At 39.6% G+C, this 133,771-nt stretch overlaps 2 protein-coding genes across 2 annotated transcripts; one reads left to right on the top strand and one right to left on the bottom strand.

The window, feature by feature from the left end:
* Positions 1-12,827: 12,827 nt before the first annotated feature.
* On the top strand, positions 12,828-13,169 carry sertm1 (serine rich and transmembrane domain containing 1; the record flags this gene model as incomplete). Its single annotated transcript, XM_079247216.1, has 1 exon — positions 12,828-13,169. The coding sequence occupies one exon, from the start codon at positions 12,828-12,830 to the stop codon at positions 13,167-13,169; it is 342 nt and encodes a 113-aa protein (XP_079103342.1).
* Positions 13,170-17,056: 3,887 nt separating this feature from the next.
* nbeaa (neurobeachin a) lies at positions 17,057-113,500 on the bottom strand (the record flags this gene model as incomplete). Its single annotated transcript, XM_079247379.1, has 61 exons — positions 17,057-17,147; positions 17,664-17,815; positions 17,925-18,121; positions 18,247-18,348; positions 18,476-18,646; positions 19,310-19,465; positions 19,746-19,817; positions 20,276-20,468; positions 21,291-21,380; positions 21,749-21,913; positions 22,116-22,268; positions 22,687-22,806; positions 22,911-23,051; positions 23,304-23,416; positions 24,981-25,096; positions 25,184-25,286; positions 25,429-25,546; positions 25,674-25,810; positions 26,232-26,381; positions 26,473-26,597; positions 27,588-27,754; positions 29,426-29,534; positions 29,932-29,996; positions 31,609-31,670; positions 32,285-32,418; positions 34,417-34,536; positions 36,045-36,171; positions 37,000-37,154; positions 38,663-38,799; positions 39,107-39,510; positions 39,841-40,009; positions 40,134-40,202; positions 40,313-40,437; positions 42,388-42,568; positions 43,287-43,370; positions 43,756-43,779; positions 44,278-44,431; positions 44,568-44,785; positions 45,300-45,749; positions 45,984-46,676; positions 47,085-47,277; positions 47,402-47,525; positions 47,702-47,783; positions 47,867-47,975; positions 53,323-53,415; positions 53,973-54,070; positions 54,461-54,523; positions 54,802-54,881; positions 59,707-59,875; positions 61,614-61,766; positions 62,797-62,905; positions 63,703-63,836; positions 66,542-66,739; positions 72,669-72,815; positions 73,720-73,839; positions 74,894-75,020; positions 76,768-76,889; positions 77,111-77,206; positions 79,840-79,940; positions 83,557-83,788; positions 113,189-113,500. 61 exons carry the CDS (start codon positions 113,498-113,500, stop codon positions 17,057-17,059), a joined length of 9,174 nt encoding a protein of 3,057 aa, XP_079103505.1.
* Positions 113,501-133,771: the final 20,271 nt, after the last annotated feature.

Below are 133,771 nucleotides of genomic sequence, written 5' to 3'. Positions count from 1 at the left end.
CTGAAGTGCATGTGAATACTTAATATGTGAGGCAAGTACAGCTGGATTTGGATATGAAATACAGTCATAACATTTTTTTTCTGTGATCTCCTTTGCCGCTATTCCCCTCTGTGGCTTGTGTCAGTGGGCAGATGGCTGGAGACACAGGCATCTGTGGAAGAGGAGGTGCCTTTTCCCCTTCACAGAGCAGGGACAGGTGTCAACCGCCACACAGTTAACACCGTCATGAATACCATTAAGGTGCTAACAAGCTCATTTCAGATTCAGTCATGCATGACATTTATTTAACATTAGATGAGACGCAAGTATATATATATATATATATATATATATATATATATATATATATATATATATATATATATATATATATATATATATATATATATACATATATATATATATATATATATATATATATATATATATATATATATATATATATATATATATATAAACTGGACTGGTAAGTAGTGGCAGAGGTAGCTGGAATAAGGCATGCTGGCTCATTTAATTAGGTGACGATGATAAGTGGGGCACCTAATCTGCAAAGTTTTAGTGAGGAGATTTAAGGAAGTCATAAAGGAAAAAAATGGCTCCAGAGGACTTGAAATGTAAACTATGACATCCAGTTGTCTTGTTTAAATATATTCTGTCCAACCACAGACTAATATTTCAACACTTGTCCTAATAAATCAGAACATCTTGGCTCCTAGATGAGAGGGAGAAAATGTCACTTCCTGTTTTGTGCTCACATAAAGAGACAGTTTAAGAATAGAATCATCTCTGTTTTGGCAATTCAGACAACTATAAAAAGCATTCAGAATAATGGCCACATTTCATGTGTAATTAGTTTCAGCACACTCATTTTAAACTTGCAAAAAAGACCGAGATCATGTGCTCAACTGTTGTTAACAGAAACGCTGTGTTGAGGGGGGATTAGAAGGAGAGACACAGAGAATAGAAGGGAGTGAAAATACAAGATAAGAGCTTTAAGATGACATGAGGCGAGAAGAGTTTAGAAATTGAGAGGTGTTAGAGGGTGTTTCGTTCCTCTTGAGCTGCTCTTTTCTCATTCTTCTGCTGGTTTGGGCTCTCATTTGAGGAGTTCAGTCTGGCAGCACAACAGCAGACAGTTATTGCCCACCGCTGGATACTTTTTACTGACGCAGTTAGATGAGAGCAAACAAAACTCGGGAGCATAACAAGGGCCCAGTTGCTCAGCCAGTTTATAAGTGTGTATATTTGCACAATGGCAAATATTGATTATCAGTCAAATAATCAGATCATTGATTTGACTGTGTGTGCACTGATTTGATGGTTTGTAAGCTGGTGTTAACCAGCTTGTTAACTGCGAGGAATTTCTGCTCTGGGAAAAATGAGCACAGACACGACACAGAGGAATAGATTTGACTGTTGATGTGATCATCATTAAAGGTGATGAGCAAGCAGAGAGGGGAGAGAGGGAAGGCGGAGACAGGGGAGTCACAGAGAGAGGGGATGGGATTAGCATGAGCACTACACCCCCTCTTCTTTCCTCTTCATCACTTCTCAAGGAAAAAAAAAGCAGCACCACTCATTAACTACTGCCTCTGTTACAAGCTGCCTGAGTGTGCGTGTGCTTAAGTGTGTATCCATTCACAGGAAGGACTCACATCTGACCATCTACTCCAGCTGGAGTTGCTGTGTCGCCCGTGTCACGCTGAATGACAGAGAGGAAGACAGAGAGAAAGCAGACAGGCTCACAGGGAAGACCTCTGTGGCAGCCGATCTGGTTTGCTCCGCTGCGAGATTGAACCCAGGATGGATTTCGGCACAGAGTGAGCGAGGAGCCGCTGCCTCACACGTATAAAAGGTCAGTAACTATCCAGTCTCTAAATTGTGCTCTGCTGTTTTTTTTTTCTGCCATTAAGAAAGGTTTCCAAATGGTTTTATTGAGTGGGAGAGAGAGAAAAGGAGAGTGTTAATCTGATATGCAAGAGGGAATTTCTGTTGACTACAGAAAGCCAGTATTTATCTCAAATTCATGTTTTCAGTGACGCGCAACTTTACTGAGTGGTTTACAGACCATTTATACTGCTACGGGCTATTGTAGGGATGGTGATGGAAAGGGAGTCCAGGAAGATATACACTAATGTTCCTTTGAGCTGGTTCATCCTGTAAACCAGGTTAATCTAAGGGGGGGGGGGGGGATATTCATGTATGCATCCATTCACCAACTTGGGAAATGAATGAATGTTTTTTATTGGGCGGTTGAAGAAGAGAAAGGGAGAGATGAGTGGAGTGTTTGTACCCCTTGGTATAAGGGAAAACAGGGAAGAAGGTATAAAACTGTCCTTTCAGTGCAATCAGAGTAAAACAAGGGTTTGTTGGGGTTTAAATAGATATATGACTCACCGAGCTCACACGATGTATAAAGGTAGATGAGCTACATGCCAACGCTGTGTCACTATCAAATTCAGTGGCAGCCGCACTCAGAAGTGTTGGGAGTAATTAACAGATAAGGGAAAAAGGTGTAAAAATACACTTTACCAGAGGGATGAACTAACAAGAGTACACTCACAAAAAAAAACCACACTCAGACATCAAAGCAATGGAGCTCATTATCCACACTGGCCACTGACCAAAAAACCGTCCAATGCTTGCTATTCAGAGCAATCACAGTGTCTGACTGTCTGTGTGGGTTTTAGTTCACGTTATCAATAGTAATAAGCTTTTTTTGTGCACCTTTGAAATCTCATCCCAATTTGTACCTTTTTAAATCCGTACTTTCATGCCCTGAATATCTGAGAGATTCAGATAACAGCTGGAAACAGTGGTGCTCGACCCCTGCGGTAGCTCTGAGTGCATTCAGGTGTACGGTGAGATTTTGTCATTCAAATGTAAAAGCATGAATAATAAAAAAAAAAAAAAAAAACCAAAAAAAAAACCTATTGTTCTGCAGATCATTTCCACTTTCAAGCATCTTTATGAATCCGGGGTATTGTTGCTGATTTATTGGCATATAAGTGGTTTGAAATGGCATCCTCAAGCACAAAACTAAAGACTAAGATAATTCATAGTGGGGGAATAAACTAAAATAATCATTTTGTGAAAGAAGAGTGAAAATTTGCAGGAAGCCTGTGTCGCAGCTCAAAGCACTACTTTCTTCATACTTTCATCATTTCAGCAAATCTCCGACCCCTGTGTGGGTTATCTTTGGTATTTGGGGCTGCAGGAGCCATTGGGAATTCATATGATTGAGCCTGAAGTCTGTTTTCAGCTGATTGTTTTCAGCTTAGAGCATGAGATATTTAACATGTTTGAAATTCATGCTACTTTTATCTCTGCATTTGAGCTGAAATTATATATGGATGAGTCTTTGTGTCTGTGCACAGGTATGAAAAAGTATTTCCTCATTTGTGCATGCAGTCATACGCAGATCCACATTGTCCCTGGTATTCTCTGCTTCTGGCTCAGCTTGATTCTTCTCTGTTTAGGAGTGTGGTGTGAAGCAAATATGTGAATGTATGTGGATGCACACACATACACACAAAGGACATGGACCAAATGCCATGGCATTTTGGTATATCTAGAGCTTGTCCATTATTCATGAAGTTCATGCAGAACATAACAGGCAACAGAATGTGTGTAACTGAGAAGTTAAAGTTTTTTAGTAAATACTTGCATGTGCTGCAAGATGGATTGTTAAAACTGGAGCACTCACCAGTGCTGTTTTCTGTCACAGAGATCATAAGGTTTAATTGGAAACAGCAGAGAGTCCAATGTTGTTTCTTGCATGAACTAAATACTATGAATACATTAATTAACTGTATGCATGTAGTACCCATTAATCGATGAACACAGAAGATCACAGAAAATCTCATCTTTAGAAAAAAAAATAGAAGTTAACGCAGTTCTTCCTGAACAAGCCTAATTATTTTAAGGCTAAGCTAAATAAAATAGTAAAAATATGTACTCAAATGAGTTGAATAAAACTTGTCAAAACACACACTTCACACAAATTCACACTGGAAAATCAAACTGTGATAAAAATAGGATGATAGCGCAGGCTATTTCGGTGGCCAGGACACGTTAGATGAGGTAAATTGAGCAGAGTATACATAGAGGAGTGACAGTGAAGAAGATTATTCAAAGAAGGAGGGAAAAAAAACAGGAAGGGTGGAGGGAACAGATTGCAAAATTGGAGCAGAGGAAGCTTCGTGGCGAAATGTCTCAGGAGGAGTTTGGCAGAATGTGCTCCACAAGCAGAGGATGAGGTGATTTGAGGAGTGACTTGCAGAGATTGTGCAGGTCAAAGGGAGAGTTTGTTTTGGACAAAAGACAGCTTTAGGTGTCAAAAAATCACTGTGTGTGAATACAGACCAGTGGCAGACACAACATATGCTCAAGTCACAATTGAAGAGACAAGGGTAAAAGAAAAAAAGCATATGAGGGGAAAGATTTTTGCAAGAGGCAGGCAGGCTGAAAGGGTATAAAGTGAGGGCTATACTGCATAAATTTAAAGCGCTTGACAGAGCAAAGGAACTGGTGCTGACAGCAAAATAGCTGTAGAAAGGAGGCATATCTAAAAGTAAAAGGGAGGAGCACCTCTGCAAGAAGGCATTGATGAGCTTCAGGCAAGGAGACTTAAAGTAAGAGGAAACAAGAATAAGAAGGCTGACATACAGAGAAGTCCCCAAATAACTAAGCTTTACTTAGTGAATGAAGCAAAGAGGCATGTTTTATGAGATGCCAAGGAAAGGTGGTGATGTTAGTCACATTATGTGAAGTACAGTGAAGCACATTCAGTGTCATGGAAAGGCACTGAGTCCGGGAGACCAACCAGGCCATTTGGTCTCAGAGGAGCAGCTGCTACATGTCAGGCTGTCCAACAGAAAGACAACTCTGGCTTTTTAAAAGCTCAGAGAGATATGTAAAAACATATCAAGAAAGTCTATGATGACACAATTATCTTTCCTCCGATGGAAATTGCCAGAAATCAGTGCAAGCAGCAGCTGTACGTAGTTTCTTCTCAGATAGACAGACCAGATCTGAACTATTAAGTAATGCCACAATAAGACAAACCTCAGTGACAGTAAAAAATATTAAAGCTTCTTACCAGAAACTGGGCTTGCTGATTAGATGAGTTGTCTTGTTGACAAGAAATCCCTTATAAAATCCTACTAGAAAAAGTCCTGCATCATTAAGTTGATAGTGGAATTTCTTTTGAGTGGTTAACAAGAGCCCATTGCTGCTGCAAACCAGAAACAGATCACAAGGGCAAAGCAACAGCGGCTCTCAATTAGACTTCCACAAATGGCCCTGCAGCTCCGTGGGAGAGATATTAAAGCAAAGGAGCCGCACTTTGCACAACAAAATGATCCCATCTTAAAAGCCATAGTTTGACACAAAGATTGCTTAAACTTTATATTAAGAACCAACCAGTTAGTTCAGGCAGCCGAGTAAAGAAAACCCTAGATCCATCACAAAGTGAAGAAAAGAGGCATGATATAAAAGTAGCTTAAAAACATCCCATGCATGTCTTTATTTTATTTTTTCTGATGAAATGTAGTTTATCTTCAGTTTACCTGGACTTACATTCAACTGCTTGGTGCAGCTGAAGGAGCAACAGGCAGGCATCAATAACACAGTCTTGAGAGGGTTTTTCTGAAGTGCAAGAGCCGTACATTGTGAAGACGGCTTAGAACTACATTCACTTTAAAAACACAATGTGGCTCACATTACAGAGACAATAAAACAACAAAAAATATGCCCATTTTTACTTCTTTCCAACCAGCTCAAACCAGCTCAAAGCATCAATGTGGCACGCAAGATTAATCTGAATAATTATTTTGATAATTTGTTCATTTGAAGGTTTAAAAAGGGATCATACTGATAGATGTGGAGTGCTTTTTCTTAGTCAAATTGCATTAGTAGTTAAAATATTGTCTCCTGGGTAATCATGAAATGAAAATTAGTTCATGCTTGTGGGTTGAATTTTGTTGTTTTGCTCATCAATTTAGAAATTAATATTACATAAAAATTCAGGCTGAAATCAGGATGTCTAACATCTGACACTCACAGCTTGTTTGGTCTGTTAAAATAAATAAACTTTTCTGTTTTACATTTATCAGCATGAATTATCTTCTTTTTTCTTTAGCCTATTAAGATAAATGAGAAACGACAACTAGGGTGTCACTGAAGCATCACACACCTTTAAACAAACAAGGAAGCTTAACCTGAAGTGGGAATGACATGTTTTCCAGCATGCTGCAATTTTTTGTGTTATTCTTATTTTATGAAAAAGTTTCAACCTAAATGAGAAGCTAAGCTCATGAAGACTTGAGCCTTCTTTTCAAGCTCAGTTTCTTTTCCTCTCAGAGTTTAACAAGGTAATTTAATGACGGAAATAAAAATTAAAATATGCACAAGAGAGAGTTTCAGCATTTTTTATCATTCAAAAAAATAAAGACATAATTTCCCTCATTTGTCCCTTAGTGTCCTCTGGATTACATTCGCAGTTATTCTGTAGGAAAATAACTACCGGCATTTAATACGTGTAGGCGGGTGTGTGAATGCATGCGCATGCCTAACCTCTTCCGACTGTGCAGGACTGCACGGCTTGCCCTTTTAAAGTAGATTAGCTTGAAAAAGAACTGAGCGTACGTTGTTGCCTAGATACAAAAAGCATCATTAAGCACAATTATCAGGCACTTCAGCTCACAATAATCAAGCTTCATCACAGATTTGAAAACAACACATCACGAAGGACAGCAACCGATACGGAGAAGCAAAGAGGACAGAGAGAAGACGATAACGGTGGTTAAAGTCATGAAACAGTCCTATAAGAAAAGCAGCATCCCAAAATGTAGTGTGGTTCCCGAAATGCAAGTAGTCATAAAGGTCAATCAATTTTAAAAAAGTGAAGTTGGCACAGAAAAGAGACAAGTTATTGTTGGAAGACGGCAGAAGGAGAGACGAGCTGTTTCTGTGCACTGATTCCAAATGCTTTAATTCTGAAGAGTGTGGAGGGAAAAAAGCAATAAAATAAAAACAAAAGCCCCCCCCCCAGCTGCAACTATTCAGGGAACGTTTGATAAAGAAAACAATGTTAGGGCAAGAGAGCATGCAGTCACAGACAGACTACCCTAACTCCTTCCTCCATCCTCATTATTATGTGCATCTCCCTGAAGGTTCTTCAGGGCTGTAAATGAAAGGGACCAGAGCTCTTGTCAAATGTACATTCAGAGACAGACATGAAAGTGGGTAAATAAATGGGGAGAAACAAGAAAGAGTTTGGGAACAGAGTGGTTTGTTTAAGATTCATTAGTAAGACTAAATAAAGTTTTGCTCCAAATGAAACTAATTACACTTTCTAACAAGGTCATCTCTGTAATTTATCACTCCCTGAAATGGAGTGCGATATTCTACCTTTAGGGGCACAAAAGCTTGTCTCTCGTCAGTGCTGTCAGACACTGCTGATCCTGAACAGTGAGTTCTTATTTGTACCCTTTTAGTTTGTATTTTATAGACTCAAGGCCGTTGTCTTCATTGGCAGGGACAAAACTGAACCACCAAAAGGGTACAAAGTTCTCCTTATAGGGTTCAGTGTATTTTGAAATGAAATGAAAAATACTTTATTAATCCCCAAAGGGAAATTCAATGTTATAGTAGATAATAATTAACTAGAGGAGGTCTTGTTCCAGAGGCTGATGGCTGCTGGCAGGAATGATCTGTATCTTTCAGTCTTGCATCGGACCTGAAGAAGCCTCTCACTGAACACACTTTGTTGTTTCATCACTGTGTTGTGGAGAGGGTGTGAAGAATCCTCCATCCATCATCTTCATCAGCTTGTGCAGCATTCTTCTTTGGACAATCAGCTCCAGCGGCTCCAGAGTTACTCCAAGCACAGAACCAGCTTTTCTTAATCAGTTTGTTGATTCTCTTCAAGCCTCTGGTTCTGATGCTACTACCCCAGCAGATGGCTGCAAAGCTGACTGCACTCTCCACAACAGACTTATAGAAGATATGAAACATCTTGGTGCAGATGTTAAACCATCTCAGCTTCCTTAAGAAGTACAGTCTGCTCTGACCTTTCTTGTAGATGTATTCAGTGTTGCATTTCCAGTCCAGTTTGTTGTCCAGCTGAACTCCAAGATACTTGTATTCCTCCACCACCTCCTCTTCCAGGATGGAAACAGTGCTTTGTTTATTCTTGTTCCTCCTGAAGTCAACAATCATTCTATAGTTTTGCTGGTATTTAATATGAGATGATTGTCACCGCACCATTTCACAAACTGACTGACCAGTTCTCTGTACTCTGCTTCTTGTCCATCCCTGATACACCCCACAACTGCAGAGTCATCAGAGTATTTCTGCAGATGACAGGACTCAGAGTTGTACTGGAAGTCTGAGGTGTACAGTGTGAATAGGAATGGCAAGAGTACAGTTCCTTGTGGCGCACCAGTGCTGCTGACCTCCATCTCAGACACACAACCTTTCAGTCTCACAAACTGGGGTCTGTTTCTGAGGTAGTCATAGATCCAGGTGGTTGTGGAGGTATCCACCTGGAATTTATGGGGATTTTCACATAACAAAGCAGGCTGAATGGTATTAAAAGCACTTGAGAAATCAAAGAACATGACCCTCAGAGTGCTGCCTGAATGGTCCAGATGAGAGTGTGCTCTCTGGAGCAGGTATATGATGGCATCTTCAACCCCAAGTCCATTACGATATGCAAACTGTAATGGGTCCTGAAAGCTGTTTACTTGCTTGTTGAGGTGAGCCAGTTAGAGTCTCTACAGGACTTTCATGATGTGAGATGTCAGGGCAACTGGTCTGTAGTCACTTTGTTCAGCTGGTTGTGTTTTTTTAGGCACTGGAACAAGGCAGGAGGTTTTCCACAGCACTGGGACTTTATTTAGTCTCAGACTGGTGTTGAAAAGGTGCTGGAGAATCAGACATAGTTGTTTTGAGCAGGTCTTGAGGACTCTGGGACTGATTATTGTCTGGGACTAGATTATTATTATTGTCTGGATACAATAATTATTATTAATGGTTAGATTATTATTATTATTATTATTATTATTATTATTATTATTATTATTATTATTATTATTATTATTATTATTATTGTCTGGGACTAGATTATTATTATTGTCTGGATACAATAATTATTATTAATGGTTAGATTATTATTATTATTATTATTATTATTATTATTATTATTATTATTATTATTATTATTATTGTCTGGGACTAGATTCGGAAACAATCTACACTTAAAGTTAAAGATCAATGTTGAATTCATGTTTAAATCACATTTTCAAATCAAAGTCTCATTCAGTTTAATTTAATTTAGTCCAGTTCTATTTATTCATATACAGTAGCACCTATTTGCAATGAAAGTTGTGTTCAGGCATTTTAAAAATACAGTACAGTTCAATACAGGTGATTATACTCTATAGTAAGTAAGTAAAATCAATATTTGAGCGAATAAAAATCAATGTTGAAAACAGAAAGGTTTCGGTGTAAATTCAACCTTATTGCTGCAATAAAGTTTACAACACAGTTTGCAGTAAGGAATAGCAGCAGCAGGAAAACAATGTTTCATATCAAAGCAAAACTATTGAACAGTGTTGCAGTCATAATAAACTGCAAGACTGAAACACCTTCACAAAATGAAAATAGTGCTTTATATCATATAACCTTTATTATTATATAATAAAATTGATTGAAATTTATGCAGCAACAGTGTTGGTATAATCAACAGCAAATATCGGTTGTAAACAATACATTTGACATCCTTCAATCACACAAGTAACAACCTTAAAATACTTTTCAACATAAACTATAAATTCAAGTTTCACAACAAACCTTTCAGTAACACTCTACAGGAGATTAAGAGCAAATATTCAGTCAAATTCAGACACAACAATAGTTGAATGATTCTTCACAGCAACATAATAATTAAACAAAATCAAGATTTTATTATTTTAATAAAACAACATAACAAAATGAAAAAAAAAAGTATTAAACGCATTTATTTATTAAATATTAAAGAAACAATTAACTAATTTTTTAACTTACTAATATCACTCCACATACTAATGCTCACTGTTCCTTGAAATGACTTGGACAGCATATTGGAAATGATTTCCATCACTGATCTTGTCAGAACCTATGTGTTGACATATCAGATGTCATCTGTCATCGTCTAAGATATTTTCAGCTATCAAACTGTAATGACACACAACGGTAGGTTTTCTTGAAATATTGTTTAACAGTAACATAAAGAAATGAACATCAACAGTTTTGAAGCTACTTTTAGCAGCAATGCTCAGGTAACTTGTGTGTTTTGTCTTAGAAGACCAGCCTGCATTGATTGATTGATGAATTGATTGGTCTAAAATGGGCAGATTATGACACAACTATTCACTCTGTTTAAAGTGGGCCAACCTTGTGACTAAACAGTGTTCTATAGAAAAGTGGAAACAAGGCGTATTAGAGGCTGTGTCTTCTGTAGCAGAGAACTCCGTTTGGTGAAGAGTTAATGCTTTGCAACCTTGCAGAGATTTTACGTGTACATTAAACCTATATAGCACCCTGAGTCTAAATAGTCTTAGTAATGTCCAGGTTTAACACAAACCCCTGTAAATTGCCCAACACCACCTCAGCCTTGTGCCATGACCTCTGTGTGAAGAAGTGACCTAAGAGAACAGAGTTAAAGTGGCTTTGATATGTTTTTTTTTTTATATTTCATCCGCAACTGGCAACTCCTGCCAATGAGCCTTTATAATTGTGTGAACACACAGATGTCAATAACCTGATAAAGTTGCCACTTAATTCAACGCCGTATTGTTGTTTAAAAGACAATATTTTGTATTAGTTTTGTTTCATTACATGACCTATAATCTGTTGTGTTACATCAGAGCAGCGGTAGCTGTAAGGTGTTGTGTAACACACGGCTTAGATTCTGCTCTGTTGTCACTTGTGCATGATAGTAAACAAAACATGATGAATACTGTATTGAATCCCAGCCTGCCCACTTACACATATAACTTTATCACACCTGTTATACATCACTATAGACTATTACACAACATTATAAAGCATTAAACTGATTTAAGACTTTTATTTATGTCCTTATATTGCATTTCAGACCTGACCCTTACAAGGAAACATTAACATAACACTCATAACGAGACACTCGAGGCAAACAGTAGACCACTTTTAGCTGTGCAAAACATATTCATGGCTGTAATTGGCAACGCTCTTTCAGTGGTGAAATAGGGACCATCTAATATGCATTTAGTGTTTTGTAGTGCGCTTGTTGCTGCTGTCCTACTCTGTGCAAAAAAAAAAAAAATCAATACTGAAAATGATCTGGGGCCACACATACAGTTAATGTAGTTCAAACAGCTTGTGGAGAGCTAATATATTTTACTCCAGTCCCCTGAACATCATGCAAGTGGCCAAGCATGAATATATGGGGCATGATGAAATGAATAATGAAATGGAGAAAGAAGGAGGGCAGAGCTGGCAGATAAGAGCAAAGTGAGTACACGCTGCTGTGAGATGAAGTGTGTGCTGACCTTTTGCTTTCATTCTGGTCATGGTCATTTATTCCTCCCTTTGAAGTGTCTCCCTCTACTGTCATAGATCGATTCAAGACACATGGCCGGTCCAAACCAAACACAAATCAGCCTTTCTTTTCCCTTTTGCTTCAATCTGTCACCCAGCACAAAGGCCAGGGGTGTCTTCACAACTCACACTTCTCGTCCTCCCGTCAGTTTTGAGCCATGTGGTAATTTGTGTTGGAACATCATTAACAGTATTTATTTTCAGTGGAGATGCTCTCAGTTGACTTTGTGAAAGCTGATTGTGAGGAGTTTAATTTCATCAGATTAGGACACCTTCAGTTACAAGCAGACACTGCTCTGGGCCAGAAGCCTGGTAGGCATTCAGCGTGACAAGCACGCCCCCTGCTGGTTATCATACATTCAGCTCATCTAGTGAAAATGGCTTTCATCATCAGAGCACCCTTGTGAAATTTCTATGTAAATTAATGTTAAATCTGCTACATAGTCATTGACAGTATTCCTAATTATGTTTTTTAATAATATGTTTATATGTTAAACTGAATATTTACTGATTTATTTGACTTTTAGAGAAAAGATTAGATTAGATTTAGGCCATCGGAGTCCCTGTCCTCTGATGTTACACTCACATTTTAGTTCTTTGCATATAACTGATTAGGTATTTCATAGATTTCATCTTCCTTCTTATTATTTACCAATATTATATTTAACTGACTTGGTGCTATTCGGCTTCAATTCATAATCTTGAATAGTTTTTAAATTAATTTTAATGTCAAATTTATAAACATGAAGAATATTATTAATGTGTTTATCTTTTTTAGAGGAGTTTTAATGGTACTTTATGCCATTTTGTGTTTCTCAGGTCTAAAAAGACATTACTGTTGCTTGCAAGTGTTATTTGACAGAAGTCTGTTCTGTATCTTGGAGTAAATGGTTGGCCCAGAATCAGAAGTGCAGAATTGCTTTCTGTTTTTCATTTAATCTCCAACCAAAGGCTGTTTGGAGCTTATGTGAGGATGTGGGTGAAAGCTCTTCTGTCAGCAAGCTTCGCTCTGCCGAAGCTTCCTGGAGGTAAACTCTTCATTTCTGGCACCTCCAGCAGACAAAAGAGAATTTTTCCTACAGGTTGTTTAAATAATTTATTTTGAAGTTTTGTGGGTTTCTGCTTATTCTCAATAAATCTCATATTTTTCTGTCTTTCTCATTCTTTCTCTCCTGGAAAATTGGATCAAAAAATCAGCCAGGATGTCAGGGATGGATGTTCTGCTGGTGGACCACAATGAGACTGGAATCACTCCATTAGACAATGGGACTTTCCCCCGTTTCTCCCCGACTTCTGCATCCACATCGGCGGCGGCGTCATCTCCGGGACGACAGGGCAATGTTTACGTCTACGTGTGGCTCTTCCTTGGCCTGCTGGTGTTCCTGCTGACGCTGCTCATCATCTCCCTCCACAGGCTGAAGAACATCATCTCCTCCTCCTCCTCCGTCCCTGACTGCAGCAGCGAAGGAGGAAGCTCCTTCACCAACATGGAAATCTGTAGCATCTCGTCTCAGAGGTCCACCATCTCCGCCCTCTCCACCTGAGGGAGATGGGAAGGAGCTCTTGTCGTACAGACTTGTGCATACGAGTGCTGTCATTTGTGCATGCTTACATGTAAATTACAGGCAAGCATGCACGTACAGGCAAAGCACACAAAGAGACCTGAGCTCCTTAGAAACACTTTGTCAGCCTCGTTTTTCCTGACTGAATGGTATTTATCTCCATGCATGCATATTGTAATCCTGATGGTCCAGTGAATGGGATATCAATGCAATTTGCAGAGGCACCAAGGAATTATAGCTTCAAATAAGATGGGAGATATATTAATACTGATGAATGCGATGAAGACAGAAAGAACAATCAAATCTGTGGAACTGTGCTCCCACCGCAAGGAAAAACATAATGAAAGACTTATCTTTCTTCCTTCCTTACTTCCTTTCTTGTTTCCATGTTTACTTTTGAAGGAGTAACATTTTGAAGTACATTTTGTACAGAACGCCTGATTTCTGTAGAATACGGTACAGAATAATAATTATTACAGACTTTGTAGATATGCATGCATACTTTCCAGCTGCTTAGCGTGATTAGTTTGAGATGGAAAACTGTGAACATGCCAGACTGGTTTATAATCCCACAAAGTCTGGGTAAAGAAGGCTGAACAAACAGATGACAGACATGGTGCAGTGAATGTGTAGAGACAGCAATAATGCTTCCACACCACTGACAGACAGACACACAGCCTCTTACTGCTGCTCCAAACAGGCCGGGTCAAGAGTTGCAAAAACTACAATATGAAATTCTAGTGCTGAAAGACAGATCTGCCAACATCGTGGTCTCTCGCCTGTCAAGTCATGTAGCATCTAATTTCAGTCTCCATAGAGACAGAAGCAGGAGAGCTCTGTGCAGCCATCAGCTGTCTGGATTCCAGGATGACGCCACAGCAATGGCTGGTTTCCCACATCTGCGTTTCCACATTGTGAGATGAGGTTTATTTGACATTGTAACAAACAATACACAGTGAACTCCGAGTAAACTGTTTGGAAAAGGATTCATTGATAATTACCAGCATTGTGTGCTAAATTCAATAAACTCTGAGAGACAAAAAACAGACAACACAGCGGTGATGGTCACAAACAGTAAAAGTAGACAGACTTGTGATCAGATGAGAGAAATCCTTTTCGTTTTCACATTAATAAGAACAGATGATTATGAGATACTGGTTGCCCATATAAAGGTTTTATAACTTTAATAGTAAAACCTTCACTTTATATGAATGCCAGGGATGATTTAAAAAAAACCCCACTAAAACAAATCAACAGTCTGTTTTTTCATTGTTTTGAAAAATATAAAGCCATTTTTTTATTTCTTGCACAAAAAACAAGTTCTTTAGAGGCTGTAAATCATAAATATGACGGGGTTAAAGCAATCTCATGCTTTGATTTAAAAAAAAAAAAAAAGTAAATCACTACGGCGCAAACGCATGGGAAAAACTGGGGACAGAATTAATAACTTTGCTCTACATCCACATGCAAATTAAGTAAAATATTTACATTCAGTTATCCCATTTGACCAAAGAAAATGAAGCACAGAGCAACCATGAATATTTGAAATGACATGCTGTGATCAAGGCTACTTTTTCCTAAAGTTAAGTTAATGTATTTAATAGAAAATCAAGACTGAGTTTGTAATACTGTAAAATAAAACGAATTAAACATTTGCTCACATGGAAAGGTATTGTTCATTTTTCTTTCTTTGTTTTAATCTTTACCTTTGAAAACTTATTATAATTGGGAATTTCTATGCTAAACCTAGTTTTCACATTTTCATAGCATACATCCTTAAGCTCCACAGGAGCTGGAAGTACTGGGAGCACCAATAAGACACTCAGTAATACTATCATGTCGGTATGTTTGAAGTGGAAAGTACTGCAGAACATACCTCAGCAGGATTCAGTGGTTTACAGGTTGGATTGAATCGTTTGGGGAGAAGTTAAACAACAGTCAACTTTTCCAAAGCTACACAAGCAAATTAAAGCAACAGATCCACAATTCAGTCTAACAAAACAAAGTCACCACCTGAGTCCAGTGAATGAAAAACAGGATCTTTGATGGGAATCCAGATGTGAATTATATAAAATAAAAACCACAGCAGGTCTCTCCAAAAAAAAGGATGTCTGCAGTTTAACTACAACACCAAATAAAACCAGCGTCCCATTTAAAGAAGACTGGTTCCTCCCAGACGGTGGTGCTACATGCTGGTAAAAGACATCCTCTATGTGTCGTTGTCATGATGCAAAAAAACTAAACTATTTGGAAAAATGAAAAGTCCAGACCTCAAGTTCTTGGCATATTTTATTTTTCTTATCATGATTTTTTTTTTTCCAACTCACACATGTCATATTTTACATCTTTGCAATAAAACATGAATACAATAGTTTTTAGGGTTTCATAGATCCAAAAATATTTAACCTTTTTTTTTTTTTTTTTTTGGATACGTAAGTTGAACCTGTCGATAAGAGTATGTGCATGTGCGCGTTTGATCAAGATGGCTTCACACATACGGTACATCTCACGTCATCCTCTCTCCACCCCCCCACCGTCACGCCTCTATCCGCTACAGAATCATGATATTGCTTACAACTGTGAGGTTGTAAAACTAAGAATCACACATGAGTTCAACGTTTTTTTAAATACAAACATCAATGCACAAATAATCCAAAAGGAAAAAAATGGACCTAAACAAAATGGCAGCCAACCAGAGAGAACCAAGCTAATAAATAATGATATGTGATTGGTGCAAAGTGCAAATACAAAACAAACTTTTACATTGATTTGATTCTCTTTTTTCTTTTAAATAATCAACAAATGTGGGTAAGTGAAGGTTTCCTTTGCGCGTTCAGTCTCATCCAGCTGAACAAGTCTCCCGCCAAGTCTGAACCAAGACTATATGTACATATTTGACAAAACAATCACCAAATATACAAAGGAAATCAGGTCAGTCTTGTGTTTGTCATCCTCGGTGGCACAGGCAAGATCTCCTCACCACTGCCTTCTCCGGCAAAACAGTCGCCATCCTCGACACCACCGTTATTACCATCAGTCTTGTCAACATTATAATAATTATTACACAGTATCTTACATACAGAAAGTCATTAATAAATTAAAGGTGATAAGCGCAGTTTGTGTCGTGAAAGAACAAGTGAGACTCTGAAGGATGCAGAGTCTTATTTACATGGAAATCATATTCAACTCTGCTGTGGGTAAGAGAACAAAGAAAACCAAGGCAGGCAGATAAAAATCAAAGAAAAAGAAGAAATAAAATCAAAACCCACCCCAGGGTGATTTTTCAAGGGTGAATTTAAGATCAAGCCAATAGCACCGGTTTTTAGACTGAAGGTTGGAGCTGGTGCATTTCTGATCATTTCTAATCCGTTTAGAAACATCAAAGGAATCCCAATTTATTGTCCACCCGAATAATTATGAACTAAAATTGAAAAATTTTACCTGAAAAAAAAAAAAAGACAGAAAAAATAAGATTTAAATTCAGTGTCTGTGAAGATTTAAACATACCAGGAGCAGCAACTGGACCTGTCCTGTGAGTGGTACCAGTATAATCAACCTCGGCACGCTCTGCTCGGCTTGCTCTTCAGCCCCACGCTGCAGTCATTCTATTGTATTAGCAGATTTTGGTGTGGATCTTCTAGGTATTATGTGTCTGTGGTTACACAATGTGCATGTACATACACGTATGCACAGAGGAAGCCGTTTCCACCAGCACTGTCGTATCCTCAAATCAAGGGAGCCTAAGGTCTGGTACTTTACTCTGTCTCTGTCTCCGTACCTGTGGTTTCCCCGTATTGCAGATACACAGAAGAATGTATCACCTCCTCTCTCTCCTCTCTCCGTCCACCTTCTACCTCACGCTGTCCACCTCAGTACCTGTTCTGGTGTTCGTAGTGCCAGCGGTTGAAGTCTATGTTGAATGCAACAATGCTGCCGGATGCCATGCCAGTGATCAGAGTCCTGCAGGTAGAAACAGAAAAATCACATCTATCAACTCAACTCCAAAAATATGAACCACTCACCTGGCCTACATTTGACTTAGTGAGTTTACTGCAGCAGACCTGAGGGGGGTTTGAGTCAGAAATGGCTTCGTTTTGGAGATATTATCCTTCTTTAGGCTAAAACGGCTAGCTGCTAAGCAACAGCATCAGTAAAGCTGTGATAGCACAAAAAAACTATTTACTGCCATGCCTTGATGGTATCAGTTTGGGAGTACATCTGTTCTCCTGGATATGGTTAAAACACATCATAGCATAATCAATGAAATGTTACATAATCTGTAATCATGTACACTGCAGAGGCTAACATTGAGAGACAAAAGGTGCGTTCCTAAGGGCGACTATAGAGATTTCTTTAAGGGGCTGCCGCTTTACTAGAAACACGAATACATTAATTAATAATACAGTATTGTTTCCTCTTCCCCTTGACATGATCTGGTTTCTGCCCAGTAGCAGCTCTTGGCCTGTTTCGATGTACCTCTGATCATGTGAGAGATCCATGGCACGGATGCCGGCATCACAGCCTGGATAGATGTAAAGCTGTTTGAAGTCGCACGCTTGCCACACCTCCACAACTCCATTATCACCTCCTGTCACCAAGTTCTGTCCATCGCTACTCAACAAGATGGCCTGAAGAGAGAGATGAAGCAGGGGTTACCGGAGGCTCGTGTGCTCCAGTGTGCCAGAAACCAAAAAATGAATGAAATAAAAATGATCATAGAGGCGCTAACAGCCTTACCCGTGTAGAATCATTAACTTCCATTTGTGCCAGCAGTTTTCCATTTATGCTAAAATTGCAGAAGCGGCCTCTTTCATAGTAGATGATGCAATGTCCCTCGCTGGATACTGAGATGAGACGCGGCCGCTGGCACAACTCTGGACCCTCCAGAGCCCTAAGCAAGTCCCCTGTAATAGTGTGGACCAGGCACGGGCCCTCTGAGGAGCGGGACCAATATGGGGTATTAGTGGTGTTCATTTTATTTTCTGTACCGGAATTCTTCCAGCTTCACATAAATTCATCTTGAAATTGAGTTATTTTGTAGGGTAAAAGATATACAAACCTTTGGCTCCACTGATAACCAATCCCAGCTCCGCACAGACAGACACACACACCACCTCATGGTCATGACCCGTCAGCACTGCCCTGGGAGCAGGGTAGTCACCTGCAGGAAACACATCACCATGCAGAGCTCAGCTCCCTAAAGCTGTTTGTTGAGCTATTTTTTAAACCACCGACTTTTTCATGAACACGCTGACAGGCAGTCATTCACACACGTTGCTTCCACTTACTGTTGTTGGGATTATCACCAATAATGTGGTGTCGTCCACTCCAGTACCACAGAAGAAGAGTGGCGTCTCTGGAGCCGGACACGATATAGCAGTCTCCTCCAATGTAAGACTCTGACCGAGCCAGACATGTCACAACATCCCAGTGGCCAAAAACAATCTGGGTCAGCTTTCCTGTGGAGGAGAGGGAAGACAACTCTTTCAGGGTTTGCCCTCTGCTTGTGTATGAAGGCCATTGCTGCTCAACTCCCAGGATAAAAATACTTTAGGATGGAAAACGGAACAAGTAGTTTAGAAACTCAAAGGTCATCTATTAAAATCTGATAGCTAATAAACACTACTTCTTCAACATATTTATGAATATTAACTTTCTACTTTACTTCCCTAGATAATAAGATCAACTAAATTGAGGTATTTATACAACGTAGGATCTGTGAATGAAATTTGAGAGCCAGGAGCAAACGTGCAGCTTTATGTGAAGCTCAAAATATTGGAAAAACTAGAAGCAGTCATTGAGCGTAGACCTCCGCCAAGCCATTGTAACTATTTTTTTGTTTATTGCTGGCATTATTTTTGAGTAATGCAAAATGGTCTAATACAAAGTTATCCCCATCTCTTCACAGTGAAGAATCTTTAAAAAAAATTCCTGGATCCGAGCGGTGATCTGCAACAGCCCCAAAAATTTAATCTCGTCCTTTTCATGTCTGAGATTTCCTAAAATATTCATTAAAATCCGTCCATAACTCTTTGAATTATGCTGCTGACAGACAGACACATAACTCAATGCTGCTGAATAGATGACATTCGCCACAGCAGAAGTAATAACACATGACCAACCAGTTTCAGTGGAGTAAACTCGGAAACTCTTGTCCCAGAAGCCGCAGACCAGGATGTAGCGGTTGTCAGCAGTGACCACAAAGCAGTGCGTGTTGATTTGGATGCTCTGGTCCACCAGGTCAGTGATCTGACGCTTGTTCACGCCTGAGTTGTTTGCTACAAAGAAACGCATGCTAAGATATCGATAAATGCATACAATTACAATGTAATTATAACATTTCCCTATAACTTTAAGTGTGAACATTGCCACAGTCAGCATATCCAGTGACCTGCTACACGCCACTTTATCGGCTTATGAACTCTCTTCTCCTTAATATTAATAATATTGGCTGAAAGCATTCGGGCAGAAGATTCCAGATAAAACATATCAATAGATTTGAAGAGATAAAGACATAAAAACCAATAAAATCTGTTGTCTAGGTGTTTGTGTACTCACCTATGAGAGGGTCCATCTCAATGGGTAGATGATGAGCCTGCTCTAGGGAATATCCTGGAGCTCCACGGAGGCCTGAAGGGTGTAAGAGTCAAATATTAGTCATGAGTAAGCATATACTGAACAAGTGAAGGACTATATCTAAATTACACTCTCACATATGACCAGTAAGTCATGTGCTCTCTGGGGGAGTTTTCTAATGACGGCTTATGTTGGAGATAAAAGGCCTCATGCAAACAATCAATAGCAAATAGCCTGATAAGCAGCGTCATGACCCTCCATAACCACATTAACAGGATTAACGTCAATGACACGATGCTGTACTTAATATTCTTATTAATGAGAAGTTTGAGGCTTTATTAACAAATATTTCTGCACATCATCCAGAAAATAATAGAAAACAATAACAAGCAATGAAAAACAAAAATACAAGAACAATAATACAAGAAGAAATAAAATAAAATAAAATAAAATAAAATAAAACAAAGCAAAAAAAATAAAATAAAATAAAATCAAATACTCTCCACACTGACCGACTGTGTTGTGCCAGCGGTTTACAGCAAACAGCCGACTACACGTGACGGTGACGGCTGCTGGTATACTGAGGTGAGGGAGCGTGTTGGCTGCGACATGTGTGACAGGAGAGTTGGAGGGGAACTTCAGCACCATGATGACGTCTTGCTGCATTTGATCCTTAAACATCAGAGGGCTCTGGGGAAGGAAACACTGGTGAGACAGAGAGAGCAGAGCGAGGAGGAAAGGAGGGAGGAAGGGAGGGACGGAGGGGAGGGATTTGAGTTGGGATAATGGAGACAGAACGGATGGGATAGATGGAGGGAAGGGGAAAAAGGTATATTAGAGGGAGCTGCAGGGTCAGAGCAGGTACACACACTGAGGACGACTTGAGAACCAGGAGAGGAAGAGGCACTGGTTGGTCGGGAATCGGGACTGACAGGTTTGGGTTGACATGGATGGCTCTTATGTAGAGACACTGAGGCCTCGTGCTGCTGAAGGTAACAGGTAGGGCAAAGAGGCTAAAACTTAAAAAAAAATAACATCATTACATACAACTGTATGTAATAGATGTCACATAATATGTTGGCAACGTAAATCAGTCGGTAAGCTCATCACCGGGCTTATATCAATTATCCTATAATATAATAATATATAATATTAAAACTAATAAAAGAACAAAATATCAACGTCAATGACACAATATTGGCAGAAAATGTTAAAATATTGATTGCAGGTTACTTCCTGTGCAGTTTTAGTTACTCCTGACTCATATTTAAATGCTAAAAAAAACAAAACAAAAAAAAACATCATTTATTAATAACAGCCCAACTTAAAGTAAGTGGAGCATCGATTTTTAGAAATTACATTTCAAGTTATTTTTTTCAGAAGTGATAAGATGCAAACTTTCTTAACAACCTGTTTAGTCCCACTGCAGTTAAGGATGCTTGGGTAATTTCTTCTCCTCAATCTTTTTGAATAATTATATGGAAAAACTTTGTAAAAGTTTCATTAAAATCATCGATGCGTTCTCACCAGGTGCATGGCAGAGGAGCGAGGTGGATGTGGCTCTATCAGTAGCTGGGAGGGAACTTGACCACAGAGCTGGATCTGTGTCTCTATCACCTACAGATGAAGACAGACAGACAGATGAGCTTAGCACAGGAGAAGCAAAAGCTGACAGACATTTGATAACCCTACTAGCTATTTAAACACAAATTTCCATCAATTCTGCCTCGAGGGCCACAACCCTGCAGGTTTTCCATCCATCCCTGCTCCAAAACACCTGACTCAAAAGAATCAGTCTTTGGGCAGAATTTCATTAGCTGTTGGATCCATTAAATGGAAGCCAGGTGAGTTGACACAGGGAGACATCAAAAGATCTTAAAGATAAATCACCTCTGTGGAATGGGACACTCATGAGCAGGAGAACTCTGCACTGTAATAATCGTTTATAAATCTGTTAGTGATGATGTGTTGTAACAGAAACCTACCTCACGCTGTACAACTTCCACATTGTCCAAGTTGACTGCTCCTTCATAGGACAGGAAGTTGAACACATTGAGAGCTCGGACAGCTTCTGGCCCTCGCTGCTTGTAGCCAAAAATCAAGTCGATCCACTGGTGGAGCTGACACGACACAAACTCACTCTCCAGCGCCTGGAGGGAGTAAAATAAAAAGCAGAGACAATGGAAGTCATCCAGTTAACTCATCACGAGGTTTAAAATCAATGATCTCGCTAAATGATGATGTAGAAGATTAATGAAAATAAAACGGCCAAATGTAAGCAAGAGGAATTAAAAGTGTTGGATTCTCTCCAGTCTAAAGTGATCAGGTTTTTATCGTGTTGCCATCTCTCACCATGCGATTAATTCGGACAAAATCTTCAGGTTTCTTGGCCCAGACAGGAAGCTCCACATCACACACAGGAACTGCATCATCACGCACACCAAGCTCGAACTCATTACTGTTGACAAACATCTCTGGCAAGTAGTAGAACTCTGGGATCAGCTCCTGTTTGGCAGGAAGGAAACAAATTTACTAATTCACTCAAGTTTATGCGGACAGCTTGAATAAATCTGCAGGATGTCAGCTACACTTAGTCGTCTATCAAAGTTGACACACAAACATAAGCTGATTTCATTAATCATACCCCGCAGACGGTAGCACACTTTTTGCATATAAATGCACTCTAAGCTGGAAAAAAATATTTAGTCTGGGTGATTTGGTTTCTGACTTCTTATAAAGTGTTTTTACTTTTGAAGCAAAGCACAGCCTATGCATCCTTCTTTTTTGCTGGAGCCAAAGCAGAAAAAGTCGTCATGTTTCAGAAGAAAATTATGCTGAAAATTCCTACTGTTAATACATATTATTGTGTTTTCATATCTTAATGCAAGTCGGTTGTTCCTTAAAGGCTATCAGACGTAGTTACTTTGACATCAGCCGTGTCCCTCTGGCAGTTCCTCCATGCACGGCCGATACCAGAGAACGCTCTCTCTGGATGGTCAAACTTGCCGTCATTAGCGTTGAGGAAAAACGTGGTAAAAGGCTCCTACAGGCACAGAAACAGACATGTTCATTTCAGCGGAAGCCTTGAGAATTTGTCTAAAAAAAAAAAAACAGTAAATAAATGTCACAGTTTGTAGGAAAACTCACTATTCTGAGCATCCACATAAGAGTTGAATGAGCAGTGGAGTATAAGGTCGTGTAGTGGTGAGGAGGTGTGCTGTCATCATCCCACGTCTCGTAGCGTTCTGCATAAAACGCTGCCCGCTTTGGATTTAGCGCACCGATTGGCTAGAAGGTACGATTGGTCAAGTCAGTGATGGCAAGGGGATGTTTTCACTCACATTTTTCTTTACAAAAGTCTGATATAAAGAGGGGTTATTTGGTGAGAATGTGAGGACACATTCCTGCCAAGTTTTTGTATATTCTGGACAATAAATAGTACTGCTCTGTATAATGCCACTGATATCATGTAGCACTGAATAAAACATGTGATTTCCAGAAGTAGAGTGCATGAAGTGTTTTGTGTCTGAGAGCTCAAACCTTGGAAAGGTCTCTGAAGTTGCCAGGCAAAGTGAGATCGAGCTCCTCTGAATCATAGTTAGTCAGGACCCAGGGGAAGACAGGGTACTGGTTCAGATCATTATAGGTCCTCCCTGCAGGGGCAAAGGTTAAAACACAAATATAACATTCAAGCTTAAAGATGGTTTCACATTGTGACAGCGTGTTTCAGCGATTGTTAATGTGTTGCATTGGATGAGGGGAAATTGACTGCTTTGTGCACAAATGACTCTAAAAGAACGCATTCACTGAACTCGCTTGCTTACATGAACACTGAACTTAACAAAACGCCGTTACAAGTAAAGACACTGAATGTGAACACACTCAAATTATGTGGATTGCTGACAACATTTCTACACCTACTTCACACTACATTACCCACGATGCACTGTGCACTCAAGCGTAACAACAAGGAACGCTCCGTGGCAACGCTGGTGCAGCTCTGGCAAGTGTAGTGTGAAGAGCTGCAGATGCAGTGTAAACATCAGATGCCTTGTCTACTTATGATTATTTATATTCTATGCTATACTTTTACTGTGTTCTTTCTGATACTGAAATATGAAATATTGCTGAACACAGGCAAACATTATTGTTGAACAATGTTCATCTTTGCTTAATAAATAAGTCAGAATATCAGCTTCATCAACTTGTAATTTGAAGATATGTAGAGTTAAAGCATTTGTCCTGTGTGATGAGATATCTTCTAATATTTCTTCAGTTTGCAGCATTTTATTTGCTTTAAATTTAGTTACAAATCATATTGTTTGCCGTGCTATCTATAAACATTTAAAAACCAATATTCCCTTGTTTAACTCAACATTTATGCAGTACATGTATCTGATAAGGCACAATAAAACATTCCTGTTTATTACAGTCATTTATTTATGGTTTGAAACAACATACTGTTTCATCTGTGTTTTTCTTCCATATTTATGGAAATTTGATCTTTTTTTTTTTTTTTTTAAAAAGAACAATATTATGTTAATTACGTTTTTAATCATGTGTTGAGTACATAAAAACATCCAGGCCTGACTTGGACCATATTTTGCAAACTGAAAAGACTTTTTTTTCTTTTCAATGTTTCTTTTGAAAGCATGTTTTGATATTCAAAAATAAATGAAAGAATAAAATATATTATTTGTGTAAGTATTAAGCCATTTATCTTAGCAAACATTCTTTTCTTCCATTCTCTTTCTCCCTATTCTTATTCTCTGAAACGTTCACACTCAGAGAGGTTTGATGCTTGCTCTGCTTTTCCGTTCTCATGAAAGATGCTCATCTTTCCCTTTTTGAATTCTCTGAAATGAATTCACTGTATTTCACATATTTCTTTTTCTGTATCTAGTCTTTTCAGAAACATCTTTGTAGATTGGCAGCACAAAGACTAATCAGAAAAGATGCACCTTTTCACAGTTATATTTTTAACAACACTTCACAAGATAAATTGTCACTGCAACAAAATAAGGTCACAATATTTAAATCCTTGAAGCAAATAAATAAAAATGTTAACATCACACTGCAGAAAGAGTTCAGTTGTTTGAATGTTTGGACTAAGAACAAGAGAAAAAAAAACTTGCAGATGGATGTTTATCTGACATGGCAACATTAATACTCCCTTTTCACTGATTCAGCAGAACGAGAGCTTGTAATTCATTTTACCTGCAATGGTGTTAAGAAACATGAGGTACTCAAAGTTGGAGATCTCTCTCCTCTGCCAACGCTGCGTCATGTTCGATGACTTGAAGAGCTGACGCGGGGTGGCCAAGGAAATACGCCTGGGATGCAAAAACATAAATCCTATCAGCTTGTTGGTTTTTTTTTTCTGTTTTAAAACAGAAGGAAAATACTTGACTTGTACAGACCTGGCTTGTGGTAGTCCATAACTCGTTCCCACCCCCACCCGTGGGAGGCTGTAGACCACCCTTTTAACTGTGGCCTGGTCAGGGAAGTTAAACATCACAGATGCTGGAGAGGAGATGAGACAGACACACTCATTATGAACATAAAGCCAGGGCCAAACACTCACCGGATGCTGAGTTATTACTAAACAGGAAGTTTTTCACTGTCAACAACACGACTTTGTTGTTGACATTCTCTGTAGACTCACTCCTGTTGGCCATGAAGACTTCCAGTCCAGTATTCTGCAGAAGGTAACGTCTGGAGAACACAGCTCGGATTTCACTGAACATCCATTTGCCGTGCAACCCCTCCGTGTAAGCCAGAACCTGATGAGGATGGACATGGTTAAGAACCAGACAGAAAACCTTTTTTTCTTTAGGCAACAAGCACAAATCATAACCTTAATTGTCTCTTTTGCTTTTCTGATCAATAATAAAGATGATTTGCTCTCACTTTAGCATCTGTTTTCTTGAAAGTGGGATCCTCTTCATCAACCTCAAAGTAGATCTCAGTAGTTGTAATTGACAGAGTGCCTCGAGCCACCACCACTGGAGCTACCAACTGAGCTGGAGTACTCAGAACCACAGGACCTGTGGAAATGAACAAATAACTCAGTACATGAGCTACTTCCAACATTGTGGCTGGAGTTAAAATGCTACACAGTGAAGTAAAAAAGCATTAAGGCGAAGAAAACACCAAACAAAATGCTGGTTTTGATCATATCTTTGCATCTACCACTTTGTCTGCTGCTGCGATTGAACGATCAGGCTCAAAGTTGTGGACGATCCATTGGATCAGAATCAGTTTTTAGTAAATGATCAATTCATCCTCGTGAGTCTGATATATCAGTTGGTTAGTGCAGCAGTAAATGCAACTTTCAAATGCCCAACTTGCCTTTGGAGGTAAAAAGCCTTGGACGGAAACGTACTAAAAAGAAGAGTCATAATGAGTTTACTGTTCAGCAGGGCTGAAACTGCTGTCTGTTTGTGTAGTCATCTGTTTGCAGCCTACCAGCAAGGTTATCAATCTCCTTTTCCTGCAGCAGACTAACAGCATCGTCGTCTCCTTCCAGCATCAACTCCGCCTCTGGGTTCTGCGTGACCACTGACTGGCTGCGGAAGTTCTTCTTTGACTTCACTCCCTCCTCCTCCTCTTCTGTACCTGTTATAAGTGTGTTTTTAAGAGAATTTGAGAGTGAGTGCTGAATGTAGGTATAAAGCACAAAATTCTTTTACGACTAAGCTGTACTGACCGTAGTCATCCAGAGCTTTGAGAGACACATCAGCATGCGTGGAGCCAAAAGCATTTCGTACAAATCTCCGTCTCCTCCTCAGATCGTCCTCCCAATAGTCCAGACGCCAGAAGTCATGTAATTGGCTGATGACAGAAAAAAACAGAAAGGCCCGACATGAAGAGTTTCTGTGGTAGAAAGCAGCTTAGGTGGGCCTTTAGGGATGATTTGGATGTTAAAGTGGAAGATTAAGGGGTTTTGTAATGAGTAACTTTCCAAGCTATTGTCCTTCATTCATTATTGGGAAAAAGAATGTTTGACTGTGAGAGTTTTTCAAAAATACCACTCATTAACTTTAGTCCAGAGAAACTCACAAAAAATGTGCTTATGAATTCAAATTATAATGGAGAGGGTGATTAAAAAAAAAAAATAAATAAAGATTAGCCTTAATTCATGTAAGAGTGAGTGGAAGTCTTCCATAAGCAAGTCAAAGTTAAACATATACAGGGGCAAAGAACTTCAGATGTACAATTACATTGTTTTTGTCTTAATTTTCAGACAAAGTTTCGAGAGAAAACAAAACTCTCCAGGCTCAATCCAGTAAACTGCAGATATGTCCTCAGCTCGAGGACATGAAGCAAACAAAAGAGGACCCTGCAGCTGCACAAACAGAATGCAGCCTCTTTGCTAAAGTACAAGATAAATAATCTGTCCTAATTGGACACATGTTGAGGTAAACAATATACTTCATCAGCAGTGACAAGTGAGGAAGACAAGCTTCAGATGCTGCACGTCTTCCAGTTCCATCACATCCTTATAGTAGCCTGGAGGCAGATCAGGATAACGAGCTATCACAGATTAATGAGAAGATGTAAGTGTGTTAAATTAGGATGCCGGCCTTATATAACTCAGGCAGCATCAGTTGTTGGTGCCTGTTTGGTCAGTGGTTTATGTACAGTTGGTCAGGTTTCGACTGAAATGTTTGCTTTTTGCTGGTTTATTGAATATTTCATATCACCTAAATAAAAAAAACAATTCAAGGCACTCAGACAGATGTGCTGCATCTTACAGTGTCCTTGCTGTGTAGAGTAACAGCAGTCTAAAATGTCCCAAAGTATAATTTTAGACATCCTCACCTCTGTGACATTGTCCCCCATGCTCCGTGCTTATTGGTCAGGATGTTGAGGATCTTCTGTTTCAGCTGGTTGGCAGTCACATGATCTCTGTGCTTCGCAGCGCTGATGAGGTGATCACACATTTTCTCCTCCTCTCTCCGGTCCGCAGCGTACTGGGCACAGTTAGACTGAGGAACAAGAGGTAAAGAAGTCAGTACAGAACAGAAACTTTGAGAAACAAATGACCATGAGGTCAGACATGAATCTCCATGCAGAAATAAAGAAATGCAAAAGAAAAAGGAATTGAGGTAATTAAAAAAAACTACATCAGCGTTAGCTAGCTTGCCCTTTACAAGTTATTTTGTGTCGATGGGGTTTACTAACAAAGTGTGCATTTTTGTTGCAGCTTATCTGTACAAAATGCATGAAATGAGCCAGAGGAGAAGAATGAAAACTATGTGATGCAGTTGCTTAACGATCAGCCGACTTGCTTCAACATAACAGGAAAAAAAACAACACGGAGAGAGTCGTGCTTTTTGTGACTGTAGCGAAGAATTTCCTGCAGGTTAAGAATTTGCTAGAAGTGCTTTTTGGTCCGGATACAATTACCAGAGTTAAGATGCCTCAAATTTAGACAACTGTTTGCTAAAGCGTCATTCATCCAAATGGTTTCTAACTTCCTCAGGTCCTCAATACAAGACCGCAAGTCTGAAGAGAAGAGAAAAAAAAAAGGAAAAGAAACATTCCGAGATCCCTGCATTTATTATTCAAATTTAAAGGAGTTCCTGTCCTTGTAGAAGAAAAGTCATCAACAATGAAGTTGATTTTATCAAATCAACCTTGAAACAGCTGTATTTGTATTGTTTTGTTTTTAGTTAAAATACATTTCTGCCTTTTTTTCTTTCTTTTTCTTTTAATATGTGAAAATCCAAATTTAGTCTACGCCTGAACTAGTCTTCAGGAATAGTGAATTGTGAACTTCAGCCTTGTAATGAGGATCATCATGTCCAAGTCCAGATGATCATCTGCTGACCTGAGTTTTTTTTGTCCTCAACTTACCCCGTTTCCTCAATAGTTTCTAGGGACACACGGAATGGCTTTGTAAAATACACTACAGTTTCAATTAATAGCTCACAGAATCTCATTGTTATTACTGCTATGCTATGACTGGTGAAATGTTTTATCTTTGGTATTTTTAGATGCAACAAAAGAAATTGGAACAAATGTTACGTCTCTGAGACGTAACAAAGATACAAGTAGCTGAGCTACATCATTTTTATGCTTTAAAACTGTTTCTGACCCGTTTTGATGTCACAGTGACATTAATTATCTACATACCTGATGCTGCCGTTGCCAAACAGCACACAGACTGAGAAATTACTTCTTTCCAACCAAACTGCATCACTTTATAACAGCATTTCATTTTACAGTACTGCATTACACGCTAGCAACAGGATATCAACACACCAATCGCTTTAAACATGCACTTTGGGCAGAGCAAGAGAAAAAAAATATAAGTCAACGTAGGACTGTAAGAAAATCTGCCAAAAATTGACCAGTGGGGCTTTAGGTTGTTTGACATGTGTGAAAACAACATGGGTCATACTTTAAGTTAGGGGCCTTTTTTTATCCTTGACTGATTCATAAGTCAGTGTTTGGTAAACTAACACACAAACAGTCTTGTGAAAAAAGTCAGCAAAAGGAGCGAAAATGTAGCCAAAGTCCAAATAAAACTTTCAGAACGTCTGGAGAACCAATACTCAGGACAACTTTGAAAGATGATAAATAGTCCAGATACTTGGAGGCAAAATATGAAGAAAACAGGACAGGGCAAGAAAAGTGGTAGCCTGTGTGTTTACCTCAAATTCAGCATGTTTGTGCACATCCTCAGCCCTCTGTCTGTTCAGGATGAACTCCGCTTCATTCGCAACACGCACAATATGATCCTTCATGGCGTGGCACAGCAGTCTGGTAAAGGAGTGAGAAATGTTGGTGACAGTAGGAGAAAAGTTCCAGATATTGTTTTTATTTAAAGAAAAATGTAATAAAGTCTGGTCTGAGTTCAGCTAAAGCTTATGTGCGAATATAGATGTGCACATTGCATGGGAATTATTTATTTAAGAATGAACGTTTTGCAGTCATATCCCAACAAAAAAAACACACTTCAGACACATATTAGTTTGAAACGTAACTGCCTTTTAATGATCCAGCTTCCTGCTGAACGTGCACATCACCATGCACTTATCCTGGCAAGGCTCTCATTAGGACTATTACATCTATTCATTATAAAGCACTGATAGCACGTGTTCATATGTGAATCACAAGGACTTGTGTGGAGTGATAATTATTCCCTGTGATAGATTACCTTCCCTCATTGATGAGCTCGATGAAAGCCAGACCAGCGTTCTTCTGAATGGAGTTCTGCCACTCCTGTGTGCAGAAAACACATCAACACAAATCACTCATGGTGCAGAACTGGACTGCATTGCTTGAAAATATAACATTCCAGGATGTTTTACAATAAAGTGAAATTTCTGTAAATCAAATTTATTGTATGTTGATGAAAATAAAATCTTTATTTTTTTCATTGCAAGCCTGATTTAAGACTGTTCGATCGGAAACAAACAAACCCTGGTAAATCCAAGCAGGGTGAAGCATTTTGCATGTGGTTAACACATCCATGCTTCACAGTAATCACTGATACATCATCAAAGACTCCCTGGAAGACTTAAGCAGGATCTTGTGTGTAATCAGCCTATCAACGTGTAAGAAGCGTGAATTTTTTTCCAAAAGCTTCATTCAAAGAAAAAAAAAAACGTTAATCTTTGTCAGTGTAAACAGTGAGCACTAAGACACAACGGCTGTACATGCAGACAAAGAAACATCTTGGAGATTTCAGAGTGTTAATAAAACTGCATTCATCTGAGCCTCAGTCAATGTCTCATGTTTTTCTGCATATGGGAGTAGAGCAGCATCAGAGTGCTGCTGAAAGCCTACAACTATCAGAGCTCCATTAGCTCCTCTGGCGCTTAAGGCTATCTCCTGTTACAACCCCCACCATCCAGAGGATCGATTTCTGGGCTCGAGTACGCTCTCCTGGGCCTCTAATGGCAGACAAGGCCGGAGTCAGTGGTAATACTATACATGCTGACGAGCAGCTACCCAGAGGAGTGGAGGGGAGACAAAAGGAAAGGGAGCGGTAGGAGGAAAGGGCAGAGCGGGGACTGGCAGAAGATGAAAGCAGCTGCTTCAGAAACATTGAGTTAAAATTGGCCAAAGAAGAAGTGCCTGATAATGTGGCCGGTGATGGAGCGGGAAAAGAGGAGAGAAGACGATGTAAATGCAGCGGCAGAGTTGAGGGAAATGAGGAAGAGGAAAAAGAGCAAAAACTGAAGAGCGACTTCAACAACAAGAGCTCTTCTGAGACAAAACTCAAGAAAACATTGAGAAGATGGGAAAGAAGCTTGAGAACTTCAAAGAAAACTGGTCACTGGCACCATCTGAGGAAAGCCAACGTAATGGTGAGTGTCAACCCTGCCTTCTGAGCATTATTCACAAAAAATCAAAACACTGGCTTTCATTTTAAATGAGGCGAATCAAACAGATAAACGTCCATGTTATTCCAACTGTGAGGGTTTTGTGATTCAACTTAGGTTTTTTGTTTTCTGTTTTTTTTTACTGTTAAACTTTGGTAAAAAGAAAATCAAATCATTTACTTTAAACATTGTGTTGTTGGTTTTGATATTGGAAAGGAAAAACTATGATGCAATGAGGCATATAAGCAGATATTATATTACATCTGCAATGCGCTCATTACATAGTCAGTCCTGCTCTACAAAGCAGATCAATAACTCCACAGCTTCTTGAGCGTTGTTAACTTTACTGACTAAAACAGGTCTTTAAAAAAACACAAACAAAAAACTCTTTGAGCTTATTGGAAAAGTAACAAGTTGACCAGGATTTTTCTGCCTTAGTGTAAATGGATGGAAAGTGCAAGGACAGTGCAAAGAGAGTCAGAAAGGCGAAGGGGTGGGTCACCAACCTGAGAACAGAGCAGCATTACGAGCTCCACCACAGACGTGCTGGACTTCATACACACCAGACCTGCAGCACACACACACACAAACACTACAGTCAGGAGCTTCTCTTCCCTCACACATCACACAGCGAGACACAAAAATATCATCAAAGAAGTTACGGAAGTGTCAGCGTTATCTGCTACCATGTACTGTACAGTCGTTATAGTCAAATTCATTAAAAAATCATGCCACAAGGAGGACAAGAACAAACAATAAGGAAAGAGGAGAAAGGGGGGGAGGAAGAGGAAGAGGGAGAGAGAGAGAAGAGAGGAGAAATCAACACTGAGACAGTGGATCACAAAAACAGGACACCAGGAAGCAGGTGGGCCGAGGGAGGACCGTGACACATTCAGGACAAGCTGTAATTCTAAAACTGATCATAATCTGATCTAAAATCACCAACAAGCCTGTCTAGCTGATTTTTTTAAAAAGTGCAAGATACAGACTTCATACCTGCTTGACGAATGAGTGAAGCAGCCAGCTCAAAGACACCCACTCATTCTCACTCAACGCATCCACTTCACTCATTTCTTCCTCTGTCAACCGTTCTCACACACAGACATTGCAGTGACGGACAGTGAATGAGGAGACTCGACAGAGAGAGACGCCAGTTAGAGAAAAAGGAGCCGTGTACAGCACCTGTACCTTCTATGAGCAGTTCCTGCCCATGGCTACCCAGCAGTGTCCTTGACAAGAAAGGAGCAAAATCCACAAAAATCTCTCGCAGCAGGGGGGCCACTTTCTCCAGAGCACGCTCCAGCTTGGTTGTGATGCTGTGGCGAAAACAAGGGGGGGGGGGAAAAGACAGCAAGTGAGGAGAAAGGAGTGACGGTAATGAGAAACATACAGATGAGGGTAAAAACTCAAGAGGATATACAGCATGCAAGAAAGAGAGCGAGAAAAACATGCATGAAAAAATAAGCCGGGACAGGTTTGAACAAGGAAGGGAAAAGCTCAACATTAGTGATAAAAGAAGTAGAAATAGATGTGAAATGGACATAGAAGATATAAACAAAAAGGGAAAAGTACAGAATGGAGCCGAATGATGGCTTGATGTGGTAGCAGTATGTCTGGGTTAGTACCAGCAACAGTGCTGATGTTTCTGCAGTTTAAAAGCTAATCATAACTTAACACTGTGGGATGAGTGAAGCAAGAGCCCTGGCAGCTCGTACTGAGAAAATGCCCTGCACTAAACACAGATATTGCACTGCACCTTGACTTGCCTTTTATATGCTGCACATATCTATGTAAATGGCTTCAAGAGAGTGTTTGTGTGAAGATTGAAATAGTGAAGCCCTGACAATCCTGGTGATCCATTTTTTTTTCAGTCTGATATCTGTTTTACCTCATGTAATGACAAATTGTTTGTCTTCAAAACCCTTTGAAAGAAGCAAAATATATTAATTCATTCATTTTCTTAACCGCCTAAGTTCAATTAAGGGTGATGGGGAAACTGGTCCCGTTCCCAGCAATCATTGGGTGAGAGGCAGGGTACGTCCTGGACAAGTCACTGTCCTATTTTCTATAGCGAAATATATAAAGTTGTAAAAAAACAAAATTATAACTTCTTTAGTGCAAGAATTTGATGAAAAAAAAATCTAGTGATTGGTAGCAGGTCTTACTATCAGGTAAATACAACCTCAGATAAACAAGAATATATGATGTATTACAACTTGTTATGATTTATTTAATAAAAAAGTCAAGCCAGCATGCAGAAGCAGGGTGAAAAACTAATTACACGCCAAGACTAAATAGCTTGTTGAACCACCCTTTGCAACAACTAGAACTGCAAATAATAGTTTTTATATGGTGTTATCTGTCTCACACATTGTTGTACTTCCCTGTCGTGTTGCTTCAGTTCATTGAGGTTTGCAGGTGTTCGTCTTTTTAACGGCTCTTTTGAGGTCCGGACATGGACTTGATCACTGCAAAACCATGTTTGTTTTTTCTCCATGATATTCAATTAAGTTCTGACATCTAAAAGTTTAAAACTGAAGGAGGTTGCACTTTCTTTATAACATGATGGCACACATAGCCGCTGCTACGACCCACCCCATGTAAATACCTCCTGTTAAGTAGACAAAAAACATGATAATATTTACACAATTCTACACAAAAGGAAACATTGACATGCACATTAAATTGCACTGTCAACACATCCCTTTCAATGATACACTAAAACTTTGTTATAAAGACTTTCACTCGAAAAATTTTCAATTAGTCTAAGAATTTGAAAAAAAAAAAAAAAAAGAATTGGGAAGATTTTCTATGATTGTTTCTTTAAACTGAGGACAGAAAAAAAATCCAATCAGACTGTAAATGGATCACCAGAATTTCTTTTTATTATAAACTAAGGCAGGAACTTTCCAACAAAGCAGGTTGATGTATGAAGCCATTATGGCAGTGAAGCTCATATTCTTGGCCTTGTAAGGATATGATCTCTGACTACACCGCTTGTGTTTCCAATATTATCTGTTTTTATCCTGCCGACAGTATCAGGTGAGTGGCTTTTGCAAAAGCTGCACCAGAAGCTAAAAACAAGACAGTTAAAGCAGCTCTGATCCGAACTTTATAGGGTTAGTGTGAGAAAATATCCATGCAACAAGTGACAGAATTAATATAACATATGAACTCCTTCTTGCTGGAGCATAGAGCTCTGTCCTTTCTTGCATGGCATACTGGGAAAATTTAGTAATTGCTGGGCATAGCAGAGTGTGTGGTGGAGGTGGGGCAGAGGGAGGGGCGTGGGGACAGAACGAGTATCTCCTTGCCTAAAACACTGTCCTGCATCTCGGGGAGCTGCCTGGAAGCCTGCCAGAGAGCTAAAAGACTTGAGCTCAGGGGGCGTCTGACCGCTGCGCAGCGCACACTGCGCCACCTCACAATAGGCACTGCAATACAAACCACACACACACATACAAAAACACACAAACAGACATGCACACAGATTAAGAAATACATGTGCACGTCTGCGCCCACACACTGATTTGTGTGCGAACCTTTAGAACATGTTTCATCTGCTAACATTGACAGAAATATTACAGTCCAAGTTGCTCCAAAACTTAAATGAATGACTCTTTCAATACAGCTATTTCCTTATTGGTTAAAATCGTACAGCTTTAGTCTAAGTGACTCCTACACAACGTGCAAGCTAAAACTAAACACAGATTTATGTCAATGACAATTCCATTTACATGTTTACTGAAATACATCAGGACTGCCGGGTTTAAGTTGAGTTTAAGTGCTGCTGGCGGAGCATTTTAGTACTGAAGAGACAGTAAAACAGAATCAGAACCGCCATGTCAGTGATGAAAAGTACCAAAGTGTTGACTGGGTAAAATGTGTCAGTGGTATGTGTGCATGGCAGCATAAAATAAATGTTGCAGAACAACTATTAATAATACGGTAGTCAATATCTAGCGTGGAAGTCAGATGACGTGGCGAGCTCGTGTTTAATTTCCTCTGGCAGATGGCATCTGGTCTTCCACCTACTCAAACAGATTCAGCTTAAGTCTGTTTTGCTGCAATCGCAACCGTTTGTCTTATATGGCGCCACCATATCAGAAAACTAAGCACTACTTACAATGTAGTTGAAAGGGATACTTCAATTTGAATCGGGTAGTTCTATATTTCTAGTAATTTGCTATCTACAGCTCACAGATCCTGGATGTAGCAAATGTGACGTCACCTACTGAAGCTTAGAGCTTAGCGTTTTAGTGGCGGTTATTGTGCTCAAAGTAACAGATCACTACCTCAAGATATAATTTTATCCTGTTTTAGTCTGTATGAAACCATCGTTTGCTAAGTGATGTTAATGTAAAACTAGATAAGCTTTCAAATTAGTGAAACTAGTAAGAAATATCTATGAAAGTAATAGATTGAAAGAGAGATGGGGTCCTTTTATCATCCTTTTATCATGCTGTAGAGGTTGGCATCTTTTTAAATGAACAGTTTACACACCATGCAGGTAAACTTCAAAATTAGCTTTATTCTTCCAACCTGGAAATTATACTATCGAACAATCACTACAGTGAAACTATCAAATCAGATTTTGTGGCTTACTGTTTTACTATAACACAATCCTTTACATTTAAAACTAAGAATCCTTCAGCAATTACTGTGACTAAACTTTGGTATTACAAAAAGCATGTAGGTGCACCCCAGACGTTCTCCGGTTGTCCAGAGAAAAACTCTGCTAACTTGTTTTATCAGTAGCGTTGGTGGGAAGTAACAATCGGAGGTCGTCGAGAAAGATGACGGGACGGGAATGATATGAGAAAAAGAGACAGGCACACATGAAACCAGACAAATCAACATGAAAAGAAATCCAAAAGGAGGAAAACAAAAAGTGGGAGGAAACTGAGTGACTCGAGAGCTTTGTGATGGAGAGAACACACACCTCATATTCTCCATGGTGTCTTCAGGCATGGGGGCCACTGTCTGCACCGCTGGCAGATTCTTACTCGTCGCCCCATTAACAAATGACGAGGAGGAGGAGGAAGATGAGGAAGCAGAGTCCGTGGCACCTAAATAGGACAGAAAGAAAGGAAGGGAAGTGATGAAAAATAATTTGTTGAACATCAGTGAAGCGTGGCCATAATCAGCATGCAGGACAGTACAGAAAGAAGTCATACTGCTGCTGATCGGCTGCAAACAAATTCAATTTGGATAGTATTTCACTGGACATGCTGATGCTCATCTTCTGGTAATGGTTTGTGAAAATAGCTTTGCAATCAATATAGTGGATCCATTTCAGGGAACAAAACCCCTCCTTTTCCATTCTGCAAAAACAATACAGCAGAATACGTCCGACATGTTGACAGACTTAAACACAAGTCTTTTATGCCATAATGGATCTGCTGAGCATGATGTTGTACCCGTCTCCACACCAGTCGACGATACATCTCATCTCATTATCTTTAGTGTTCATTTTATAAATTTATCATTGCTTTTTCTGTAGGTTGTATCAAATATGAGCCTGCTGAAAATGACAATTGTTCCTAAGACAGGAGAGCATCGCTCCTTTAGTAACTGACCTAAAGAAATTCTATAAAGTTGTGTTGGTTTGTTTCTTCTTCTTTTTTTTTTTTTTTAAAACACAACCAGGTTAAATATCAAAGACTTTGGGAACAAGACATGAAATTCAGCTCTGCTTTACTGGGCAGGCTTTGAGTTGTTGGCAGGCTGCAGGAGCGTCTCTCCGCCATGTCTAATGAAACCCATACTGAACAGAGGCAAGGCAACACAATAAAAATATCCAAAGAAAGCATTTATTTAGAAAAGTAATGGCCAATTAAAAATAGGCTTGAAGAGGTTCATATTTCTGGCTGCTCCATCTCTGGGTTACCTCCTACCTGTTGTGTTTATCATGCTCTTGGGTGTTGCTGTTGCGGCAGCAAAAATGTTGGGTGTGCTGCCTGCAGTGGCCGCTCCACTGGTGGTCGGAGTGCCCACAGTGTTGACTGACAGGCTGCCAGGTGGTGGCTTTTTCACTGGCACCACAACACTCCTGTACAAGATGAGACACAAGGCATCACGTAAGCTGACACATTGCTGTGATAGCAGACTCCTTCTGTTGGCCTGAGCCTGAGGTGTGTGCCAACACGAACAGACAGTTGATTTCAGTTGCCACTGAGATCACCACATCAGATGGACAAACATGTCTACTGTTGGTGTCTGGTACCATAGCAACATAAAGAGCATGTGTCAGTCACTGGCTGAACCTTCTGAGGTCGATTATTGTCAACTGTAATACATACAAAGCGGTTTTTTTTTTTTTCACAGATATTTAAACACCAAACAGCTGATGCTGTGCCAGGACTCAGATTTTAGCTTCTACAACATTACAGCAGCTCCTCCCAAAATTATCTTTGCTGCTTTTAAACCAGCTGACAACATCAGAGAGCTACAAGGATATTTTCAGATTTAAAAAAACAGCTGGAAGTTTCAGCATCAAAGGAGGGACCACAGACTGCCACCGGTTTGTGTCGACAGATCACTTTGAACTGATACAAAGATTTATGCAATACATCTCCCGAAATGTCTGTGTTGGTTGATTATATCTACATGACTACAATTATGCAGGACAATACCTTCACTTCTGTCTTTAACATACACTTTGAAATGAACCCCCTTATTGCCTGAAAGTATATACAATTATGTAAAAGAAGATAAATACAATAAAAATAAGGAAAAAGATTACAAAAGAAACTGGAATAAAACAAAAACAGAATTAAATAATATTAAATAATTAAGAGCGAAACGACTGTTAGAACGTTATTTGTAACAGTTTATTTGGAATTTATACAAGCAGATAAAATAGATGCATCAGAACTGTCTGACATGTGCAGACAGATTTGGATATGGATGGGTAAAAAGCATCTCTGATCAATTATGCATATATTCCTGAATCATTAACTAGGCTCTCAGATTCTGTGACAAGAGGGATCAGGGGGGCTAATTGATGCGTAGCAGACTCTGGCACGTTTTCACTTATTGCAAAGTCTGTGCGGTAGGTGTGTGGCTGAGAGGCAAACATCTAAACCTCTTTGTAGGCTTTGCTTATGTCAGCATTATGTATTATGTATCTATATATCAGTATCAGTATTATGTCTTACTGTCAGTATTGCTCTGATCAGAGAGTCTCAAGTTGGATCCATTTGGTTTTTGTATTTTGTTTTTTTCAAATATATGGTACAGAGTTAATTGTAAACATGTAATATTAACCTCTTGAGCTGAATACCGATTTTTAATGCTATTATCACATGTGCATTATTGAGGTTTAAATTAAAGCTGAAAATGTTGTAAACACTGTCATCCATGAGCTTCGTTCAAAGGCCACCGTTTCATTTTGAATATTAGAGAAGTAATCAGTCAATGAGTATGGTTTTTCTATAAATTACATATATTAGTATTGGCTGAAAAATTGATTCACTGATGGATGTGTTCGGCTGCGCTGACTGCTGTATCTCTGGTTGTTTTAATGCACTTTGCAGGTCAAGCAGCAGAAGGACTCACCTGTCAAAGGAGTGGAACTGCATAGGCAGCATTGGGTGTGTCTTCAAGGCAGGGTCTGGATGGTAGGGTGTCGGTCCAGACTCCTGTCCCAACTCTGCACCATCAATGGGAGCAGCCACCAAGCTTTTCAGGATTTCCTACATTTCAGAGCGCAACAAAAGTGGTGATCTGAGTGTCATGACAACAGCGGTTTTGGTCACACTGGGAAAAAAAAAGCCTTGTCTCTGACATAAAAACAACAACTTGACACCTCAGAGTAAACAAAAATGCATTTGCTGACTGTATTGATCAACAATTACCATTTTTATGATTGTAAGCAGAGTAAAAGATATTATTTATCTAATGTTTACTGAAAATAAGATTTTAATGTACATATAGACTAAAGTTTGTAATATTCACACATAAAGAATGAGCCAGAACTGAATGGGAACATCACACACCCACCTTAACATTAATGCCTTTATTCGTTTGACTGATGCTAGAGATGGATGAAGGTGGGGCTTGGTTAGAGTTGGGGGTGGAACTGGGATTGTGGGGAGAATCCAGTAAGCTCTCCTGTGACCTCCGAACATCAGACAGACTGCATAACAGATCTGTGCCTCCTCCCCCACTTCCACCTCCTATGCCTCCCCCTCCTCCTCCAACGTCTCTGTCTCTGTCTCTGTCTGTCTCTCTCCCCACCAGACCCAAACCAAGCCCCAGACCGATCTCCGAGCCATTAAGGGATCCCGCCACGTGGCCCTCTTCTCCGATGCCTGAGTCTGTGTGGGGGAGGCCAGCCCGGGGAGAGTCATCCACCGGGGTTGGGGTCTGTTTGTCCCGATCAGAGAAAGCAGTGGATGGATGTTCTGGAGCCATAAAGAATAAATTAGTGTTAAAAGTGTTTTTTTCTTTTTGAAGATATAAAACCAGTTTACAGTATATCAACATAAATATAATCTCTGTATCAAGGCATTTTCTATTATTTTTTTTAAACAGTGAGTTCTTTCTCTAGCTCCTTCCCTTTGTAATATTCTTTTCTCTGCTCTAATGATTTCATATTGTTGGCAAATGTATCTCGCTTGACTGGAGGCTGGATTCTCCACATTAACATTACCATGATGAGTCACTGCTGAGCAATCTAAGTTAACCTCTGAGACCGACGTTACTGCAGAAAAAAGAAAAAATACAAGAATCACCTGTACTGGTTGGGGAGTTAATTTCGTGGCGGATGCTTCTTCCCGATAGGCTTGTAGACCTGCCAATCTCTCGCTGGGGTTCCAAAATATCTCGGTACTTCGACACCATGAGAACTGAGATAAAGTAAACGACTGCCAGGGCTAGAAACTGAGCCTGCTTGCTGTCGTCCTACAGCAAGACAACACAAGCACAAAAACACGTTCTGTAAATAAACACTTGGGTATTTTTTTAGCATTATATATAAGCAAACAAATACCATATGCCCTAAAAATACAGAAGCACACACGCTTACCACATCTCTGAAAACCACAGCTCGAAGACGATTGATGTCTACATCCTGCAAGAGCCTGTCTGGATCCTGCTAATAATAGAATTGAAAATATCCAATGTGGTGCATCATACATATGCATGTTTGTGTGTCAGGTTTTAAGTGTGGTAGGATGTGCATTTGATTATGTATCTGCGTAGTACCTTGCTGGCGGTGGAGGCACTGTGGAGGCTGTCCTGTGACTTGCTGCTGCTTAATGAGGACTTGCAACTCCGGTCTCTCTGTCTCTGCCTGCACTCCAGGCAATTCCTAACTGCCACACAACACACTGATTCACACAGAAGGGAAACATGTAAGTATAATCTAATGGCAAAGGGTGTTTACATCACAGGACATGTCTGGCTGTAAATCCAAAGATTTTGTGATGTTTTGCAGGTGAAAAATTGTAGTTTGCAGCCGATGTACGCTTTTTTCATGACTATAAACCACAAAGGAAGCATGGAATATAATTTATATACACTTCAACATGAAATAGTTAAATATATAATTCCTCAGATATGTCATTTGCAACCATTTGTTGACTATTTTGTGAGCAAAAGTCAAAGAAAAATTTCAGGGCTAAATTTAATTGAACTAGGCAAGGATGTAAAACAAAGGGAATAACGACAAACTCATGCATTTAGAAGCAGGTCAGGAAAAAATTGCACATAAAAATTTGATGCCAAAGTGTTTTATGCGCTGCGTTTTGCACTGCTTTTCCTCCATACGTCAGTACCTGCCAGCACAGATGAAAAAAAAACCTATTTCATAGATATTTTTCACCCCTATTCAACATAGCACGTCTACACTCAAGGGCATATATGATAATCTGGTGTCTAATAGAATATTTACTTCAGTTTTAACTTTCAGAGGAGCTGATGTGGAACAGTGGGTGGTGCTTGATCAGCCCACAGGAGCTGACCAATTGCAGCAGAATTGGCTGTTGCAGAAAGGGAGTGAGCTCCATTACTACTGCTTTGACAGGAAACACTTAAAAATACTGCTGGGAAAGGTAATATCCCATGGACAGTTTAATGGGGACTTTAAAATGCATAGTCATTGGTCTAAGATGATGCACACTGTGAGTGCTTTTAGTTTTACCATGAAAAAACAGGAAAGGACTTTTATCCCCATCAAACAATCTAGAAATCCAAGATGGCTACAATTAAACAAGAGGAATTTCATGTTTGAGATCATAAAGCCATCAAAGACCTTGAGTCTTTGTGACAAACTTACATAGAATAATCATATAAAGCCTTGTTACATATTGTTAATCTGCAGGAGGTGTTTCCCCTTATCTGGATCTTGTAATAACCCTGAATGAGAACTGCAGGTGTAAAAAATACAACTAAAACTAACGGTTTAACTAACAGGATCCAAAAATACATGAAATGTATGAAAAATATATGACCATGTGGGGTTGCCTGCGGTTTTATAATTCCACTTTTATTTGTCTGTAGAGTATTAGTGGGTAAAATATGTATTCAGGGAGAAAGTCTAACTTCATCTAAGCCTTGCACTAGATATGTATGGTAGTGCGATATTTTTAAAGGCTGCAAAAATGTAATTTAAATCCAAACAATGGTTATTTGTCTGAAGAAAACCATGGCAGCAGCTTCTCTGGTGTTTTGTCTGAAAACTGGTAAGCACTGATGTGACAGGTTTAACTCTAGACTTAGACAAGGGCATTTAATTAAGTAAATTAGTTTTTAATATATACTTCTGGTCTAATTTTCTTTTTGTCCTTCATAAGTTATTGACATTTCCCTGCGTTCATGAGCTCCATAAGATTTTAACATTTTCATTGATGAAACTCTCAGTATGTGTTTTCTTTTTTAAAGAATGGATCCATTTGTAATTATTATACTGCTCCATTACCAGATTCAGCTTTTTAAAAAAAAGAGCAGCTTTATTCAAAAAGAAAAATCACAAATGTTTTCCAGCTTATGAAATTAAATCAATAGTTGTTGCAATTCTTTAGATCCATAAAAGATCTTTGCAGTCTAAGATAAACTGAAATCTTCCCATTTTTGAGAAAATATTTTAGTTTTTGTTTGTTTGTTTTACCATGCTCCTTTGGGACTAAACTATTATTGAATGATTATTCAACAGATTTGTCACTACTGACAATAGCTGGTACTTGTAACCTTTCTCAACAAGACCATTAGGCTGAGAGTCGAACGCATGAGCCGGTCGTTTAAATTTTGGTCAATACTGAATACATTAAAGAAGCACACACCAAGGCGAAGGCACTGCCTCATCAGCCCTCCTGACGACATGTTCTTCTCTGCTTCAATTTCACTGAAGTTGAGGGAACTGGCAAACACCAGTACATCTACCATGGCCATCAGACGAGACAGGAAAGTGACCGCGGTCTCTGAAGACATGCCCTGTGTTGCTTCAATGTTCTCCAATTCAGTCTGGGTAGGGAAGAAAAAACATAAGCACACGCTTGACAATTATTTAGTGAAACACTCGTATGGACATATGATGAAATGGAGGTTCTCTCTATGTGTTTGAGGATATCCTGTAGTATCCCCTTTTTTCTTTTTTAGAGAATAAACATTTTTTTAAAAAAGCACAAAACTGGACCTTGCATGAGCATGACCACAGTAGTCGTAGTTTTTCCAACAAACAGGAAAAAACATCTCTTGGTGTCATGCTGGTTAAGTGAATAACAGGCTTAGATGATGAAACCTGGCAAGATGGGGTGCTCTACACAACACACAGGAAGTGCAGCCTGATGACACACAGGTAATGGTAAGAGGGATTGCAATAACAACAGTGTAGTCTATTAGAGCTGACGGTGTAGAGACAGCTCACCTCGAGTGTCCTTACTTAACATTTAAACAAAGTCCTCTTTAATTGCAAAATACATACAACTCAACATTAAAAACAAATCAGAAGGCAGCATAGCAGGGGCTAAAACCAAGTGTGTGGTTTGCTGTGTTACTGCTCTGGTAAGCAGGATGTGAAGGGCTGTGGAGAGCCGACAAGGTGCAAGCATCTCAGGGCTCATCAGAGCAAGTGAGCACACACATTTGGGAAATAACAGACACACAGGGTGAGGACAGAAGGGCTTGGGTTGGTGCTCTTAGCTCTTCTGGTGATGATGGGAGTCTCAGTCTCTGTACGCACCTCTCCCCCTGCGCCTCCTCCCCCAGGAATAGGGGTCACCTCCTCTCCCTTTGAACCCCTCTGGGGTCCGGATCCTCCTGCCTTCTTTAGTGTTGATACAAATGGGACATTCTTAGCAGATGCAACCCTAAAGGACTTTTGGAAAACTCTCATGCTCTCTCTCTCTCTTATAGAGAATTTTGCTTCTTTCCCTTTTTGGTACGGAGATGCCTTCTTACATTTTCTTTTCTGCTTTTCATTTAATAGTCTAACAGTGTCAGAATATTCTGAGGCGTAGACAACAAGGCATACCCACAATTAATATAAACAGCATAAGGTGGAGATTTGATTAGCAGCAAAGGAGCACAACAAATCAAAACACTATGGACATCAAACAGGCAAGGGTTAGTGTTAGTCATAATGGTAAAGAAACCAAAACAAAGTATTAGTAGAATAGAACGAGAAAGGGGGGGAAAAAAACGCAACTTACAGTGTTGGCACTACTCTTAGAACTCTGCACATGCAAAACAGACAAAAACAGAGACGAAAAAGACAAGAAAATACACAATACATGTAACACAGAGAGGAAAAGAAAGATTAAAATGTATAAGTAATAAAAATAAATAGTCAAGCGATTAAATTAAACAGTTTTTTTAATTAACAAAAAAAAAAAACAAAAAAAAAAAAAACAGAATAAAGCCCAAATTAAGGTTAAATACTGTGTTGGGTTGACAGAGTTATTGATGAGAAGAATCCAGATGTTTTTGAACCTCTGATTAGTTCCCTAATGTTTATACTAATTAGAAAACTAAACAGAAATTTTACTAAGTACAACATTGAGCCACAAACTTATTGGTACACACGCACAAAGATTGATTTAATCTCATAAATCATACAATTTAAACACTTTTGGATGGGAAAAATCAGGTTAAGTAGATTGTTCTACATGTAAGTTTATCACAGAGCTGCAGTTCTCCCTCCTACCACAGAGGGGCGGAGTAGAGCCACTTACAGAAGGGGAGGTGGCAGCTGACAGAAGAGGCAGGATCCCTCCACAGGCAATAATGATGTTGTCCACCATCTGAGAAATGAGGTGGATTGTGTTGTGGACGAAGATGATGTTCTCATTGCTGTTTACAAAATCCATCACTGACTTTGTGGAGTGGCTGAAAGTAAATTTAAAAGTTGAAAAAATTAATTAACCGAGGACTGGAAAATTTAAAAAAAAAAAAAAAAAAAAAAAAGGCTTTTCTAGTTTTGTGCTTGATTTGCAAAAGATACACCTCAAACAGCCTAACTTGCCTTCTCCACACATGCACATCTGTCTCCAGGGCAAACAGCAGGTCAGTAAGCAACCTCTGGTGCATTGGAGACCACTTGAATTCTGGGATACGGAACATAGTTGTTCGCGGGCCGGGACTGAACTGACGCCGCTGCTCCTCCGTCATGGGCATACCTCTGAAACCAAGATCGACGCGCAGGTCCCGCTCAAGCTGGGATGCGCTACGGCCATGTAGGGCCTGCAATGATAAAGGCAACTACTTAGTCAGGATTCAGGGTTAAGTATGAACTTTACTGGTCTGATAAATATACAGTTGAACTGGGTATTTATACAGCAGTGAAGTCCAGTTTCCCCTTCAGCTGATAGATCAACGCTGGTGAAACTTTTTCCATTTACTTAAAAAGGAAAAAACTCAGTTGCAGTCAATCTTCCAGCTATTTGGCTGAAATAATGTGGACATGGCAGAACTATTGACGATATTCAGGATAGTCAATCAGGTTGTGGAAGTTAAAGCTGGCTTCCAGTCATACTTCCTGTTGACAGGCACCAGGTATACAAATGGAAAAGCAACATTTGAAGAATGTCATTTTAAGGCATTGAAATGATTCATTTTCAGAAAAGTATTTGTCTCATGTCAGTATAGCATCTGTTATGGTTTTCATAGCACCTTCAAAATCAATGAGAACAAATACATCTTGATAGATCCTATAAAACACCTCGACAATGAAACCAGACATGTACAGTAAACACACCTGAGTCGTTGCTGTAGTTTGGATCTTCTTTGTGTCCTTGTCTTTCCCATCATCTGACCTCTCTGTATCAGAGGTGGTGCTGGCTGTGTCTCCTCCAGTCTTCAGCCCAGCGGACTCTCCCTCTGCCCCGGATGTATTTTCTCCCTCTGGGAAATCTGGCCTAGAAGCTCCTTGAACTTGATTCTGGCTCTCAGCTTCAGCAATGGAGCTGATGTCAGCAAGAGGACTCTGGATCTTGAAGGGTCCATCCTCTGGAAGTTCACCCGAAGTGTGGCTCTGAGTCTGTGTTAAATCAGAGCCACAGCTGGTCATGTGGGCCAGAAGGCTGAGATCATCACTGGCGTTAATGGTGGAGTGAGCAGGGACTGAGCCCGATGCACTGGGCTGGTCTGGACTCGGCAACACGAGGGGGTCTGTGGCTGCCAGAGCTGGAAGCAACTTCTCATCAACCTGAGGGAGATAAATGAGATACTTAAACCAGAATTACAGGAAAATATTACTGAAAGTATGCAGCTACAACTTTTTTTTTTTTTACCTGGGAAAGAAAACAGATTCAAACTGACAGATAATAACAGAATGATAACCGTGACAAAGTGGTGAAATTATATTTTAACTCAGCAGGGCAGGATGCGGCTCCACAGATAGGATTGTAATTAATCGCTGGCAATAACAATAAGGTCATACCTTGCTAAAAAGAAATCCATTATTGCTTGGGACACTGTCTTTCTCATCAGCTAATGTGATGAGCGGACCCATGTTCCCATCATCGTCCAAGCTGACTCCAGAAAGGCCCAGACTGGTTCCTATTCCAACTCCTGACCCTGAAGTATCCTCTTTTGGCGCCAAATTCCCATTTAGATTCTGAACCACCGAGCAATAAGCGCTGTCCAGGAGAGAATCCACTTCTACCAGAGGTCCATTTTCCATCCCTACTCCACCCCCACTGCTTCCTCCAACACTTCCACTAAGTCCTTCAGGAGACAGGTCCAGATCATCCAACTTCACCTCTGTGGCCTCTACTTTCTCAGCTTTAATGTCCACCAGGAGATCGTGGACCTCCACCCTCACCCCTGGACCAGCGCTCTGCTCCCCGGGTGTCAGGGCTTCTCCATTCGGTCGCTTCACAGTGCCATCTGCCAGGAGGTTGCGCGAATCTCCGCCAGCCGCTTCGCTGTACTCAGCCTCACTCTCAGGTGTTTGCGTTTGGGAGTTGTCATCGATTTCCAGGTTGCCATTGACGACCGGGGCTGGTGCAGCTGAGAGGCCAGAAATTGTGGACACGGAGCCTTTCTTTCCCTTCTTCATGTTTTCCTCTTCCTGACGCTGGTACTCTTCATACATCTTCGCCAAGTACTCCTTATGGGCTTCATAGGTCACCTGTGACAGATGGTAGGATATAATTGGTAATGTGATCAGAACACGTGCACTGACAATAGTTCCCCGCCACATCTATTAAACACCAGGTAGTCCTAAGGGGGCTTGTAGATCACGATACTAAAGACAGGATGGATAAAACTGGGACGCTAGTCTCCCAGGGCTATTAGACTATCATCCATAACATCCCCTCGCTTTTATACTGCAGTGACAAAAATGGCTGAATAAAACTCCAGTCAATGAGCAGAAAAGGGTTGATCACTAGATAAAAATGTTATCTATGTAGACATCAATATCCCTTTTAATATGTACATAGATTATACCAAATGACAAAGAAAGTTAATATAAAGACAGAAACTACATCAATTAGAATGACATCAATGTAATTAAAATGTAAACTTAAACTCTAACCTTGGAGTGTGCGATGGACAGGGTGTCCACCCAGACCCTCCACCCTCCCCATTCATATTTGATAGCATGGTAGAGAAGGATCCTGAAGATGTTGTACACCATCTCAGTTATTTTCTGCTCCTCGGGGTTCTTGGGGTTGATGTATCCCAGGGAAAACATCCAGTCCTGCCACACAGAGCACTGCAGCAAGCAGCTGGTGCATAAACACAAACAGTTGATGTGATGCAGGAGCTTCATCTTAAGACACAACAGTCACTGCAGGAAATAAATGACATGTGGCTGAATAAATGCAAGCAAAGGCATATTTGTGCATCTACCGTCGGTTTTCACGGCTGTTGCTGAAGAGTTTTATCATGTCTGAGAGAAAGAGTCGCCTGACTTCCATCAGCTCTGCGCTGGGGGTGGAGTTCTTCAGCAGGGTTGCCACTACCTTTAGAATCACTGAGTGACAGGAAAAAAGGGTCATGTTGACGTGAGTGACAGGTAAGTGTGTGGCGGCATTGCCTCAAAATTCAGGCTTTGTCCTTTGTTTGCTTGCATTAAAATAACATTGTATTATTTGCAGAGCAAAGAGCACACAGAAACAGAGATCCAGAAAGCAGGGGTTTTGTACTTACTGGGATTCTGGATCTTGACAGTGGAGTCAGGCTCAGGATGGGGTTTGTGAACCACCTGAGTGCAGACTTGTTCCGTCAGAATCTGCACAGACAGAAGATTTAAACGGTCACCACAACAATCACTTTAATGGACGGGGAATAAGCTGCTGAACAACAATTGCTCACCTCATACAGAGTGTTGTAGGTGGTGATAGAAACTGTGTTGGTGTGCATCATCAGCCTTTCTCCCAGCAGGGTGAACAGACTGTGAGTGTGCATGATCTCCACCTTCCTCCTGCAGTGGAACAAAGACACACTTGCATATTAATAACAGCTTTACAACAGTTGAAACTGACACTGACGGTCTGATATTGGCAGGTGATAGGCCATCAGTAACGATGAGACCAAAGTGACTAAGCAACAGAAGAATTGAACGAGAAGCATCAATGTTACGGCTGCTTGTGTTGCTGTTCAGTCCACTGTTTCTGACACTTCAGCTGGGATTCTGGCTCAAACACAGCTCTGATTGGACAATAAATCTGTTGGTCCATATGTACATCTGGCCACAGGTCTTTCTTTTGTGCGGCTCAGTTGCCCTAGCCGAGTCTGGGTCGTAACAAAGTGGGGGCTCGTCCGGGATATCTCTCTCTGATCCCTCTTCCATTGTGAGATCTGTGTGTGTGACTTTTTGATTTGTTGTTCAGATTGGTTGGTGATCGGGGTTTAGTATGGCTACATCCTTTGACTTGGAGCGTTTTGTTGCTGCCCCCTCCCTTGCTGGACTTGATGGCTGCCGTAAGGCTGATCTTGTGCAGGTTGCAGATCATTACAATCTGTTGGTCCCGAAACAGACCACTAAGAGTCAGATTAAAGCTCTTTTGGTGGGACAGTTGGAAGCTTTTGGGGTGCTGAAGGCGCCTGCAGAAACCGCAGCTGTGTGCGAGGGCACTCTGGCTAAGGGTGACCCAACAACTGGGGAGGAGGGAACCCACCCTCGGGAGGAGGTGGAGGAACCACTCCCTCAGACTCCCAGCGCAGTTACTGCCGAGGTGGGATCGCGGGTTGGTGAACAGGCGGGTGTGCCAGTTACTCTTCCCCGATATGATCCGCTCCTCTCTGACAGCAGTACTGGAGCCCATGGTGAGGCTCGATTGAAGGTTCGCTTGGCTCGATTGGAGCTGGAGGCTCGTGAAAAGGCCCAAGCCCGCCAAGCTCAGATGGAATTTGAACTGCGAAGGCTGGAAATTGAAGCTGACAAAGCTGTCAGGCTGCGAAGGCTGGAGCTAGAGGCTCAAGCCCAGGCACCGCCCCCTTCTGTCAATCTTTCACAGATGGCTCCTTCTGTTTCTGCTGCATTTGATGTGAGCAAGTGTATCTCCTTGGTGCCTGCTTTTCGTGACTCTGAGGTTGACTCGTATTTTGCTGCCTTTGAGCGCATTGCTGGTGCGCTTAGTTGGCCACCTGAAGTTTGGCCTTTGTTATTGCAATGCAAGCTAACTGGAAAAGCACAGGAGGTGGTAGCCGCGCTTCCTTTAAAGGATAGCCTCGATTATGGGAAAGTTAAGTCCGCTGTGTTGCAAGCTTATGAACTTGTACCTGAAGCTTATCGCCAGAAATTCCACCAGCAGAAACCAACTGTTGGGCAAACTTATGTCGAGTTCGCTTGAGAGAAGAGTGTTCTATTTGATAAATGGTGTGCTGCTTCTGGGATTACTGAGTTCGAGGCGTTACGGGAACTTATGCTGATTGAAGAGTTCAAGAATTGTACTCCGGAACGTATTGTCTTGTATTTAAATGAACAGAAAGTGACCACACTTTCTTCGGCCGCTCTACTAGCGGATGAGTATGTGCTGACGCACAAGATGTCAATGCCCGTCAGGGTGGAGAAAACCCATACCCGTACTTTCCACCAGAAAGGTGTTGAAGAGACCCTCAATCGGTCCACTCCTAATCGGTCCACTCCCGGTCCAGTTAGAGAATGTTATTATTGCCACAAACCAGGCCATGTCATCTCTGACTGCTTGGCATTGAAACAAAAAAACCAAAAACAACCAAAAGGGGTTGGCTTGGTTCGGACGCAGGCCCGCTGCAGAGACGTTGACTTAAATAAGAATAATTCCCTTGACTCATGTTTTGTGCCATTTGTGTTTAGTGGCTCAGCTTCCTTAACAGGAAATTCAGAGGATCAAGTACCAATCCGCATCTTGAGAGACACTGGGGGCTCCCAGACTCTCATATTGGCCAATGTGCTGCCATTTTCCAAGACCTCTTCGTGTGGTTACAATGTAGTGATCAGAGGCGTTGAAATGGGGTATGTGCCCAGACCAGTACATCAAGTACACATTTCCTCTGAATTGGTAACTGGGTTTTTTCCTGTAGCTGTGTGTCCTGATTTGCCCATAAAAGGAATAACAATGCTGTTGGGAAATGATGTGGCTGGAGGACGTATAGTCCCTAATCTAGAGATTTTGGATTTTCCTGTGGCCTCTCTCTCGGACCACTCGTGTACAGACACTAAGCTTTACCCAGCTTGTGCATTAACTCGTTCACAAGCCCGTAAGGACGTCGATATTGATCTTGCTGAGACAACTCTCATGGACTTGTTCTCAGGGGAAAACCCCCCTACTGACATCATCAGTGATGTCACTGTAGGTGCCCCAGGGGACACAAGTGATAGAGATGCTGTCATGTCAGATGTTGACTCGGAGACACTTCCCTTAACCCGTGAGCAGCTATCTGATGCTCAAAAGTCTGACCCAACCTTAAAAACATATGTTGATAGTGTGAGAAATGCCGATCTAACTTTAAATCCGCAATGTAACTTTTTGTTTGACTTATGTTTTGTTTATTTACAGAACTCCTGTCAAGGTTCTGTAACTTCAGGGGGGGAGTGTTACGGCTGCTTGTGTTGCTGTTCAGTCCACTGTTTCTGACACTTCAGCTGGGATTCTGGCTCAAACACAGCTCTGATTGCTGCCTCCTGGCTGGGATTGGTCCTTCAGGTCACCTGCTCATCTCCACCCTGCGCATTGGATAATTGGAACTCTGTACTCAGCTGACTCCACTAATCACCAGGACTTAAAAGACACCAGGAGTCCTTCATTCAACGGCTACCACTGGCTTAGTAGTGGTCTGCCCTCAGCTTGTGTATGGTGACTCTAAACTGTTGTTTGTTGGGAGGACTTTGACAGAGCTGCCTTATTTGCTGTGGTATTGTTCATTGTCATGATTCTGTGATATCTGTTAGTGTTTTTGGTTGAATAGTTAAACCAGTGTTTTTGTTTGGAAAAATGCTTTACAGGCCTGTTCTTACTTTGTCTACCACCTTTGGACAATAAATCTGTTGGTCCATATGTACATCTGGCCACAGGTCTTTCTTTTGTGCGGCTCAGTTGCCCTAGCCGAGTCTGGGTCGTAACAATCAACGATATGACAACATCAGAGAATGCTCTACAGCTGGGGATTTATTGACTGAATATTAAACTTGAGGGAAAAAAAACATTGTGTTGTGGAGCAAGCTTTTGACTTGCAATTCCTTGAAATCTCAGTTGATGTAGTTATTTTTTTTTTTCTAAATGATTAAATAAATGTTTGAAGTGTCACAGTATTGCACTGTGGTGATGCATGTGCAAATATCCCTTCAAGTACAGACCCTATTAGCTCTCATCAGGGTTTCAAATGAGTTTTCTAATCCGTTTATTCATCTGTTAAATGTACTCACTTTGACAGAAGCTGCTTTTTTCTTTAAATGTATCATCTTATATATAAAATTCTACAAAGAAAAAGATCCATTACACTCAATACTCCAAAAACGGTCACATTACGGTCCTGTTTGGCCTGACAGACTGTAGTAGAGGATGGTGTGAGATCTTTACCTTATTATTAAATAAAAATGAGCCATCTGCCCAGAAGCACATAACATTACAGTAAGTTTGAATAAAGATATGACCATTTGACCACCATTATTTTTGACATACAGTACAACATTCTTATGATGGGCTGCAGTGTTTTCTTTGTTTTAAATTATGTTTTGAAAGCAACGGATGACTTTTTGAAAACTCTTTCACCCTTACGTAGTGCTGCAGCAAGCAGCTGGTGCATAAATACACTTCCACAAACACCTCCACAAACTTGTGAATATAAGACCAATAGATTACTGATCTTCAGATGCACACTAAGTGGTTCATGTTTGTGTACCTGGCAATTTTTAAGTGGGACCATCCTCTTCTGTATTGCAAAGTAACAACAAGGCCATTCAAGCAAGTAAAAAACAGAGACCACACTCAATCACAGAGCAAAGCAAAAAAAGAAGAAGAATTGCAAATTTCAACCTAATTTGCAACAATTGCGCGCACACACACACACACACACAACATGAGTAAACGTTACAATTTCAAGCAATCCTGTGGGAGAGCACTGCATCAGTGGACTTCATGTGTAAGTCCACATTCTGCCAATAGAGTATGAATGTAGTACATACACGTCATCAGCTGATGTCTGAACAACCTCTGCCTAAAGGTCGGGATAAAAAATTCCTCTTGCAACACAAAATAACAAGACAGGAAGGAAATACAAGCAGGGGGCTGTGTTTCTATACACAAATACACAATCACACATCTCTACTGGCTTTCAGAACAAGTCTGACAGGGACTATAAACAGTGTTTGGAAGCACTTGGCTCTAACGTCCCTTTAAATTAATCTTTGAACCTACATTTCACACATGTTGCTAATATAAAATAAATATTTAGTTCATATTGAGTTCCCTGTATGTGATTTAAGACATGCATTAGAATATGGTGATTTTTTTCAATCATCATATATAAGCAATTCTACAGGGTTTGTACATGTTAAAGCAACATTGTGTCAACACGTCATCTTATTTGTGTGATAAAAAGTTTTGTTTTTCTTTGTTATTCCACATTGTTCCATTTGCATGTATAAGCTTTTTAAATGCATACTGTGTCTCACTGTTTTATATTGCTGTGTAACAATTGCTGACTGAGCTGCTGCCTATCTTGGCCACAACGTGCTTGCAAAATAGATTTTAAGCCTTAAGAGTCCCTTTTTCCTTGTTATATAAAAGTTATATAAAGTAAAGAAAATGAAGAAAAAATGAAGAGATGCACATGCCTGTAAGTCATTTCAAATCTGGCTTTAGTGAATTTAAAGAACAAAGGGATGAATGCATGAAAGGTTGGTCAAAACGCTGCAAGAGGCAGTCCTACAAGATGTGCTTAGAACTACTAGAAGTAGGTGGGGGACTGATGGATCAGGGCTCAGGTGCAGCATGGCAGCCTGCTCTCATGTTGTGGACAAGAGATGTGCACGTCACATGGAATGAAAACATCCCCCACCATTCAGTGCTGTTAATCAAGCTTCCACTTCCCTGCCAGAGCTCAGTGTCACAAAGATTATTCCGCCTGGACATGACGATGCGGACGTTATCTTCATTCACAAATGAAGCAGCTCTTGCAAGGCTCGCTGAAGATAGTGATGCTGCAGTTCTTCAGTTTAAATTTGAGACGCAATTTTCTTTTGTTTTGGTTATGTCAGAAAAGCAGATTTCCATCAGCTTAGATTCAGCATTTCCTGAAGAGGAGACAACTGGAAGGAGTAAAAGAGAAAAAACAGAGGCACGTACTTGTGACCAAGGTGCTTCAGGAAGTAGCCCAGGACTTTGAGGGCTTGAACCCGGATGCTCTCGCTCTTAGAGGCCAGGAGCTTACAAATCACCCTGTTGCAAGTCAAAACACATGGGTTCAATCATAAAACCTTGGATGTAAGCCAAAAGCAAAAAAAAAAAATAAATAAATCATGGATTCTTTGCTGTCTGATAATAAATATTCTTTAAATTGAAGTTATCAACATGTGTGCTGACTGAAGCATTTTCTTCAATGGAGAGCAAAAAGGGGGGGCGTGAAAAAAAGGTTGAACACATCACAGTTTGCAAGCGGCTCTCTAGCAACGAAGAGTTGCCATGGCTACCAAAAAGACACCTAAGAGTAGTTGCAATTACCAGCACAGTTGTTTTGAATCCTGTCTTTGAAAAATCCAACTGCTCTGATCACATTAGTGCCACAAGTCAGCATGTAACGATAAACTTCAACGCATAGTGGCGCGTTAATGCTCTTAGTTGCAGCACAAAGCCAAAGTGGGAGAAAACTAAATATGCCTTTTGGTGTCAGACACATCATATAAAATGTAACAGTGGACATGATTTTGTCCAATTAGACATACGAGGAATAAAATCTTTTTCTGTGAGCTTGTGTTGCATGTGTAGGCAGCCTTCACCTTATGCCATTTCTCTGGTCAAAAGCAGGGATCATGGACGCCGGGTGTTCAGACATGAGAGCCACTAACAGCTGGAGCACATCGTGGATATTCTCATCCTACAAAGAAAAGAAAGCAAAGTTGAACAGGTGAGGCGGAGGAGGAGGAGAAAGCCCAGGGGGACAAACGAATGCAGGGCTAAAAGGACAAAGAGAGAGTTGCCGGGGTGGACACAGGGTATTGCAGAGAAGCAGGTGGTATTTCAGAGCAAGAATAGATATAATTGCTACAGAGGAGTACATTCGGTTCAGTCCATTGTTGCGCCATTTTTCATGCTGTCACAGCACTGAAGCTGACTCACACTCTCTCGTTTAAGTGGACCATAACTCCAGCCCACAAATTCTAATGCACATTTTGCCACCAGCTCCACTCAACCACTCTCACCATCTCTCGGTCTCCCTCTTTTGCCCTCTCTCAGAGTCTATTTTAACACAAAAGTAAGCATTTACCTCATGCATGGTCAATAGATAGTTGAGGATGCTCTGCAGTTCGTCCTCCTTCACTCCCCGGTCCTAGGAAAAACACACAAGCATTTTACATCTCCAGTTCGTCCATCTTATTGTCCTCGCACGACTTGAAGCAGATGTATCAACAAATCAATACGAGTTTGCACAAACACAGAAAGATTCAGCACTTCATTCAGGGTTGTTGATCTTTCCGGCTATTTTCCACATATTTTAGATTAAGTCAGCACTGCCCGGGAGGAGAAACAACAGAGAAAATAAAAGAAGTAAAGTGATTTTCTTGCAGCTTAAACTATGCAATGAAGATAATCGATTTCTCTCTTTACCTTCAGTATGAGTTGTTTAAGGAAAAGGAGCATGAAGGCTCTGAGTGAGATGATCTCCTTCTGGGATGGCCGTGGTCCATCTATTCAAAGAAACAAAAAAAGGGGGGAAAAAAAAAATTTCCTGTTAAAAATCCATTTTTTATGCTGGATAATGATCAGTTGAATACGTCTGCAGCTCAGTGTGAGAGAGCTCGGCTGTTTACTGATGTTCAGTTTTATTAAGCTTCCTGGAGAGCAGAGAAAAACATGTTGATACAGACACGCACACATACACTCCCTCCACATTATAACTGTGAACTGTAAATCACTGTCATTAACTCCTGGAGCAGTTTGGCAATCTGGATATTTTATGCTTGTACTAATCTAACTTATTACAGCAGGGACGCAGTCATTTGCAGAAGTATGATTGATGGTCCGAATGATCCAAACCAAACAGCCGCTTTAATCCACTGTATCTACTTTGAAGCACTGGCACTCCATCAGTTGTTTGCTCTGGTGGGCTGCAACAAGAAATAATCGAGCTAAAAACACAAAAGCATCTGACACACACCGCGAGCACTTTCCCATATCGAAAAGTCTTTGCCATACTTGAAGCATTCAGCTCTGCTTTTTCCCAGTTTTGACTCGTTCATTCACCTGCCCTGAAATACCTTCAGACGTGTGCATTAGTGGCCACAAAGAGCCGCGCACGTTCACGATATTTGTTTTTGACAGTTATTGCTTGTTTGTTCTCCGACTTGGTGCATTTGGCCTCAACAAAGTGCTTCTAAACTGTTCGAAGACAACACAGTGACCACTCAGGACCAGGCACAGCAGTTTCCATTGATGCAAGTTTCATTCATTTTCAACATGATTCATTTGCACATCAGACATACTTGAAGCTAGTGGCTGTTATGAATCAGCTCAAAACTGCTGCCATTGAACACTCTAATGCATGAAATAGTTTAGTAGATTAATTGATAAAGATTAAAGCAATAATAAGATGAGATATAAAAGCAGTTTTTTGCCTTTAATTACATCACTGCTGCCAGATTAAAATGATTTTTCCTTCCAAAAATGATCATGTCACATGTTCCTTCACAGATTATATCAACTAATCAACTAAACCATACAGCTCATAACAGACATGCAATCCTTAGTCAAAGCAGAGACACATTTAACAAGTGTTTTGTCCCCACAGTTACCACAGGTAAAGAGTAAAATCACATTCGAAGAATTAAACTGATACTTAACTAACTGCTGCCTAGCCATCAGCAGTAAACTGAGAGAAGAAGTAAAGTTACTCCAAGCATCTGTTTGTCATGCTCTGCTTGCCTTAAGTCAGGAGTCTGTACGTGTTTCAGTCTATTCATCTGCTCTTCACAAAGTCACAACATGGCACAAAAGAAATCCATTGTGATCCATCATCCATCTCCATCAAGCTGCTACATGTTGCTGGACTGGTGACAATGACTATCCATCATAGTTATGCATCAGGTGAGTGCATGGATGCACCAGGACGGCAGTGAGTGTATTAGTATCTCCTGTCGAAAAGATGTAAATAAAGTATACATATAAATTTCTAAATCTAAAATTCTTCTCAGGCTCCGGTTTAAGGCAGCCTTTTCCTCTATGAGATGAATCTTCCTTCTCTGAGGACAGTTTTCTAGACTTTTCGACACCAAGTGAGATCTTCTATTCTATTACCACCAGACACTGAAATGTCTTCTTTTTTGTGTATGTTGGTTGATTTTTTTAAAATATATATTCAGTTTTATTTGATGGCATAAACAAGTTCCTAATTAAGTAGATAATAACACATTTTACAGTCTAAAAAAATAAAAGAACATTTGAAACATGAACTGTACAGTGGACACATCATTGGATCTGCATTTGCAAGTGAAAATTCGACCGTGGTAATAACGAAACAGTGACTACATCCAGATATGCTGGGTTGTGACTGGGTAAGATGATTGAAACGAACATAAAATAAATAAATCTAAAATAAATAAATATCATAAATGCCTTTTCCCCTCCTGGATGAAGACGAGAGGGACTTATTACATGTCCATGTGTCCGTGTAATCTGTTACATGCAAATAGTTTGAATGTCCACATCCATGCCGGAGGAAGAGGGGGGGTACATTTATGCACATGACATGAGTGGATACAACATCTGTGAAGGCACTGGAATATTTTATTGAGCCAAGAATGGGAAAATATTTCACTCAAAAAACGACAACTGCTGGTCTCCCAAATTTGCACATTTTAAAAGCGTTGCTTAAAAGCAGGTGATGAAACACAGTGGAAAACATGCCCCCCCACTCAGCGTCTCCACATGCTTTGAAGGCGTCACATTCAATACAAGAATTTATCATTTCTTTTTTTATTTTGTAAAAACAATACTACTCTGTAGTTATTTTTTTTTATATATATAATTGGTTGCAAATCATTTTTGTCTCTTCTAATTCACATCTTAAACAGCATGCAGACATTTCTGAAACCTCCGCTTCATGACATGAATTCAAATTTATATCATTATTGATTTTTTTTGGGATGCATGTTTTTTCACTTAATATAAGCCGTTTAATTACCATTTCTATTGAATTATAACTCAGCAGCAGAATTCAAAAGCAATGAAAGTGCAAAGAGCCCCAGGCGTTTTATTTGCTACAGTACGCTCTCTCTCCTGTTTTGTTGTCCAGAAATTTTTATGAACACCAAAATGGAAGGACTGGTTAAAGTACATGGAAAATACAGACATGAATTATGGATTTCTAACGAGAAGCAATGCCAGTGGATAAGAGCACAATAATACAAAAAATATGTTTGTCTGCAGTGTGAATTCAACCTCATTCCCTCCAACTGACACAGAGATGAATTCATTTTAATCCACAAAGCTCACAGTAAGATCAAAACACCTTCCTATTACTATGTAAATTAGTGCATATCACCCGCATACAGTACAGTCAAGTGCACACATATACATAGAGTCACACAACAACTAGCAAATTTTAGCTTTGAATGGCAGTTAGTGTGTGTGTGTGTTTGAGGCTAATTGCCACTGTGCTCTTATCAGTGTCTCTTTATGTGGCTGAATCCCTGCAGTCAAACAGCAATATCACCAAACAGAAAAGAAGCCAGACAGCCACTTGATTAGAATTTCCAAAAGCTCCCTTGGATCTGCCCATCAAATTTGTCTGTTACCATGGTAACGTGGGATGCGTACTTATAGTCAGCAGAAGGTCTAGGGTACAGAAGAGGTTGATTAAAGTGAGAGCGTGCTCTGACCTTCTGGTGCTCCAGTGTGTGGATGTAGAAGCTGAGTTAATGCCGGCTCTGTAATGTTCCGAAGGCAGTGAAAATTGAAAACCTGATATAAATGATGGAACATGATGTGTTAGAAACTACAATTCCTTTTCCAAACAGAAAAAAGAGTCAGTGTTCTCACAGGAAGCATGAAAGGATGTGTCTACAGCTCAGAAATCTCCAACATTTTTCACCGGAGCGTGGTTAGACTTCTGAGGGAGCAAACCTTTTGTTTTTTGTGATTAAAAAGATTTATGCTGTCTGCCTCTGGAAAGGTCTTTCTCATTTTCAGATACACTGAATCATTTGCAGCATGGGGGCTGCTCTGCCATCCTCATAGGCACGCAGACAAGTGTTGCTAAGGGAAGAGAGAATTACCCTTAATGCATGCGTGTGCTTGTATTAATAATGTCGTGGAGACATAAATCAGTTACGGATTGTGTGAACCTCATTGTGTTTTCACTACAGGGGCCAAAGTGAAGTTGCATAGAAATAATGTAAAACTCCTGCCAAATATTCCTGATCTGTGAGGGGAGAGTATTTCCTGACCAGTCAGAATATTTCTGGTTGGGGTCCCAGCTCTGAAATACTGATTGGTTGAGTGCAGAAGCTTTTTATTGTGCTGTTTCGTTCATTTTTATATGTCTAAGCTACTACCACTCGTCTCTCCTGCACTGGTCTTTAAGAATATCTTTCTCCATGTTAACTCATGTTGCAGAGCTGTCTGAGCTTCACCTTACATGGCCTCACTGATGTATCGTCTTTTCCATCATCACCACCTCAGGGACCGATGTAGAGCAATTTGCTTTAAAGTCACGCGTCAAAATGACGAGTAAAGTCAGCCGTTGCTTTTTTTTTTTTTTTGCATTTACCAGGGGACTAATTTGCTTGATCTCTGCATGTGCTAGGAAGGCACTGGAAACAGAGGCAACAAGCGGTCTGAAGGAACCTTTTTAGTTATTAAGTCATCAAGCATGTCAGCACAGTCTCAATAACAGGCTGGTTCCACTCCATAAATCTACGAGACAAGACTCTCCTACAAAACACAGAGAAAACCTGCTTAAAAAATGACTGGACTCCAAGTAAAGTCACTTTCCACTGTGCATGACCATCAGATTCTGAGAACAAACCGCGGTTGTTCTATGTTCTTCTGACTTGAAGCCGGAGATTGGTACCTGTCAATCAAAAGGACACGCCCCTAAATTATGCTGAACTTCGAGATTAAATTACTTTTAAACGGGCGAGTTAGAAAAAAATTCACTCCCCCCACAATTATCATGAAGGTAAACCTGACTTGTAAACCGAAAATGGATTTTTGAACCAGGCTGTAAACATGTTTATTTCTGCCGTGAATTTGGCCTTTTTAACATGGGAGTCTATGGGGATTTGCTCTGTTTTGGAGCCCCTAGTGGATGAAGGGGGAACTGCAGTTTTATGCACTTCCACATAGGCTTCACTTTTAACCGCCGGAGGTTGCTGCTTGCTATGGAGTCAACATATACAGATGATCTCATACACTGGTTACATCCTTCTGGAATGGTTCAAAGATTTCTCTTTTTTCTTTCTTCTTACAATAAACATACATTCATACAAGAAAACAGCTTAATTTTCAACATACCAAGACCTTTGGGGGTGATTCCGCTGCATTCTAAAGGATTTATGGCCCAGTAGTAGTACTTAAGAGTGTGCATGAGCTGCAGGACGGTGCCGACGCGGCGAATGGTGGTGTAGATGGTGGCGGTGCCGATGAACTCCGATGACAGGTACGTGTAGAGGGACAGCTGAACCTGGACACACACAATCCAATTCATATAGTTTATGTAGATACATTTACTCACGTGAAAATAAATGGACAAATACAGATTGTTTGAGGGAAAACTAATCAGCAGTGTGTGTTTATGATGTTCAAACAAAAGCGAGTTTAATTGTGACAAGACGGCCACAGGGGAATGAGTGGAAACTAAATATAAAAGGCACCAATATTTTCTGCTTAGTGTTATTTTTATGTTTCTGTGCCGGAAACCATTAAGCCTCATCTGAGGAGCTACTTACAATTCCTGACATTTAAGGAGGGCACCCTCCCTCTGCTCATTCGCTCTTTCCCTGTGTCTGTTCCCTTTTTCCCTCTCTTAATATTCTCCTAGCCAATCCTCCTCATCGAATGTACACCAAATCGAGCTGGCTCACAAATCTCTAAGCTCATTACAATGACCACCGTGCAAAGGACCAGCCTTAACGAGGTAGCGCTGTTTAAGCAAATGAAATTAGCGGAAGGCTGCGGCGTGAGCATATCACATCACAGCTCATCTAGACTGGAGAGCACACTCAGCTGACTTATAAAGCCTTCATTACATTACATTTCATACATTGGGCTGCCGATCGGGTGTGATTTTGTTAAGCAGAACAAAAGTCTCATCTTTGATCACTGCAGAGTGGTTTGGCTGCACTGCAGCAACTGTGGCTTGTTAAATACATTTAGTTGTTTTTTTTGTTTTTTACCAGCAGTAGCTTGGTAGAGAGAACAGGCTCTCTACTTGTAATGCGGGCAGGGGGAGATATGATTTCTTATTGAGTCCTGAAGAAAGTTACTGAGGCAATTCTTGCCAATAATGAGGACAATAACAATGTTCCAGGATACAGAAAATAATAAAGCTCAGTGGAAGTGTGAAAAGTCCAGAGGTGAAACTGTACAATTAGAAAATTTCTTCTCTTTAGTCTTATTGCTTTGAACAATTTTTATACATTTCCTCTTCTCACTATGAACCCACTCAACTGCGATTACGCTAAGAAGCCGCTGCATGGCCGCTTCCTGTAGCGGCACTCGATCGAAAGTGAAAACCCAATATGTAATCATTTTGTACAGGTTTGTGTTGACAACTAGGATCAATACATAAACGCTGTGTTGGATTCTGTGTTAACAAACTTCTTCCTAGCAACAGTGATGGCTCACTTTGTGTCTTTTTTTTTTTTCCCTCCAACAAGCCCAGAATAACGGTGTTGCTGTAACCAGGATCACCTCCTAAAAACAAAGGAGGAAGTGCAGGAAGTCAAGATGTTTTGAAAATCATGGAGGCAAGAGCTGGCGGCCCAATGGGAATGCCACAAACGCTCAGATCTAGCTAAGAGTGAAAAGGGAAAGTGGAAAGCTGCATATTTCTGGTTTGTCCTGGGGTCTTTTCAAATGTCACTTTTAGTTTTTGTTTCCCCTCGCTTGCATGTTCTGTCCTTTTCCAGCATGATATGTCAGATCCCCTCTTTCCTGTCCTCCAAGCTCATTTACTACATTATTGTAAAAGACAATAACTGCTGAGATGTCCTTTGTTATATGTTGCTTGTGTTAAAGTGTTTATTCAGTCAAAACTTGATGGAAAGTTTTTGGAACGTGCTTTTGTTTGTCTTTTATCTGTCATTCCTTCAGTTATCTCCTTAAGGCCATCTTTTTACTTTTTTTGGAGCAGGGTCACTGGAAAAGAAGGAAAAAAACAGGACATGCACTTGCAAGGAAGTACACAAAAATAAACAGACCTTGGCAGGGGTGTGTATCCAGATGGCAGCATTGAAGAGGACATGGTCACAGAGCTGTTTGAGGAGTGGCGCTCCATGCGGTAAACCATCCAGATACTTGGCGAAGGACAGGAACTGTTCAAGTACCGCCCTGGTGATATGGACCCGTGACGACTGAACATACAACATCAAATGTAACATGTTACTTCCTCACAAAAAAATATAAATTAGCCAATGAAAGACATTTATATTACCTTCAAAAATGAAATAACTGCAGCCTTACAGTCCAGTGTAAACAGTTACAATGGCTTCTCATTCATATCAACACAACTCCAGAATATCAGTATTAAAATGCACTTTTTAATTTATATATTTACAATAACACAAAAACAAAAGCTCCATAATCATCAGATAATAAATTAATAGAATATTTTGCTGGAACCTTTTGCACTCTGGCCAGCTGCTTACTTGTATGTTATCAAAGTCTGGTTTAAATGACTGGTTGGGTTTTAATAACTGGTAAGGTTTACTGGACTGGTGTATGACTATTCAGGCTACAAACAGATAAAAAAGAAAAAGTTTACTCTTCCTATTTTAATGCAGATATATCAACTCCTACAGTTTGTAATGTTTGCATTATTTAAAATTCATATTTTCTTTTTTTCTCAGAAAAGAAAACTTTCATTCTATTTTCTATTTAAAGATTCAAATGATTTTTGAGTCTGAACATAATATTTTCACATATTTCTATCTCACAGTAGATGATACCAAAATTAAAACCTTTGACTACCTTCTTGTTGGCAAGCCAAATGTAAAATTAACTAAATGCAATGAAGTAAAACCAGGAGAAAGTAAACGTCTTTGTAAACAATCATGCATTAATTCATGTTTCCACCTTAATAACCATCATTTGAGCTGTGTTACAGACAAGATCACCCAAGTGTGTAATGATTCTGAAGAATGTAATCAGTGCTACAGATGGATTAAACTGGGTATTTCTGTTACATAACCTACTTTAATTGATTAATATTGACTGGAGAAAATGACAGATACCTTCCAATACTTAGAAGGCATCTGGTTACATAACATTATAAAACTAGAAGACTTGATCGTGATGTAAATTACAGCTTCTTTTTTTTTTTTCTTACCAGCAAAAGGTAAATGTGAGACGTAAGACTGACTCAGTAGAGGACTTTGTACTGACCTTCTCAAGCAGATATCCAATCACCAGGAAGCCCTTTCCCCCCAGCATTTGTTCCTGCATGGCCACAGAGCTTTTCAGCAGCTCCATCAGGAACGCCAGCAAAGTAGCGCTGCAACACACACATGACACACACTTCACAAATGCTGAAATTAATTTAGCATTTCCATATACTCTCTGCTTCAGTATGTCCATAAGAAGGAGAGAAAACTTGCGCCATGTTTTCTCCACAGCTCTTGACACCACATTCACCTTCTCCATCATTCTCCGTTGATGCTGTATTTTCATGTTATCACTATCCTCCTGACAATATCTAATAAACAATCTGACTGTAGCTCAGATGATGTGGAGATGCTGCTTGATATGTAACTGCATTAAGGCTTGTGCGGTGGACTGGTATCAGGATGTGAAGCGGAAGGATGCACAGATTCTTTGTAAAAATCACTCATCAATCCAGAGAAAACAATCTTTGTCCTTGTCCTTTGACTCTTCATTGCCTGCTTTCTATTACCCATTAACCCTTGTCAGTAATCGGGTACTTTTTTGTCTCTTTAGGTAATTTTTCACTCAACTTTTGGCCACTGTTTTCTTGTATTGCCCCATATGGGATGATTTTTCAGTACGGAAGTGTTTCTCTGGAAGAACTTTTAAATTCTTGTTTTAGTTTTATTGAAACATCAACAGGTCACTGAGGACAAATTAACAATAGCAACCTACAAGGGTTAAGGATCCATTATTTTGTAGCACCCAGCATAATTGACGAAGCTTCCTATTTCAGATAAATATAACACACACACATACTTGTGCAGAAAGTGGTCTTTATACACAAGAAATCATTTGTGTTTCCCACATCGCTGCTTTTCAAGCGGCAGCGGGGTTCCTTTTTTTTGTTTTTCAAAGCCCACTTACCAGACGGTGGTGTCCACACTGCTGTCATTGAGCTGCTTGTAGTCCAGCTGAGCAAAGAGTGGGAACAGGACCTGGATGCCTCCTATAGAGTGGATGGCACTGTGGATGGAGTGGGTTACAATGGCCTTCACATCCTGTGGATTATTAGAGATCTGTTAGTGTTGACCAAGAACTTTGTTCAGGATGTACAGATAAAATCACAAACTGCTACAAACAAAATTAAACAACTTAATTGACTCAAACTTAATCTATTTACTTGATCTCAGATATAAAACTGTATTAATTCCGCATTTAAATTTATGTTTAAATACCTGCAGATTGAGCTTGAACTGCAACTTGGTCCTTTCTTCATGACTAACATAATCCAGATCATGTCATTTTATTTAAAAAAAAATCAATTAATTTTAAATCTTTGCCTAAATTCACTGAACTCTGAATGAATTCTTATGCTCTCATCCCAATATTTTTAAGTAATTAATTTTTTCAAGCTTGGCCCATGGAGCTAAAGTTCATTATCTTTCTAAGCCTCACTAATTGATCATTTTCACTGAGCTGGGTTGCACTTCGTACTGAATATCCATGAAACCCTAAGGATGAGTTGAAACTTAACAGTTCCTGCTGAATATACTAACCAAACAAAATGAGAACAATGAACAATTTTCTACACAAATGACCTCCCCTGCAACTAAATGTCCTTCTATATGGTATCTCTATAGTTTATAGTCTATCGATATAAACCCTTCACACACGACACCTTTTCACATTAACAAGATTCTAAAAAGAGCTTTACAATGTTTTTGTTTTTTTTTTTGGTTATTTTATTAACCCAGTTATTAACCCATGTAGAAATTGCCTGGATATATTCAGTGCATTAATGAAGAGATCAAGGGCAATGTGAGGTTCATTGTATTTTACTAGAGCACTTCCACACACAAGGGCAGGCTGAGTATTAACCTGCAAACTTTCAGATCAGTGCTGAATTCTTTTCTTTTTCCAACAGCTGTTTTCTTTATTTTTACTGATATTATTGATAATGAATAATTCTTCCATTTGACAGGTAGCTATATCGCCTATGCTCAATTCAAGGCTTTTACTTCTGTATGATACTTATAGCATCACCACTGTAATGTATGAGTCCAACACAAGAGTGTCAGAATTACTTCTGCTTCTATGAAGCTGCCATATTTCCACTTTTTGTAAACATTTTATTTGATCACTGAGGTCATTTTGGTCGGTGGTAGAGTACTGAACTGTTATACGTTTCCCAGTGTTTTGAGTATTCTGACTATCTGAGTTTCCTTAGGTGTGCACAACTACTTTAAGAAACATTTCCACCCAATCCTGACAAATCCCCCTGAGGGGTTTAAAATGTTAACATCGAACTGCAAGATTTAGTTCACTTAACACGAGTTTTTACTTTTTGTCCCCTTTAAAAAAAATGAATTGATAAATAAATAAATATTTAGATGAGGTGGAATGACCCCACTGATTAAAAAAATATCATGAATAAAAGTATTTTTCATTCTGTATGGTGGAAAAACACTTTAGAAAAATATCATGCTTTTAAGAACTACACACTCAAAAATAGAGGTACCAGCTTGTACCTATAAAGGTACAAATGCTTGTCGCTGGGGGTGTACTCTTTTGAGAGACATTTCTGTACCCTTCAGTTATGGTCTATTTTTGTACCTTATCAAGTTCAACCTTACCTTATCAAGTTATGTTTTTTTTATGTTTTCACAGGATTAGGCCTGGTCCATGCAACTTAGCAATATTATTTTATCTTATTATTAAAAACTCAAAATACTGACCCGCCATACACTTAGTTTGCAGCATCTGACCTTCATTGTCTGGTGTAGTAAATGACTGTTAAGTAGTACTACTGTCATCACTCAACTCTGCTCTAGTTTGTAACATTACAGCCATTAACATTACATTTTTCAATGCTGCAGGTACCCTTATGGTCGAAATGGTACAAATTTGTACTTTATGTCACTTTGAACCCTTTTTCATACTCTGAAGGTGTGCTTCTGGTCTCTTAAAGACCAGCATTGTACTTTTGAGAGAACATTTCTTTAAAATGTACCTATAGGTACAGAAATGTCCTTATCTTGTACCTCTATTTTTGAGAGTGTAGTGCACATGTGGCGTCTTAACCCACAAAACCAAAAAGGGGAGAACTCGTCCGCTGCTACAACTAAAGAAGCAAAGAGCAAAGAGTGTGATTGTTCACTGTCTTCACACATTAAATCACAATATTTCCTTCTTGAATTACAGATGCATCACTTGTACTGAACAAAAATAGCACATTCCTAAAAAACAGCAAAAGATATTCAATTTAAAAAAACATCATTCATGATAAGAAGCTTTAAAAATTTAAATGAAGGACACTTGGTTTAAGCAAACAACAGAAACAAAACTAGAAGCACTCAGAGAGCGCACACCTCCACTCAGCAGTTGCAATTCATTTTTGCATGGATAAATGATTCAGACCGCTCCATAGTAAGGAATTCTTTAAGAAAATCACTGAATCCAGGTGGTGATCTGAATCACACCACCAAAATCTGGTCACCTAAAATCATTCTTCCCTTCAACACTGTTCATAACTTTTTGAGTTATGTTGTTGTCAGACAGACAGACAAGCCAACATGACCTCCACTTAGCCAGAGGTAAAAAATAAAAAAACAGTTGAGTATTTTGTGCACAAATGCACTTGAGGTGGATATAATTCAGCTTGTGACAAATTAGCCTGAAAATAAAATGTCTTTTAATTTCAATTCAGTTATATATTTAGATGATTTACGGGTTTTGAGAAAGCAAGCAATCAAGCCAAACTGACCTGTAGCATGAGAGCGTGTGGTGAGTGTACAAAGATGGAAGGGTTTTCCCTGGGTGACGACTCCAAGCAGAGCTGGGCATCCGTTGCCTTGGCGTTGTAGGTGAAGGAGATGGAGCTGGCCAGCTTGCCATCGTACAACACCTGCTTGTGGTGCTCAGCCAGGTGGATATCACTCTCTGACTTGAACTTGAAAGTGCTCTGCAGGGATGGAGCGACGAGACAAAGAAGTCGTCAAAGGTTGTGTGGGTAATAAAGAGGATTGAATGAGAGACAAATAAGCTGTCCAGGGACAAAAAAGTGTGAGTGTGTCACTGTGTGTACAAGTTCAACACCCAAAATGGAGTCTGTTTAATTGCAGCATGAGCTGTGTGTAAACAACACGGCATCCGCTTAATGAACACACTGCTAACCCGTGCACTAATTCAATTAGCCCAGAATAAGAGATGGAGACGGGGTGGGGGGGAGAACTCAAAGCACTTAACAGATCCAAATTTATCTCTTTGTAGTCTGTCAACAAAAAAAACACATAAAAAGAAGGACAAATTTGCATAATTCAGTATCTGTATATGAGGTTACATTTATTCAATATTTCTCCACAACATGCTAAGCTGTAAGCCGACTGAAATACAAAATCTCTGCATGTGTCCTGGGAGGATTTAGGTTCATAGATCATATACATTTTTATGGCACTTTTATATAATATATTGCAAATTATATCAAATCTAAAGCACGCTCTTTTCTTTGTAGTTTTACCAAAAAAAAAAGCAGAAAATAGATGAGTTTTACTTGTGCATGCATGATTTGTTCAAAATACCAGCTGCAGCTTGTGGGTTTGTACATTTATGTCTATATCTGTCTGTACATGCCTCCTGGTTCATGTATCCTGCAGCAGTGCTGGTGTTGCAACACATATGAAGCCCCACAGATGAAAGGCTAGTAAGGAGCTCTGCCAGCCTTTTGCAGTATCTCCAGGCGGGGGCTGCTCTCCCCTTCCAGCGGCTCAGTCCCCAGGTGCCTTGCTCAGCCTGACAGCACAGGAAAGCCCAAGGCCGCTCACAGAACTACAAGCCCTTCTTGTTCTAAACCTTTTCATCTGAGGTCTAGTGTAAGAAATGTGCTCTGAGCAGTTTAACCAGGCACCACAAAATGTACCGACGTTACAGTATCTCCATCTTAAAGGCCTACATTTTTTCATGTTGTCTTCCAATTATCCTTCTAATTGTCAAAATAACAAAAAGCTAACCTGAATAAACCTCTAAAGAGAAGAAAAAAGGCACTTTTAATCTGCATATGCAGCTGCTTTCCATACACACACACCTACACACACACACCTAAATAATATTTGCAAGCAATTGCAGTCACAGCATGCCTATGTTCATATTTACTGACTTAATAACATATTACTTTGGCAAATTGCAAGAGCTGATGACCTGGTGTTAAAAGCGTCTCTGTTAATATGTGGTGTTAAAAAGCGTATCCATTAAAAGTTCCTTACAAAGCTATATCCATGTGCAGGGATAATCAATCATAAATACACATAAATTGCATTTTGCTTATTTTCTATGGAGAGTGGGGCCTCTGCACACAAAAAAATAATGAATAGCCCGAATGTAAAGTTAATACACTTATTAAGATGCACATTTTTTGCAACGTAAGCTCATTTACGATGCTACTTTTATGAAGTACATGCAGTTGTAGCCCCATAGAATTAGCTTGTATTTATGCTGCCATGCAGCTAAGCAGGGAAGCAAGTAGGTGTAAATGTGAAGGAGCTTTACTGAGTTTTTAAAGTATTAAGGAATGCACATGGGGCTTTTGACCGATAACATAAGAAGCACATATGAGAGAAGGAAAGTGCAATTTTTTTACATATGTGAAGTCTAACACAGCTGAGATTAAAGACCTACGTGTTGTCAACACGCGCCAGAATGAAAGTGACAACTCTTGCCTGCCTCACACCTGACAGCTGCAGATTCCATGCTGCTGCTGCTCTGATAACAGTGCGCACACACACACAAACACAAATCCATTCAATTTAGACAAAATTTTGCTTCATCTTCACACTGTTTGGTGAATGAAAGTCATGATAGAAATATAACTTCTTTTATTGTTTATATTATCAGGCTAGCCAGTGAATAAGTGCATTGATGAACACATGTCAGCATGAGGATATCATGAGGAATTTGTCACCGTGCTGATTCGGCCCTGACAACAAACAGCCAACCAAGATTTTAGATTACAGCAAATAAACTTAACTCAAAAAATAAAGTAGTATTTCATCTTTTTTTTTTTAAACAGGCTTTTAAACATTTTCTCGTTTAAAAGCCTGTTTATTTCAAATGGTGCCACATTTATTCGGAAAATGCATTGGTGGGATGAGCTGCAGAGCTGAGGATGTGGGTTGTGCTAATTAAAACCTTTAAAAATCTTCTCAGCTAATGTCAAACAGCTTATTCTGAGCATAAATTGTGTTTAGTGTTGTTTACTGGATTGGATGATTAAAATATGAACAAGCAAGACATACTGCAAATTTACCAATTTATATATTAAACAAAGAGGCCACACCAGTGGCAAAACAAAACACGACCACAACAACCTGGCACCTCCTCCTTTAGCTGATTACCAGTTTGGTCACACACTGCTATGAGATAGCAACCCATTCTTCAACCAGTATTTGTTGCAAATCAACCAGTGTGGTAGTGCTGGTTATTATGGCATTATAATCAGGTGTCAATCAGACAGCTGACTGTCAGCACTAAGGGTACTAAAAGCTCAAACAAAAATTAAATAGCAGAATAAACTGGAAAAAATAAAAAGGGAAACGTACAGCCTTTTCTAATAGTATAAGACTTATTGCAAGATGCCTGGTTACAACATAGACATCATCCATCAAATATAAATTTCCTTATTGTGCTACATTTATAATCTGAAACTGGATAATGATAATAGAAGTGGTAATCTGCACATTTATGTTTGCTTTAGCTGTTTGTACTGTGATAAGACACATGAATCCTTTAGTGAATTCTGACATTTTTACCAAATCTATAAACATGTCATATGTTGCACATCACTCAAACACATTACTTTCCAAATCTGCCAAGGTCAATCCAGGGAGAGCACTTCAAAATGCAATAAACTCTGTAAAGGGCAGAAAGGTAACCCCCTCTAATCAGAGTAGTTTGCTTAGTACTGCTCCTGACACTGTTAACGGGAAGGTTTTCCATCTCAGAAAAACACCCAGTGGTGCCACAGCTTCTTTAAAATCCCGTCTCGCCCTGTCTCTGTGCTACACTTTGCCTTTGCAGCTCCTGCTACAGTGCACTTCCACTTTATAGCATTTTCCAACTAATGGAGGTAGCTCAAGTTAGGCTTAAAGCTGGAGGTGAAATTACACTTCAAAAAAAGTATCCAGTTACTTGACTCTGGCTTCGAAACTGCTAAAGATTGTGTCACCTGATTCCAAGCCCTAAGAGATGGCCTAAGTCTACACAAGTTCAATGCTAGAATGTACGCAACAAAAAATACAAGTATCCAAAAAGACTCCCGATGTTCCCTTATATCGCTGTGGCCAGATTGTTGGAAGTATTTTGGAATGAGGACATCTGGACCACTGATGAAGAGAGGAACTAGCAACACATTTACCATAAGAGTAACAGCACACAGATACACAGAACACACACACACACACACACAAAGACAAAACACTGAAGCTTTTCTTAAAACATAGCCCACACAGAGAAATAAGATGTTATGTTTCATTTTCTCCTGTCATTAGTGGAGCGTGGAGGCAATATACTGCACACAGTGTGTCGACCATCATAAGCCGCCTCGGACATGAAGACCATGAGCCTCCTCACTGTGCTGAAGGCTTGTTCAGCAGAGCAAGCAGTGTGTCTGTCTACTTTCTGCAGCTCATTATTGAGTGGTAACACAGACAACAGCTGAGACCAAGAAGCTCAACACAGCTACGTACGCATATCGGTAGGGCACACATACATGGTTATATTCCTTAAAGCAGACAAGCCAGTGCCCAAGGAGCAGCCTGTCACAAACACACAGCTATATGAGTGAAGCCATGACAACAAGCACTGACCTATATTTTCATTAACACAGGAAGCAGTGTGACAAACTGAGTCCCACTGGCGTCCTCCTTTAGCTGGCTGAAAAAATCCACACACTCATCATTACAGCACCCGCACTGAGGCCTGCAGCTTTGAAACAACTGAGCCATTTAATGGTCTCTTCTGGGCATCTGAGAAACTCTTTCTGTGCCATGCAGAGAAGCAATCATCTGACTGATCAGCCTCAGGAAACTGTGGGCTGTGACAGAGTGAGAAATCAGAATTCATGGCAGCAAAACAGCAAATGCCAAACATGTGATTATCAGAAGCAATATGTGAGAAAGTCTTGTCAATTAAAGTGTGGCCTCCACTATCTTACATCAGAGAGGAACATTATAAAAAATAAATAAATAAATAAATAAAAAAAAAGCAAAAGGTGTGAAACCCAAGTGAGCATTACGTCATGATTTCCTTTTTGGTAATCAGTGAAAAATCTTTTCTCAGTCTGGCTAATTTGGCAAAGTCCTGGTGAATAAAATAAATTTATGTTTTAGGCTACACTGCAACGACACCAGCAGACAGTTTCACTTCAGCAGTCTCATGCTCCTGCAGTCTCAGGCTGCTGAAATCTTGACAGCTTTGGACACATTCATGAAAAAAGCTGCAAGTGGCTGGGGGCGCACGAGTCTGCCAAAAACAAGAAGCCGACAGCTGGCAAGGTGTTTCAGCATCTCATCTTTTCAGCCTTAAATCTGAACAGAGTTCAGCTTAATCTACCCGAGTATATTTTTCTACCTTTCAAATCTCTAACAGCCTAAAAACATGCATGTTATTGTTATTGGTGAGTCTAAATTCTTTCACTGTGTGCATGGTTGATCCTCTCTGTGGCTTGTCCAAGTTGTACCCCCACTCTGCCTAAAAGTTGCTGGGACAGGCTCCAACCTCCCCGTGACCCTGCACTGGGATAAGTGGCTATAGACAAAGGATGGATGGATGATGTTTCACATTAAAGTGTTCAGTTAAATTTCCCAGAAAGTAATAAATGGTTGTAAAGTGTGCCTTAATGACACCACTCTTTAAATGAAAATATAACTGAAACTGAGCATGCAGATATTTTGTGCTGTTTATATGTCCTGGGTTTTTATCGCTGTGTAGTACATTAAATGTAAAATAAGTGCACTAATACAGACACAGTTTATGTATTATATCCGCAGTTATGCATTAATGCAATATATATAGCACACTGAATGAGGTCTGTGAGGATATACTTGCTGTGTACGCTTGTATACACAGCAACACTTTGCAACATCTGAAAGCATGCTGCGGCCAAAACATTCAATACTGGAGGTTACCAGTAGGTGGCAGTACACAGGACTAGGACTCTGAACTAGTGAAAAGGTCAATACGTCGCTATTACCAATCTGTTGCTTCCTGTTAGACATGTGTGTTTGTCATTGTGCAACGGAGAGGAACAATTATAAAGATTCCAAGAGTTGCGAACAAGGTCTGAGGTGCTCTTCAAAACTATCTGCCATTGTGCCTACCTCCAATCTGATGTTCACGCTCTTGTTTGCATGAGTGTTTCCAGCAGTCAAGTCAATACTGCAACTCATGCATGCAATACGTTACCGTGAGTAATGTAATGTTGGCGCTGTATGCCATGTTATGCCATTACCATGCATATTATACATACTACATTACAGTACAAAATACCCCTTCAAATCAGTTCAAATAAAGGCATCCGGGACAGTGTGATTAAGGAGAAGGTTCACACAGCAAAGGTTTGCATCTAATAAAAGTGTGAGGACCCATGTAACAAATGGCATTACTGTGACATAAAACAGAAGCAGAATTAATGCACCATGAAAAGAGGAAACACTTTGCAATCCGATGATGAAATACGATGTTTACCATCCAGCACGCATTGTACTGGTTATTTGGCATGTGACAACACAATAAATATTGAGAATTCCCATCACTCATAATAAATATAGTTAGCAGGAAAAATATATTAAATATTAATAAAAGGCATCTGCCAAAAGAGTGGAAACGGGATATTCTCGTACCTTGTATCCGGGGCCGAGCTGATGAATGGCGAAGATCTGAGCCGGATTGAGAGCTTCACTGAAAACATAAATAGCTCCCAGCTGACCACAAAACACCCTGTTGGCATCTGCTGTCTCTGATGAACCCAGAAAACACTTGTCATAGCTCTGGAAAATAATAAAAAAAAACATTTTCATTAGCTCCACTGAAGAAAAAAGTGTTTATATTATGTTGATCTTTACGTTAAAACTCATCAAAAATGTTAATTATCTGTCTATTTTCCCTTTCAAATAAAATTTAAAAAAAAAAAAAAAGGAATTTCTGATGGTGAACAAAAACTTGATTTTTTTTCTTTTTTCAGTTTATTTTATTCTGTTTCATTTTTTCTGCCATATTATGCTACTTTTTTCCCTTACCACTCATCTTTCAGGAACTCATCCCAATAATACACTGTATTATTAATCCTAAACCACAATACCACATGTCCTCCTCTAGTCTTTAAAAATATGGATGTGTTTTATTTTCTACCTTCCAAAAAAAAAAAAAAAAAAGATAGCATCAATGCATTTTAAGAGACCTATTATTTCACCTCTCACAAGTCTTTTGATCAGCTGCACAAACTACATTCAGGAATAAAACACTTGACCTTAAGGCAAGAATAATATCAGCTCTTGATAACTACAATAAAGCCAAGAGCCAACAGGAAAAGAAGAGCTGCGAAAGCTGCACTGCCGCTGTGAGACAAGCTACCTGTCCTTTGCTAAATGGAAAAGTTGGAAGTTTTAGTTTGTACGAGTTGTGCTGGAAAGTGGCCCAAGGGCAAGTCTGCCCCAGCTGACAATGCAGAGGGCAAACCTCAAACACTGGCCAAGATCACAACAGGTGGTAAGTATGAAGTCGAGCCAGACCGATACTGGATTTCTGTGACCACCTCAGATGCACTTGCTTGAAAATTAGAGATGATATATAGAAAAATAATTCTTTAGCAGCCATTGAACAAATTAGGAAACAAGAAGCCCTTGTTGCCAATAAGCTTCATATTCATTATTAAGACAGCATTAGTGTCCTTACATCATTAGTGTTGACATGCCAGGCCATATCACCATAGGAGACCAGTTGACCGTTGACGTAGCAACGGATCTCAGAGTTCCTCCAGCGGTTGTAGATATGAACGATGCTGATCATGTACCACTGAAAAAATAACACAAAAACACACTCAGAGATAAGTCCAATGCAATAATCCACTACATTACAGACACAATAAATGATCGTCTTCCCTTTAAGTTCTGAATGTTTTTCCTCAAATGTCTTTTACTTTAGATTAATTTATTGTTTGTAAAGATTTCTGCATTTTAAACTGTTATTCTGTTTGCTCATTGTTTAAAATGTATTATTTCGCTTTGCGTGCAACATTATATTAACAAAACTACTATTAAAAGAACTTAAAAGGCTGATGTTTGCACAGTAGTATTTATTATAAATAACCAAAATATATCGGAGAATACTGACACAACAATTTTACACCCTGCTGTGCAGTGATTCATTTCAGATTTTTGCTAATTGTTTACTTGGAGATCATTTTTGCTCCGTACAGATAACATCTGTGTCTTCTGTCTAACATCAAAACACTCTATGACCGTTTTACCAAACGTAAACAGTTACAATGTTTTGGACTTGTTTACTTCCTGGAGGAGAAACTGGAATGGAGACTTCACAGGGAGGGGGACAATTTCCACAATTCATACATTGCTGGAAAGAAGAGCACAGTACATGTGCACGCAAGCATTCGTTCTCTATCCTACACACACACATTAACCTAAGCACACGGCCGAAAAAATGCTGTGAGACATGGTGACTTAGAGACTGATCAAATAAAACCACTGGGAACTTTGTTAGGCAATGGAGAGATTCTACTGGGTCAGCAAATACTGTGGAAGGCCATCTTATCAAGAGAATGTGTTTGTTTACTTGAGCATGCATGTGTGGGTGTGTGTGGGTGTGTTTGTGTGCGCGCAGGACGGCAACAAAATGCTGACAGAGCGATAGAAGAGGAAGTGCACACGCCTTAATTGACAGACCTTATCCACACTCATCAACATTCCCGGCGAGTCCAGCGTAAGATAAAAGACAGCAGCAGCACACTCCTGATGCTGTCTCATCTAACAAGTGGCAAAGGATTTCCTGGCTCTGTGTGTGTGTGTGTGTGTGCGTGCGTGTGTGTGTGTGTGTGTGTGTGTGTTCTTACCTTGCGAGGTTGAAAATCATATTTCACACAGTGCTGAAAGCCTTTTCCTTTTGACTTCAATGATGTCACAATGAGACAGTTTCCCACAAAGTGAGCAGAGTAGCCAATTCCTTTACTGGTGCGAAAACTTGGGAGAAATCAGAAAAAGGTCTTCTTAGTCACTCATCGGATGGTGTGACATTTTGATTTCTGTACAACGAAATTGCAAGTCAAGCCTTTCCTGTTTTACAATTTAAAAAAAAAAAAAGGCAGTCAATTGTTTTATTGATGAATTTATTCTAAAGGAAATCCAGTTTATGGGTTTACAAGCGAGGCCCTTTCACAACTGTATGTCACGTTGTTTAAGCCATCTTCTCTCCATTTTTCCTTTCAAAAATATTCTTTCAACACTTGAAACATCTACATAAAACAGTCAAAAGGTGCCAAAGGATCACACACAGCAAAATCCCAGTAGATATAAATCCCTCTTAAGTGAATCCCTGATGTACATTAGGAGGGTGTAAATGTGTGTTATCATGGTCTTGATGCAGCTGCAGAGGCCAATATCAGACCTGCAGCTTGAGTAACAGCTGCATCTGGGGGAGGATGATAAGACCTGAGCTAGAAAACAGGAGGATGCCCTCTCTCTCGCACCTTACTTACCGTCACAACCTGACAAACCGTTACTAAGGAAACAAGATTACATCCTCACACTTTACATGATTAGAGCTCATCTCTGCGACAATATCTCAAACGTGTACGCTTCCATATTATCCTTCCTTCTGGAGATGAGCTCCCCGATTCTGTCGGTAATGAGTCTTTGACTGTGTTAGGGAGGAGAGGTGAACGGAGGACGCCTCTAGTTAGCGTCACAGAGTGAAGAGGTGGAGGGAAGGAGTCCAGCAGTGGAGTAAAGGAGTTCAATTAAATAAAAGGTCAAAGCTAATGAAGCTTTACACCGGCTAACGGCTTGCACTTACAACACTAACAGTGAGGCCAGCAAGGTCCAGAGCTATACAGCCAATGGAGGCATTCACCAAACCGTACTCTCATAATGGAGTGTTTTGACATTTAAAGTTTTGTTCAGATTCAGTTATCTGTTTATCTACTAACCTACTCATTTCTGAACATTTATTATTCAGAAATTTTTTTTGCTCACTTTCCTCTACCAGACAGAATATATATCTTGACATTTTAGGGAAAATAAGCAGGCAGAAAATAATTTATGTATATTTATGCTCCACACATTGGCAAACTCATTTTACTGCAACTGCAGTTGTTCACCAGTAATGTTCAGCGTGGATAAAACATAAACAGGCCAAAAGTCCGAAGCCAGTTAAGTGCTTTCTCATGCTGTGAGTAAGCACAGCGCGCTCTGCTTAATGCGTCATCTGGGTTCACCTTGGTTAGTTTCTTATTCTGTCCGCAAGACATCTTGCCATACACCAGGAACAGGCTTGAGGTTGCTTTAATCTGCTGTGTGCTTTGTTTTACTTAGATCAATAGAAACAACAGAAGGAATTTTGTATAAAAAGAGTCCAACGTCACTCTTTTTGTCTTTCTAGTTAAAAGTGACTTAAAGCTGAGATGAAGCTTGCTTTCACTTGAGACTTCAAAAAAACTTTTTTCTAAAGATATAAAATAAACTTTTATTTGTTATAACTGACTGAAACCAAAACCTGATATAAACTATATAACTTTATAAAAAATATTTTTTCAGCTGAACTTTAGTAATTGTGCATTACAAAGAAATATTTACGGAGGGGTGATTAAATAATGAAATCAACTAAATGAATCTGCTGAAATACTTTGGTTTTGTTTGTTTGTTTGTTTTTCAGCACGTGTTACTAGGGCTTTGATTGAATTACAGTGCAGATAAATGACGAACTACTTACCAGTAAAGGTATGGTTTGTCTTTATCCACATTGATGTTGTTGAGTGGATCCTGTCTGAACCAAGTGTTGATAGTGAATCCATTCTGGTACGGCCATTTAGCAATTGGTGGCAACGCAATAGCCTGGCGGGGGGGTAAATACAACATTATAGCAGCCTACACTATGGTAAAAAGCAATAAATATGTCAGTCACTAAGCGATTTCTTCCTATTCAACATAAAACTCTTCCTCGGGTGCAGTGAAGATGAAGATGCGCTAAAGAGTGGCATGAAGGACTATAAAGAATAAATTTGTGTAATTTGTAGATAATGGGGTTCAGATGTGTGTGTGATGATTAGTCTCACCGCAGCACTGCGTCCTGGAAAATTGAAGAAGGTATCAGGACCGTGTCTCTGAGGCATCTGGTTCAACACTGACAAAAGCTTAATGGCATGTCTCGGCTAGAGGAAAAACAAGACAGACAGCAGTTACCATTATTACCATCTGAAAGATACAACCTATCACACAGAGAGAACAATGACCCTCTGTAAATAAATAAACTCTCTCACACACACACACAAAACACATATAAATATATATAAACATAAATATATAAATATTTATATATATATGCACATATATACATATATATATATATACACATATATTTATGTACACATATATAAGTGCGACCACAAGCACACTGGATCAATGTCTTCAATCTTCTCTACCCTCCACAACAACCCCTCAATACCATGGTGACCCTTAATCAATCTGTCTCCAGGGAGCTGCTGGGAGACGAGGAATTGGAATGGACAGGGAAATAGGGGCGAGGTGGATGGGCTGATGATGGTTATTGGATAGAGGAGGAAGGATAGTTGAGGGTATGGAACGTTGATCAGTAACCAGAGGTTGGGTTGTACTGGTGCCTGAGTGGAAGAAAATTGATGAGAATGGACCAGGTTATTGACTAACATCGAACACTCTACACCTCACTAACTCCACACAGAAAAGACGCCGGAGGTGAAGCGTAATAGCCTGACATTGCCTGATCAGGTCATATGACCATTCAGAGAAATACTTTTGGGTTTTTTTTTTTCCTAGGAAGAGGACATTCCCCCAAACATCTTTACAAGAAATCTGTAAATATACTGAACTAAATAACACAGAGCTAAGCATTTCATGGGGACTTTCACCTCATTAAAACAATATTTAATCCGCACAATTCAGGTTTAAAGCATGAGGTAACATCACTAAGAGACTGCTAACTGAGGTAATCAGTAAACTACAAGGAGTAGCTGAGATTAGAACAGCAGAGAAAAAAGCTGAGTTGGCACTAATCACTTCCAACACGCAGCTCTAAACTCATCTCAGGCTCACTACTTTCACTTCATAACCAAGCAAATGACTGCAAAAACAAATTTAAATGGATAATCCAAATAAGTATCAAAGCAAGTATGAATTTTCAGCAAGAAAGTCTAAAGCAGTCAAGTTTATGAGGGTTTTTTTTTTTTTTTAAATCAGTGTTTCAATGATAAACAAAAGCTTAAGAAAACTATTGTCCAATCATATGCAAATTGTCTCAAGCATGTCTGTTTAAAATAAGCACAGCCAAAGAAAAAGCCTACTTAGCAACCACGGATAACAAAGGTTTGTTTGGCTGACTGTACAAAGGAGGAGAGTTTGAGGTGAGATGTGGTGGCGAAATAGCCTGTCAAAGAGGAAAAAGACAAAAAAACAGGAGACCTTGAGCTACACATTTAGCCCAGTGGAGCTGCTCTGTGGTAAGTAATGGAAAATGGTGGTTACATGTATTGCGAGTCTGAGTAAATTAAACTGCATTGACTGTTTCACCTTCACACCTGATCAGACTGTCACTGCTTTTACCGTCAAACTTCTACTGCTCTAACAACAGTAACACAGTCTATTCTGTGTTGTATTAATAAAAGCAATTAAAAGGAAAAAAATCACAAAATTCCACGTTTCAATATCAGCTCACAAACCAATCCAAACGTAAACACACACACATCCACACACGCACACATCCTCTATTAATCAGGTCTGTAAGCACAATTGTCCTACAACATGACACCAAGATTAATGACACCACAATTAATCTCATATGCAATGAATTCATCCTCTGCCTCAATTAGTTGTGAAAAATACTAGCTTATCAGAAACGGCAACAAACCTCATTATTAAAAACAAACAATAACACTAAATCCCCAGACATTAAAACTGCTGAAATAATAAAACAATTGTCACAAAAGATATTTTTGTGTAATTAAACTAGGACGAGGAAGTTTTGACATAATAATATGTTGGTGTGCTGCAGAGAAAATCTAAATAGCTACTAGCGAATATCACTGAGAGGCTGCAATCATTTGGAGATTCTCTCATATCTATCTTCTTCCACCTGAGCCAACAGCGGGGATTCAGGCGAAGCTACTATCACAACTGGAGCTAATCAGACATTTGTTATCTTTTTTATTAATTAATTTCATACGGTAAGTCAGTGACGTCAGAGAAGCTCCAAAGATGTGTCAAAAAATAAATGATACTATATAAAATAAAATGTAATCAATATAAAACTAAAGTCCATAAGAAAGAATGTAGTTCTCACAGAGAGCACTGCCATTGCCTTTTTAACTAATCTCCATCAGACACTTTTACACTTCCATTATGTCTTCCTAGAGGCCAGTTTGGCCTGTTTCATTTCTAACTCATCTCTGACAAAACAGAGTAATTGTGTGTAATTGCTCGAGAGAAGCCTTTTTGAAGGTCGGTCTTACACAAGACAAAAGCTCCAAAAATCTGATTTGGACAGGAAATGACATATTTTGCAGCAACAGGCAGTATGGAAGACATAGTTATGTGTCCAACAGATGAACCTATGCTGTAAAACTGCTGCAATATCATTACGACTTGCAGATAAGCATGGCATCGGCTGCTTAATGTTTGTTAGCCAGCTCTAGCAAAACACCAACAGATCAACAGTAGAGGTGTACCTTAAGTTGAAGCATCACTGAATACAAAGCCAATCAGAAATTGTTATCACTTCCATCAGTGTGTTTTTAAGTCGCCACTAACTTACCCAGATGCCGTTGTCTCCTCTCAGCATACTGAAGAGCAGCTTCAGCTCCTTCACTGTGATGCTGTAGCTGGCCATGACTCCTAGCATGTCCACTAAGAGGTCTGAGAAAAACACACAGCGAGGGAGTGTAAGACCACAGAGACAAGCATGTTTGTGGCTCGGTGTTTGGAAAGCCCTCTTCTGACATTTCTTTGATAACATGTGATAAGACAAAGTTGACTTGTATGCTGTGAGTGTTGGGCAATTTATCATTTAGTGCAGTCAACGTTCCAGTGTGCTGCCTCCAGATTCTCAGACCTACTCCACTGTATCCAAAACACACACACTACCTTGAATCTCAAGCAGAATTGCTGCGCACAGCATGACTCAATACAGCAGATGTGTAGAATTTTAATGGTGCTTAATTATGAATTCACTTTAATGCATAAGGTGATAGGAGGCCGTTCAACACACTTTGGTACTAAATGCTTTTTTTTATGAATGCAGATTTATTTGTATCTGTATCTAAAAAAAACAATGTTTCCTTTTCCCTCAGCTTCATGTTTACTCTGACTGAAATTAATAGTAAGTTACATTCACAAATATAAGCATGTCAGTGCCACGTTGTATACAATTGTCCTGCTCTGCTGACTTTCACTTTATACAAACACATCACAGCACTGTGAATGTTTAAGATATGCAGCACAGTTCTCTTGGATTGAGGCAAACTACTTAAAGAGACTCTTCTTCCCCGTGTTAGCCCGGTTGGATATGAATAGTCCCCCAACAATAATTCATTAGGCAGAGCCCAGCAACAGGGAATAAAGGAGAAGGCTAGTTCACTGAGGTGCTTGGAATGAGAAGAAAATGCAATGAATAATGTCCCAGATTCAAAAGCCCCTGGCTCTGTTTTTTTTTTTTTTTTTTTTTTTTTTTTTGTACGATCAATCAATGTAGGTCATTTTAAATAGTTTTAGGAAAGAGTCAGAATCATGGTTCAGAAAGGGAGACCGTGTAAATTGATTTAATAGGAGTACACCCTGCTGTGTTGAGGACTAATAAGTCAAAGTAGTTATAAAGCACAATATCCTGCAGCAAGAGGTCGGACATAGAGGACGGGGGGGGCATATGTGCGCCGAGGCATCAATAAAGAGAATTCAAGGTCAACATGATCGTGCAAAGAGACGACTGTTCTACAATCAAACCCTGACAGTGCACACAGAAAGACGGTGAGATCATTAGTCTACGTTTGTTGCAATTGAGAGTTCTTATTGATGTTTCAGAACGCGCGTGCGGGCGTAGATGCACAGAGAGAATAAAAATAAGTCTGTGGTGGGCTGCAAGCTTTTTTTAAACCACTGACTCTGACAAGTGGACAGAAGTTCAATCCAGAATAGTTGCAACAAACAGAAATCTTCGTTGTGCATACAACATACTCTTAAGATGCTGTTTTAGTTTTTTGTTTGTTTTGGTTTGTTTTATTTCTTTTTAATTAAATATGGCATAGGAATTTGACTCCACCTTTCACATACACACTCCTACATACATAGGAGTCGCTCAAGCTTTTGTTTTAATTTCATTAACCTTTGCATGAGAATCCTCTTTGCCTACCTAGAAACTATTGTTTTTACATACTGTTCTACCTAATGTAGCGCACCTAAAATTACTTCAACAAAAACCTCATTGGTCATTAAATATTTAATTCAAAACATGTAAACAAATACTGTTTTATGGGTAATTAACAATGAACTGATGTTAAAGAGTAAACAATCGAAAATTTATCTCGGTACAGCTATCTAGATGTGTTATTATAGCTCAGCAGTAACGCCATCACCCAACATTACAGATAATTACATGTGATGTGACAGGATGTCCACATGTATCTCTGTTAGTCACATTATTAGCTATCCCTGTACCTCTCCTTGTCATCTTCCACACACTGTAGTCAAATCCATCACAACAGCTAACTTGATTGTTTACTTCCTGACACTGGCTGGTCCTAAATTTGGAACGGTCCTTTGTCTTTATTATTACAGTAAGGCATTGCATTGTTTAGGTAGCATGATCTCAGTAGGTTTTTAAAAAGTGTGCTCACTATAAATAGTTGCTGTGACATTTTTTTTCCCCAAAAAGTCATTCACTGGAGCAACAAAAACCCTTTCCTTTGCTGCATGATTGTGAATATACTTTGTGTTTTTGTCCATTAAGACAGGAGAGGCCAGTGTGTGAGTGTGTGTGTATGAGTTGGTAGATTAAAAGACTGAAAAGCTAAACTGAATCAAACTAAAGAATTAGGGATAATGCTACTATTTAGGTTAGTAAAACAAATCATAAAATAAATGTTAATGGATGCTCAAATAAACTTATACAGTTATATTTTCACCATGTGCACGAGGGCGTATTTAGTGCTTTATTTAAAATCACTTCACAAAACACTCAATAAGGGGTGTGTAAAGAAATCTGATTTAATGCATTTCCAGACTGGTTTAAAACTGGAAAAATATAAAGGATCTGAACATGTTGTCCATGTAAAGTCTTGCAAAATATTAACATGTTAACCCTTTAGGTGCCAGAGATTAAATTAAAAAAAATGCTACAATTTGATATCAAATTCAAAGCAGCTGTAGTTTGGTAGTGATAAGAGATTAACACACAGTAAATGGGGAAAAATTATGAATATGTACCTAAGTTTGTACTGAGAGTAAATTTACTGATCTCTTTTGCATACTGAAATAGAATCAACAGTGTTTTATGTGCGCGCTCCCTGTAATTCGCTCCGTTTCACTGACGCATGAACACATCTTCATCAGATCAGGACAGCGTCTTTTAAACTAGATATTCCTCATAAACTTTGAATAAACATCCTTTATCTCTTTTGCTTCCTGCTCTAAGCTGATCAAAGCTTTTCAGTTTGCTACTTGTGTGTGAGCTACATGGGCGAGCAAGATGTTAAGAGAGGACAGTAAGTAGTTTGCAGAAGTACCCACATTATTTTGAATTTTCTAAATAAAACTCAGCTCGGGTTTTAACTGTGTGTCCATAATGGTGAATAACGTCTAAAGACAAACTGCAAACTAATTACAGCTTCACACCTAAAACAACAGCTAGCTAACCAGGCTAAGGCTTTTTATCTGAAGGAAATTAATACATTTGTAACTGGTTATATGAAAAAGGAGATGCCATTGACATCAGCTGTAGAGTCACTATCTATCTGTAAGATAGATGCCGTCTCTACGACTCTATGGTTTAATGTATCATGCCCGACTCTCTTGCTTTTATTCTGTTCTTTTTGGGTTTGTTTTACAGTTATTGATAAAATGGTATAAAGAAGGAAATGTGTCATTTCTTTTATTGGCCAAGAATTTTAGATTGTGTACCAAAACCGAGTCAGTACTTTCAACTGATTTGGGAACAAAGTGCATAACAAAGAGAAAGGTGGTGTTTATGCACAGAGATACTTTATTAATTACTTTTGTCAGCAGGTAAATTACTAATGTAAATAGTTTTATTTTGAAATAATTAATCCTGAAATCCTTAGTTTCTTTGAAAATACAGTAACCTAACACTGACTGCAAAACTACTAGAGATTACTAAATCAATCATTCCTCAAATGATTCTGCGTCATACAAATACAACATAAAGTAATCAGAAAAATATTAAAATTTGACCTCATTTTCTTTTTTGTGTGTGTCTTCATTTGATTCATTTTTGTTATCTGGCTGTGTGTCCATGTCTCACCTGCGATCATGTCGTCCACAGAACTCATTTTGAGCAGAACCTGCTGGATGAGGCCGACCTCGGTGCTGGTTTGCAGGTTGCGCACACTCTTGCGCAGTATGGCTGTAAACATGCTCCAGATCTCAGCCTGGCACGTCACCTCGCAGTGGGACAGCAGCTCCACCATGCAGCCGATGCTCTCCGCCTCCTGGATGATGAAGTTCATCTCCAGGTCAAACTCGCCGCCCACCAGCTGGGGGAGGGTGATGGAAGCAGTAGGAAGAGGAGGAGTATGGAAGGACAGCAGATATTGATGGAGAAGGTGGGAAAATGGAGAAGGGAAAAAGAGAGAAAGGAAATACAGGATGATTTAGCGAAGCGTTTAACCTTTTGTCTTCAGGAGAGGTAAGCCTTGCTTCTGATGGATGTTGATTGTGGTTAGGAAAGCATTTCTTTTGCTGAGGGCCAAACATACTGCAACAAACAAACGTCCTTCATCTGGACACACACACACACACACACACACACACACACACACACACACACACACACACACACACACACATTCCCCTCTTCTCCTTTTTCTATAATGTAAGAAGACCACCACTTACTTCTGTGAGCCATAATTATAATCATTGTGCAGCAAGCATAAAAATGGCCCCTTCTAACACCTCACACACACACATACACACACACACATCACAGTAGCAGGCAGTCACATACAGATTCACACATGCAGTGATTAATGCATGTTTCAGGCCCAGTCCTCTCAGATGGCATTAGTCAGATGATACCACACTTTTCAAATCGAGTGCAAATGTTCTGTCTCTTAATGGCTGAAGCACTATAATTACTTGTGAAAGTACAGCTTTCCTATGACTATGACTGTGTTTCACATTCACTCGTACACGAACACGAGCTTCCCCACACAGCTTGTCCTCGGCCTACTACACTGTCCAGGAAATGGTAACCATGGTTACCAGCAAGCTTAGAGACCACCAGCGAGGTTATTAAATCAGATGGAACAGAAACATGCAATAGATTCGGAGAAGCTAGCGAGACACAGACCCTGATAAACACTAGGACAGCTGTACCGGTGGTTTTTTTTCACAAAATGGGAAAATCTAAAAACAATCTGTGTGAAAATGAGATGAGTAAAGCGTAACTGCTGACTACCTGCATTATGAAGAGTCAGTTTATTCCTGATGATGGTTTTAATTTAACCCTGTAAAGCCAAACGTATCAAATTTTGTACATATAGCTTCCAAGACACTTTGAATTACTTTATGGTAGAAACTTCTCTCAAAACCCTGTTCTTCATCACATGATCCTGCGGTCCCGCACTCTGGATTATACCAGAAAGCAGAAGACTACACTACAATAACTTTAACCTGTCACATGGTAATTAATGGCAAAAATACCAAAATATATCTTGGTAATATTTTTTTTCAGATTTGTTCAAGGGCCCAATAAAGAGTTTGGATTGAAAAAAAAACAAAAAAAACTGACTTTCCTCCCCAGTTGTTCTTAGACTGGGCTTTAAAAGGATAAATGATTTTTAAGAGACTTTAAAGAGTATTTATTTTTTTAAAAATATTTTCAATTATGATTTATGAAACCACCATGTTGCCATAAGAGAGAATTTTGTGGTAAATGTACAACGATATTTATTTGATTTAAATAAAAATTAAAAAAAACATTCCCAATATGAGATTAAAACACTGTATTCAGTAGCAATCAAAGACAGTCTTGGGGTATTAAACATACTGTGTGACAAATAGTTTTTCTTTGCTGGTGTATGCTTTGGCTAAATATGGACTTCATGTAACATTATGATCCACTTATACATTTCATACATTTCATATAATCCTGGTTATCATGTCAGGCTTTTGTTTCGTATGAAATTGTTTTTCTCCCATTAACTATTTTTGTTTTGTGTTTTATCCATTAAACATTTTGTTTTATGCTTGAAGCTTAAAATAAAGGATTCTCTTACTGGTAATTATAAGCGTTTACAGTTGCAGGTTGTAGCTGCACCCAAACCTGTGGGATATTTTTCATGTCCTGTATGAACAACAAGTAGGGACTTGTCATTTGAAGGTGAAGAGCTAAGCGCCCATCAAAAAGGTTAGTATGGCTAGATAAGGATCAGGCCATTTCTTTTTACATTAGCCACCGCTCTATCTTCCCGTTGCACCTCACTCACCCTTGTTTGTCTTTGATTGTCGACATGTTATGTCCCGTATCTTCCTGACCAGACCTTCGTGTACATTGTCTTCATATGAGGAGAATTCAAAGTGGATCCCATCACTTTTTGACATTTTAAAACCAAACAACTTAGGATTACAAATATATATCTCCTTAAGTGTGATTATTCATGATTAGTATAATTATCTATCAATAAAGCACAAATACATTGTCAGAAACTAACATTTGAATAATGCCACCCTGCTGTACATGCCAATAAAATCCACGGAGCAGCCTTCAGAAGATCATAGTTTATCTTTCTGACATTAAATCATAGATGAGCCCAAATTTACTTCAATTACATGATGGTAGAGGCTTTTCTGTTCCCCAAATTCTTTCATTCCTGAAGTTTTTAATCCCTGCAATCTATAAATCAATGCCACCCTGGCTGCAAGGCAATCCATTACTAGGAGTAATATTTCAGTGTAACCTCAGTTTCGATACTCAAGTCAATCAAACACGGAATTCCATCTTCTTTTTTTCTTGATCTGCCAATCTAAAGAGACAAAAATCTGTTCATTTCTTTGGGATGTTTTGTATATTCTAACATTGATTGTTTTATTTCACTATACACAAGATACTGGTCAGGGTTCTCCACGACGCTTTCAGTTCATTAAAAATTTACCCAGACGAAAAAAAAAAGCCACAAGCACATCATCCCTGTGTTTGCATAACTGCACTGGTTTCCCATTAGATTTTGTGTTGATTTTAAAATCTTACAGCTCACTAGTAGTGGGAAAATTGAATCAAAAAACAAAAATCTGGATTTTTGCTTCACAATTTTAAAATTAATTTGTTTTGTTGAAACATTTTTTCAAATAAATAAATAAAAATAATATGTTTTTATTGATCTTTTTACTTGTTTTCTTGGACATTATAGCAGCAGAATGATGATCTGGCTACTGTGTTGTTTTTTTCCTTATTGAAATCAAGAAAGATGACGAGCAAAAAATAAGTTTTATACTTTTTTTTTGTTTTTAATCTACAAAAATCAGCAATATCGAGGAGTCGCAATTTAAATCGAATCGTCACCCAAAAAATCGGAATCGAATGTTGTCACAGCCCTACTGCTCACCTTTAAAGCTCTGTTTCAAAAAAAAAAAGTAGACTTATTGGCCAGTATTTGTCCTTGGTTCCACTGAGATACATAGAAGTTGCACTGTTTGCTATTCTCAGTTGCCAGTTTAAAACAAAGGAAGCTTGAAACATTTAGTGGAATCACTGAACCTTTCTGTCATGTCTCAACACCATTGTTACATTAGGCCAAAACAAGAAAATGAAGCAGCATAAATTAGCAACATGTCTCTGCAGTAACTGGTGACCTGTCCAGGGTGTAGCCTGCCTCTTGCCCAATGATTGCTGGGAAGACTCCAGCTTCCCAGCAACCCTTAATTGGACTAAGTGGTTCAGAAAATGAATGGATAAATTAGCAACATAAGCATTACATGCTGCCCAAAGGACACATATTGTTTTCAGGCTCAGTAAGACCTTGAATATGAACAGACTGGCTTGTAAATTCATTTTTATGTTCCTTATGTTTAAAAAAAAATCACCTTGATTGTTAAAGGTTTTAGACCTCTGCCAGTTTTACATATCTTCCCTCTTCTCCTGCACATCAACCACTTCTCCTTTCCCTTTCATTCTGTCCTTTTGTCTCCACTTTCTCTCTGTCAGTGAAGTCAATTGATCCACAGCACTCTGTGAATGCATTAGCACAGATGAGAGAGAAAGAGGTATGGAATAAAACAAGGAAGAATTTAATTCATCCCACATTGAATTTTCAGCACAGAGGTTCTCAATTACAGAACTCGCTGGGGACAACTGCGTCCTGCTTCATCTATACCACCTGTCCATTTAATACACACCGCTACGGGGGGAAACAGCGAAGATGGCAGTTGTATAAACTTGCTCGCAGACAAGCAGCAGTTTGAACACGAGAACGCACACATCCCAGGAGCATACCTACACATGTACAACACGAGCGTAATTTCTCTTCGCTTACTCTTCCAATCTGGAACATCATAGCGCGATGTGAGGTGTGATGCAAACCACTGCAACAAATTGAGTCTTGTGACAAACAATGCAGCGAAAAAGGAGTGCAAGAGCTACAGATACAGTAGGAGAAAAAAATGCAGGAAGGGCTTGTGCAATTATTATGCAGCTCCAGTGGAAGAAACATAAGGGAAGGTGGTTTAAAACTCTTATGATGCTGCAAAGAAAACAAGCCGACCCTTAAACAGAAGATTTCAAAAAAGAAAAAAAAACAAAACACATCTGTAAACATTCTAATCAAATCTATGCTCGCTATTTCATGTTGCTGCTATAAAAAGAATGGATGCTTGAGCCAGTTCTTTGCTCGAATGGGGCTTTTAATTGATGTATAAACATGCTGCCTAAATAACAATAAGGCTGATAATCCAGACCCTTAGCACACATGAGTGCGCTCAAACAGCATCACCATCATGGACACCAACAAAAGACTACTAATTAGTTTTACGAGGGGGCATGATTCTTGTGCATAAGCACCCATAATCTTCAATCTCTCTTTTCAGCCCGCTCTGCAAAATCTCAATTCAAATCCATATTGGGAAAACCTTCACAAAGGTTCAAGTAATCACATCAGTGAGCATGCACAAGAGCCTTTAACTACCCTGTCACTTACACTACTGGTTAAAAGAAATATAAACACACACAGGCATCCATATTATGCGACATGCCTCGGAATAAAGGAGCCTAGCAGTATCACGCCTTTTCTCCTCTGAGGCACAGATTCTCAATGCTGACCTCAATGTTTTCTTGGCAACTGGATGAAGATGTTTGTTTTGGCAGTATTAAGACAAAGATTGCTCCCCAAGTGTACCACCCGTGCCTGTATGTTCCATTCACACACGCAAACACACACACACAAATACAGAGCGAGAGAAGGAACAAGCAAGGAAAGCAGCTGCTGAGTCAAACAGCTTGTTGTCAACCAGTTGCCAAGGAAGTGACAACCTATTTCCCATGATTGACATTCTGGGGGGTTATTAGAGCATCTGACCAGGTAAACACTGGAGACACAAGCTAGTGCACATGAAGATGAGTTAGCACTTTTTTATTTTTAACATTCAGTTCAGAGTCTTGAGGTTATTGTACTTAACCTTGAGGCAGATTCAGTAGCCGTCTGAAATTCAACAATATCTGCCTCTGGAATCATTTCTGATGACTAATCTCACATTGTAAAGCACTTCCTTGTTTGACAAAAAGCACATGAAACATGTACTTTTTCAACTTACAGTTGTAATTTATACTTACAAATGTGCTGCCTTTTCTCTCTTATTCCCTGTTTCTAAATCTGTCCTGTCCAGTTTTGCAATGCTGCTCATTCAGACCCTGAAGGATGCTGGCACTGAGCTTGGCATCGCTCTGATCGTGTGAGGCAGAGTGGAGGTGAGTGCCAGGACCCATCTTCACACCACAAAGAGCTTATATGAGCAGATTCTACCAGCCAAAACCAGCTCTCGTAAGAGCCTGGTCAAACAAGCCCTCGCTCTGTCTATCTGACCCTTTTTGAGCAGCATTACCGCTCCTGAGCAGGTCCGAGGGTAAATGGCCCAATTAAGTAAAGCGAGTTACAGCCTCTTTACATTTGCAGCTGTAAGATAGAAAATGGATGGCCTGGCTGTGTCAGTCTGGGTAGAGGTGTTTCTGTCATTGCAAACAGGGAGAATTGAATTAAATGAATGCATTGTGCTTTTTTTTAATAAGAAAACAAAATGTCTGCCATGAAACACAACCTTTTAAGAACAGCTTTGAGGTCAGAATCAGAAGAAGAGCTCCTCTAATTTATTATATACCTAAATAATTGGCTATACGATGAACAGTAAATAAATAAATAATTTATCTGGTCGCATTTTGAACAGCTGAATCTCACGATTTTACATCTATTTATGTTATTTCTCAATCACAAATTGAGATTCTTGTGCAACTTCCAGGTCAAATCCCAGGGTGGGATTTTTGTAACATGCACAAAGCACCAAGGCCAGTTTGAATCCAACTGAACATATCATGCAGGAATAATTTAACACACAACCACATTTAGACATAGCTTTCTAATTAAAACTCTGGATTAAAACACTTCCTTTCAACCTTTAATCACAGCTATTCTAAATGTATTCTGAAGGGTAATACATTATTAACAATACTTATTTCATAATAATAAAAAAAATTCTCTCTCAGACCCTCCACAGCCCATTACGAAGTGCTGTGATAACACATCAAACGAGCGATTATGCTGCTGATTACTTTGACTGAGTGTTTAACACCGGATGACTATCGGGGCCAAACCTGGCAAAAAAAAAAAAGACACCTGTTGCTCATTACGGCCATCAGAGATGACAGGTCAGAGAGGAGAGCTGACAGTCAATAGCCACCTCCTCTACCTCTGCACATTCAATTGAGCCTTTAGAATCGGCATCATCAATATACAACTTCAAAGCCCCTGGAAGAGCGCTGGAGAGGTGTGACCACGTCTACGTGTTTGTTTGGTGTGTGTGCATATGAGAGCATGCGTTCGGCTCATTACTCATTTGTGTCCTTTGAGTGAGTCGCAGCCATTCAACCCCCTTTGTGTGCGAAGCGAGAGGAGACGAGAGGCCCATCCAGACATGAGATCACAGATTATACACTTAACGCTTCGCCAAGAGGACTCAACGAAGCGCAGGAGAGCGAGGGGAAGAGCCGGTGATGAAAGAGAAAAAAAAAAAAACAAACAAACAAGAGAATGGACAGCGTAAGCTGCAAAAGAGCAAAGGAGATGATAGTGATGAACAGGAAAGACTGAGTGTAAAATGAAGGAAGGTTGACTGCTTTTCTTATCGGGACGGCAGAGCAATTTTATTGCCAGGAGCTTTACAATGTGCAGTGGAGGGTTTAGTGCTCTGCTGATGACCATAGCAAATCTCTGCAAAGATATGGATTATGCTGGGGCTAAACTGGCCACTAAACACTCCATAATCCACATTCTGCTTTTTGCATGACCTCATTTTTAGTAAACTGCATTGATAAGAGCAGCAGTTAATTTTATCGCCAGCTCAGATTCATATGCAGAGGACAAACTCTGTCTAATCTTGTATCTTATTTCAAAGCTTTACGTTAAATAAACTTCCTTTTATAGAAGTTTAGAATAAGGCTGAATATTTAAGAGAAAAAAAAAATCCAGCTATTGTGGGAATAAGACCAAAACAGATAGTTAACAGATAATAGTTTTGTAGATAATTTAGCAACATTAGTTCCAAATAGGCTATTGCCACATGCTGCTTAATTCATTAGGAGGATCGAAATGTTTTGAACAGCTGATGAAACAAAACAGGCAATATATAAACCAAGGCCTTCAGATCTAAACCATCTTCTTTCCTTGTTTGGTAGATATGTGAGGTTAACTTATCATTAAACATATATGGATTTTGTTCAGACCAAAGTTTTGATGCTTTATGACCTGAAAAGCAAAAGGATTATGTTTTTAAAAAAAAAGTCTCCGTGACAACATAATTAACTAAATAAATAGTTTGGTATACTATTTTCTGCCTCCACGAAACCGCCGTGAATGTTTATGTGACAGAAAGCAGAGCTGCAGAGAAAAAGAGACAAAGTTTGGGGGGGAAAAGGCAGCATGTGTGTCTGTCTCACTGATTGTAATCAGCAATGACATATTGAGTGAAAGCTGCCTCCAGACACATGTGAGGAGGGAAGGAGAGCGGGAAGGGGGGGTAAATCATTGGACTGCATCCCCCGTGGGCCGCTGTACCAGTTGTACCAGTGTATGCACAGATGGCAGGCAAGACAAGACACAACCTCACACTCGTGAAATTCACAGCAATAATGTCATAACCGCACAGCAAAATAAACATTATCAGCAGTGAGTGTATGGAAACATCTAAGTGCTGCTCTGCACGAAGTGTAGTGCTTTTACTTTGGAGTTTGGGGACGGATAGAGAGAAAACTGAATTACACTGCAGCGTCACAGCAGAGTAGTTTCTGGAAGGATGCAGAGGAAGACCGTTTTAACACAGCAAAAATACATGGATGGATGGATATAAGGGTGGTTTAGACCAGCACAAACCAGGCAGGCCACTCTGTGACCTAGATAGCTATTTTGAGTAACAGTAACATTAAATGACACAATCTTGTGTCTTGAGTCTGTGAGACACTCTTCAAAAGGGTGAGGATGAAGATCCCATGAGACAGGTAAGTTCTCCTCAAAGACATGAAAGTAAATAGAGTTGTCAAAATATTCCAACAATTTTTGCAGGAAATGTGCCACGACCACACTGCCTGTACTGCATAGCCGAGAAGTAAACGTTATAAGCACCACTTTTGTTCAGATTACAGTTACATAACAGCTACTTAATACTACACACTGCAATGAAATTTGATTTAAATTACTGCTTTGAAGGCAATAAACAGATTGTTACAGGCATTTATGCTCATCTGTGGGTCGCATAGGAGCATAAAAGACGACAGAAGTACTGGGAAGTGGAAGGTCTATTCTTGCCAAAGATTAACAATAAGTTAGTGCTAGTGATTTAGTGGTGCTTATTTACCAGACTCAGTAGTGGAAAATGAACACTGACAGTTTGTGTAAGTTTACTACCTCAGCTTATAGTTAAACAAGCTGAGGCTGACAACTAGCACGTCAAAGCAAGTAAGCCATCAACGCTTGCTGGCTGTCACATTTTTTGAATAATCATTTCATTGTAATTATTCGAGAGAATTCCAGTCATTTTTTTGATTGTCCAAATTGTTTAAGTCACCTGTACAGAGACATAAACAGCCCATTAATTTTGAAAAACTGAGCTGCTTATTTTGACCATAATGGGGGCAGAAAGCAGTGCTAATACCACTAATCTGTTATGTCATCTTAACATTCACCATCCTACCCAGTTCGCTAATTTGGAATACAAACCACAGTTGCAGGCCCCCTCTGCAACTATCACCACAGCTTTCAAAGTGCCTCATTTAATAACATGATAACTGTGCCGTTTGACTGATTTGGTGTATTGCACAAGAAATGTGGTGATTCAGCACAGTCCAAAACAAGCTAAAGTTACCAGCAAAAAGATATTTGGAAAAACTGCAATCCAATACTTGGATTCAAGCCTCAAACGTTCAAACTTCACATGAAGCTCAAACGTTTCTACTTCACATGAACTGAGCAGATAGCAGACTGGACTGCAACTCAATTAAGATAATGTTTATGAGTTTCCACGCACATCTAGATGGTGTAACTTATTCCATAAGTGCTGTGCTCTGCAAATAAAACACAGCTGGCAAATGAAGAAAAAAAAAAGCAAATAAAGCAGCATCCTTAAAGAAAGATAAACACATCAGAGAACCTTCCTAACCAATACCCGGCAAAATTTAAGCTTACAATTTGAAGGGGAAAATTATGACATGGATCATGTTTCTCTTCCCAAAGTACAAACCAGTAGCCACATCACAACCCCCCTTATTGTTGGAGTGTAATTTTTTGGAACAGAATTACATCACTTCCCTGTCTTTCAGGCAGTGTGCATGGTATCAGAAGCAACAGACTGATCTCCATCCAAGCACTCTCTGTGATAGAGTGAGACTAATGGGCCTGTATAGCACCACCTTTCATCTTCCACCAACACAACACTGGTGGGTGCACTAGACTTTTATAGACATAAGCTATAAGCAAAAATAAAAAAAAGCAGCACAGCCTGTTACTTACCATGTGGCTTGCTTTTTAGAAAGTATTGGCAAATTCAAAAATAATACTAAGCAAACATGTTGCGAATCAGACTATATGAGCTAATATTTGTGTTAATTAACATCATAAATGTGAGTAATAAAGTTCTGTTTACATTACTTCCATCAATCCTTCTACCAATTCAGAGCTTAATTTAGCAAATGTGAAATGTCATCTGTGTATAAATATTGTTACCCACGGGCAGGAAAGGTTTGTTTCCAATCCGCTGGTGGGATCTTGACAAGGGCACTGTGCAGAAAAGGTGACAAATTCCAATCAAGAAACAGCTACTTCCCATCTGGCAAATAAGTGTACGCTATACAGTTTCATCTGATTCAAACCCTGACATTTGTGTTCTCAGTGCCAATAGCAATAGCCTGGGCACATTTTCCATAAAAATAAGCATGAATGCGTGCCTGTAGATACATCAAAGAAAAGCTTTTGTGGCTTCCCATGTAGTGGCTTGTCAGTTTCTGTTAACACTGGTAGACAACAAAGAAAGAACTGAATAAAAAGAGAATACAATACAAAACACCTGCCGCTTTCTCTCAGAGAATGTCTCGAATTCAGCATGCCTTTTCTAACCTCCAACATCTGACTCAAACCCTATCAAATGCAAGAAAAAAAAAAGACATACTGTGTACACTTGCAGACAAGTGTAACAATAGTCACACACCAGACAAAGTCGCCCAAGACACATAGTCACCACTCAAAGGGTAGTAAACCTTTTAAACAATTCACAGTGAAAAGCCTTGTCATTCTTTATCATTTGCACACACACAATCATATTCAGTACGTCACTAACACATTCGTGCTTGCTCACAACAACAGCAGAAATCCATATGAATGAGAATGAGAAAATGTAGTGTCAATAATAGACTATTAATGAGGAGTCGCTTTAAAAGCATGTAATAAGCAAGAAAAAAAAGATGACATTTTCAAAAACCTATTTATTGGAGTTGAAGGAAAATAAGCCTCTAAAATAACCAGGAACAGTGACGATCGGGAGATTAAAAGGAGAAAAGTCGATGGCAAAACAGTGGGGTCGGACATCGTAAATGGTGCAGGAAAAGAATTGTACTGGAGCAGGGATGGTGTGAATATTTGCTCTGTAAGTAAAGCAAAATGACAAATAAATCTGGAAAAACCAACAAATACATGGTCTCATTTCAGCACAGCGGACAGCTCCTGGACTTTCTGCTGACAGTTGCTCTGAAGGGAGAGAAGCTACAAAGGAAACCCCTCGCTTGGGCTTCACAAGTCCCTTACAAGCAGCGAGAGCTGAAGCTTGTTCCTACACTCGTACCAATGATATTTCACAGCACCCACAGTCTGACATCAGTGGGTGACTTCACATTAAAATTCAGAGAAGTGAGAGCTCTGCTGTTTACAGACATCCCAGCAACACGGACTAATACCATCCATAGCTGAGATTTTCATAAGAAAAACTAGGTCAAAGATGCATGCATGTACATACACACTGCAGGGACTGGCGACTGCAGCCAAGTGATCACAAAGCTGACTTCATCCAACTGCAGTTTAAAATGTCTGCCACCTGATTGGCCAAAGAGGCTTAGTAACGAATCTAGCAATAAGCCTTGTCACATGCTACTGGGTCACAAACAAAATAAAATTTTTGCCTTTTTGTTTTGCAGAAAAACCACATGAAACTCCCTCATGAACACACGTGTCCAAAAAGGCTTTGTTTACACACTCACAAAGCTTTATCAGTCACCAAACAAAATGATCTATGCAGTAAAAACTAATGTTAAAGTCATTTTCATTCAGCAGAAGATAATGTAGTTCAAAGCTTGGCAATATCTTTAAAATCTTAACTTTCAACTTTTGTCCAGGTTTGATGCATTGCTGCCATTTGGATATGTTACAAAAATTAAGTTTGAGAAACAGACAAACAAGAACCTGACAGACAATCGATTCGATTTTAGAAGTAATCTGGATTTGTGCCATTCAGTACATTTTTTTAGAACTATGGATTAAATGGAGTTTGATATTTCAATTTAAACTGTATGCAGAGATTCAGTGCATAAAAATTGGATTACATACATTTTGTGGCTGCAAGTATGTGCGTAAGACTGATGCTGTGGATGAGCTTTGCAGAATTATGCCTCCCAGCTAAAATAACGATCCACTGCACAGTCACATGAATTATATACATCTCTGTGCATACAACCAAAGTCAAGCTTCTGCTTCTTTCAGTTTATTTTATGTAGATGATCCACTTTGATCTTTGTTATCGGTGTCATAGAGAAAAGTAATGAACAAGCATGATATTCAGCACTTTATAACTGAAGTAGTGGTCACAGTAGCATTTCCCACCACATGCAAAAGTTTTGAAAAATACATATATAAAAAAAAGAACCTCCTCCCTCAACCACCCCTCGATCTCCCCAAGGTAGGGTGGGTGGCTGTTCGTCTCTCAAGCTAGGGTTCTACCAGAGTCCTGGGAGCTTGAGGGTCCTATACAGTAACTTAGCTGTTTTTAGGACTGCACTTTTCCGAACGGAGATGTCTGATGTTTCACCAGTTATCTATTGGAGCCACTTCTCCAGTGTGGGGGACACGGCCCCCAGTGCTACGATCCCTATGGGTACTGCTGTTGCTTTCACCCTCCAGGCCTTCTCCAGTTCTTCTTCTTCCCTGATGCCTTGGTACTTCTCCAGTTTCTCATGCTCATATATATACACTATTCACAAAAAGTTAGGGATATTCAGCTTTTGGGTGAAATTTCACAACAAGCCTAAAATGCATTCAAACCTGTACAGGTGAACTTAATCTGATCTTCTCTAAGCTTTTAAATGCACATGTCCAACTGTTAAATGTTTCAAGAAATTTTGCACAAGTTGCTGTTCTCTAACAAGGAGCTTAACGGCAAAAATCACAGCAGGTGTGTGATCCTTGAATTGACCAATAAATGTCCTGGTTCAATTAGAGCTGGTGTTTAAACAGTTGTTCTCATCATGCTGTTCACATTTTGACATCATGAGACCAAGACGACACCTAACAATGGAACAACAGTCCCTTGCCATTGCGATGCTTCAAACAGGACGTTCTCAGGCAGAAGTGGCCACTGAGCTTGGAGCGTCACAGAGTGTCATCAGCAGGTTGCAACAGAGATATCGAGAGACTGGAAGAGTCACAGAAAGGCCTAGAAGTGGACGTCCTTTGGCCACATCCCGTGCTGATGACCGCTACATTGTGAACACTGCCCTGAGAAACCGGATGATGAATGCCACTCAACTCCAGGCACGTTTAAGAGAGGTGAGAGGCACCCAAGTGTCACGTCAGACCATTCGAAACCGTTCACATAGGCGTGGTCTGCGTGCTAGACGACCTGCACGGGTACCTGACCACACCACCAGGCACAGGCATCATCGTCTTGCATGGGCCAGGGAGCATTTACGCTGGACGAGGAACCAGTGGGCCTCAGTGCTGTTCTCTGATGAAAGTCGATTCACACTGAGCAGAAATGATGGCCGGCAACGATGTTGGAGATGTCAGGGAGAGCGCTATGCATCAGCCACTGTTGTCACCAGGCGAGCTTTTGGTGGTGGCGGTGTTACAGTGTGGGCAGGGGTGTCCACTTGGTACAGAACTGCCTGTACACTTTGTGAATGGTACAGTGACAAGCCCATACTACCTGAATAACATCATTAATCCAGTGATTGTGCCCCTACATGAACAGCACAGGCCTAATTTCATCTTCATGGACGACAATGCTCCTGCTCATCGAGGCCGCATCATCAGGGAACGGCTGTTGGAGACTGGTGTACCTCAGATGGAATGGCCTGCACTCTCTCCAGACCTGAATCCCATTGAAAACCTGTGGGATCAGCTGAGCCGTCGTGTAGAGGCTCGAAACCCTGCACCCCAGAACCTCAATGACCTGAGGGCTGCCCTTCAAGAAGAGTGGGATGCCATGCCTCAGCAGGCAATAAGTTGCCTTGTGAACAGCATGAGACGTCGTTGTCAAGCTGTAATTGATGCTCAAGGGCACATGACGAGATATTGAGACGTTCAAATTTTTTGTTGTGGTGTAACTACCATTGTTGTTACCTTTTGTGTTGAATGAATTTTTTGAGATGAGGAAATCAGTAGTGCATCCTTCTACTTAAATGTCTTACTTTTATGATATTATATCACTGTAGCATGAACATATTGCATTTTCCATAAATTTCATCTGAAAGCCAAATATCCCTAACTTTTTGTGAGTAGTATATATATATATATATATATATATATATATATATATATATATATATATATATATATATATATATATATATATATATATACATATTGCAAAACGCTACCAGCTTAAACATTTCTAGGAAGTATAATGCAATCTGATGCTCCAGATACTCCACTTGCTTGCTTCTATGGATATGAACTCCTAAAACCAAATGCATTAATCACTGAATGAGCACAAGGGTATCATCTACATAGGACTCGACCCAACGGATTTAGAGAAAATCTAAGAGCAGCAATAGCATTTGGGAACGCCTACTTTCCAACAGGGGAATGCCTAGGCCTTACAAGAACAGAAACCACGATGATTTATGTGTTCAGAGCGAGAGAGTTATCATTAAATAGAGCTTTCTCTCACCAGGGGATGAAAAGGTTTCAAGAAGAGAAGGGTGAGAGTGAGAAAACATCTGAAGTGATGAGAAAAACAAGGAAGAACAAAGGGGAAAACCGAGAGGAAGTCAGGAGAGTAGCATCAAGGGAAGGTTGTGATTGAGAGCTCACCCTTAGAGGGACAGTGTGAAACAAATGAGACATTCCATCTGACACAGAGAGCAGAGTGTCAGTATAAAAAGGATGGTGAAATAGAAGAGCCAGTTAAAGTGCTGTTTTAGGTGCTTTTGTGGTTCCCATTCATAGATGACCTTAAAGGCAATTCAACCCAAAAAAGAGATGGTTTATAACAGAAGATGTTATTGTGGAATTGGTGCAACGACGCGATCATTAGTTCTATGGATTCTCAAACTCTGTTCTGTTTTGTAAAATACAGTCACTCAAATTTTTGCCATGCTCTTCCTGAACAATATAGACCACAAACATATTGGCAGTTTGTCCTCAAGACAAACGGTTTTGATGTTGCCACAAGAGGAAGACTTGTGTGGACTTGAACAAAGCCATCATGCCCCCCGTCTTCTAAGTTTCCTCAGATGTGCTCATTTGAAATAATTAAGTCTGACTATGCCTTCACAATGAGTCATTAAGTACAGCAGACATGTACAGTATATAAAACAGCATACAAAGGTGAAGGCACTTTAGTCAAAATTTCTGTTTCAGAGTGTATCTCAGCAAGGAAAAGATTTTTCTAAACTGAACCCATTCAACCATCCGCCAGTGAAATATTTCCCATGCAGCTTGATGCAACACAAGCCCAAAACACAATGGAGCTCCCGCTGTTCACAGCTGGACAGAAGTTTCTTTCCCCAAATTCATCTCTTTTTTTCTGTCTGTTACATCTGTTGGTCTATTTCAATGAGCTTCAAAAATAAAAGAAGATTGATTAGATATTCATTTGCATTGCGGCTGCAGGAAAGATTTTCTTCAGACACACAGGTGTGACAGCAGGTGTGATGAAAACAGTGTTTTGATATGTCTTCCTACCAATGCTACCAGCATTTTTATCAGAAAATATTTATATTTATTCAAATTTTCCAGATTTAAACTTAATCTACATCATTCTACTTTATGTTAAATGTTATTTCTTAAAAAATGACTTCACTGGCGTCATCTAAGTTAATATTTACAGGAATTGCTTTCAGAGAGCCATGGCTGCTCATTGTTGGGATAAGGTTTGAGGAATATTTAAATTTGCATCAGCTCATTTATCATAGCAATGACAGATTTCCCACTATAAGCCAAAATGCTAACTAAGGTTGGAGTCCTTACTTAAAATGATGAGAACTCTGAGGGCTTGTCTGTGCCCAGTTGGTGTGTATGCTGTTGTTTCATTACTCAATAGTAGCAGCAAAGTCTCACTAAACCCGTGTGTTAATAGGCTCCTTTTTTCCATCAGCATTTCCCATTCATTTCTGAATGACTGCTGCCTTTTCACAGAATGCATGTGAGTGTGTGTTTGTGCAGGGCTAGCTGATGCTAAGTTCAAAGGTTGCCAGATAAGCCTTCCAGACCTGACTCAGCCCAAGCTGGTGGCAATACCGAACCACTAATCTGTTTGTTTGGTTTGGTCAAGTGTGTGCGTTACGTTGTTCAGACATGTGCATGCATGTGTGTCAGTCCTCACGCGCACGCGTCTGTGTGCATGTCTGTCATCTGCTAAAACAATGGAGAGTATTGTTTCATTGAGCCACGTTGATGGAGGATAAGAGAGGCAGCAGGCAGCTCCAATGAGTCTCAGTAATCCATCATCATGAGACAGGGTCAGGAATGACACACACATAAATGTGCATGCATGTGCGCACACACAGAAAAGGGCTTGAGGGATAGCAAAGCACAATGGACTTAATGCTACTGTACAAGGAAGACCACACACAGTGATTAAGTCAAGTTAGACAACCACACAGTAATTATTGGTGCAGGAAATGAAGAGCAGCTCAGCATGTTTAAGTCAAATGTGACCCATACACATTATTAACCAATAAAAAAATGAATGATCTTTTGATACATTTGGTTCCAAAGAATCAGCCACAACTTTAGCTTTCTCTTTGCAAAGGTGTTTCTGTGTTATAGTCCGATCATCTTTACTGAGGACTGGTCGTCCAGATTGACAGTGGTGAAACTGCGGTGTACGAGACTGGTGTTGTTTGAAGCGCAGCAGACACAGCAGTCGCAGCAGTCGCAGCACAGCAGTTGTCCGAAGCAGGTGCTTTGTATGAAAAATGGAAATTTAAAGTTTGTGTTCAGGTGATCGACTGGGATTCAAATCTTCTCCATGTTGTCGACACATTTTATATGCTCTCTATTTTGTCACACAATCAGTTTCCTCTATTTTACACAGTTTAGTGTGTTGCGTTAGTTCCATGCCTCCAGGATGTTTAATAAATGAATACCTTATTTTATTGCTTTCATTTCCACAAAAGAATTGCCAAGTATGAAATCATTCTGGAGAACACTTTTTATGGACTCCAAGAGATAACTAATGGACAGCTGTGGGCATTAATGATAAAACAGCTGCGACGAACACTGCAAACAATGACAATGAGGTCTAAATCTTTCAAATCTGTAAAATGTATATCCCATATACAACATGAGGTAAATAAAAGTCCAAAAATGCAGCTTACTTACTCCTAGGAATTTAACCTTGATCACCACTTTAAGCAAGCAGAGCCATTTATCTACCCACTTTTTGACTTCCAAATTGAAGCTATAATGTATAAGAAGTACAGAATGCTATAAAGATAGTTTCTAAAAACAAAAATTCTGGCTCCCAGATGACGATGATGATGTCAAATGCCAAACTACCTCACAAAAAAACTATTTTGAATCAAAAGGTCATATCAACACAAAATCCATTCTCAAATATCACTGCACATTGCCAACATGCACTTGAGAGTTTGAGAGCTCTCATTCTCTTTCTTGGGAATGCCAGACACTTGGAAAAGAAAATAAACTTACGTGACTTCAAAAAGATGGAAAGTTAAGAAAAAAAAATGCAAAGCTTAAAATATTGTCATGTACAAGATGATTTGACAGTTTGAGAAAAGCAAATAGATGCTGTTCAGTGTATACAGTATATACCATAGATATTAGGGTTGTGACGATATGCTTTCGTCCTGATTCAATTCAATTTAGATTTTTTTGGGTGATGACTCGATTCAAATTGCAATTCTCATGATTCTTCGATATTGCTGAATTTTGTAGACTGAAAACAAAAGGAAAAACTTTCGAAAACTTTTTTTACTAGTCTTTTTTTTTTTTTTAATTTAAGTTAGGAAAAAAGAACAGAATAGCCAGACCATCATTCTGCTGCTATAATGTCCAAGAAATAAAATACAAATAATAAAAATGACAAATATTTTATAATAGATCATTATTATTTGAAAAAATTGATTTTTTTTAAACAAAAAAAATAATTTATTTTAAAATTGTGAAGCCTAAAAATCCTGATATTTGATTTTTCGATTTGATTTTCCAGCCCCTAATACATATTAACTTTGGAAGTAAGTATCCAGCTGCAAATCCAGTCCCTTAGGCAACATGCTATCTTAAGTTTAAAAATATCTAAATCAATTGGATGTGTGGATGATCACACAATCGTGTGCTAAATTAATCCAACACTCATTTATAATGCTCAGGGTAAAACTGAATAGATCCACACATTAATGTGATTTAAGATTGTGCTTCTCTGCATCTATATTCTCTAGACGGATACTTTTTCCTGGAACCAGAGCCTGACAGCGATGGGGGCGCTGCAAGAGTCAAGTAAAGGGGGACTCTGAATGATAGCACAGTGAGTCACCACCACTACCAGGTACTGAGCTTTTTTTTTAAGCATAAAAGAGCCTATGGGGGGGGGGGGGTGCTGAACTCTGCTACAAAACATTCATCTCCATTTTGTCCATTTTGTCACTAGTGGACATGTCATAAGGATCTTGCACCTAAATAATCATGAATAGAACTCTAGGGGAGAAGCCAAAAAAGGGGTGGGTTTATAAGAAGTCACACCTCCTTCAAAAAAGGGTAATGGTCTGCTGAATGAGCAAACACTTCTGGCTAATTGTGTTGCTGCAGATAGATTTCAGACCTGTGAGCATTTTGAATAAACATGGAAGATAAGGATTCAAGTACTGAAGGCACAAGGATGTGGTTGTGTTCAATCTCTTCTTTCAGTAGCACCACAATGACTAAAGTTGTCATGCTGCCTTGCAGGTAAATAGAGTATTAAAGCTTCTTAAACCACTTTTTTTGGGGTGAAGGAGGGAAATGCCTAAATCTTTCTGCATTATGTTTTTATCTGATGTGACTTGCTGTGTAATACATGCAGTTTTTATGTCCTGGCGACCATTAAAAATGCAGATAAAACTCTTTCCTCACTCGTCTAGATAGAAGAGTTCTTCCTGAAAGAACTGCCAGGAGGAATTTAAAAGATGACCCTTTCTGAATGACAAGACTTTGCTACCGGTCCCAGAAACGTAATGGCTCAAAGCTATCTATAATTTATATTTCACTGCACATCACCTACAATCATTTATGACAATAAAAGTCATAATATAAACTGTTTTTATATTCTTCTGGACCACTTTTTAATGTCAGTCACAACAGCAACATCACTCTCAGAGAAACAGCTTAACATCTGTTGGCTATACATAACTTTATGCATTCCCAGTTCCCATGTCTTCATGGCAGCACACGGGGCCATTCAATAACATAGTAAGCACGTATGGGTCCATGTTTCTCCATTAACAACAGGCATGTTCGCAAGTTGAGAGGAAAAATTGTACATAATAATTTTCAACAGTTTTATTGATCCTTTAATCAGAAGTTCGCCAAGCCCGTTAGATCATGTGATTAACACATTTACATCTAATGATATTTCTATCAGCCTGAACTGTACAGTGCAAGTGTCAGCACACCAACCTGCTGAAATAAGATTGCTGACATGGTCAACATCATGTCTGCTAAGCATGTTTGCATTAAAATATTAATGTTTTTCTTTATGCACCTCAGTGCCCATGCACAGTTTCTCAAAGCCCCCCCCCCCCCCACTGTGACTGTGCACACTGAGCCTCGTTCAAATACCAAACTAGAAACACCCTCTTGTACATTCCCGGCCAGAACAAAACTTTCATTGTTTTGATGTTTTCAAAAAGCTATTTTGATTGCATGTGTAACTACTTTGCTTTTGACAGTTGTTGGCAACTCTTGTGAATAATTACTTACTTTTAATTATTCATTTCATCTTAAGCCAAATTTCATTTACTTTTTTACGTTGTAGCTGCCAGTTTTACTACATGCTTGCGTTTGAAGACATGCACTATTGGATGTGTATTGGATGTAAAACACACAGGACCTTAGACTGTGGACAAAAACAATACACTACATTATGTTAGATTTATCACAGCAACAAACATTGGTTTATATGGCTTTCCTGTCTGTGGTTGACACGGCTGACTGTCATCGAACCCTCATACAGAATGTGACTGTCACAGTAGATAACCATACCATTCTTATTTCCCTCCCTGATATGTATTACAACACAGTCCTGGCTTTATTGTGTCTGAGCAAACCAGTGTGGCTGTGGCTACCAGGCAGCTTCACATACTACATGGCAGTCACAGCATTTTTAACTAGTTCTCCTTGGCATATTAAAAAAATAAAGAAAAACAATCAAGGTTTTTTTTTTCATAACAAGCCACTCCATCTAAGAAACCCTTCCAACTTGAAAGCTTAAAAAATTTTTATTGTTGACCTCCCCCTTTCATATACACATCTCTGTATCATTAGTGAAGTGGATTCATTCGATTAAATCCATTGGGGATCATAGCTCTCGTCTGCAATCACTAGTTAAAGTCTGTTTAATGAGAGGAACATGCAGTGCTGATTTACTGTCCGCTCCGTGCAGAGCACAGACGGAAAAAAAGAAGAAGTAGAAAACGTTGTGGTTCGATACAGAGTGGGGATGTACTAACCAACCTAATGTGGTGTTAAATGACTTGTTACAACTACTGACACTGTTTTTCAAGCTGCGGGGAATGTATGAGCAACGCAGGGAAATGCTGGATGGGTAATGTAGAATACTTAAGTTGCACACATATAAATACACACACACTGGAAAGTTGGCTATAATCAACCTTCGGCCACTGCAGTATGCAGCATGATGAATAGCTACACAGTCAGTTATACTTCCAGTAAAGCAGATGTGTGGTGTGTATGTGTGTGAAGAGAGCCAAGGGAGAGAGGCGAAGTAGGCCAGCATGAATATAAAATCACCCCTGCCAGGCAATGATGTGGGCTACAACAAGGAAGAGAGCGCACTGTGTGTATTATTACACATGTGTTTATGTGTTTGTGTGTTTGAGAGTGAGTCTGTTGCCACGAAAAATGTGCAGATGAAGGTGTAGGAGACCTAAGCATGGGTTTGTATGAACAATCATTTATCATGAGGCTGGGATGACACACACCAGCACACGAACGCCAGGTAATTCAAACAAAGCAGCTTGTTAGAATTTGGAGATTTTCCACGGAAGCAGCTAATACAGATGCAAAGCAACATCAGCATCTCAGCAATGGGTTTGATCTGAAAGCTGTGTGTGTGAAGATTCTATACAGCCCAGGCCCCGACCCCTCCCATCTCTGTGTGACAGTCACACAAAGACGATGCACACGTTTTACATAAACACACACACATCTACAAAAGAGGCAGACACAATGGTATGAAGCACCCAGACACAATAGTGTGAAAACAAGGAGCAAAGAGTAAGGGAAAAAAAATCCAAGCACACTCCTCTCACAGGTTCATCATCATTTTAAGGATGGAAAAGTAAGAAAATTAATTAAATAATATTTCCATAATAAAAAATAAAATGGCTTTAATGGATGGATATAACTACACTGAGTATCCTCTGTTGAATAGTCATTAGAATAATCTTTTTTTTTTTTTTACATCAAGACCCACTTGAGCTAGTTGAAAAGACATTAATATTATAGTAATGTAGGTCAAAATGCCATTTATGGCTTTTTTTTGTTCTTAAATGAATCAAGGGCAGCATAACTGAGTCTTTGGTCCTCATTCACATGTTGAAACACTGTATGTTATGATTCTGATCATTCCTCACCAGAAGAACTGCTAGCTTAAGTAAACTTGATGTAGGGCTGCTCGATTATGACAAAAATTATAATCACGATTATTTTGACTGAAATTGAGATCTCAATTATTTTAAACAACTATCCAGTATTTTAAACAACGCTGCGCGTCGTGGTGTTCTCGGCTCTGTGTTTATTACCGTCTAATGCACGGTTCCGAGTTGTTTATTCCACTTTTACCACTTATATAGGAACTATGTTACGTTGGCCTCGATGTACATTTTATGCCAAACAACTGCTGTCAAGCTACAGCGCATTTCTCTCATTCACCTGTTAAAAGATGGCTGAAATTAAACCAGCTGGATAACGCATTACTATGGTAACGCCCCGTAACTGAGGGCTATTACCGTGTTTAACTCGCCGAACTATGTATACGAAAATAATGCTTCCAGTTCTCACTGACAACGCTTTTAACAAAAAAGTCGCCAGATTTAGCGAAAAACTCGGCAAGTTGGCAACAGAGTCTGAATGAAACCAAAGCGGCTGTGGGAGGAGTTTACAGTAAAGCGCTGCAAACCAGTGATGCTCGATTGGCAACTGAAGACGGCATGAGGTAAACTGCAAAGAGAAAAATAATCGCACCCTTTTATTTTTATGATCGTTGAAAACCCAGATCGTAAGTGAGATTAAAATCTGATTAATCGCCCAGCACTAACTTGATGTATCCTTGTCACACCAAATTATAATAGCCATTTAGGAATAGCGCTACCACAACAATGAGCCTGGGACCATTATGTCATCTTCCTTTGATCTTGTTTGCAGTTGTGTATCCACACTTACAAACATGTTGCTCGAGAGATGTGAAAGGTGTTGGCCGACATGCTTTACAACAACATAGGTGCCCTTCAAACGTTCTCAGGACATGGCATAGGAGAAAGTGCACAGGATGAGGAAACCAGAGAAAGAAGGCGCTGCAGACAGCTCCATTACTTCCACACAATAGGGATCATCCACCAGTCGCTTCTCCCAGCTACAGTCAGGGAGCGAGGGATGAGATTACACCAAGGAGTTAGAAGGATGGACATGCTTCGAGAGGATAAGGAATGGTGAGATGAAGAAGTCGACAGACAAGTAGTGGTAAAGGTGTCATTAAGCATGGATGGGACTCTTTATTCTTTGCTCTTTTCTTTCTTCCAGAAGGTGCCTTCACCCAAACTCTCACATGGCTTATCCTTGGAAAAATCCCACCATCTGGAAATGGCAGCTAGCTGAGGATGAGGAGGAATTTAGAGGACTGAAGCTAAATTGAAGCGCTTTAGGACATGGAGAGGTGAACGGTTTATCCTGGATGCCTCTTACACACACATTTAAACCAGAGATTAACACAAGTCATGCTGTAATTCAAGTTGGAAAGTCGAAAACCAAAGTTATAATGAAACCGGCGGTAATCAGCATTCCACCTTTAAAAGATTCATCTGCCCTACCAAAAGCAGATGAGTATGAAAAATTGCTATTAAGAGGATTTGGGAGTGACAAGGTGTGCAAGTTTAAGGGAGAACTTGACTTTTGGGTTATTAATTGGGTGCTTTCTTTGGTACCAGTGAAAATAGTTTCAAGATATGTCTAACAAGCCTCGTTGAGCTAAATCTTTACCTGCTGACTGTTCTTTCACAGATGAATGCTAGCCATGCTAACGAGTCAAGCTAATCCTCCTACATGACAAGTGACTGATGAAGAAAAATGGCCAATTAAAACGCAGAATGTTGAGGTACTGCAAAAGTGTTTGACTTTTTGTACAAAAACAGTGCACCCCCCCCCCCTGACCAAACTCTCAACACTCTCAAGACTCTGCCTGTATATCACTTCTCCATCACTAGGAGGAAAAGAGAGGAGTGATACGCACAGTGTGATAAGGCTATCCACAGGCAGGCCAGAGCTCATCAGACCCCCGCAGAGCATTATACACCTGAAGGACAAGGACAGACTTTTCAATATTTCCCCTGATTCCTGCTCATCACTTCTCCTCCTATAGTTGAAGATCTCGCTCATTATACTCCTCCTTCAGCAGCTAAGATGAGCACCGTGAGCACTTCGCGCATCTCTTTCCTTCAGTCAGTCTCTCTGCTTTCTCTCCAGCTCATGCGGGGGTCAGGATAACCCAGCTGTGTGATAGATAGCAAAGTCACTCATGACCTTGTAGTAGAAGCCACACCCTCTGTCCTCCATTTCTTCATGGATATCAGTGTGTGTGTTGTAGAGAAATAAATGGACAAACAGGCGCAGAGTGTGTGTGTGTTCATGCCGTTAAAGTGGCAGGTCACCCTGTGCAAAAACATTTCCTTTTGTCCCCTGGGCCAGGACTGGCTCTGTTGTCGCTGTTGGCTGATGCTGCTCGCTGGCTGTAGACCCCGGGCGCAAACTGACTAAGCTGCTCTGCAGCTTTACAGCAGCTAATCTTTCCCAAAAATAACCTTCAATATCATTTTGCAGAAGACGGCAAAATATTCCGAATACACATATAAAACGGGCATCCTCTTTCTTCCGATCCATTTCTTTGTTGGAATTTCAGGGTATCTCCAGACACTTTTCTGCAGCATTAGCCTGGGGGTAATATTTGCACCTCCCCTTCATGAAGGCAGGATACACCAGCAGTTGTGCTGTTTTGTGAGAATCAAATAACATAAAGATCAAATATAACTATTCGTTTAGAGCTAAAAGCACGACTCCAACAACAAATTAGTTTCTTAGCCTATTAACTGGCTCAGTGATAGACAGAAAACAATCTTCTGTCCATTTCCATGCTCAGCTTGAGCTTCACAGTTCAGATTTGCAGCTTTTCTTAGTCTTTCATGTAAATCTGCACAATATGTATCGTTTGAGCATCATCACTGCAATGTATGTGTGCAATAGTCACACCGCTGGTCCTGAAAGTAGGAGGCAAATGAACTCAATATGTTCATTTGTCCATCTGTCCATCTACAACCTGCATACATGGATGGGAAGCCCATCTAATTTTGTTTATTTTTGTTCAAAGTTCCCTTTTTCATATTACAATATATACTGCAAGGTTAAAAACATTTTTTTCTCCAATATTGTGCAAAAATCTTATCCATATGAAGCTATAAACAGGTGAAATATGACACATATGATAACAGACAACTGCTAAAGTTATTACTTTAATGACAGTAGCATGAAGAAATGGGAATATACAGCCTAAAAATAATATAATATGGTGGTTTTTAAATAAATATAAATCAGGTAAGATGGAAACTATTGTTTTCATTATCAACAGGGCTGCTTTTTATGATTGGACCTACTTTCTATGTGTCTAAAATCTTTGCAAAAAGGTTTTATTCATAAAACCATTCTGTTAAATGTCATATTTAGCATAGAAAAGCCAGTTTTCACATTTACAGAAGCTGGCATCTACAACCTTTTCCTTTGAGTCTGTCCTGACTTATTTTCCAGGTAGAGCCTGTCAGCTTTGCAGAGGCTTGTCAATGACAACAATAATAATAATAATAATAATAATAATAATAATAATAATAATAATAATAATAATAATAATAATAAAGAAAATGCATTTGTATTTTAAATGAACGTTACTTTGAATTATACATCACTATATACTATTTTTTTTAAAAAATCTAATACTTATTGTTAAAGTTAATTTCAAACAAGATCTTGCTGTGTTGGGGCAAACATTTCATTAAAAACCACGCTCGTACGATATTATTTAATTGACCATTTAAGTCTATTTATGGGACACTTATCTGCTTGACTGTGCAAGCACACAATGACGCATTGTTTTCCCCTGCATGGACATGCAAGCAGATTATAAATGCCGCAGGGAATTGTTAGACCTTCGCCTTAGGTCTGCTGCCACAGGGCAAACTTGAAAAACAGTTCAATTAACCAAGTTTTGTGCTTTTGTGTGTTTTTTTTCTTCTTTCTTTTTTTTTTTTTTGTGAATCCAAATTACCACTGAGATAGTTGCTACATAACACGTTATAATGGTTGGCAATTTTCTGTGAGGTACAAATCAGCATGCCAGACTGGATAACAGATTGTACAAAACATAAGCTTGCCTTTAACTCCACATCATTTTCTTCTCCTTTTTTTTTGCCTCTTTCTGATATTCAGAATTAAGAGAAGAGCAATCCCAGAAACTGACAGGTTGCTGTGTCAACACATGCGCTTCTGGGTGAGTACATTTTCCGTGAGTGTCAGACTCGGTGTGTTCGGCTGACTCTGATTCTAGATGTGGACTCGTGACCTTGGTGATCGTGGAGTGTGTGGAAAAGAATAATGAGACGTTTGCTAACAGAGACCCAGTGGGACCTCTAAAGGGTCTCAGGTGGGGTTTGAATCGACCGCAAGATATTACATCTGACTGGTGAAGATGGAGAATCAGAGGGTGGAAATCAAAGAACAGGCAAGAAGATCAAGTGTGACTCACCAGTCATTTACTATGCCAGACAAACATGTTGTTTTCATCCTAAAAAAGCTGTACAACTAGACACAGCTGCCTATAAATAAGCCAAGCTGCTGCTGCTACTGTTGCTGCACTGAGGTGGTGGGACTGACAGCCCCATCTCTATACATTTGAATTATATGTCTCGAGTCTTCAAATGAAGAATCAATGTGACAGTAGCCTTCAGATAAATACATTGCATGTCACTCCTTCTGTCAGCAAACAGAGCCGCACTTTTGGCTTTCTCCCTAAAATAATAAACATCACAACAGTAGAGGTGACTGACTAGTATTTGTTCAGAGAAGAAGACGAAAAGAATGTCTCCTAAAAAACAAAAAGGACACATTAGTCCATCACACCACTATGAAGTATCCTGTCCTTTACAGTGTTGTCTATTGTAGTGGCACCGAACATTTTTGCCTTGTGATTGCAAACTAGTGCATCACCAATTAAATATATCCAGGGCAACTAAGGGGGGAAATGTTTTATCTGAAGCCTGAAAAAAATGAAAAGGTTTTGAATTTCTTAAGACAAGCAGAAGATAAAAGGAATATCTGAGGAGCTAAATCCGTTTTGTCCACATGAGCTATTTTCAAGATATTTTTGGAGCCTAGCGGCCTTTACTTAAAAGTAAAGTAAAAGGAAAGTAAGCAACAGCAGCCTCATGTAAGGAATCAAACCTGGACTTATTGTAATGTGGACTTTAGCCCTCCCTATGTGGGGTGCCCACTCACCAAAATGAACTACCACACAAAATTTCCTGATGTATCATATAAAAAACACACAAAATTATTTTTTTTTTAAATTATCCCAAAACAGCAAATCTTTAATGTTGATCTTCCTCAATTTTCATTGCTGTTAAGTTAATTGTTGCTGTCTGGCCTCCACTTGTTCCCAGAGCCATGAAAATATCAACATATAACAGAAAGCAGGCAAGTGAGGAAAAAGGGATTCAACATGAGGAATAGATAAGAGATAAACGCTGTGGTAAAATATTGGGAGAGAGATCCGGAAGTGGAAAGTAACACCAGGTGGTCCAGCGTCTGGAGGCAGGCAGTCAAAGAGCAGTGTTGCCTTGACAACTGCGATGCCTTGTGAATGATAATAGCTGAGCATCCTGCAGCCAAAACCCCTTAAATATAATGTATATAACCTAACCCACACACCATAAGGTGAATTGTTAGTATTATTTTTTAAACTGTTATCACATTAAAGGAAAATAACTCCTTACATCCTCTCAACCAGACAGCACCAACTTTTTCATTAATATTATTACATCACTCTTTTTGTTCTTGTTTATTGTGCACGGTTCATTTCTTACCAAAGTCCAGCACTTTGCCATGTCAAAAAAGCAATATGTGCTTTCTTCAGATATATCTAATATAACCAAAAAGCCATCTGTTCACCAATGGGATCTGATCGATACAGCCACGGTGGACAGAGAATGTAGCTGCTGTGCTCTCCCACATTGACTGGAATAATGGATCAGCTTTCGGGTCACAGTAGACTCATTGTACCAGCAGCATGACCACTGAGGTTTCCTGCCTGCACACCTCTTTGTTTCAACTCTTTTAATTAAGGAGCTGGGCAACAGAATTCCCTAACAGGCTTAGTTATTGGCAGCCTTGCAACCAGAACTGATTGTTCAATTCAGGATTTAGCTGGTAAAGCTTTGTATGACCAACACATCCTGCTTTCATTTGCCGGTGTCTCACTCCTTTTTATGTTACTGCATCAAAACAACTTTCACAATTAAACGCGTTTGCCTTTAAGCAGGTGTTTAGGTGAAATACTGACGAGTGCATTTCGGCTGAATGCTCTGATGAGCTTTCACTGATCTGATGTTGACCAATCCAGAGTCCTTTCCTCTTCCGCTGCATCAGCTGGTGATTTCTGAGCACATAGCCACTGCAGCATCCTACCACCTCCTCCTCCTCCTCCACTCTCACTTCTCCTCCCCCACCCTCCTTCAACCCCCTTTCCACCTGCTTTTAAATGCACGGCGCTGCCCTGCCAAACCAGCCTGTGCATGCAGCATCACTCCTCTCAGTCCCTCCAGAGTGAAGGAAGAGGCCATGAAATACAATGGATGGTTATCAGCCTGTGCAACCTATGTGGTTGTAAGAGAGGGAAACATGATTGGAGAGCGACAGTAAAATACCCCCCTCACCCCCCATCTTCCAATAATCAATTGCAAGATGAGACGCAACCCGAACCAGAATGGTTGACTGGAGAGAAAAATGGTTCAGCCGAACTGTCCTGCTGCAAGTATCCAGTGTGTAAATAGGCCACCAGCTTTATGAAACCCTGAAAGAGTCCGCCTCCAGAAGAATCTCAAATCAAGTTAAAAAAGATGTCTCTATCATTCTATTTCTTCCTCAAAAGAAAATCAATAATGATTAGGGTCCTCCTTGTGGTAAACAGGTACTATGATGCAGTACACACCACCGCCTGATGCATGGAGGAGAGAACAGACTACACACATGTCCTATATCCTCTTCGGGACCTACGTCTGCTGTACATTTCGCCCATGTGTTTCATAACAGTACAGACCAGTCATGTCAGTAGCCCCAGCTGGATTAAATCCTCTGATGTGTTGTGTTGGGTAGGCCCAGCATTGCCGACACATCCTCTGATGAAGGGATGGAGGGGGGGGGTCAGCCCATATCTGCTCCATAAATAATAGCAGTGTGAGGCACAGTAATATAAGCCACTAACCGCTTCAAAGCCACCTATACATCACTTCTTTTTGCGCACGGGATGCAGGGCCCTGCCTTCAACAATAGGCCTGTGCATCATTTTTGAGCCATTCTCATGCACGCACACATATGTCGGTGGATAGCATCATGCTAGTCGACCTTTGTCCGCGTTGGATCAGTTTATTTCAAATGAGACAATCGAGCATATCTGTTCGATTTCGTCTTATGGGGAAGCGAATACGTTTGCTGTGGGTCAGGGTTTTGTGCGCAACATTGAGTGCATTCGTCGGTTCCTGCATCACTTCAGGGTCAAAAGAATAGCCAGCATACACTTTTTCCCTGTCCACTAAAGCATGACTGTTAAGGTCTCTTTCTTGTTATAGCCCACAGCAAACGGGTCATTTAGTGAACAATGGCCGGTGATTAGACTAGCCTTAAAGCCTGGTGGGGTCACATGCTTCATACAGCTTCTGGGGGCTTTGCAATAATACTGCTTTATGGAAAAATCGCATACAGACTCGTGCATGGTCGTTTTAATCTGCGAAACAAATAAAAATTAAAAATAAAAAAAACAACACTTAACGTCTTCAGAGGAAAAAAAACAAACAAATGACATCATCCTCTGAAAGCAACACAACTGGGGGAGTGAAGCATCGTAAATAAAACATAGCGGGTTAGGGCGCAGTGATTCTGTTTTCTATGGCTTCCCTTTTGTGTTTTCCAGCATTACTTGCTTCCACTCACCAGATTCAGCACAGTCTCCACGATGTCCCTGTTGCTAACCTCCCCGACCTGGATCAGGCCCACCAGCACAGCAAATTTCATCTGGATATTCCTGATCGGAACAGCGGGGTTGATCACCCCGGCCGGGAGAACCATAGAGCCGGCAGCAGACACCATCCTTTCCCCCGTGGAGCCGGAGCCAGCGCCCGCGGCGACCAGTTTCTGCGGCGGCTGCTGAGCGGAGGAGCCCGGAGGAAGATGCGAGTCTCGGTCTACGTCCGTGAGCGAAGAAGCTGAGCCCGGCGGTGCTGAAACCGGCTTCTCGCTCGACATTTCCCCTTGGAAACAGGGAGGAGAGGAGCGGTCGCCGCTGTATCTCACACCTGCTCTACAAGCTCGGGCGTCTGCTGCTGTTTAAAAACCATCCACTGCGCAGGGAGGGGGGGGGGGGGGGAGAGAAAGGGGGGAGAAGGTGTTTTTAAAATCTTCAGAATTCACCCTGAAAATGTGTAGGGATTCATAAGGCTGGGGGGAGAAAAAAAAGGATGGAGGCTTGACAGGATGCGAGCCTACGTTCCTATCTCTCTTTCTCCCCTCTGTCTGTCTCCCCCTCTCATTGGCAGGTTGCAGTCAGTGCGGCGGTCGTGGAGGAGACAGCGCCATGTTGACGCCCCCTGTCTGCGGTAGCGCGCCTTTGCCGCGCATGCGCACATCGGAACTCGCTGGGAGGGCGCTGAAGCGGAATAACATGGAGCCATCCATGCATGGGTTCATGCGGAGAACAACACTGCAAAAACAACTATGTTTTATTGTTGTAATTTTTTATATTTGAGATTTGATAACAATAGTTTTTGATCCTGCAAACTTAAATTTGTATAACTAAAAGTGAGTTAAAAAAGAAGACAAGTTCTGCTTTGGTTTTGAGTGCAGTGCAAGACAATGACTTTAGTTTACAGACAGCTCTTTTTAATTATTCAGAAGTATGTTTAAATCAGACAATGAATAATACAAATACATGGACTTAGTTATAGGTTATTAGTCACCCAGTTCATCCATCTGAGAGCATGTATTCAAACCTCAAATTGTTTTTGTTTTACTTTTATATGACTGCACTTTTAAAAACCACATGCTAAGCTGGATAGTATTAGTACAACTTTTTTTTCTGAGTAGATATCGTAATAAATTCCTCAAACTATTTTTACAAAAATACTACAACACAAATTTACTATGGTAAAAAAAAAAATGTGCATGGAGTGCTGCTCGGGGTAGAAAATTATCTTTATCTGGTGTTCTTCAGTTTTTGGGATCCAAGTACAAGAGATCTAAGGCACTCAAGAGTGTGATGATTAAAAAGTCTGTATTTTAACATGACTTTCATAAACTTATTGCAGTCATTTTCATTTTTGCACTACTGTCTCACATAGCATCTGCTGTCTATTCTTATTGAACCGTCTCGTTTGCAGATCACAATGCCATCTGGTAAGAAAACTAACATTTGACTAATGTCTTTGTGTTTTTCTACTAAACCGCTTCCCTCTATTTCATTTGCTGTGATCTTTTGCCATATACTGTAAGGCACCAGTGTGCAATACGGTTGTTTGTAAGTATCGCTTACTTATACACGGCTTCAATGATTTCATCTTGGATGGCTGCTGTTTTTACTGTTTGGATGTTTTATTTTTCAGTTTTAAGGTCATGTGCTCGTTTAAGGCTCTCGAAGAGTGGTGTTGTTGCAGGTCCAGTCAAATCCTTTAACAAACACATGACTCATCCCCCACAGCATCCTCTGCTGACTGCAAAGACCATGACTGCTAGTTTACAACCTGTGTGTACATAAGCCTGTTTCGTGCACCATGTGTTCTGCAACAGGCCACATCTGTTGAGCAGAATTTTTATTAACAAGGCAGCTATAGAATCTGATTGGTTGTTCTGTCTGTGCCTGTCTGCGTGTGTGTTTGAGAGCTTTTTCACACAAGACATGATGTCTCTTGAATGTCTCGCTTCTTATCTTCTTGGGATACTGACCGTTGATAAGGGTCTCAAGCTTGAGGAAGCAGCATTTGCTGCATGTGCCTGTGTGTGTGTATGTGTGTGCGTGTGTATCTTTTTTTTTTTTTTTTTTTTTTTGCATATGCATGTGAGATTATTAGATCATTTCACAGATGAGCAGAGACCATCTTGTTTTTTCTCCAGCCTAATCTTCAACCAGAGGAGACAATCTCACACACATAAACACACTCCATCAAGCACATCCACACTCACAACTCTTACATCTGATAGTCCCTTTCCTCACACACCCCAGAGAAGCTATTTCTCAAACTAGCACATGCTATGTAGTTTCTACAATGCATTCACAGTTGGATTCACACACATACAGAAGCACAATGGCAGGCTCTCTGACGCAAAAACACATTCCTCTTTGTTTCCAGACAAAAGCTTCCTTCTGCAGCTTTGTGATGACTCCACAAAAGACTCCTTTAGGAGAGTTGGTGACTGGGTAAAAGCTTTAAGATTGTTCCCTTCTTTCCTTCCCTCACTCCATCTAATCTGTCCTCAACATCATGTCTTTCTTTGCCTTCCCTAAGCTCAGGAGAGGTGCAGTACTTGCAGTCAGGTGGTTATTTTGCTCGGTTGCAGTGTACCTTAGTAGAGATGTGTGGAAAGAGCGCCGGCGTCCTGTGTGGGCTAACGATCATAGCGCTGGTGCTTCAGAGGGGATTGGGACTGAGAGAGGATCCTGCAGAGAGAGTGCAGCTGAGGTGACTTCTGGTAGAAAAGGCTTTGATCACTGTGTACTGGACAAAATATAATTTGATCTTTGGGGATTTTCTTTTAATATGCATCAGTTCTTGTTGGATTTCTCACTATGAAATACTTTCAGCAGTTCATTATTTAAATGAAAAGTTTGAAAAGCATTAGGCAAAAGTAGTACGAGTGTTCTTAAGGATTAATATAGGCCAGTTTGAATTTAGGACGGTAACTGGTTTGTTACATGTCAGTTTATCTTTCAGCTTGTAGTTGTGGTTACAGCTTGGATGAAACAAAGGATGACCTCGGGCAAGGACAGTAACACAGGTAATAACTTCCTGTTTTCCAGACAGATTTGAGTCATCATCAAAAAGCCTGTGAGAGAGTGTTCATCAGTGTTTACCTATGTGTAATTCATGTCCAGATTTGTATGTGTGTAGATATAGGAGAGTGTGACAGAGATGAAACATGCAGTCATTACTAAGAAAAGCAGCAACTCTCAGACTTCTTTTCTAATTTGTCAGATGAGTGATTTTATATGGTCTCTGTGAATCATCCTATTAAAAGTTCCTCTTTTTTTTCCCTCTACTAACATCTACTAAGAAACAAATTATCAGAAACACTACAGGATTCAATTACATTAAATAGGAATAGTTTAATGCTTTGCACATTCATCATTGCTTTACAAATAAAAATGGAAAACAAATATGCAGCTGCACCACCAAAATAACCACACACACATTTCTATCTGCAAATGTCTTCTTATTGAGTTTGTAAAATAAGTAGAACAATTTGTTTGAACTTAAATTGATGTTAAAACCATTTTGGCATCCACTTTTATGACAGGACAGGCAGTTGACCTGGTTCCTGTTTCTTAGTTATAGTAATAATATATAACAAATCTTACATTAAATATAGTTTCTGATTAAATTTGATGGAACTGTGACATTTATTATGTACATTCCAGGAACTGTAATTGCCAAACAGCATCCTGGAGCTGAGAAATTGTACTTCACAACTTCTTTATGCATGATGCTGTGTCACTTTACAGCAGCATTATGCTTTATGGAAATGCATCTCTCACCAGCATCTACATGTCAACACAGTGGACATTTTAAACATTCACTTTATCTGATTCACAGGAGGACATTATTGGAGGACACAAACAAAAAGGAGAGAGAAATAGATGATGCAATGGATAAGACAAGAGTTCAAACTGACTCAAGATGGATACTGAAGTAGCCTTCATTAAGGGGAGAGAAAATCTGTCAAAGTTCTGCTTTAATATGTAAGTTAAACTGATGAGCCGCCCCATCAGCAGCATATTGGGAGTGACTGGCTTTGGATCTGCAAAATCTGCTGGTGTTTACCCCTGTGGTTTTGAGCTCACAGTGCTCTCCGCCTCAGTGAGGATTGTTCTTAATACCTACAGCACAACAGTCTGAGAGTGTGCAGAGCAGACTTGCTGGACTGAATCTCATGGTTCCAGGAAGGGATTGATAGCAAGTTCCCATTTCAGAACATCGGCGAGTTGAGCATAATGTGGACAGCACAGGGTTCCAGCCTTGAGATGGATTGCTAACAAACTGGGGCAACTCTGGAGCATGCTGCAAGGAATGTTGACTGAATGTTACTTGTTTTGTCTGCTGTGGGAATAACAGCCCCAACTTGTGATTACAGAGCCAGAAGATACTTCCATTGAAGTCATTAGGCCCAAAAACAGGTCCTTGAGCTTACTGGGATCATTGTGCCTGTTCAGTGCTGACATCAGGTTTAGCTTCAGTACAGCCAGATTTCCTCACCTGCTTTTCTCATTAACTGGTTGACTCCTCCAGAGTATTCCAGGCAACCTGGAAATACTGTTGTTCCTTTCTGCAGTGAAATGTTAATGTAGTTCTTCAGCGAGAAGCCTCCTGCCTTCAAAAATTGAACAAGTTGATTGATTGGAACTGCTGAAAGTTGGTGGACATTCCCCCCTTTATGCTTGGCATACCTACAGTAAATTACCATCGCTTAGAAATGTTTCCTCTTTACCAGATATTCAAAGTGGTTTCCAGAGAAATTGCAGCAACTCTGGGCAGTGCTTATACACCTTGTTGGTAATTCTGCTTGCAGCAGAAACTAAACTATCTCAAGCTGTTCTCAACACTTTCCAAATTTCTTTCTCTCTGGTACTCCGGCTTCCTCCCACAGTCCAAAGACATGCATATTAGGTTAATTGGTTACTCTAAATTGCCCCTAGGAATGAATGTGAGCATGAGTGGTTGTTTGTCTCTGTGTGGCCCTGCGATGGACGGGTGAGCTGTCCAGGGTGTACCCAGCCTTTCACCCAAAGACTGCTGGGATAGGCTCCAGCTTCCCCACGACCCTTCATTGGATTAAGCGGTTAAGAAAATGGATGAATGAATTTATACTCAGTTCAATTGCAATTTACTTGTTTACTGATCCACCAAATTTAAGTTTGTTGTGCAGTCCCAATTTCTCCCATTTCACAAATTCAAAACTGTATATTTACTGGGAGCCCTGCGATGGACTGGCAAGCTGTCCAGGGTGTACCCTGCCTGTCGCCCAAAACCAGCTGGGATAGGCTCCAGCTTCCCCGTGACCCTGAATTGGAATAAGTGGTTCAGAAAATGAATGAATGAATGAATGTTTACTGGGAGTAATGACAGTCTATAAATAGAGGTGTTTCAGTTGCTATGCTATACATTGCTATGTTATACTGTTAGTCTTTTTACATAGTATCTATCAGTTTACCGTGTAATGAAACACAAAGCAAGTGAAGAGGGAATGTCATGTGAATAAAGAAGGGACCCACTTTATGTCAAATTATACCAAAGAGTGATTTATGACCCCTGTCATCCAATGAGAAGCCGCCACGTCACAAGTGGGCGTGGCTTAATGAACCGGAAGTCCCTCCCCTTTGTGATCCAATCAGCGTGTGCCACGTCATAAGTGGGCGTATCTTAATGAACCGGAAGTCCCGCCCCCTCAGTGATCCAATCAGCGTGTGCCACGTCATAAGTGGGCGTATCTTAATGAACCGGAAGAAAATTAAAAAAACGTCTAAGAGAAAGAGTAATAAAATAAGGTAAAGAAAGTTTTGGGGAAAAAAAAAAAATCCCTTACCTTCTCCATATGCGTGTCACTCTGATGCAATCAGTATTTCTTCAGCGATGAGACGTGGTTTTTCGCCTTTGAGTCTTTTGGGTCTACTGGAAAAGAGCAAACTTATCATGGGAAATGCAAAAAGTAGTATAAACAGAGTTTACTGGGTGGGAAGAGTGAAAAAAGTTTTTTTTGCTGGCTGCAAAAATCCTCTCTGAGTCTGTTTGTATTTACACCCCCACTCTTCTACTGGCCCGTGTGACAAGCACCCCCTCTTGTCTGCAGCAGGCTTTTTACGACCCTCTGTTGGTGTGTTTTCAGTGACTTTCGCGTTGATAAACTATTGGAAAAAAGAAGAAGAATTAAACTATTATGATAAATGCAAAAAGAGAAGTAAAAAAATAGAAGTGTTAGCAAAAATAAAAAGTGCTAATAAATGGATGGGAAAAGAAAAAACGTTTTTTTGCTCCAGCAGTCTGCAAAATCCTTTTTCCCCTCGGTGGTGGGACATGTGTTCTCTTGTTGGTCTGAAAGAAGAGCAAAAAAAAGCTAACTTATTATGATATTTGTAGAGTTTTAACTGATAAAACGAGTACCTTTTTTCTACACACGTCTATCTGCTGCTCATGCGTTTTGAGTCTGTTTTTTACTGAAGGAAGAGAAAAAAAGTTCCTTTAACTGTCCCTGTTTAAATCCTCTAACACCTGGGTTAACTTGCAGAGAAGTGGCAACAAGTTGTTAGCTGAGATAATACAAACAGAACATTCTTTCTGTCTCAAAGTAAGCTTTTATTGCTTAATGACCCCCCCGTAGCCAGGAAAAAAGTTTTAAAAATCAGACACCTGGTCCATGTTTAAGAGAAAGGGTTTTTTAACCTATGGATGCTCATATATTTAACAGAAACGTGTGGTAAACATACATAACTTACAGAGAAGTGTCAGCAAGCTGTTAGCTGAGATAATACAAACAGAACATTCTCTGTGTCAAAAATGAGTTTTTATTGCTTAATGACCCCGTAACGGTCAAGAAACCTGTCAACAACGGTTGCTTCTTATCTGAAAGTTAAGTTAACCACACGTACTTTGGTTCAGTTGACAATGTTGGGTCAGTTTTGTCCTGCAGGTTTTGCTCTGGCCTTATTCTCAAGTACTTTTTGCCTTTGTCCGAAAGCCAACTTCAGTACATCAACTTTCCCGCCGATCTGAACGAGCTGAAAATAGTTCGCATTCCTCTAGTTGGGACAGGTGTCATCGCAGGTACTTCTCACATGGTTTCATAAAGTTATCAATGTTATACAAAGTTTGTGAGGTGTTTAGTTTACCTGATTCCATATTTTCTACTCGCAAGTCTTCTCAGCACAATGTGTGTACCTTTTAAATGTAATCTGTGGTCCTGTTCACAGAACAATGCTGACGGCCGACACGCTGCATAACAGTAGCATAGAATGACGTTGTTAGCAGACTGATGTCGTAACATTTTAACAGAGAAGTTTTTATATTAGCTAATATTAGTCACTGTGAGGCGCTTCATTCTGTTCACACAGAATTAAGGAATTAAAAAAAGAACTGTTTATGTTGTTACAGAGAATTTGCTTCGTCAGTTGGACTTTTTAGGACAATTAACGTCTTTATCAGGCTGGGGAAGAGTCTTTCTTGTATTTTAAAAACAGATAAGAAGAAAATTAAAGAAATTTCTCAATTATCTTCTCCACTTATACCGTCTCCATTTTTGATTGTTGCTATTGGAACAAGCAAATCTTTCTGTCTCACACTGATTGAACAGCTATCAGTGATGAAACTATTAGCCTTTGGTTTACAGGTTATAACACCTGGGTTGTGGTTGGATTTCATCAGGTGTTAAGTGTGGAGCCCTCCAGGAACATTGCAATACAAACACTTTTGTACGTAATGGTATCCGCTCTCCTGTCCCTGGCTGTTGGTAAGACTTGGTTTTATCACAAAACCTGTAAATAGACACGTTATTAAGGCAGCTATCAATCATATTTAGTTTGCTGTTTGCTTCATGTTGTAGGACTAGTTTTAGTGGCTGTCTTGTAGGTAACTATGATCAAATCAAAGATACTTTAATTAAAACCGTGTCAGTCTTATGATCCGTTCTTCTGCTGAAACATTTTAAACCTGGAATCTTTGCAAACTACTTCAGGTGAGAGGAGTTTTCCATGCTTTAGTAAAACAGCTTTGCTATATATGATAGTTGGATAGAAAGTAACCTGCAGGCTTTTCTTTGTGTCGAGGATGAAAAGTACCCAAGCGGTGGTGGTGCAACTTGTTTGGCTTCAAAATATTAGATAATATTTAGGTACATGCAAAAGACTGTGGACTCATTGTTACCCACCATTAATTATTACTATTACTGGTCAAGCAGGGACAGATATGCTCCATCATAGTTCAGTTTTTTCTTTAAATTACTTGAAGTTTCTCTTGTTGTTTTATCATCATCTCCTATCAGTACTTTTACTAATTTGTCAAAAAACTGCCAAGTTTTATGTAGCCGCGCCGCTGTGATAACTCTGGCCTCTGAGATGAGGGATGTTCCAGCACCAGGAGATGGAGAAACTCCCGGGATGACAACGGTAAATATAGTCTCTTCCTCTCTGTATCGAGTTTGCTAATATTATTTGTGAAGTGTAGAAGTGTGATGAAAATACGACAGTCACTGTGTATCTCGGAAAATAGAAGCCGGTGGACGGTTATGTTCAAGGTTCCAACGTTCTGGACCTGCATCTTGCTTGCTCCTTAATACTGAAGTAAAAAAAATATATATATCCTTTTACTCCACATTGTGAAAGTTTAGAAAAAGCAGACGATTTTATTTGGTAACTATTTTTACTCAAATAATTAAAAAAAGAGTTAATATTTTATCCCTGTAAATTTCTGGGGTTTTTCAAAGGCTACCGAGCTGCACCTGAATTCTTACTGGGAACGACACTTTCTCAGCAGTTGCATGAACTTTGATAAACTCTATATGCACGTACTTTCTATTCCAGCTACCTTCCAGTAGGAGCGGTGTTCCTGATTGCAGCCACGTGCTGGAGGTCAGCGACTGGGATTCCGTCAGAAAACTGGGACACTTTGCAGGAGCTGTGTTGCTCAGGTAGGTTTTACCACCAGGACCAGAATCCCACTCCTCCTGCAGCAGGACATACTATGCACACGCACCCTGGTTAAAGTTACAAGACAAGAACTCAGACATGCTCACACATTGGCTCCAATTACAATCATTTGTCAATCTAACAAGCTTTTTTTTCTTTGCGCTGTGGAAGCCGGACTATCAGAAGAAAACCTTTCATCATGTAGCAAAACAGAAATCATTTTCATGAGAGAAACATGATTCATTATGATTCATATCAATATCTGCTTTTTTTTTTTTGTTTTTATTCCTGGACTTCCGGATTGCTTACGACAGCTAGCGCCTGAAAAAAGTGCATTGTAGCACAAATATATCTCCATCCGCCGTGCCAAGAAGCTTGGAATGGAAAATAGTGAAGAAAAGCTGAAAGAAAGCAAGAAATTACTTCAGAAGAAAATTATCATTCCAACTCAATAAAAGTTGTTTTCACAAAGAAAATTATATTTTCACAGTGTTAAAATTTTTTGATTAACGTAAATTAGATAAACTACAAATTAGATGTATTAATTACATCTAGTAAAGTGATATAACATAAACCCCTTTTTAGCTGCACGGACAAAAGAATCCTTCATTCAATCAAGTTATGAAACGGAAATGAAGCCATATCTGTAATGCATTTTGGAGAAGATGCACTGGACTTAGACACACATTTTCCCATTTACCACAAAAAAAAAGAACCTCATATCTAAATATTACAAATGTCGAGATCACACAAAACTATTTACAAAACCAGCCAATGTGTAAACATAAGATATGAAAACATGATAAAAACAAGTGGTACTGAGTTGCATGGCGGTGGTGATGGGTGTTCCAACGCGGTGTGGTGAGAGTCAGACCCCTGGCTGGTGGTGTGGAGCCGGATCTCCTCCGGGGAAAGGCCCAGGTCACTTTCAGACATGCTTATTGGACAAAGAGAACAACATAGTTTGAATGATCCCAGACAAACTGTTAAAAAAGAAGCGTGTTTCATTTCTCAGTGACAAACAAACAGGTAAGTACAAGTATCCTCATTCTGGATTTTACAATATTGATATCAGATCTACATTTACAAACCTTAATCCGATTATAAATCTTATACTTGAAACCTAAAAATGCCGCATTTAGAATTAGTTTAGCATTTCCTCTTAGTATATTTTTGTAGCTCAGAGAAAATCCAAAACGGCTTCATGTATTTTTCATCCAGGTGACCGCTCTACTCTGCCCAACCCGACAGTTACTATCATCACAAGTAAACTGCAATAAGCAGAACCTCGCTATGCTAACTGAAACCAGACAAAAGAAAAAAATTATAACTGGTGTGTCATCTTTTTGTGTAAACAATTGAAAAAATATAAAAATAAGTACACATACTTATTGGGCAGTAGACTTTGCTAAAAAAACATTTAAAGGGGTGTCATCAGTTAAAAAGTACGTTATGTTGATGAGAAGGACGTGAGACAGTATTCTTGTTGGATCAATGCACCTGTTATTTGTAGCATGACTGAGATAAACCGGTGCGTTTTGTAGAGAAAAATTGATGTGTTTATTGTTATTTACCACTTGATCCAGATGACGACACAGCGGTTTAAAGCGTGGCTGATTTTGTTTCGCTCCATTTTCTTAAAATGGACATAATGCAACATCTTTATTTAGTCACATAATTAAATCACATAACATACAACACATTTATTTGATACAAACATAACATTGTTGTGTAGTGACTGAAAGGTACTTTTTCCCTAAAAAGGATATTATTCATCAGTTTGGGCAACAATTTCGGCTTTGTTTCTAAATCAGTCTTAGTTGCAACATGTATGTGCCTGAATTGCTCAACATCTTACTGGGTTTTTGAAACACAATTGCTGCTTTACAACATTTGCACTGCTGCTCAGAAATGGGAAATTAGAAGTTGAAATTGCAATATAAAAAGATGGATAAAACATTTCTCATAAACAAATTGTAATCATCAGCATTTATCTATTTAGCTTCACTGGTAACACCTCAAAGATTCAAGACAGTTTTGATGCTTCGCTCCACTGAGGGGCAACATCCACCAAAGGGCAGGAAGAAGCAACCGCTTCTCTAAAATGAATGAATAACTTCTTAAATGATATTACTGATCATCTTACTGTATTTGGAATATTAATTTTCAGCCAGGAAAAGTGAGCCAATTTACAAACTGGTGAGAATAGGAACTCCCAAAAAAATGTAAGTTTTAAAAGTGGATCTTGCAAAGTGTACTTGGGAAGACGGGGATGTTGAGGTTGGGAATTTGGTCTTTGATGCATTTTTGTTCACATTCACCGAGCTATATAAGAAGCATTGCCCTGTTAGAAAAAACTGTCAGACTGAGGAAACATATAAGAGGGGAACCTTGGATGACCAAGAATCTACAAAAGGTCGGCAAAAAGAAAAAAAAATGTTACACAAGAAATATTTACAAATACAAACCAATGAAAGTGAAAATATATAAGCAGTATTACAATGTTCTGACTTCTGTTATGAGAAGTAAAATGAAGGAGCACTAGAATGCATTATTTAAGAAACTTGGACTTTTATCAGTGATTTTATTCAGAAGAAGAGCAGCAACAAAGAATTTCCTATTTTTTAAACAAGTCTGGTGACACAGTGCACAATAGTGCTAAAGAGTTCAACAATTATTTTGTAGGTGTTAATCACGATATGGCCAAAACAATTCCAACATGTGATACTAATTTGAATAAGTTTACTTATACGATCAGGGATAATGAAACTTCAATCTTCCTTTGAGGGAATAATGAGAAAGATATAATAGTCTCAAAATTTAAAAATAATACCTCAACAGACATTAACTTAATTGATATGCTTATAATCAAGAAGTTATTAATGTTACTGTAAAACCTCTTACTCATAATTTCAACCTGTCCTTTCAAAAGGGTATCTTTCCAAATAATATGAAAACGACAATGGTAATACCGATATTTAAAAATGGAGACAAATATTGTCATGACAATTATAGGCCAGAACTATAGACCAGACCAAAAATACTGGAAAGTTTATGTGTTAAACAACTGGCTCTTTGCAGCACGGGTTCAGGAGAAACAGAACAAGCACTTATGTGGTTATGGAGATAGAAGAAGAAAATAACAAAAGCAAATGTAAATGATAAGCATGCTGCTGATATTTTTATTGATATGCAGAAGTCGTTTGATACCATTGATCGTCGTATTGACCTAATGATTTTTTTTTTGGTTGAGGAGATACTTGGAAAGCAGACAATGTGTAGACTTGTGGCGAACTTCAGGGTTCTGTAATTGGTCCAAATCTTTTCTTACTTGATAATAATGATATTTGTAATGTTACAAGTCTGTTGAACTTCATTATATTTGCAGATGATACAAACATGTACAGTTCTGGAAATAATTTACAAATTCATGGTTTTTGGAAATGGAAATTAAATGAATAAGGAGATTAAATTTAAAATACATAACATTGAAAGTGTAAATTAGAATAAATTTTTGAGGGTAGTTACTGATTTTAAATGAATAGGTAAACTACATGTTTAGAGGTTTTACAGTAACATTAATAACTTCTTGATTATAAGCATATCAATTAAGTTAATGTCTGTTGAGGTATTATTTTTAAATTTTGAGACTATTATATCTTTCTCATTATTCCCTCAAAGGAAGATTGAAGTTTCATTATCCCTGATCGTATAAGTAAACTTATTCAAATTAGTATCACATGTTGGAATTGTTTTGGCCATATCGTGATTAACACCTACAAAATAATTGTTGAACTCTTTAGCACTATTGTGCACTGTGTCACCAGACTTGTTTAAAAAATAGGAAATTCTTTGTTGCTGCTCTTCTTCTGAATAAAATCACTGATAAAAGTCCAAGTTTCTTAAATAATGCATTCTAGTGCTCCTTCATTTTACTTCTCATAACAGAAGTCAGAACATTGTAATACTGCTTATATATTTTCACTTTCATTGGTTTGTATTTGTAAATATTTCTTGTGTAACATTTTTTTTTCTTTTTGCCGGCCTTTTGTAGATTCTTGGTCATCCAAGGTTCCCCTCTTATATGTTTCCTCAGTCTGACAGTTTTTTCTAACAGGGCAATGCTTCTTATATAGCTCGGTGAATGTGAACAAAAATGCATCAAAGACCAAATTCCCAACCTCAACATCCCCGTCTTCCCAAGTACACTTTGCAAGATCCACTTTTAAAACTTACATTTTTTTGGGAGTTCCTATTCTCACCAGTTTGTAAATTGGCTCACTTTTCCTGGCTGAAAATTAATATTCCAAATACAGTAAGATGATCAGTAATATCATTTAAGAAGTTATTCATTCATTTTAGAGAAGCGGTTGCTTCTTCCTGCCCTTTGGTGGATGTTGCCCCTCAGTGGAGCGAAGCATCAAAACTGTCTTGAATCTTTGAGGTGTTACCAGTGAAGCTAAATAGATAAATGCTGATGATTACAATTTGTTTATGAGAAATGTTTTATCCATCTTTTTATATTGCAATTTCAACTTCTAATTTCCCATTTCTGAGCAGCAGTGCAAATGTTGTAAAGCAGCAATTGTGTTTCAAAAACCCAGTAAGATGTTGAGCAATTCAGGCACATACATGTTGCAACTAAGACTGATTTAGAAACAAAGCCGAAATTGTTGCCCAAACTGATGAATAATATCCTTTTTAGGGAAAAAGTACCTTTCAGTCACTACACAACAATGTTATGTTTGTATCAAATAAATGTGTTGTATGTTATGTGATTTAATTATGTGACTAAATAAAGATGTTGCATTATGTCCATTTTAAGAAAATGGAGCGAAACAAAATCAGCCACGCTTTAAACCGCTGTGTCGTCATCTGGATCAAGTGGTAAATAACAATAAACACATCAATTTTTCTCTACAAAACGCACCGGTTTATCTCAGTCATGCTACAAATAACAGGTGCATTGATCCAACAAGAATACTGTCTCACGTCCTTCTCATCAACATAACGTACTTTTTAACTGATGACACCCCTTTAAATGTTTTTTTAGCAAAGTCTACTGCCCAATAAGTATGTGTACTTATTTTTATATTTTTTCAATTGTTTACACAAAAAGATGACACACCAGTTATAATTTTTTTCTTTTGTCTGGTTTCAGTTAGCATAGCGAGGTTCTGCTTATTGCAGTTTACTTGTGATGATAGTAACTGTCGGGTTGGGCAGAGTAGAGCGGTCACCTGGATGAAAAATACATGAAGCCGTTTTGGATTTTCTCTGAGCTACAAAAATATACTAAGAGGAAATGCTAAACTAATTCTAAATGCGGCATTTTTAGGTTTCAAGTATAAGATTTATAATCGGATTAAGGTTTGTAAATGTAGATCTGATATCAATATTGTAAAATCCAGAATGAGGATACTTGTACTTACCTGTTTGTTTGTCACTGAGAAATGAAACACGCTTCTTTTTTAACAGTTTGTCTGGGATCATTCAAACTATGTTGTTCTCTTTGTCCAATAAGCATGTCTGAAAGTGACCTGGGCCTTTCCCCGGAGGAGATCCGGCTCCACACCACCAGCCAGGGGTCTGACTCTCACCACACCGCGTTGGAACACCCATCACCACCGCCATGCAACTCAGTACCACTTGTTTTTATCATGTTTTCATATCTTATGTTTACACATTGGCTGGTTTTGTAAATAGTTTTGTGTGATCTCGACATTTGTAATATTTAGATATGAGGTTCTTTTTTTTTGTGGTAAATGGGAAAATGTGTGTCTAAGTCCAGTGCATCTTCTCCAAAATGCATTACAGATATGGCTTCATTTCCGTTTCATAACTTGATTGAATGAAGGATTCTTTTGTCCGTGCAGCTAAAAAGGGGTTTATGTTATATCACTTTACTAGATGTAATTAATACATCTAATTTGTAGTTTATCTAATTTACGTTAATCAAAAAATTTTAACACTGTGAAAATATAATTTTCTTTGTGAAAACAACTTTTATTGAGTTGGAATGATAATTTTCTTCTGAAGTAATTTCTTGCTTTCTTTCAGCTTTTCTTCACTATTTTCCATTCCAAGCTTCTTGGCACGGCGGATGGAGATATATTTGTGCTACAATGCACTTTTTTCAGGCGCTAGCTGTCGTAAGCAATCCGGAAGTCCAGGAATAAAAACAAAAAAAAAAAGCAGATATTGATATGAATCATAATGAATCATGTTTCTCTCATGAAAATGATTTCTGTTTTGCTACATGATGAAAGGTTTTCTTCTGATAGTCCGGCTTCCACAGCGCAAAGAAAAAAAAGCTTGTTAGATTGACAAATGATTGTAATTGGAGCCAATGTGTGAGCATGTCTGAGTTCTTGTCTTGTAACTTTAACCAGGGTGCGTGTGCATAGTATGTCCTGCTGCAGGAGGAGTGGGATTCTGGTCCTGGTGGTAAAACCTACCTGAGCAACACAGCTCCTGCAAAGTGTCCCAGTTTTCTGACGGAATCCCAGTCGCTGACCTCCAGCACGTGGCTGCAATCAGGAACACCGCTCCTACTGGAAGGTAGCTGGAATAGAAAGTACGTGCATATAGAGTTTATCAAAGTTCATGCAACTGCTGAGAAAGTGTCGTTCCCAGTAAGAATTCAGGTGCAGCTCGGTAGCCTTTGAAAAACCCCAGAAATTTACAGGGATAAAATATTAACTCTTTTTTTAATTATTTGAGTAAAAATAGTTACCAAATAAAATCGTCTGCTTTTTCTAAACTTTCACAATGTGGAGTAAAAGGATATATATATTTTTTTTACTTCAGTATTAAGGAGCAAGCAAGATGCAGGTCCAGAACGTTGGAACCTTGAACATAACCGTCCACCGGCTTCTATTTTCCGAGATACACAGTGACTGTCGTATTTTCATCACACTTCTACACTTCACAAATAATATTAGCAAACTCGATACAGAGAGGAAGAGACTATATTTACCGTTGTCATCCCGGGAGTTTCTCCATCTCCTGGTGCTGGAACATCCCTCATCTCAGAGGCCAGAGTTATCACAGCGGCGCGGCTACATAAAACTTGGCAGTTTTTTGACAAATTAGTAAAAGTACTGATAGGAGATGATGATAAAACAACAAGAGAAACTTCAAGTAATTTAAAGAAAAAACTGAACTATGATGGAGCATATCTGTCCCTGCTTGACCAGTAATAGTAATAATTAATGGTGGGTAACAATGAGTCCACAGTCTTTTGCATGTACCTAAATATTATCTAATATTTTGAAGCCAAACAAGTTGCACCACCACCGCTTGGGTACTTTTCATCCTCGACACAAAGAAAAGCCTGCAGGTTACTTTCTATCCAACTATCATATATAGCAAAGCTGTTTTACTAAAGCATGGAAAACTCCTCTCACCTGAAGTAGTTTGCAAAGATTCCAGGTTTAAAATGTTTCAGCAGAAGAACGGATCATAAGACTGACACGGTTTTAATTAAAGTATCTTTGATTTGATCATAGTTACCTACAAGACAGCCACTAAAACTAGTCCTACAACATGAAGCAAACAGCAAACTAAATATGATTGATAGCTGCCTTAATAACGTGTCTATTTACAGGTTTTGTGATAAAACCAAGTCTTACCAACAGCCAGGGACAGGAGAGCGGATACCATTACGTACAAAAGTGTTTGTATTGCAATGTTCCTGGAGGGCTCCACACTTAACACCTGATGAAATCCAACCACAACCCAGGTGTTATAACCTGTAAACCAAAGGCTAATAGTTTCATCACTGATAGCTGTTCAATCAGTGTGAGACAGAAAGATTTGCTTGTTCCAATAGCAACAATCAAAAATGGAGACGGTATAAGTGGAGAAGATAATTGAGAAATTTCTTTAATTTTCTTCTTATCTGTTTTTAAAATACAAGAAAGACTCTTCCCCAGCCTGATAAAGACGTTAATTGTCCTAAAAAGTCCAACTGACGAAGCAAATTCTCTGTAACAACATAAACAGTTCTTTTTTTAATTCCTTAATTCTGTGTGAACAGAATGAAGCGCCTCACAGTGACTAATATTAGCTAATATAAAAACTTCTCTGTTAAAATGTTACGACATCAGTCTGCTAACAACGTCATTCTATGCTACTGTTATGCAGCGTGTCGGCCGTCAGCATTGTTCTGTGAACAGGACCACAGATTACATTTAAAAGGTACACACATTGTGCTGAGAAGACTTGCGAGTAGAAAATATGGAATCAGGTAAACTAAACACCTCACAAACTTTGTATAACATTGATAACTTTATGAAACCATGTGAGAAGTACCTGCGATGACACTTGTCACAACTAGAGGAATGCGAACTATTTTCAGCTCGTTCAGATCGGCGGGAAAGTTGATGTACTGAAGTTGGCTTTCGGACAAAGGCAAAAAGTACTTGAGAATAAGGCCAGAGCAAAACCTGCAGGACAAAACTGACCCAACATTGTCAACTGAACCAAAGTACGTGTGGTTAACTTAACTTTCAGATAAGAAGCAACCGTTGTTGACAGGTTTCTTGACCGTTACGGGGTCATTAAGCAATAAAAACTCATTTTTGACACAGAGAATGTTCTGTTTGTATTATCTCAGCTAACAGCTTGCTGACACTTCTCTGTAAGTTATGTATGTTTACCACACGTTTCTGTTAAATATATGAGCATCCATAGGTTAAAAAACCCTTTCTCTTAAACATGGACCAGGTGTCTGATTTTTAAAACTTTTTTCCTGGCTACGGGGGGGTCATTAAGCAATAAAAGCTTACTTTGAGACAGAAAGAATGTTCTGTTTGTATTAGCTCAGCTAACAACTTGTTGCCACTTCTCTGCAAGTTAACCCAGGTGTTAGAGGATTTAAACAGGGACAGTTAAAGGAACTTTTTTTCTCTTCCTTCAGTAAAAAACAGACTCAAAACGCATGAGCAGCAGATAGACGTGTGTAGAAAAAAGGTACTCGTTTTATCAGTTAAAACTCTACAAATATCATAATAAGTTAGCTTTTTTTTGCTCTTCTTTCAGACCAACAAGAGAACACATGTCCCACCACCGAGGGGAAAAAGGATTTTGCAGACTGCTGGAGCAAAAAAACGTTTTTTCTTTTCCCATCCATTTATTAGCACTTTTTATTTTTGCTAACACTTCTATTTTTTTACTTCTCTTTTTGCATTTATCATAATAGTTTAATTCTTCTTCTTTTTTCCAATAGTTTATCAACGCGAAAGTCACTGAAAACACACCAACAGAGGGTCGTAAAAAGCCTGCTGCAGACAAGAGGGGGTGCTTGTCACACGGGCCAGTAGAAGAGTGGGGGTGTAAATACAAACAGACTCAGAGAGGATTTTTGCAGCCAGCAAAAAAAAACTTTTTTCACTCTTCCCACCCAGTAAACTCTGTTTATACTACTTTTTGCATTTCCCATGATAAGTTTGCTCTTTTCCAGTAGACCCAAAAGACTCAAAGGCGAAAAACCACGTCTCATCGCTGAAGAAATACTGATTGCATCAGAGTGACACGCATATGGAGAAGGTAAGGGATTTTTTTTTTTTCCCCAAAACTTTCTTTACCTTATTTTATTACTCTTTCTCTTAGACGTTTTTTTAATTTTCTTCCCCCCCCCCGGGACCCCTCTTTATACCTCTAGACTCGTTCGGACATGCCCCTAACATGTCCAGGCACACCGCCCAGGCATGACGTACGTCCAGAAGACATGTCCGGGCATGTCCAGGCACACCGTCCAGGCATGCCGTACGTCCAGAAGACATGTCTGGACATGCCGCCCAGGTATGACGTACGGACATATGTCATTTCCGGACATCACGTGGTCCAGGGACCGCCCACGGATGACGTCACTTCCTGACATCACGTGGTCCAGGGACCGCCCACGGATGACGTCACTTCCTGACATCACGTGGTCCAGGGACCGCCCACGGATGACGTCACTTTAGAGCCACGCCTGGGAGGAGGGAAATGACGTACGGACATACGTCACTTCCGGACATCACGTGGTCCAGGGACCGCCCCTCACCCAAGTTACGCCCACTTATGACGTGGCACACGCTGATTGGGTCACAGAGGGGGAGGGACTTCCGGTTCATTAAGATACGCCCACTTATGACGTGGCACACGCTGATTGGATCACTGAGGGGGCGGGACTTCCGGTTCATTAAGATACGCCCACTTATGACGTGGCACACGCTGATTGGATCACTGAGGGGAGGGACTTCCGGTTCATTAAGCCACGCCCACTTGTGACGTGGCGGCTTCTCATTGGATGACAGGGGTCATAAATCACTCTTTGGTATAATTTGACATAAAGTGGGTCCCTTCTTTATTCACATGACATTCCCTCTTCACTTGCTTTGTGTTTCATTACACGGTAAACTGATAGATACTATGTAAAAAGACTAACAGTATAACATAGCAATGTATAGCATAGCAACTGAAACACCTCTATTTATAGACTGTCATTACTCCCAGTAAACATTCATTCATTCATTCATTTTCTGAACCACTTATTCCAATTCAGGGTCACGGGGAAGCTGGAGCCTATCCCAGCTGGTTTTGGGCGACAGGCAGGGTACACCCTGGACAGCTCGCCAGTCCATCGCAGGGCTCCCAGTAAATATACAGTTTTGAATTTGTGAAATGGGAGAAATTGGGACTGCACAACAAACTTAAATTTGGTGGATCAGTAAACAAGTAAATTGCAATTGAACTGAGTATAAATTCATTCATCCATTTTCTTAACCGCTTAATCCAATGAAGGGTCGTGGGGAAGCTGGAGCCTATCCCAGCAGTCTTTGGGTGAAAGGCTGGGTACACCCTGGACAGCTCACCCGTCCATCGCAGGGCCACACAGAGACAAACAACCACTCATGCTCACATTCATTCCTAGGGGCAATTTAGAGTAACCAATTAACCTAATATGCATGTCTTTGGACTGTGGGAGGAAGCCGGAGTACCAGAGAGAACCCACGTATACACAAGGAGAACATGCAAACTCCATACAGAAAGGCCACTGTCCAAACCTTGCTCCAGCCAAGGATTGAACCAGCAACCTTTTTTCTGTTAGGCCACAGTGCTAACCACCATGCCACCGTGCAGCCCTGAGTATAAATTCCTTTATGATAATAATTAAAAGAAGAAAAAGAAAAAAAAAGAGGAAAAAGAATTATATTAAAGAAAAGAATTCAACAATGAATTAGTTCCATTTGAAAGGGGAAAAACATATATCCTTTTTAAGTACGTTAAATGTCATTTGTTCTTAAAAAATACATAAAAAATTTTGTTCACCTAAGTACAAGAGTCAGAAGTGTTAATAATATCAGGAACAGCTTTTCCTCCCTGAGGAATCAAACTGTTGGCAGTGAAACAAAGTGTGTTTTAGTGTTTTCTTATTGGTTCATTTTCTGAGGCTAATTACTGCAGGTTATGACCTCTGATGCATTTCTGTTGCTCCAGGTGGAATTACAGACAACATTCCTGAGAGTTGAGAGTAGCTTCTCTAATTTTTTTTTAACAGAAAAAGAATACCGTTGTGTCAGTCTTAAGAATGAAAAAAAAAGTCATTCTGTTAAAATATTTTTTTTTATCCTTCATTGTCAGGTTTC

The sequence above is a fragment of the Telmatherina bonti genome (genome assembly GCF_933228915.1).
Source record: "Telmatherina bonti genome assembly, chromosome: 10".
Lineage (NCBI taxonomy): Eukaryota > Metazoa > Chordata > Actinopteri > Atheriniformes > Telmatherinidae > Telmatherina > Telmatherina bonti.
Note: the sequence above shows the minus strand (reverse complement) of the source record. Positions and strands in the feature narration are given on the sequence as shown.